Raw genomic sequence first — 142658 nt, 5'->3', positions numbered from 1 at the left:
CAAAAATGAACTTTTTCCACCAAATTCGTTTTTGAGCGAACCCCGTTGTTCGATGATAAAAACATAATAAAAAATTCTGACCACACTTGGTTTCTGTTCTTAAATAGAAAACAACAAAAAAAACCCCTGGGTGTTGGGCTGGGGTTTTTTTTGGCAAATGTGACATTTCATTCAGCCATGTCGGAAGGCTGATAGTAGCAGTGATAATATTTGTGTGCTTGTATTGCATCAGTAACAAATCGGGACTGGGGCCCATTGTGCTCGGTGAAGCGCACACAGTGAAAGAACCAGAAGAACGGCCATACTGGGTCAGACCAATGGTCCATCTGGCCCAGTATCTGGATTCCGACTGTGGGCAATGCCAGGTGCTTCAAAGGGAATGAACAGAACAGGCAGTCATCGAGTGATCCATCCCCGATCATCCACTCCCAGCTTCCGGCAGTCAGAGGCTAGGGACATCCAGCGCATGGGGTTGCATCTTTGACCATCTTGGCTAGTAGCCGTTGATGGACCGATCCTCCAAAGAGAGAGTCCTCAGCTCTCTGGAGTAACGGGACCATCGGCCAGGATGGCAGCTGACTGGGAATGGAACCGCGGGTCTGCAGAACTAAAAGCATGGCTTGAACCAAAGAGCCAAAGCTCTATCGCCGGGGCTGTGACAATTCATATCCTGTGTGGATTGATGCAGGGGACCGGTCACATGCCTAAGACCCCCGTCCAATCCCCCAGAATGAGCTGATGGTTTTCCCTGCAGAGGCAGTGAGTGCTCACTGTTGGCACAAGTAGTGCCTCCTGGGTCCTATAACTGAAAGCGTGGTTTAAATTGGGCTGTGTCACGCCGGCTCAGCAGCTCTGTGCTTTCGGAGGCTGCCATCTTCTTTTCTTGGAAGCCCAGCGAAGTATCCGCAATCGGTAGCTTAAACATCTGCCCAATCTCCTGCGAGTGGCATCTTCATTTTGAGGCCTCCGGTGGGTGGGGCTTGATGTGTGGGTGGAGTTTTGGTGCCTTTGTTTCTCCAAATTAAGTCCAGAGTGAGGGACAATGGGGGGAGGGAGGATTTTGTTTACCTTTGTGTGCAGTCAGTGTGGTAAATTGGGGGATGCTACACTGTGTTTTTCCTTGAATGGGAGATTTAATCCTCACTGTCTACACACCAAAATTGCACAGCTGTAATTTACTTTGGTTTCTAAGCTGATCTGGTTAAATGTGCAATCCTCTTGTGTGCAAGCTCTTCTGTTACTTAGATGATGAGGTCTTGGTGGTTGGGGCCATCTTTCTGTTATGTCTTCGTACAATGGGGTCCTAGTCCATGACTGGGCGCCTCGACACAGTACAAATCAATCAGTATTAGCCATTCTTTATTACTGTGTTAATTTGCTCCGAAACTGACCTAATAAGATCCCACCCAAGGGGGATGCACTGCTTTAACTGACTGACTTTAGAAGACAATGTAGTTAAACGGTGCCATTTCAGTGTGTAGACAAATCTGGAAATCTCAACACGCCCTTAATGATGGAGTTGTTAAAGATGCCTCCATAATTATTAGCAGTGGTAGAGAACTGAGCCATTCCCTGGTTTAAGAGTGACACACCCACATTTGGTGTCAGAAGTCAAAAGGCAGCTTCTGTTTTATACCAGTTGAGGTTCTGGGCCACGATTGTTTTACTTGGGAAAGTGTCCAAGCTCCATGATGTCGTCTCTCGTAGTAGGTGTGTTGATTCTTCAGGGGGTGGAGGAGAGGAGATAATGTATGAAATCCCCATAGCACTCTATTCACTTAGGTGCAATGCTAAACCTTGGTACGTGTGAGAGAGACGCTACAAAGCAGCACGTCCTGCTTTACCCTGGAAAGGTGGGGAGGGAAACAGCCGATGAGTTTTTGTAGCTTCAAGGCCTGCAGGGTTTTCGTTAGTATGTTTTCGGGAGTTTTGGCTCGGCTGGGAGACTCTGATTAGCGCACTAGTGCAGTGATGGCATTGCCAGAGCTGGGAGAACGGAAGCTGAGCTCTTCAAGAAGGGATATTTAGTTAGACTTCTTAAAAACAACCAAACAAACCCTGCTTTGGGTTTGTTGCTATTCACATAAGTAGCTAATTAACATTTTGGAAAAAGAATGTCTTTGATGAAGATTCATCTCTGTCTCTTCAATGTAGATCTGAGAGCCCCCAAAAAACGTACTCGGAGAGTCCCTTCCCCCCACGGGTTCTCTAGCAAAACCTTTAGCATAGGTCTTTAGAAGAAGACAGAAATTGTCTCCACATGCAATTTAACTATGCTAGTGTAGTGAAAGCGGTACAACCCCACCTAGTGTAAACACAGCTCTATTGGTATAAAGGTGTTTTATTGCCAGTGTAGCTATTCCTGTACAGGAAGGGAAATCAGCCTGCCAGTATAAAGTACCTTTATACTGATATAACTGCAACGCTAGGGTTTGTACAGGTATAACTATCTCATTAAAAATCAACTCCCTAACCAACACAGCTGTACCAATACAAACCTTGTGTCTAGATAAGGTGCGAAGTAAGAAGATGCGGGAATACCTTTCAGGTCTTTTTTGTAGATTGTAAAGAAGCAAGACAGGGCATGAACCCAATTTTTAAATACCTTTGCAGGTTAGTTTTTTTAAAAGTGACCTGCCATGTTTAAAAATAAAAGCTGGCTCTGGCCCTTCCACCCCCTCTAAATAAATCTTGGGAAAGCTTGAATTCAAATCTGACTTGAGGTCCATTTTTATATAGAAATCCAGAGTTTGGATCTGACTCTGCTCCTGGTTTGCTATTGCTGTTTGAAATACACTCTATAACAGCCTGGATCGGTGAGTGAGAAACACAAGGGTAGACTTTTAAAATGACCAAAAATATGTGAAAACACTGTTAATCCCAGTGTGATCAGAGATGCCCCCATCACAAGAAGTTTGTCCTTTGCTTTACCTGCCTAGCGGTATGATCCCAACTCAGTGCCCCTGAAACGTTTGAGATGACAACAGCTTTACACACACACCAGTGCCCATTTCCACTGCTTTAGAGGACTGTGCTTCCCCCACCTCCAGCTGGGGAACCCAGGACCTTGACCTCAGATGCTGAAGGTAAGTGATGTCAGGTGGTTTTCCAAATTTCTTGGTTAAGAAAGGATTTATAATTTTTGTGCATATCCTTAATAGGGTCACACACATCTATACCAGCTGAGGACGTGGCCCATACTCTGTAAGTAACTTGATTTAAAGCCATGTAAGAATGCTTTGCTCCCCACCTGGGAAAAGGGGTTACCAACGCTGGTTTGTCTAGGGCCTGGTCTACACTGGTGATGGAGGTTGACGTAACGTCACTTACGTCGATCTCCGAAAGCCTGCGTCTACACTGGTACGGCAGTTCCATGGACTTAAACCGCAGCAAAAGTCGACGTAATAAAACCAGCTCCGCAAGTGGCGGAGCGCCTAAATCGATTTTATTGGGTCGATTTTGCGTCAGTGTAGACAGAGCGTAACGTAATTCGACGTTAATGGCCTCTGGGAGGTATCCCACAATGCCCCGTTGTGCCCACGCTGGACATTCGAGCTCTGCTGTTACGTGCTCACGCTACCCGGAAATGGCCCCTCCTTCATGCCCTGGGAAAATTTGAATGTGAATTTCCTGTGCAGTCCAGCGACAAAGCTGGACTCCTCATGGCTACTGCATGGCCCAAACGCGCTCCAGCATGGCGTCGACCAGAGGTCTTAGATCTCATCGGGCTGTGGGGCGAGGAGTCCGTTCTGGCTCAGCTCAGAGCCAGCAAAAGGAATTTGGACATTTAGGGGAAGATATCCCAGGGCATGCTGGAGAAGGGACACAACAGGGACGTGCAGCAGTGCCGCGTGAAGATCAAGGAGCTGCGGCAGTCATATCAGGAAGCCGGGGAAGGTAACAGCCATTCTGGCTCCTTGCCCAAAACATGCCGCTTCTATGAGGAGCTGCATGCAATTCTCGGCGGCGACCCCACCACGGTGCCGCCCGGCAGCATCGATACCTCCACTAGATCACAGTCCATGGACAATGACGAGGACTCCGTGGACGAGGAGGAGGAGGCTGAGGAGAGCAGGGCGCAGGAGAGCGCGGTGTCCGTTCTCCCAGACAGTCAGGACCTATTCCTGACCCCAGAGCAGTCCAGCAGCACACAGGACAGCAATAATGACCCCGGGGAAGGCACATCTGGTGAGGTTTTTTTTTTTTCTTCTTAGCAGTTCTGTCCTTTTAAATGGGGTGGGGGACGAGGGGGCGGCAGGAAGGGGATTTCAGGCATTTAGCAAACTTTACTGGGAGGGTTACTCCCGGAACAGATCATTTATGTGCAGAGATAAGCTCTGAGAATCATCAGTTGATATCTCACGGAAACTTTCATGCAGGTAATCTGTTATCCTTTGCACAAGGTTTCGGGGGAGGGCAGCCTTGTTCCTCCCTCCCCGGTAGGATACTTTTTCGCGCCACGCTGCAGTCAAGGGAGCCGGCATCGTGGCAGAACACAGCATAGCGGCATAAGGGCCAGGCTGGTACCCCGCTGCATGCAGCAAATCTTCCTTTTCCTCGTGCGTTATCCTCAGGAGACTGATATCACTCATGGTCACCTAGGGAAGACGGTGCGTGTTTAAAATTCTGGAGCTGTACAGCAGATGCCCTGTACCTCTGTATTCCGCATTGCAGTGTCCTACCATGTCACTTTGATTATTTTTATTTGGTTTCAGAAGAGACTATTAACGCCCCCCCCCCCGGCGCTGTCCTCAGATCCCCTGTGGCCGCCTCGTGACAAAACGGTCATCCAAATTAAACCATGTTGCCCAGGCACTCCTCTGACACAGGGCATTTGAAATGAGCTTTTTAAAGATCATTAATCCTCTCTATAGCACAGTAAAGTGCCCTTGGCTTCCCATCTCTGTAAGTGCACAGCGAGCTGACCCTGCTGGGACGTTAGGAATGGAGTGAGGGGCTGGGTTTGCCTTGTGCATTGCATGGGGAGTATTGTCTACATTGTTGCAGTAGTATCATTTTCTTAGGTCTGCTAACAATGGCAACCTTGTGCATTTCTTTTCCTTCTGTAGACACCTCGGCCTTGGCCCAGCCCTCTAGAAATGCTGCGGAAAGACGATCGCAGATTAGAAAGAGGGGAAAAAACAAACCAAGAGACGACATGTTTGGCGAGCTCATGAACGCCTCCGCGGCCGCAGAGACAGAGCTCAGAGCGTGGCGGCTGACCTTGTCCCAGAATATCGACATGGACAGGGAGAGTCGCAGAGAAATGCAGGAGCATGATCGCAGCACCACGCAGGAGATGCTGAGAATCATGCACGACCAGGCAGACATGCTCCGGCGGCTTGTGGAGCTTCAGCAGGAGTGGAGGCCAGACAGAGTCCCGCTGCGGCCTTTCCATAACAATCCTCTGCCTATGGCTTTGCTGCCCTGCCCCTCCCACGCCCCCAAGAGGTCTCGGAGGAGAATGGCCAGGCTGCAGTACATGATGCACTCCACCCCGGTGGAGGGGAGCAGAAAGCAGCGGTGGCCCCGCTGACAGCTGGCCAGCAAGAAACCACGCTACACCTTGAGACTGTGAATGAACACTTCCCCTCTGCCCCCCACGACTTGAATGTTCATAAATAAAAGTTTGCATCATTTCAACATGTTTCTTTATTAAATCATATCTTGTTTGGGAGGGATTTGGAGGGTACAGATATCGATTGTGGGGAGGGGGGAGATGTTGAGCAAAGGCAAACAACAGCCAGGAACAGAAATCAGTCCTGCATCTCATTGCAGAACCTGGTTTTCAAAGCTTCCCTAATGCAAAGCGCTCCGCGGTTAGCTCTCAGCGTATTGCTGGCATCTGGCTGCTCATAATTGGCGGCCAGTCTTTCTGCCTCCACAGCCCAAGCCTGGGGGATCCTCTCCCCCGTCGCTTCACACACATTATGAAGACCACAGCACGCAGATATCACTGACGGGAGGTTCTTTTCACTCATGTCCAGCCTGGTGAGGAGACTCCTCCATCTGCCCTTTAAACACCTAAAGGCACATTCAACAACTATTCTGCAAGTGCTTAACCTGTTATTAAAACACTCCTTGTCGCTGTCAAGGTGCCCGGTGTACGGCTTCATTAGCCAAGGGAGCAAGGGGTAAGCAGGATCCCCCAGGATCACCATTGGCATTTCCACACCCCTGATGTGAATTTTTTGGTCAGGAAAGGAAGTGCTCGCCTGCATGTTAGAGAACAGCCCCGAATTCCGAAATACGCACGCGTCATGCACCTTCCCAGACCACCCCACACAGATGTTGGTGAAACGACCCCTGTGATCCACAAGACCCTGCAGGACCATGGAAAAGTACCCCTTGTGGTTTCTGTACTAGGTTGCTAGGTGGGCAGGTGTTAAGATAGGGATGTGCGTCCCATCAATGGCCCCACGCAGTTTGGGAACCCCATTGCGGCAAACACGTCCATTATGTCCTGCACGTTTTCCTAGGTCACTAGCCTTCGTAGCAGAAGTCTATTGATGGCCCTAACACTCCAATCAGAGCAGCACCCACTGTAGATTTACCGACTCCGAATTGATTCCCAGCCGAGCGGTAACAGTCGGAGGTTCCCAGCTTCCACAGAGCGATGGCGACTCTCTTCTCCACTGTCGGAGCTTGTCTCAAGCGAGTATTCAAACTCCGAGCACAGTTCTAGGAAAGTTGCCTTTCGCATACGAAAATTTTGCAGCCACTGGTCATCATCCCACACCTGCGTAATGAAGCAGTCCCACCCGTCTGTGCTTGTTTCCTGGGACCAGAACTGGTGCTCCACGAACTGCAGATGATGTGTTACAACCTGCAGCAATCGGGAATTGTTCTGCTCGATGGCTTGTAGCAGGGCAGCCTCGGTGGCATCACAGTTGCCTGTGCTTCGGCTTCTTGCTCTACTTTGAAAATACTCAAGGATAAGCCGCGATGTATTTGTGACGCTCACAATAATAGTGCTGAGTTGAGCTGGCTCCATGTCTCCGCAGCAATGGCGAGCGCGCGGCATAAACAAATGGCAGGAAAATCCGTTTCCTGTTTGTTTGGGGGAAGAAGGGAGGGGGAAGGAGTGTTGCACCATGGGACGATGAAACTCATCCCAACAGCCACTGCGGCTAGTTGCATTGTGGGATAGCAACCCACAGTGCACTGCTTTGAAAGTCGACAGACGTGTGGCAAGTGTGGACACAGGAGCCTGGCGCAAAGGGCGTGGTGTGTACACGCTCCAGCGACGTCTAAAAACGACGGGTGAAAGTCTACTTTAAAATAAGTCAATTTCACTCTGCAGTGTAGACAGACCCTAGGACTCTATCCTGTTCATTTGTGTTCCACAATTGTCTCTGCAATTCCCTTCTTGAACACTCTCGTGAATTCCCATTGGCTGGAACCCATCTGACCACCCGCCTCGCACGGGCCAGAGAACTTCTCCCAGCCATCCCTGCTTTGAGTGCGGCACTTGGTGTCTTGAACTACTGCATGGCTTTTTAAAAGGCTCCGAGGAATGGCAGATTTCTCACGTCCCTTTGTACGCTGTCCCAGTGGTTAATGACCCTCCTGCCCTGATAAATGTGGCTGTTTTACTTCCACTCTGACTTTTGTTGACTCTGCTCCCAGCCACTTTCTGTAACTTTGGAATGGTGCTGCCACCTACTGCTAAACATCGGGACTGCGGCACCTATAACAATGAAATGGAGCACACATATGCAATGAAGATAAATACGTACTCAGCCCTCAGAGGACTTGGACAATCATTAACCCCCACTCAGGCTGCTGTTGCAGGATCAGCTGGTAGCTCTTGATGGATATTCAGAGGACTACGTGAATTCAGTGAGTGGCAGCCCAGTTCTTAGTGGGCAGATGTCACAACCCCCCCTCCCCCCCCACAGTCAGTGCTAATTGTCATCCCTGTTGGGGATGTTGGTAGAGGGGCTGAATGGACTAGGGAGGTTGAGCTGCCCTCTCAACCCTTCTGCTCAGGATTGAGGGAGGGGGGCAGTGTGGTATGGAAGAGGTTTGCATTGCCACTGCCCAGTCTGTTGTTTTAGGACTTCAGCTGCATGCCTGTTGGTCTGGGACTTTCCATCAGCACTACAGTCAATTTAAAAAACCCTGGGCACCGGGCTGTGCTCTGTGTCAAAAGTACCAGTAAGGTCAGTTCTATGTTCTGGTCAGTGCTATTTGCCCAAACTAGCCAGGAGAGCCACAAAAACAATTCAAGAGCTGGAAAAACATATGCCCAACAGCGAAAGATTTCACAAGCTTGGTTGGTTTAGCTTAGCAAAAAGACCAAGAAGTGACTCGATTATGCTGTATAAGTGCCACGTGGTGAGCCAATAGAAGGGATCAAAGGGCACTTTTAATTTAGCAGAGGACAGCCTAAGAGTAACCAATGACTGAACAAATTTAAGTTGGAAATAAGGCACACGTTTTTACTAGTGAGGGTTGATTAAGCCCTGGAACAAACTACCAAGGGACGTGGTGGGTTCTCCATCTCTTGATGGCTTCAGATCAAGACTGGGTGCCTTTCTGCAAGATGTGATTTAGTCAAACATGGGTTGTTGGACTCAAACAGGGAGTAACTGGACAAAATTCTGTACCCTGTGATATACAGGAGGTCGGAGTAGACAATCCAATGGTCCCTTCTGGCCGTAAAGGCTCTGAATCGTTGACACGCAGGCATTAGTGCTATTAGTGAGCACAATCACATACCCATGAGGTGAGCATAGTGTTCAGCATTGTCAGTATATTTCACATGCCCTGATCTAGTTTAAAAAGACTCCCTGCAACTAGCAGGTAGGGCCGGGGTGTGATTAGAAGGCCAGAATGTAGCCAGATCAGTAAATAGAACACATAGGAGACCAGGCCCCAACTTCTAGGCCTGCCAGCCCTGTTGGATTATCAGAGCCAGCTGGGAAGGGCTCAGGTGTTTTAGCCAAGGGGCCGAGAGATGTCAGATGGAGTGGGCTGCAGGAAGGAGGTTAGCTCCTGTGGCTAGCCCTAGAGCAGAGGGAAGAGATGCCAGGAGAGAGGTCTCTGAGCCCCTGAAGCCACCTTTATTTGTGAGGCGGAGGGGTGGGGGGAAGCGTTGTTGCTGTTGAAGATTAAAACTGTTCCCTGAAGGATGGGTTTGGCTGACGGTGGGCATGGTGTGACTCCTTCCCGGGCTGAGGAGACAGGCTGGCAGCCCTACATGCGGTGGGGAACACAAGCACCTAATCGACCTCCGGAACTCAGGGGAAACTGAGGCAGCAGAAGAGAAAACAAAAGCAGGTACAGAAAAGACAACTGCAGAAGTGACAGGCGGTGGGGTTTGTCTGGTGGGGCCCCCCTTGTGTGTGTGGTGTTGTTTTTTAAATATGAAAGGGAAAAATGGCGGCCATTCTATGCCTGATGGAGGCGGGGTGGCAACATGAACAGGAACAGCAGAAGCAGCCCCAGGTAATTCACCTAGAACTCCTGGAGGGCCAGCAACAGAAGCGGTTTCTGAAGCACCTGGAAAGTGGGCTCCAGGGAGTCTTGTTGGTCCTAGAGAGGGCAGCTCAGGTAGGCCTGGCCCTGAGCTGGTGAAGTTGGGTATAGAAGGAGACTCTTCCTCACCATCTTTGACCAAATGGCCATTGCTTCTGGCTGGAAAGAGTTGACTTGGGTGGCCAGGTTGGCACCTTTTCTCATGGGATAGACCCAGGCAGCATAATGAGCCTGGAGCAAGGAGCAATCTGGCTCGTGTCCTGAAGAAAAACGAGCCATTTTAGACAAGCTGTGACTAACTGGAGATGCATGGTCACCTGCTCCGGGTTGAGCCATTTCCATGGGGAGCACACCCGTATGTAGGCCCAGCAAGTGCGGGACCTCACTACCTGTCCGTTGTGTCCAGATGAGCTTTGTAGAGAGAACCCTGGACCAGGTGGGTCTGGAACAATTTGTGCAGCTCCCGTCTGTGAGAGCCCAATGCTGGGTAAAGCATTTTCAGCCGTCGGCGGTAGATGAGGTGGTGGAGAGCAGCGGCCTACTTGGAAGCCAAGGGAGCCGAGCAGCGTGCTAGCTGGGAAGTGTCAGAAGAAGAGGTGCCCCAGTCTGGAGAGGCAGGGGGAAATGCTTGAGGGGAGAGGATCCTGGGTAGGCCTAGAGGTAGGGTTCAGAAGGGTTACCTCTCCCCTCCCCCAGTCAGTCTCACAACCTAAGGGAAATTCCCCCGGGGGTGACTGAGAAGGCCTGGTAATGTGTTACCAATGTGACAAACCTGGGCGTGGCGGGAGAGTGCCCATTAACAGAGCAAAATTATGCGGGGTGCTATTTCAGGCAAGGCGGGAAGCAGGGAACCCCTGCTCAGAGTTTGTCCCCTACGCAGTACATCAGACGTCAGACCACCTCAGAGGTCAGGAAGGGCCATTCCTTGTGGGAGGGTGGGACACGTATTCAGGCTCGGCCCTTCTGATGCCTGGGAAGTGGATGATGGCCCTGAGAAATGTGGGGCCCTATGAAACAGAGGAACAATCCCTGGGACAGAGAGGCAAAGAGGAAAGAAGGGTATAGAGCATTAGTGGAACTGGGTAAGGCTTGGGCACCTGGAGAGAGGCAGGAGGGGAGAGGCGCTCTGTCCCGGCCTAGGGGTCTGGGGGAGGGATTGGACCCAAGCACCACATACAGTGGGTCTAGCGAGCATCCCAGTGGCCACGAGGTGGCAGACACAACCTGACTGACAGAGAAGCGGCAGCTTTCCAAGTGACTGGAAAACTCCCGTGAAGCTACGTCAAGAGAAATAATTTACGGTGTGACCCACTGCAGCACTTCCCCCTTGTCGTTAGCAGGCTGCTTGCCATGGACAATTTGGAGACCGAACTCAAACCCCCTCCTGCTCTAAAAGCACCGAGCCCTGCCACTTGAGCTAAAGGAGAATCTCCCCCCATTGTTAGCAGCATAGGGTCTATGGCAGCAGCATACCCCTGAGCAACATAGTTACACCGAAGTAGTGTAGACGGGACCTCAATCTTTCAGGTGTGCTGGGCCTAAGCCAGTGAGTGCCTTGGAGATAAGGGCTGACACACTGAACTGGGCGCAATATTCTAAGGGAAGCCAGCGTAGAGAGTGGAAGAGCAGCTTGATGTGTTCATGGTAGCCCGTGTGGCCGAGGAGCTGTACTGCAGTGCTCTGCATTAGTTGGAGTTTCCTAGCCAAGAGGTGATGAAGGCATGAATAACTTAGGTCAGGTCTTCATCCATCAGGGTGGGACCATCTCCTAGCCCACTGGACATGCTGGAAAGCATTACTCAGGGACGCTGCTGGGTGAAAGGTTAGTGGCAGCAAGGAATCCAGGTGTACTCCTAGTTTACGGACAGGATCGACCAGTTGCAGGTGTGCACTTGGAAGCATGGCGTTCCCTCCTCGACGCCTGTGTGGGCTGGCCCAGGCCCCGCCCCACCTGCTCCCCGAATGTTCCTCCGTGCCGCACAGTTTGCACTGAAATACAGAACAGGCCAAATGCTTGCCTAGTGTACATTGGCAATTTTTACCAGCTGAGTATCTGGACCAAAATGTCCATGTGTGTGAGGGAAAAAATGTATGACACAAATTAAATTAGCCGAGAGTCTGTTAATTGCACTTCAGGCTGTTCATAAACTGTATCTTGATGCTGTTTGGTTGGCCAGCCTGAGGCAGAACTATTAATGCCATGTTATATTTACACGCTGTAGACTTGGCTTATTGTTAGACTAGGATGCAAATAAAAAAAAATAGATGGGCATTTTTTCAAAGCAATATAGAGGTCCAGTGGAACTCATAATTTCTAGTGAGGTTTACTTTAGAAAAACAGCCTTCCACATGTCTTTATTATATCACTTTGATGACGGGACAGTATTTTAAACAGTGATCTGTAACTTGCACCAGAGTGAAACAGATTAAAAAGCCAAATTCTGATCTTAGTTACACTCCGGGGCGTAGCTATGGGAGGGCCACGGCCCACCCATTTCAAAAGCAGGCCCACCCAATCTGTTGCTTCTGCTGCTGACGCTCTGCTGCTTTTCGGCTGGTGGCTACCCGAACTTCCTGCTTCTGGCCACATGAGCAGAAGCAGGAAGTTTGGGAAGCAACCGGTGGAGAATCACTAAGCTGCCCAGAGCTCCAGTTGCCAGGGTAACTGGAGCATCCATTAGCTTAGTTTCTCTGCCCAGTTGCTTCCTGAACAGGAAGTGGCCCAGGCCCACCCGAGTCAATCACAGGCCCTGCCAGAAAATCACTTCTGGCTATGCCCCTGGTTACACCACTGTACATCCAAAGTAATTCCATTGAATGCAGCTTTGATTAACTCTGATATGAGATCAGAATTTGTCCCATTGTCACAGATAAGCTTGTTCTCTGCAGACAGACCTATGTGAAAAAGGCTCTAATTTATAGTTTTGCCTTCACTGATTCTCCGTAGATTCTGGGTTGGTGAATGGTTGGTGGAAATGCAACGTTAAAAGTCTCTTTGCTGGAAACTGACATTTTTCAAAGAATGTTTTTCTGGAATTCCAGGGCAATGCCTGTAGGAAAACCATCTAAATGCAAATATGCCAAGTGCCTTTCAGAGTCAGTATGTGTAGGTCTGATTCTGATCCCTCAGTGATATAAATCAAGAGCAACTGAAAAAAGGACAAAATAAAGAAAATAGTTCTTTTTATCCTTCTCTTCCTAAGTCCTGGGAGTGGAGTTAGTGATTTCTTTCGAATAATCTTGTTTATTGTGGAAAACCCAGTGTTTTGTTCACATGGAAAAAACAGTCACTGAGGAAATCTCTCCTGAAACTCTGTTTACTCCACAAGCAGAGATGGATTTAAGCCCAGGATCCCGGCGCTGGTCCCTAGTCTCTTGTGATGGGTGGTCAGCTCAGTGACTTCCAGCACTAACTATGACCTGTAGATGGAGCCAGTTCCTTGATGCAGTGGTGAGATGAGTCTTAATGATGTTGCCAGTCTGGTTATAAATTTTAGCAAATTAGAAGCTTTTAGCGCTTGTTGTTCTTAACATAACCGTGCTGAGCCCTGAGATACCATAGTGACAGGTGGCTTAAAAATGCCTTGGATAATCTTTCCTGTCTGCTTTTTCGGACGTTCCTGTGTAGCCTGTAATTCCTGTCTCCAGATCCCCAGTGCTTCAAACAGCAAAGGCTGAAACCAACCCGTGCCAGGTCGATATTGACAAATGTGCCTTACCCCGGCATGCAGCCTCCTCAGTGTTTCAGGAAAGATTATTTTTGTCACCTGTATTGTCCTGAATTATTGAGTCAGGATGCATGATGCTCGCTCTGAGATGTTATCGCCTCATGTTCCATGGTGGCCTAGAGAGAGGCTTGTGACAAACCCACAGCACACTCATTTGTACAACTGACCGTCTCTCGCTGGTTATTTGTATTTCAGGCATTATACTTCGTTATCAGGGACCAGCTGCTCATGTTTTCAAACCTGGAAACTTTAGGGGCTTCTCCAACGTGTTGGGAAGATCGTTTCAGGCTCTCAAAGTTTTAATGTCTGAATGTGATTGGGCCTCTCCGTTTAACAAGGTTGGGAAGCAGGAGGGATGCAGCGCAGAGCTCCAGGCAGGGTGCTAGGACCATGTGGGTGGGAAGTGAAGGGGATGAAACCTCTTCCCAAAGGGATGCGCCCAAGAGGGATGAAAGGGGGGCTAAAGCACAGCTTGTCCTGTCAGTGGCATACTGTGGGTCTCTGGCGCCCGGGGTCCAATGCTTGCATTTGTGCCCCACCCTTGGTGGTGGTGGCGGCAGCGCCCAACGGGGGAGGAGGCCTGCGGGTCCGTTTCCCGCTCTCCCCCACTTCCTCGCTGTGGGGGCGGCGGGGGCGGCTGGGAGTGGGAGTGACGGGGCAGATGCCCAGCAGCAGGGGAGGGGGGACCCGTGACGGGTTCTGCCCCGGCGCCGTGCCGGTGGGTCAGCTGCCTAGCCCATGCATGGCCGGGGTCCCCACGGCTCCCTGGTGTCATTAAACTTCCAAAGCGGGGCTGCCTGTGAGGATACTCATCCTCTGAATGTGCCTGGGGCAGCAGCCCCCTCCCCGGCCTGAGCAGCCCTGTCTCTACTGGGGTCGCAGGGAGCCTGGGCCTGCCTCGTTAAGGTGGCAGCGTGTGAAGGGGAGGGGCAGCTCATGGTGACACCTGCAGCATCCTCACACTCGGCACCGAGGCTGCGGGGAGCTCGCCTTGCTCCGCCCACCTGAGCCTCTTTGTGGCCAGACCGAAAAAGGGCTGCAGAGGCTCCTGGCCCTGCTATTGGCTCTGCCACACCTCTGCGCTCCTAGTGGCTGAGCCAAGGCCAGGCCGGGGAGGTGTGGGGGGAAGAGGAGCCGAGCAACGTCTCTGCTCCCAGTCCTGGCCAGGGAGGGGAGGGGGGAAGAGGAGCCAAAGTCACTCCCAGTTGCTGTTAGGAAAATCAGGATGAGGCAAAAGCCCCCCCCCCACTCCTGCCCTATGGCGCCCCTGTGCCCAGCGTGGGGGGCGGGAGGGCCGGAAGGACGTTTGCTCCCCCCCTGCAGCAGGAGCCCTGGGCAGCCGGGGGGGGGGGGGGTATCAAAGTCCATCCCTGGCCCCGTGTGGTGGGGGGGTGGCTTCTCCAAGGAGGGCCCGTCTAGCGCCCCCCACCAGGCCGGTGCCTGGGGGAATCCCCCCCCTTGATACACCACCGTGCCCAGTAGCCATGACACCACTGCTCCCACCTCCTGGGGGCGCTCGCTTGCCTGTGACACGCTAGCGATGGAGGCCTCGACCCTGCCGGCTGTGAGCCTGTTTGTTCCGCTGAGTCGTTCCACCAGCTCCGCTGGGCAGGGGTTGGGATGCTGCCAAACCCCTCTCCTTTCTCAGGAAAACAAACAAAAGCCTGCCTGGTGCTAACAAGGAACCTGCCAGGCTTCCTGGCTCTTTCATGCCGGATGTGGCACATCCCGGCATTCGGATGTGGTCTACCCGGTCTGTGAGCTTCTTGGCGGGGCAGGGGTGGTGTCAAACCATGAAGTGCCCACAGCAAAACAGATGCTGTGCCCCTCCCGTCACCGGGAAAGTGGATCCTGTGTCTCTCTCCAGCGCCGCTGCTGCCCAAAGGGATCGCTGGCTCAGCTGCAGCCGCTTCCTTTCCCACAGCTGGACTCTGGGGTTGTGTGTTGCAAGGAGAGCAATCTTGTCATGAGTTTTCCCATGCCTGGGCGTGGGTATTGTCAATGGAGGGGAACTAGTCTGTTCCCTGGCAGTATCTTCCCAGCCCCTCCCATGGATGGAGGGAATCCTGGCAGCGCTTTAAACTCTGGATCTGAATTCTGCGGGGTTGGCTCATGTGTTTTAAACATCTGTGAGTTCAGGACATGAGAGTCTTGGGGGCTGGTTTGGCTCATTGCAGATCGAGCTGGAAAATCTTTATTTGGACAGAGAAGCTACCCCTATTGAAAACATCCCCCCCACCCCAGTCCAGAAGCGCTTGGATCTGAGGATTCGATTTGGGCCCATTGCTATGTTAAGGGTTTTTATTTTGGACTCAGACTGATTTCTGTGAGTGGTGTTTACTGCCAGTATTTCTGGATTAAACAGCAGTGACTGGCACTGGTATCCCAAGATGCTAAAACTCATGACAAATGGATCAGTGAGATATGTAGGAACTACCCTTCACCCCTGAAGTGCAGCTGCTTCTGGGATGGGAAGCGGCTCCAGGCCCTTAGCAAAACAGATTGAATCTCTTTCTCTCCGGCCAAATTGATTCTGGGCTTATTTAGCAGGGCCCAGCAGCACCTCAGGATAGGAACTATAGACTCCTGGATCCAATTGAAATGGCTGAGACAAGTAGGGGAAATATAATTACACAATAAGAATCTAGCCAGGGCATGGACCTGCTACACTGTAAATGAAGTTGATTGTGGAATGGGTAGGCAAACCTGCACAGGCTTTCGTCTAGTCTACAGTGCTAGTGTAGGCTTGGTGGCACAGGCTTTAGCGATGGGTAGCTGCCCAAACGCAAGCCTGACAGGGACCCTGGGTACGTACTCTGGTTGACACCCCCTAGCAAAGCCCAGGCTCTGCCATCTACATGACTATTGTTCCCTGTGCTAGCTAGATTGCAGCAGTGCGGCCAATCAAACCTTCACTTGCAGTGTGGATAGGGTGACCCGATAGCAAGTGTGAAAAATCAGGATGGGGGTGGGGGGGTAATAGGCGCCTATATAAGAAAAAGCCCCAGATATCGGGACTGTCCCCATAAAATCGGGACATCTGGTCACCCTAAGTGTAGACACCCTAAGTGTAGACTCTTATGAACACTCCCATGAGCTCTTTAGGGGCTACAAGGGGGTTGGAAAGTATCATTTTACATTTCAGTTGACTCTGCACAGCGCCCCCTAGCCCCAGACTGAGGCATTGGTTCAGAACTAACTTGGAGGAGAGCGTGCAATTCCACAGCCTGCAGTACCTGGGTAATTTCCCTGGAGGTTTCCCATCCCACTACGGGCCAGATATGTCCCTGCTTGACTTAGTAGTTCTGACAGGTTCCCAGCAGGAGGCTGAGTAGCTGCAGGAAAGGAAAGCACTTAGTATCATACGAACTATTCTAGTGGAAGTTTGGTCTGGGATGCAGGAGACCTGGAACCAATTTCTGGCTCTTGTGTGTCCTGGGACAGGTCACTTCGTCTCTGTGCCTGAGTTCCCCCTCTGTAAAATGAGGATAATCCTTCCTTTGCCCCACCCTTTGTTCCCCTTGTCTATTTAGATTGTAAACCCTCTGGGGCAGGGACTGTCTCTTAATGCGTTTGCACAGCGCCTAGCACGGTCGAGTCGTGGTCTCAGCCAGAACTTCTAGAGGCTGCTGTAAAATATAATCGTCATTTACTGTCTTAATTACCCTTCAAGCAAACTTCTTCCTGTGTCATTAAAACTTTGTACCTCCCTTAATAATAGCTGGTCCGTTACAGGGCACTTCGACTTGTTACTGTGCAGGACTGAGTGCTAACGCAGGCAGTTAAGTGCAGAAATGAGTGGCGTTTGGATTTCCTGGCAGTTACCCATTAACACTCACTGGAGGTGAATCAGCAGCTCTGGTACGAGTCTGTGTGCGCGTGCATGCAAACGCACGCGCAACGTATATCACCTCCTATTGCCGGTGCAGAATCCATTGCAGGCCCCCGTACAGTCAGTGAACAGCATGGAAGATATTTTTGGCTGGTCTGTCACTGTTGTCATGTCCCCATCTCACTTTGTGTGAAAACGGCTAGTTTTTGTTACTTTCTGCGGGACAGAAATCGACGCCCTCCCTTCAGGAATTTACTAGTGAGCTGCTGTGACGGGAATCCAAACCTCTGCTGCTCTGGAGTCCAGGGTGTTTCAAGCTTCTGGGTACTTAGACACATCCTGTCCCAGAACTCCACCCGAAAGGTGAGACTCTTCTGGTTACAGCTGAGCTCTCTCAGGAGCGCGCAGCAGTTGTGAAGCAGTCCACCCGTCTTCGCACCTTAGCTCGGAGCCTAACATGGTTACATGTTACATGGTGAGTGGTCTCTCCCTCATAGAACCCTACGTCACTTACCTTGCTCTCTCTTGTCCCACCCTTCCTCTTCCTGTCCCGCTCCCCCTCTTCCTGTGTGGTTCGCTATTGAAACCCTCCTTTGTTCTGTTTCTTGGGAACTTTCCACTGCTCCTTTCTTCCTCCTCTCTTCAGAGGAGTCAGCTAAACTGGTTTTCTAAAGCTGCAGCTCACCCCTCGTGCCAGGTGTTTGCACCTGAATAGGGTAATGGACTCCGGAGCCCGCTCATGTTATCTGTCTTGTGTGTACTTGTCACAGAATCTGTCCACAGTAATGGATCCACAGACATGTAGGCACTCATGACACAGCAGTTTTCATAAGTCAGCTTGACAATATCAACCAGAATGTGTAAGTTGTACAGACATAGCCCGAATCCACCACATCGGTAAAAAGTGACTATAAAATAGCATTGCTGGGCTCCATGAACAATAGCAAGCCTTTTCAATTACTCTAAATCATATTTGCCCAGTGTACAAGTTAAATATGGTTTTCCTATGTATGATCCCTGGAAACTCGATATAGGGAGAGGTAGGGTGGTGGCTAGAGGAAAGTTTCTTACGCCTCGCTCCCTCCTGAATGTCTGTAAAAGAGAGGAATTATAATGATATGTTTACTGGCAGTATATTTTTCAGCCTCTAGATGTCTGAGTGTTATATCAAGTCATAGAGCGGGTGTGGTCTCTGGTAAACAAATGAGACAAAGTTGGGATTCAAACTATGTGGAAGCCTGTTTACGTCTTGGGCTTTGTCTACACTTAAAACACTACAGTGGCACAGCTGTAGTGCTTCAGTGTAGACACTTACTACAATGAAAGAAGGGATTCTCCTGAAGCTGTAGATAATTCTTCTCCATGAGCGGTGGTAGAATTCTTCCATCAACCTAGCGCTGTCTGCACCAGGGGTTAGGTTGGCTTAACTATATCTCTTAGAGTTGTGGATTAGACTGGCTGTTAGTTTGCAGTTTTTTCTTTAATAAGCTCCTTCTGTTTAAGATGGGCTGTGATTCCTAACTCTTAATGCAGGGAGAAGATTTCTGATACTAACCAGCTCTTAAGTCTACCAAAAAAAAAAAAAAAAAAGATCCAAGAGCTGGAAACTGAAGTGATCACAATGGGAAATAGGATACACATTTTTAATAATCAGGGTAATTAACCACTGGCCCAGCTTCCCAAGATATGTGGTAAATAATTCATCACTTGGAGTCTTTCTATCAAGATTGGATTTCTTTCTGTAAGTCATGCTGCCAGTCAGCCACAAGTTCCTGGGTCTGAGAGCACTAGACGGAGTTCCATGACCTGCGTTCTGCAAGAGGCCAGACTGATGATTGTAACGGTCTTGTCTGGCCTTAAAAATCTATGAAACTTTCTCTGCGATAGGTAAGGGCAGAAATTTCATTGCTCATCCAAGAGCTGCTTCCAATATGATGCTTTCCTTGCTGCAGTTTTCTGGCCTTTCTCTGCCTTGGCTTTAACTGTCTTGCGCTTTTGGTCCTGGTGGCTTTGGTGGAGAAAGCAGTTCTTCAGTTATCTCTGCCATGAGTGATGCAACATCACTTGGCATGACCTTGCCTAGCACTTAGTTTTCTTAAACATCTATTTTTGACAGCAAATAATTCAGAATCAGACTGGTGACAGGCGGTAGAGGGGAGAGTAGTTTAAATTATCAGGAATAAATACATACATTCCTCTGCCTAGGTAGCTCTATCACTCCCATCACTATAGCATCTAAGTACCTGCTTAAATAAATCCAGCGACTCGAGAGCTGTGCTGCTACCTTTATAAATAAAATAAATTCTGTATTGGCCCTATCTTGTGGCCCTCATCACCATAGTATCAGAGTACTTCACAATCTTTAACGGATTTATTGCCACAACACCCTAGGAGGTAGGGCAGTGCTATTAACCCCATTGTAAAGATGGGGAACTGAGACACTAAGTGACTTGCCCGAGGTCACACACAAACTCTGTGAAAGAACAGGGAATTGAACCTCGATTTCCCAAGTCCTAGGGAAATCCTAGGACACTAACCACTGAACCATCCCACCTCTTCCTGATGTTCCATTCGGTTCTATTGAGGCAGATGGCTCACTGAAATTTGGAAGTATTTTCAACAATGAGGATGGTTAACCAGTAGCACAAACTACGAAGGGAAGTGGTGGATTCTCCATCTCTTGAAGTCGTCAGATCAAAACTGGATCTCTTTCTGGAAGATGTGCTTTATTTTATGGCCTGTGTGATGCAGACAGTCACACTAGAAAATCTGACAGTCCCCTCTGGCCTTAAAATCTATGAACAAAGAGCAAATACTTGTGGTTGAAATTCACCCCCTGTGCAAAGGGCATTCCTCTGAGCACTTAAACAGTGCACAGGTCTTGTGCTGGCATTCTGCACGGGTGAATTTAATGGCAGATGAAAGCTAGAATAGTGACACAATTTGCTAAGTATTAGTATTATTTACTGTGGGTGTGGCTTCTGAGATGTGGACAGATGTCCATGGGGACTGGCTGGAAAAATCAAATATGTTTAATCTTTACTTTACCGGGATGCCAAAAAGGGCTGGAGATTTATATGGATGCCCAAAGCATCCAGAGTTACAATAGCGAGGATTTAAACAAATGCAAAACCAAAATTGATGGGCCAGGATTTTCACAAGTGGCTGGTGATTTTTGGGTGCCCAACATTGACTCCTCACAAGCGCTGGATTTACTCAAAGAGCTGGATTCTTGCCCTTAGAAAATCAGGCCCCTTTAAGGTGTGTAAAGTTGGGCACCCCAGCATCAAGCTACCCGAGATCACCAGCTGTCCTTCGTCTTGGCCCAAGAGTTTTGGAAGGGATATAACCCCAGAGGGCACCTCGCACTAATGTGTCTTGAGAAGAATTTTCCCTTGTGCATAAGAATGACAGGATGAACTGTCACTGGGTCTTTAAAAACCCACAAACCAGAGTCTCAAAGATATTTATGCACCAAACTTTCATTGATTTTAGAAGTTAGGAGTCCCAGTACCTTTGAGGTTCTGGCTCCAAGTACTCTGAGAAGCAGCAGTAGGTACCCAAGAAAATCCAGAGTAGGGTATGGTCCAGTGGGCTATAATTAACCACCAATGATCGCAAAAGTTTCTGGGAGTGGGAAGGGTCTGGAACCTCTATGAGGCCAGGTCTACACTACACACTTATATCGATATCACTATGTCACTCGAGGTGTGAAAAATCCACACCCCTGAGCAACGTGGTTCTATTGACCTAACCCCAAGTGTAGACAATGCTATGTTGATGGGAGAACTTCTCTCATCAACATAGCTACCGCCTCGTGAGGAGGTGGATTCACTACGCCAATGGGAGACGCGCTCTCATCAGCATTGTAGCATCTTCACTGAAGCACTACAGTGGCACCTCTGCAGCCTTTTAAGTGTAGATCTGCCCTAAGTAAGTCTCAACTTGCTCTAGTGACCATCTGCTCAACTTGCCGGGCCAGTGAGGATCCACTAGATTATTCCATTGCTAACACTGCACGGTTCTGGCATCTTCCTCTGTAGCCTCTGGTGCTGCCCCTGACAGAGATGGGATACGGGATGAGGTAGTCCCTTGGCCTGATCTAGAATGGCAATTCCTATCGCTGTGCACGACCTAATTTTCCTCTCTGTCATGCCAGTGTCATTCAGAAATAACTCTACTAAGCCGATGGAGTGGCACTGCTTTACAACTGCTGTGAGAAGACTATGACCCCAGGAGCAATGGGGACAACAAATATTTATTCAGGGAAGGAAGAAGAAACTTGGCTCCTTGATTCTTTTCACTCCCTAAAGTAACAGTGAAACGCCCTTGTATTTGCTGAATGAATCACCAGCTGAATACCACCCCTCTACCTTATCTCATGTGTGGACTTAACTCTGGTCTTTCCCTGTTACTATGAGTAACTCTTTTTATGATTTAGTGTTTGGAATCATGTCTCCTCCCCATGAACAACATTCCACTGTTTGCACGTGGCCTTTTCGGAGGCACATTTGCATATTGTTCCAGAAACGACAGGCCACCAGTACAATATTCATTGATATATTATCTGTATAGTCATAGTCCCAAAAGCCTCTGTCGTGGACCATGAACCCAGTGAGCCAGGTGCTGTACAAAAACAGAACAAAAAGAAGATCTCTACCCCAAACAGCTTACTGTCTAAGTATGAGATGAGACGACAAACGGATACAGACAGAGTGGGGAACACAAAGAAGCTGGAGACAGTATTGCTCAGTATATAGGCAGTGCTCTCAGCACCCCAGAAAACACATAATGTTCTGTTTCCCTCTGACGTTCAAATCAGATAATGAATGACTTAGTCACTGATATTTCAGCCTTAAAAGATGATAGCACTCATCTGCTGGGGGGAAATACACTGGGCTTTGCAGCAAGAAGGCATCAGGGGAAATGATCTCTCTGTGTCTTCAATAGCAAAGGTCTTCCTAATGCTTTACAGACCATTCACAAAATAAACACAGAGTTCCTGCTGGCGAACTTACCTGTATGCAGAGTTCTGTGTGTTCTTCTGATCCTTCTTTCATAGCCAACTCTGGCCTGATTACCCTTCTCTTACCAGGTATGTCTTCATTGCCGGGATTGGAACCTGGATCAGCCTAGCCTGGGCATGAGCAGTCTCCCTGCAAATGTGATCCCAACTGGGACTCAGGGTGGTTGTTCTGGGAGGTCTTGAGCTTGTTGGTCACCATAGGCTTTGGCCGTTGCATGTGTGTAACTTTTTTTTTTTTTTTTTTGGACAATGCAGCATTCGGGCTTTATTCCTTTCTCCACACACACAGTCTTCTCCCTGTGAGGCTGTCTGGATTATTGGTGTCAATATTGCAAAAGTACAACAAATCTTGCAAGATATGCCATGTAAGGTATCATTGGAAAAGTTATGATTTACTGAATATGATAAGCTCATCTGTATGTGTGCATCATTTTTGCACTGTAATCTATGAATGTGTGTGATATTTCTGTGTCTAAAACTTGTGCTGTGTTACTGGGTGACACCCCTAGCAGATTACCCTCAGCACAGTTCAGCCTGATTGAGGGCCAGTCAAGGGCCAGCAGCTATACATCAGGCAGGGAGAGAAGCCAATGGCTACGCCTATGCATCATCAGGACATGTAGGGACATGCCTGTGGACAGGAACTCAAAGAGCTTTTCCCTGGCCCCTGCCCGTGTACTAGGAGCTTGTATTTAAAATACAGGATGTTCAAGCCAGATGGCAGAAACTATAAAATGCAGCTTCACCATCTCCATTTTGTTTTCATTCCTTCTTCCTACCACTGGATCAACTGCTCTACATCTGAATCATAGAAGATTAGGGGAGACAAAAAAGCTAACACAATGTTGGGAATCATTAGGAAAGGAATAGATAATAAGACAGAAAATATCATGTTGCCTCTTCATTAATCCATGGTACGCCCGCATGTTGATCACTGCATGCTGATGTGGCTGCCCCATCTCAAAAATAAAAAATTGGAATTGGAAAAAGTATAGAAAAGGGCAACTAAAATGATAGGAGTCTGGAAAAGCTTCCATGTGAGAAGAGATTAAAAAGACTGGGACTCTTCAGCTTGGAAAAGAGACGACTGGGGGAGATATGATAGGGGTCTATAAAATCATGACTGGTGTGGAGAAAGTAATAAGGAAGTGTTGTTTACTCCTTCTCATAACAAAAACTAGGGGTCACCAAATGAAATTAATAGACAGCATGTTTAAAACGAACAAAAGGTAGTATTTCATCACACAACACACAGTCAACCTGTGGAACTCCTTGCCAGAGGATTTTCTGAAGGCCAAGACTATAACAGGGTTCAAATAAGAACTAGATAAGTTCATGGAGGATAGGTCCATCAATGGCTATTAGCCAGGATAGGCAGGGATTGCTGTTTGCCAGAGGCTGGGAATGGCCGATGGGACGGATCACTTGATGATTACCTGTTCTATTCATTCCCTCTGAAGCACCTGGCATTGGCCACTGTCAGAAGACAGGATACTGAGCTAGATGGACCATTGGTCTGACACAGTATGGTCGTTCTTATGTTCTTATCTCCATTACTAAAGGCTTGCAACCATTCTGTATGATCCTCAGCTGATCTTTTTGTGGATGAATAGTCCATTTGATCCACCCATGATTGCACATCGTCCATCCAAGATCTTCTTTCTCTGCCTCATGTTCTTCTGCCATCAGTTATCAACTTTCCCTTCCAGTGCCCATAAATATTTTTTGCCCATTGACCCCCCTCACCCTGTTACCCCTTACAAACATACTATAGCATTCTTTTCGTTGTTATGGCCCCAAACAGTGTAGTAATAATGCTATTGGTAACTGTGTTTGGGGCCGTCTCTAGAATATTTGGGGCCACTGCTGTCAAATACCTTTGTGTATTTTGAGACTTTCCTGACTTGTCTCTCCTTAACCTTCCTTTTGAACTGCTTTGTTCCTTTTTTTTTAACTCTGAGGGCTTCAGTAGCGTCTTCTTCCTTCCGTATCTCCTGCTGAAGATGCCATCAGATGTAGTTTAGCCACAAAATGACCGACAGCTCTGCCCTCACTGAGCCCCTCTTCCGGGATGGCTGGAAATCACCCATTCAGATGGGCTTGCTGCAGACGGAGGCGCTGAATCAGCAAGATGTTTAAGCATGTGCCTATCTTCAAGCAAGTGAAATTTCAGAACAAAACCTCAGATGTGTGTGTATGTCTATAATTTTTCTTTTCTTTTTTTTTTTTGCCAGTGGGAACAAAGGGAAAAAGATGACTAGCAGAATTGTAGACTCTACTTTCAAACCATTTCTACAGTGGGATAGTCTTCTACGAAAAGAGATGGAAGCTCCATCGTTTGCCATCTTTAAAACTAGAGTGGACAAGACAAGATAAAGACTGAATCTGACTTCCATTTGAATCACTGACAAATCTTCCACCAACGCCTGGGTTGTTGAGGTGCTGCACAGCATGGTTACTTGGAACAGAAACATCGGAGTTCTCGCACCTCTCTGTCATTGCAAAGATTTCACTTTGGATACTTGTTGAAATAATAATCTCCATTAGCTGTTGGCCGCGCACGAGACAGAGGAAACCATCCGATTCCATCCAGCAGAGGGCAGTGGTAGCCAGTTCATCATAGAATACCTTCCGGAACAATCCTGCTGTGGCCGAGATCCAATCTCATTCACTTATTATTTTCTTACAGATGCTTTATTATAATAATTCATCATTTATAACAATAAATGGCGCTTATACGGTGCTACTCATCAGCAAATCTCAAAGCACTAAGGGAGAGCAGTATCATTATCCCCATTTTACAGGTAGGGAAACTGAGGCACAGAGCGGCAAAGTAACTTGCCCATGGTCAGTGGCAGAGCTGAGATAAAAACCCCGCCTACACGAGTCACAGCCCAGTGCTCTATCTTCTAAGCTGCACTGCCTCCCACTTAATGCCATTCATCGGGTTATGTTTTATAGATGCCATAAAAGGATTTGTCAGGTTCTTATTTCTCTGATCCTTCTGGCTGTAGCTGGAATCCATTTAGTACAGCTACGTAGACTGGAAACTCCAGTCTAAGGCTCTGTCTGACAGCTAATGAAGTGGGAATCAGTGTCTGGCGAGAGGGTACTGTTGGTAGAGTTGCTATCTGTTCCAGATTTTCCGGTATTGTCCCACAAGCACTAGTTGTGCTTTCAGTACCTGGAATCATTAGCCCATTGCAACGGTTGCAGCCTTACAAGATACTATTAGCTTCCCTCTGTTCTGTGGTGATTTATTTTCTGATAGGGGTGTAACTCATCACTAGTTGTATTCAAGATGCCCAGTCATTGGGGTATATTTGTGTTCTCGGGCTGTCCATTTTCACATCAGCTGCGCAAAGCTGATCTGGCCGTGCAAACATCCCGACATGATGGGTGAGTTTGTTAGTCCCGGTTCATTTGCAAACACTTTGAGGAAGGTTGGTCTGGTGGCTAATGCACTGGGCTGGGCTCAGTTCCCTGCCTCTGCTGCCACCCGCCCACTGTGGGACTTTGGACAAGTCATTTAGTCTCAGTGTGTCTCAGTTCCCCAACTGTAAACTTGGGGTGATCGTTTTTCCTTCCTCCCACCTTTTGTTGGGCTTGTTTATTTAGATTGTAAACTCTTGGGGCAGAGAGTGGGTCTTATTCTCTATCTATACAGCACTGTAGCCACTTGGGCCTCCAGGTGCTTGCATGATGCCAATGCAATAATAACTTCCCACTGCCAGTGAATCCTTGATGGGAGTTTGCAGCCTTTGTCCCTATGCTGGATCCCCAGTTACTCCCCTTCTTGTATGAGCCTGGTTTTAGATGAGATTTTGGGCTTCCCTCTTCTGTGCATCCTGCAGAGATTATCCTGTATTCCAAGGCTTGCTTTTCCTAGAAATGTAGGGCTGCAAGACATCTCGAGAAGTCATCAAGTCCAGATGGGACCAAGCAAACCTAGACCATCCCTGACAGGTGTTTGTCCAACCGGTTCTTAAAAGCCTCCAGTGATGGAGCTTCCACAACCTCCATTGGAAGCCTATTCCAGAGTTAAACTACCCTGGGTGTTAGACAGTGTTTCCTAATATCTAACCCAACTCTCTCCCTTGCTGCAGATTAAGCCCATTACTTCTCCTTTTACCTTCAGTGGACATGGAGAACAACTGATCACTGTCTTCTTTATAATAGGAGGTCCCCTCACTCTTCCTGTCTCAAGACTAAATGTGCCCAGTTTTTTTTAACCTTTCCTCATAGGACAGGGTTTTTTTAAAACCTTTTATCGTTGTTGCTTTCCTCAGGACCCTCTCCAATTTGTCCACCTCTTTCCTAGACCATGGTGCCCAGGATTGACCACGATTCTCCAGCTGAGGCCTCACCAGTGCCATGCAGAGCGAGACAACTCGCTCCTGTCTCTTACATACAACACTCCAGTTAATACACCCCGGAGTATTAGCTTTTTTTTTGCAACTCAGTTCATCTTGTGACCCACTATCACCCCCACCCTGCAGTCCTTTTCATCCGGACTCCCACCTACCAGTTATTCCCCATTTTGTAACCCTGCATCTGATTTTTTCCCCCCCTTCCTAAGTGCAGCAATTTTCACTTGTCTTTAGTGAATTTCATCTCGTTGTCGTGGGTGCAACTCTCCAGTGTGTCAAGGGCATTTTGAATTTCAGGGCTCTCCGCCAAGAGGCTGGCGACCCTCCCAGCCGGGCGTCCTCTGCAGATGTGAAACGTGCACGCTCCCTTTAACTCTCCAGGCCGTGAATGAACACCCGGAGGAGCGCTGCACCCGGGACAGACCTCGGCGGGCTCCCACTGCGGTGGGGCAGCAAACCAGGGCTCCCTCCTCTTTGAGCCCGGCCCTTCAGCCTGGGCTGAGTCCAGCTGGGCCCCCTTTGCTCTCAGTCCTTCTCCCCCTTAAAATCCCGGCCCGGGACAGGTGCAAAGGGGGAACCCCCAGCCCCAGCTAGGGGGGGTAGCAGCTCAGCCTCCTGGAGAGACAGGCAGGCTCCCAGCAGCGCAAGCGCAGGTCGCCTTCCCCCCCCTCCCCGCTGCTTGGCAGCCCCTCCCCGTGGAGGCCGGGCGGGGGCAGGCCGCTTGGAACCGGCGCCGGCGGAGGCGACATCTGGCCGCAGCTGGGTCCTGTGCCGCGGCGCGAGCGGGGACGAGCCCAGCGGGCAGGTGAGAGGCGCCGTGGGAGGGGCCGGGCGGGCGGGCTGAGCTCGGGGCATCGGACCCAGGCACGGGGGCGCCCGGCGGGGAGAATGCACCGCAGCGGGGGTCTCCCTGCCTCCCTCCCTTCCCCAGCCGGAGAGCCCGCGATGGGGGGGAGGCGGATGAAGAGGGAAGGGCTGGGTCTGGTGCTTGCACGGCTCCGGGGGGGGGGGAAGGAGCATCCCCCTCCTCTGCCTCCTTGCAGAGCAATGCCGCCCTGCTCCCTCCCCGCCGCGGCCGGCTGTGAGCTCCGGTGGGGTTTGCAGGCGACGACAAGTTTGCAGAGCGCCTGTCCTGCCCCAGGGGCGCCCTGCCTCCTCTCTGGGCTCCAGCGGGAGGCGGAGGGACGCACACGCCGGGCAGGAGTGCTGGAAGGAAGCGTCACCCCTGCTGGGTGCACCCCGGGGTTTCGCGGGCACTCGGCCCTGCGGCCTGTCCCCAGCTGGAAGCACGATCTCCGCTCCTCACAGGAGGCATCAGGCCGGCCACACCCCGGCCTGGCACCTGTGCAGGCCCCAGCTGGAAGGCGGCAGGCAGGGGTGAGGTGACCAGGGTTACTCCTGGGTTCTAGGCTGTCCCCTGGGTTCTGGGCGCGAAGGGGAGCGGTCCCGGAGCTGAGAATCCCCTCCCCTGCCCCGCTCAGGGGAGCACCTGTCTAACGTCAAACGGGAGCGTTCCCGCTCAGGGCAGGCGTGCTTAGGTACGTTGCTGAATCGGGGCCTCAGCCTTCCAGGTCCGTCCACACAGCAGAAACAGCCCTGCGGCAGGGCGCACCGGGGGGGCTAAGAAGAGCAGTGCGGAGGGTTGGATGGGGGCTGGAGCCCTGGCTCCCCCCTTGCTGGCTTTCCGGGCTGAGGCTGGGGCTGGAGCCTGGGCTTCAACGCCTACCCTCTTGTTGTGAGCCCAACACAGTTGACCTGGGCTCCGAGACTTGCTGCCGGCCCGTCTTTTTCTGCTGCGTAGGTGCCCCCCTGTTGCTGGTGGTGGAGCTGCACTGTGGCTAGCGACGGTAGGGTATTTTTGGCAAAACAGCCCCAGGTAGACACTCATCCAGAGACCACCATCTCCCCATGCATGGCCCTGTGTTGGCAGCAATGATGGGCACCACCGCCGTTGCTGCCTGCTCTGCCCAGGGCTAGGGGTCTGATTCATGCAGGTGCTGAGCCCTGGCTGAAGTCTGGGAGCTGCCGGTGGTCTCTGCACGCTGCCAATTTACCTGTCTTACATGTCCCAAAAGGGGGTAGGGTGGCCAACCCGCCAGGGTTGTCCCGGAGTCTCCAGAAATGAAAGATAATGTCGTGTGATGAAACCTCCAGGAATACGTCCCACCAAAACTGGGGTGTGCGTGTAGCTTCCATCGTTGGCCCTCAGATTTATCCCCAGGAGCACGACTGCTTGAAGTGGTGCCATGGGGCTCCCTCCTCAGTCTTCCGCGCCTTGGCATGAAGCAAAGAAAGAGATTTGGGGGCCGGGTGGGGGTGAATAATCAGACATGAAACAGATAAAAGCAGGTGAGTGAGCAGCACAATTCCTGTTAAATTCTCTCGCTGCTTTTCTTGCTGCATCCGTCTGGCTGGAGGACAGGGGAGGACCCCTCTGAAAGGATGGATGTGTCTGTGTGTGTCCACGTGGCCGAGCTGGCATTTATCTGGTAGATGGTACGTGTGCTAGCAGCCCAATTTCATTGCGCCATTGGTGTGTAATCAGTAGTGATTTCAGAGAGCCCTGCTGCATGTGTTGGTGCTGATTAGCATAGCAGTCTTCCATGGGGCTGGCTTTGTGCTTGAGTCAGCAGCACAATCTCTCTGTAGGTAACCGATTACTCAGGCTGGAATCCCATGCACAGGTGACAGCACCTGTGGCAAATTTTTCTACAGCCAGAGTGTTGCAGGATTGGGCCCCTGGTGGCAATCATGATGGAAGGGCAAAGACATACAAGCTGGCCCAGAACTAAGAACCAGGGACGTGATCTGGGAAGATGTCGCTCCTTTGGCTCCTATCAACTTCTGTGGGTGGGCGGAGAGTGTAGCATGCTGGCTAGATGTGTGTGTGCAGATGCACAGAGAGAGGCCACCAGCTGCTGTTCACAGCACTGAAGTTAGTCCTGCTTAAGTTGTAGAATCTGCTTTGAAGCTAAAGGTCCAAGGTTTGATCCCTGTTGGTGGCTCCTCCAGGGTGGTTATTATACTCTGCACCTTACAGGACTGTTTCCTGGAAGAGGTGTGCTTTGTAGCAATCAGCTGAGCTAAAGGAGAATCTCCACTAGCTGTTAGCAGTACAGGGTCAGTGACACACAGCTGTACAGTTATAAATGTATCCTGTAGAGGGCAGCAGTGTGTACATATGTGCGCGCACATACAGTTATTCCTACATGCATTGGTTCTTTTTTGTTCTTTGAAACATGCAAGCTTTGTCCAGGCTACTTATCTCTGGCAGAAGAGTGTGGAGGCGTAAAGAATTGCCTAGATGAAGAGCACACCACAGGTGAAACTGAATTCTAGAGGTAGCTCTTGCTTGTCTGGATGGTGACATAACGGGCCATTTTGGGAACTTGTGTGAGGAAGTGAAACTTCCGACGGACCAATCAGCTGGTCTGTGAGGCTGCTCTTGTTGTCATTTATATCTGCATCGCCCTAGTCCTGGACTAGGACCCCATTGTGCTAGCAATGGCCTTCCCACCCCATTGACTTTCCCCTGAATTTCTTCTGAGGTCCCTTTGCTGGGTGAACTCCTACCCTGCTGCTGCCCTTTTCCCCAAATTATTTAGTCCGTGCCTGGCTTTTACAGTGGCAAGCACAAGCAGAGGAGTTCTTGTACCAGAGTTGAATATGGAGTCCGTGAACTGCCCATCTATCTAAAGTACTTATATGGCTCCTGTTACTGTGGTATCTGAGCACCTCACAATCTTTTAATACATTCATCCTCCTAACACCCCTGTGAGATTATGGGAGTGCTGTTATCCCCATTTTACAGATGGGGAGCTGCAGCAAAGACAGGCTAAGTGACATGCCCAAGGTCACACAGGGAGTTTGTGGCAGGGCAGGCAATCATCCCTGATCTCCCAAGTTCCCACTGCTGGTCCTGTCTTCCTGCCTGAGCATGCATGAAATGATTTAGGAGGAGACCCCTTATGTCTGTGAAGGCAGCAAAATTCACACTTTCTGAGCATAAAACCATGCTGCTTCCCATGAAGGGAAGGGCACCAAGGAAAACTTTCTGCTCAAGGCACGTTACTTTTTCTGCCATTGCATCGTGCAAATGTAATTTCACTTCAGGCGATGTCCAGCCACGTCGCCTGGCTATGGTACGGCTTTGATTTGACCTTTTTGTAAAACAACAAAAAAACGCCTAGAAAATCAAAAACCAAACCCTGCCCACATTAGGAGCCTGATAGATTCCCAGTGACTTCAGTGGGCTTTAGAGCGGGCCCTAGGAGAAAGTTCAGAGAGTCGTTCCCTGACTTTTCATGTGAATACTGTTCGTGTTAATACTATGCGTGCAACCTTAACTCCGGCCACTTCTGCCTCTTCGTTACCCAATGGTCTCGAGTGACGTCTTCACAGATGGTTATTTCCGTGAGACCCCTGCCTTGTTCCCTGAGCGCTCTACCCTGCACTTTGAATGAGGATCCTCCGGTATGGAAATAATTGTATGTGACTGTCACTGTATCCACAGGGTGAGCTCCTCCAGCTCTAGCAGGGGATAGCTGGCTGCCCCTTCCCCGCTCCCCCAACTCTTGGGTGCTGTCAACCCCTCCACACCTTACAGCTATCGCAAGAAGAAACCTCTTCCAGTGCATCCTGTAGGATATGGCTCTGGGGGCAGGTCCTGAGCATCCTTAGCTCATGCTCTGGTGTCACATGGGGCAGGTTTGGCAGGCTCTCTTTCCCCAGCATCCCAAAGCCGTGTGGAAAGACCGGCAGCGGAAGCCCTGCTCTTCGGGTACTACACGGGGATGGAAGACCTGCAGCAGAGCTGCAGTTGGCCTGGCTGAGCTGCCTCGATCTTGTGAGGCTTGGGCTGCGGGGCTAAAAGTCAGCGTGTGGACATTTGGGCTCTGGACCTCACAGGGTCCCAGAGCTCAGGCTCCAGTCCGAGCATCTGCATAGCTGACCCAGGCCAGCCGTGGGTTTTTTTTTAATCCCTGTGTAGACATAGCCCGAGAAAGGCCTGCAGAGGAGCATGGATGCAGCTGTGAGAGCTGCTCCCTCTACCCTGACTCCAGCACTTCCGGGTGATTAGAGATAATGGGCCAGGCATGCACAAGCGGAGGACGGGTGCAGCTGTGTTGAGTTCTTTGGAGCTACTACCCTGATTTGCACTAGCTGAAATTCTGTGTGTCCCATCCCCCTTGCAGCAAAGTTAGCCCTTTCCTGCCCTGCTTCACCACATTGCGTGCACATAGCCGGGCCGCTTTCATACTGACCTTGTGCTAAACCTAAAGCAAACCTCTGCTGCAAAAGGGCCATTGTATTAAACAACAGGCCTGTTTCTCCAGCCTCAGGATATGGGTAACTCCTATTGACTACAATGGAAACAGGAATTATTACCTGCATGCTTCTAACCTAACCCTTCCCTGCCCCTTTTCTTCCAGGGTGGATTTTTTTATCCACCTGCTCTAAAAAGTAAGATTTTCTTTATTGGAAAGAGACCAGGGTATCATTTTTCTGTTTCTTTACCTTTCATGTAGCCTGTTAATTTCCCAGCCTTCCCAATCGCAATGAAGATTGACACTTGCCTACTTGTTTTTATATAACTGCTGTGACAAATTGCCCTTTGTGGACTGCTGTGGGATTGGCAAGTCTACATTCTTAGTGCTAGAGACTTAGCAGAGAAGATACATTTACAAGGCCAAGTCATATTTGACCGGGGGGGCCTGCATGATGAATGGGACCTGGGACCTGTTTATTGGACCTGATCCAACTTCAGTTATTGGGGCGGGGGGGTGGACGGGGCCAACTTGAACAAATGTGCTGTGTATATTTATGGTGCATTAAAGGTGGTGCATTAAAGGTGGTTTATTATAACACGTTGGCTTTTTCCCCTAGAAAGCATGATGCGATGGGTCTTTTCCTCTCGTCTGATACGCCCAGAGGTGGCGAATTTTTATTAATTCTGCAATTTATTATCCCACCACATAATGATATCCTGCTCTTTTTAATAATTCCAGGCAGTATAACTCTAAACCTGTTCCTGCCCAAAGCTTCCCAATGCTCTGGCACAGTGTCTGATTACCCAGGCCAGTGGACATCATCCAGAGAATTGGGGAAAGCTCTTCTCTTTCCTTAGCAGTGTCAAGGGAGGAGATCCACGTATTCGTGACCACCAGCTGAGAAAAATAGAGGGTTTTTTCCTGTTGTGACTTGTCAGGACCTCAGAGACAGGCATCCTATAGACCATATAGATTGTAACGCTCTAGATTCCCAGAAGAACGGGAGGTAAGCTTGAGAGTTTGTATCAGTAACTTAAGGGTGAACAAACATTACAGGGATATTGTAATTCTCCCCAAAGCAAGCTTTTTAAACCCAGGAAATTTAGAGTTAAAGTTACACTTATATGCAATCCAACTGTGTTTAGGTAGGGAGTTCACAGTAAGGACCCACATAACTTTAACTCTGCCCTGTTAGAGGCAATATGGCATACTGGTTGGAGAACTGAATTGGTACTCGGGAGAGCTGGGTTCTGTTCCCAGCTCTGAGAAGGATATGCTGGGTGATCTTAGGTGAGTCACTTCACTGCCCCGTGCCTCAGTTTCCCCTTCTGTACAATAGGGGTAATGATGCTGACCTCCTTTGTTGCCCTGAGATCCCTGGATGGAAAGAGCTACGTAAGAGCTAGGTGTTATAATAGTGGTGCAATGCAATAACCATCCGATTGTGAGTAAGGCATCCTAGTGCCTGGCTTTGTCTCTGCTGCTGACAAGTGCATGCTCCTTGGGAAGGGGATGACGAAGGCTCCTGAGTTAACCTGAAGTAAAAGCACAATGGAGACCAGGCGCTTTTGTTTCCCTGTGGGCTAACGAGGCGAGCTCAGCCCCAGGTCGGGGTAGAGTTACTCTGCGTTAAGCTAAAGTGCCTTGTCTCCATCTGAGAAGTGAAGACGAGGTCTCAGATTGAACTGTTTCTTCAGGGTCTGAGCTGAGGTCTGGATGCAGGATACAGATGGCTCTGTTTGACCATCCTTTCCTCAGCGCTTGAACTTCTCTGACCTGCTCTGTCCCCTCCCTCATTCCCACTGTTGGGCAGAGAGAATCCTTCTCCCCCCATCCTTTTATTTATTTTTTTTTAAATTCACCCCCTCCAGGCCTTCAACAGTAGCTTCTTGCCCTATGAAACCCTCTGGCAGCCCTACCCTTCTTAGCAAGGTCTTGTCAGGGAAAGCCCAGCGTTTTCAGGCTGTGCAGAGCTGGTCTGACCAGTTTTCTACAGCTGTGGGGATAGCACTTGAGGGGCACCAGCTAGTTTACGAAGCAGCCAGCCAGGGCTTGATGCTGCAGTTCTTATGCAAGTATAGCTCTCTTCAAAGTGAGAGGGAGGCTTGCACAGGTGAAGGCTGTAAGAATGCAAGGTGCCCAGCTGCCTGGCACCTGCTGCTTGGCTCTAGCATCAGCCCGTGTCACCCAGCTGATCATTTCCTAGCTCTTGGTGATTTCTCACAGCAGGGTGCAGTTACTCCAGTTACATTTATATTGGTGGCATTGGGAGTTAGTGACCATCAGAGAGGCTGTTGTAATCAAAAGCAAATTTCTCCAGGGCCTGGGGGAGTGAAATTCTCCCACTTGTCATGGGTAAGTCTCAGGGGATCCTTGTGACTTCTTTAAGGATGCACATGGTGTGCGTGCGTGCTTGCTTGCTTGCTTGCTTGCTTGCTTGCTTGCTGAGAGACAGTGTCTTTCATGTGCTTAGAGAGATGCATATTGCTCAGAGCTCCGGAGTGAAACTGGAGAAAAGCCTGTTGAGGGTCTCTGAGTTAAGTTTAGAGGAAAGAGCAACAAGGGTGATGTTGTGGTGGGCATCTGCTATAGACCACCAGCCCAGGAGGATGAGGTAGATGACGCTTTCTTCAGACAACTAATGAAAGTTTCCAGATCACAGGACCTGGTTCTCATGGGGGACTTCAATCACCCTGACATCTGCTGGGAGAGCAATACAGCAGAGCACAGACAATCCAGGACGCTTTTGGAGGGTGTTGCAGACAATTTCCTGGTGCAAGTGCTGGAGGAACCAACTAGGGGCTGTGCTCCTCTTGACCTGCTGCTCACAAACAGGGGAAGTAGAAGTGGGTGGTAACCTGGGCAGCAGTGACCATGAGATGGTCGAGTTCAGGATCCTGACAAAAGGAAGAAAGGAGAACAGCAGAATACAGACCCTGGACTTCAGAAAAACAGACTTTGATTCCCTCAGGAAACTGATGGGTAAGATCTCCTGGGAGGCTAATATGAGGGGGAAAGAAGTCCAAGAGATCTGGCTGTATTTTAAAGAAACCTTATCGAGGGCGCAGGAACAAACCATCCCAATGTGGAGAAAGAATAGCAAATATGGCAGGCGACTGGCTTGGCTTAACAAAGAAATCTTCGGTGAGCTTAAACACAAAAAGGGGTGCCTGACCAGCCTGATTGTCGTCTATGAGGAGATGACTGGCTCCGTGGATGTGGAGAAAGCAGTGGACACTTTTGATATGGCCTCCCACAGTATTCTTGCCAGTAAGTTAAAGAAGTAAGGGTTGGATGAATGGACTATAAAGTAGATAGAAAGCTGCCTGGATTGTCGGGCTCAATGGGTAGTGATCAACAGCTCGATGTCTAGCTGGCAGCCGGTCACAAGCGGAGTGCCCCAGGGGTCGGTGCTGGGGCCGGTTTTGTTCAACATCTTCATTAATGATCTGGAGAATGGGGTGGATTGCACCCTCAGCAAGTTTGCAGATGACACTAAGCTGGGGGGAGTGGTAGATACACTGGAGGGTAGGAATAGGATACAGAGGGACCTAGACAAACTGGAGGATTGGGCCAAAAATATCTGATGAGGTTCAACAACGACAAGTGCAGAGTCCTGCACATAGGATGGAAGAATCCCATGCACAGCTACAGACTGGGGACCAACTGGCTAGGCAGCAATTCAGATCTGGGGGTAACAGTGGACAAGAAGCTGGATATGAGTCAAGAGTGTGTCCTTGTTGCCAGGAAGGCTAACGGCATATGGGGCTGCATTATAGGAGCATTGCCAGCAGACCGAGGGCAGTGATTATTCCCCTCTATTCAGCACTGGTGAGGCACGTTTGCTGCTATGTGGCTGGAGTCTCTGTACAGGTAGTCGAGGGTTTCTAAAGCGGCAGGTGACACTTGAACCGGTAGATGTCTGCTCTGCTCTGCTCTGCTCCGCTCCATTGAGGTTGCTCCAGAGTTGCAGCCAAGTGAACATCTGTCACCTGAACGGCCAGCGGAAGGGATGGTGAAAGAGAAGGGGGCCAATCCCCTGGCCAGACGTACAGCTCAGAGTGGGTGTGCTGAGCAGCCAGCAAAGCTCAGCTGTGCCCCTGTGGGCCAGCTGCTCAGGAGAAACCTCAGCAAACCCTTGCAGACAAACACTCACCACGCTGCAGCCTGGCCGGGGGCCCCCCGTCCTGCCCCGCATGTCAATCCCAGGAGGGCAGGCGGCACGCGCACATGGGCTGGGCATGGATGAGGGGAGCAGCTCCTGTGGAACTACGTGAAACGTGCCACGTGGGGACATCGAGCTGCGTGGCCAGTACCCAAAACGATGTGTGTCCCCACGCTGGGTGCAGCCCTTTGCTGGCGGTGCCCCAGCCCCACAAGCAGGGGAATGCACATAGAGCCCCAAGGGGTGGTGCCTGTCTGAGCAGGCAATGGGGGGAGGATGGACTGGCCTCTTCTCCCTCCCCCGCTTTTTGATCACCAGCACAGTGATCCGCGATGGCAGCTGTTGCAGCTGTATAAGTAGCTGGGAGGCCGGTCCCGTTGTGTCTCCTAAGCGGCTGGCTGTCAGGCTGAGTGTGATGCGCATCCCGTGGCAATGTCACTGCAGTGATCACTCCCAAGCAGCCTTCCTTCCCCCGTCACAATGGCATTCACACACGCCCCCACGTGGCCAGGCGCTGAAGGTGCACGTGGTCTTAACGTGGTAGGTCCTGTTCCTCAGACACTCTCCTCCGCCCGCTACGTTCTCCCTCCTCCTGGCTGGGATGGCTAGAGGATAAACGCCCGGATCATTAGGGGGAGCGGAGCCCCTGCCATCCAGCCCGGTGTGAGCTCTGGTGCGCACAAGGATGCAGGAGGTACGCTTCAGCCCTGAAACTGCCACAGCACGGGATGGGGCAATGCACATAGCAGACTCTTACCGAGGGGCTGGCTCCGGGAAGGGTTGTGTGAGCCAGACCATCCCCAGCCACTGGGGGACGCTCTCATCTGCAGCTGCACTTTGTGACTGGTCTACGAGGGATGAGCTAAAACCTCCGGCTGCAGAGATGCTGGAACTTGGGGAGTGTCCGGAACCGCAGACACCTCCCTGGGTCTATATTGATGCATAATGCAAACAATGGGGAAAAATCTGCCACACCTGCAGGGGAGGAAAACAGCTGAGGGCAATCCTGCAGGCATTCAGAGCCGGGTAGTCTGAGCACATATCGCCATGGGGATAAAGCCCATAAAGATATCTCTCAACTCTTAATTCGGGGAGGGCCCCCACTGTGGAGACGCCAGGCCTGTATTGGCATTGGGCAATGAGTCACGACCCATGAGTCATGATCGAACTGGGCAGGTGCTTCCCCGTGCGTCTGACAACCTGGTCTTCCTCCTTGCCGTTTTCATCTGAAAAGAGAACGAAGTCTCTCCCGAGCTGCAAGGAAAGCCTTCAAGATGTGACCCGCGGCAGGGACGTCTGCCTGCATCTGCAGCCAGCCTGGAACTTTCTTGTATCAGGAAGTGCAGCGATGCTGCAGGTGTCACGTGCTGTCCACGGTAGTGGCCATTAATGTGCTCCATCAACTCTTCAGTGTTGTGATGCCTTTAGCTCATAAAGCCGAGATCCGTGATCTCCTGGGCTTCGAGCTAGCATCGTGCATTTTTACGGCTCTGTTATTGTTAGAATAATGGGACCAAAGGCAATTAATTGGTGGTGCCGCGTGGGTGTAGCCATGCGCTCTAGTTTATTTACGTTAGGAATTCTCTGGAACAGTGAAACCTCAATTATCTGGACCCCAAACCTCTCAGTCCTGGTTCCCAAAGTCCATCACTTCCACTAAAATCTCTCCTGCTAAACCCGAACCATTCCCTGTGCCCTCAGGCCATTCAGATAATTGAGGCATGTGTCTAATGGCTGGCTAGACTGGTGTTTCTGGCTGGCTGGAGAGAACACAGTGGTAATTGCCTGTGGTTACTGGTAGGGGCCCAGTCCTGCTCCCGTTGCAGACAATGGGGTCTCTCCATTAGCTTTAATGGGAGATTCTAAATCAGACGCTTTTGCAGTGGATTATACAAGTGTATGATCAGTCCACGCCTACAAGGACAACATCCTGTTATTGCCAAGGGTAACCCACATGGGTACTAACAGGGAGTTCCTGGGAAACAGACATAGCAACGTGGGACATTTCTAACGGCTTGTAAGTAACACTACAAGTCTGTGTTCAAAGCAAAGCGTGAGTCAGGGGATGGCTATCAATCCCAGCTGGCTAATAAGTAATCAGATCTGCCAGATACCAAGCGATTTAGATTGTGAGCTCATTAGGGCATGGACCAAGGGCAGAACTGAGACTCCAGTATCAGTCAGACCCATTACCCCAGTGCAGAAGGGATACTCAAAGGCCTTTTCCTCTTGGGTGTCTTTAGGTGGAGAAAGCAGGGTCCAAGCATAATTTTTTCAGGCCCAGTACAAACTTGTAACATGGGCCCCCTCCCACACACCTAATGGGGATTGCAGCCTGGGCCGGGCCCCCCAGGGCCTCCAGGCCCCGGTAAAGTGTGCCCTTTCCCCCCTATATGGGGGCCCTGGGAGAAGGCATGTGTGTGACCTCTTCCCATCAACATTCAGATTGCATGATGTTTATAGTTAGGGGGTCTGAATGTCCTCCAGATAATCGTCCCCAGCCCCTTCCCCTACCAGAATACAATTATCATCCAAATGTTCGTTTGTGACACTCACGTGTGTCTTGTCTCAGATCGGATTGAAAGCTCTCTCTGGGGTAGGGGCTGTCTGTGTCTATATAGTAGGGCCCAGAAGAAGGTTCCTGTAATTTACTAGAGTAGTGATTTGTTAAGAAGCCCTGGGGAGTTATGGGCATGCTCAGACTCTGTGCTTCGTAGGCTTCCTCTCTTTCACAGCTCCCGCTGCTGCTTGTAATTATTAACTGGCTTGGCATGAAGCAAATGGGTCAGGGACCGAGGGAGGAAATGAGGAATTGATAAGCCAAGGAGGGTATTTTTTAAGCAAGGGTTAGCCATCTGCATAGCTCGGTATTAGCGCTTTCTTTGCTAGTTGTATGCTGCATTCTGACCTCTAGACCAAAAAACACAGGGGCTGGAGGGGGAATCATTGCAGCTTCTCCCAGCTTCTAATATGTGCTTGGTGCTTTGGAGCAGCCCTCTAGACCCTGTGTGCTGTGTGCAGACTCTAGACCCTGTGTGCTGTGTGCAGAGCCGATGGCTGCTATGACCTCTCCCTGGGGGTGAGTGGAGCGGAGCCAAATCTGGTGGCACCCTCCAGGAAGGGGAGAGAGCCTTCCCATCACACCAGGCTTCCTCAGTTCCCTGCAATATTCACTCCCTGGGCATTGAGGGGGAAGAGCCATGCTCCGGAACAAACGCTCCTGCCGATCCCCCTGATATCGGAGCAGGAGTTAATGGGTTAATGCCCACTGGGAGCCGCTGCCCAGCTGCTACTGCCCAGACACAGCGGGTAGCTAATGCCAGTAGCACTGGGTGGGGTCCCGGGGGACCTGGGCTGCACTCCCCGCCCTGCCACTCACCTCCTGGATGACCCTGGGCAAGTTGCTTCACCTCTCGGGGCCCGTCTTGTCTAGTTACACACACACACCGTGCGTGTGTACGTACAGCGCCCAGCACACTGGGGTCTTGATCTCCGGGGGAGGCTGCTGGTAGGTGCTGCCGTAAGACAGATACATTTGCTCTGAGCTCTTGACTCTCCCCTCCTCGCCCCCCTCCGTTTTCTGCACCGTGCAGCTCTTCTGCAGGCAGGCGGGTTTTGTGTTCTGAATTGGGCGGTGGCGCAGAAAGGAAACTGGCTTGAGTGTAGTGGATGGGAGGCAGGGTGTGAGGCAAACCGCTTCACTTCAGGGTGCAGCACAAGCCGGCGACTGCCCGGTCAATATGTCTTAGCAGTTTTCTAGGGCTTTATATTGTCCAAGCACCGCGCAAGCTGCTCATCTGTGAAAGCCTGGTGAGGGAGGCAGGTTTTATCAGTGGGGTACGGTGTGCCCCGCTCCCCCCAGACCAAGGGGTGAGGCTGCCCCATCCCAGCCTGCGGGCCTGGAGCAGGTAAATGCGGGGGGGGGGGGGGGCAGGGTGCCGGGGACGGGCGGGGGACGCAGGAGGCTCTGAGGAGTGGCTGCTCCCGCCAGAGCCGGATTAACTCTCCTGTGGGCCTGGGGCTGTTTTTGTGGGGACTGGGGCCAGGTTGGGTCCACGCCTGGCGCTGGGGCCTCTGGGGCATGGGATGGCTGGGGCAGGGCTGGGGCCTGGGCTCTGGGGGCGCTTGGGGCACTCCAGCACTGGGGCCACATGGCCAGCCAGGCTGGGGCTCCTGGGCCACCCAGCGTGGGGCTCTGACGAGAGAGGGCTGGAAGGGCGTGGCTTCGGGCGGAAGGGGTGGGGCCGGTGGGCTAGCATCCCTGAACATGCGGTTTGCCAGCCGGCCCGATTTAGTTTTGCAGGGCCCCTCTTAGCTTGAGGCCCTGGGCTGCAGCCCCTAAAGCCCCTGCATTAATCCGGTCTTGGCTCCCCCCCTCCCCCCATCCCCACCCCCGGCTGTGGGCTGAGGCCGCCCCATCCGAGCCGGCGCTGGGCTGGAGCGGGAGAAGTGGGTGCTGTGCGGAGGGTAAGCACAGGGATGGGGGGGCAGCAGAGCCAAGCCTGCATTTGTGCCCCCCCAGGCCTCATGCTCCCTCCCCCCACAGGTATAGCTGGCTACAGGTCACTCCCATCTGGCCCCAGGCAGGCCGATGGCGAGGTGGGTTTTCTGCTTTCCTGCTAAACGCTTCAGTCCGTGCCTTTATTCTCCTAACCCGCTCCCATTTCAGGTGTTTGTTTCATCCGCCTGTTGTGTCCTCTCTGGTGTGCTGATTGTGGGCTCTCTGGGGCAGGGACTGTCTTCGTGGTGGCTTGTCTGTACAGCACCTAGGACTCTGCAGAGCTGATCTTTGCTCAGAGGATCCTTTCTCTACCATGGTGGAAAGTTGTTTTCCCTGTCACTCAAGCCCATAACCTTGGCTTCATCTTCAACTCTGCCCTCATCTTTCACCCCCGCATCCAGGCTGTGTCTACAACTCGCCACTTCTTCCCGCCCAACCGCTCGGCGATCTAACCTCTGCTCCGTGCCCGTGCTGCCAAAGCGCTTGTCCCAGCCTTTGGCATCTCAGGTCTTGGCCTCATCTCCTCCTCTCTGGCCCTGATGGCTCCAGCTGTCCCTCCAGCCCGTTCGGACTGCTGCTAAGCTCATCTTCATGGCTCGTCACTTGGATTGTCACCCCGTCTTTAAATCCCTGCAGCGCCTCCCCCTCTGTCACCTCGTCAAACACACATTTCTTGTCCTCACTGACAAGTCCTCCGCAGCTTAGCACTACCTTCTCTCTCCCTCCTGTTATCTCGACTCCCAGTTATTCAAGCCTCTATTGCCTGATCCTGCCTTTCTATGACAAGAGCTTTTGTGCTGTCTCTCCCTTATGCGTAGGGAAAAGCTTCTGGTCACAATCCATAAAGCCACCACGACGCTGTGCTCCAAGTCCCAGAATACGTGCAGGAGACTGCAACCTACTAAATAAATACGCTGCTTTTACGCAGCACTTTTCATCAGTAGGTCTCAAAGCATTTTACAAAGGAGGTCAGTATCCCCATCTCCATGTCACAGATGGGGAAACTGAGGCACAGGGCGGGACGTGACTTGTCTGAAGTCACCCAGCAGGCCAGTGGCTGAGCTGGAAACAGAGATTGGAAGGAGGCCATCTTTTTGTTCTGCGTTTGTACAGCGGCTAGCACAATGGGGTCTGGTCCGGGCTAGAGCTCCGAGGCATTACTGTAATACGAACAATAAATAATCACCACCCTCGAGTCTCCTGAGTTCCAGTCCAATGATCTGTCCGTTAACATACCTGCGGGGAGCACCGCTCCTGAGTGGCTGAGCATTGTGCACATCCTGTCAGATTTGTTGTTCTGTCTCTCGTCCCGTTGGTTTGTGTTCCCTTCTTTTGTCTTGTCGTTTAGACTGCCAGCTCTGTGGGGCAGGGGCCATCATTTACCATACGTTTGTACAGCACCTTGCACGACGGGGCCTCCCTGGTCGAGGCCATCAGGTGCTGTTGTAATAGAAATGTGTGAATAACCCTAAAAGCCTCCTGCAGTCTATGGGAGACTTTCTGCTGCTGTTAGCGGGTTTTGGATCAGGCCCCAGGACTGGATCATTGCAATCGCTTCTCCTTCAGCATCTCTTGAAGAAATAGCAGCTTCCGGGAGATAGCCGAGCGTTGCTGGGGCTCTGGAACGGCACGCCTGGCGTGCCCATGGGTTTTGCCTGCGCACTGCTTGGCAGCCCCTGAGTGAATGCCAGGAACGCGTCCTTCCACAAATTGCCAGGAGGAAGTGCCTCGCGGGCAGAGGATATCCTGCCATTGTAAGAGCCGTGCATGGAGCACCGGGTCTTCCTCTTTCCACATATCTCAAGTGCTGGTAAGAGGAGGGGAACGACACTCGTGGCAAGGCAGACTGCCCCCGGGGGGAAATGCTTACTCCAGCTCTGCGTACCGGGGGGCAGGTGTAGCGGAGGGTCAGAGAGGAAGTGTACACTGTCTGTACGACGTGTCTGCAAGTGTATGTGGGGATAACGACACCGTTATTGTTAGTAACGGGCTGATCGAAAGGAAGCCGTAGAGAGTTTTGCCGTGGATCCCGGTAGCTTTTTTTTAAAGATTCCATTGTAACCAGGTTTGAAGTCAAACCTCTCCCTGTGGTGTTAGGAACCACAACGCTGAAGCATTGTGAGAGCGCAGGAGAAACCAGCTACTGACACTGAGTGGAGATGCTTGTGAGATAGACAAGCCTGTTTTCATTTGTCTCCTCTAGCCACTGGGCTGGGAGTCAGGTGACTTGGCTTCTGGTTCTGACACTTTGTGCGTGACTTGGGCAGCTAACCTCTTTGATCCTCAGCATCTCCTCTCTGTGAAATGGACACAATAGCATTTACCCGCTGGATGGGGATATTATGTGTCCTAATTAAGTAATGCTTGTAAAGTGCTATGATATATTCTGAAGGCGAGTCCGTGTCAGAGCCTGATGGTGTCAGGATTAGAACCCAGAGATTCTTGGTTCCCAGCCCTGTGTTGCAGTTCACTATCTTATTCCACCTCTAGGGATAACTCATCACCCCATAAACCAAGATTGGCTATTTCTCTAAAGATATGCTATGGCTCAAACAGGAGTTCAGGCTGGGTGCAGGACTTACTAGGTGGAAGCTCTGTAGGCTGTGTTCTGCAGGTTTCATTAGATGCCTGCAATGGTCCCTTCTAGCCGGAGCAGCTCTGAATAGTTGAAATCATTTATCTAAAAGGTGCTGCAATTGTGAAACAAGTGAATTTTGCGCGCACACAAAAAGTCTCATGAAGAATAGTTTCCCCAGCATTGTGTTGCATAAGCAGTGACTGGCCATGCTCCTCTTCTGAGCTTTTGTGGTTTTAAAAAAAAAAATTTGACCACATCTACACCCAGCAACATTCCTGCATTTAAAAACAAAAAGATTCTAGTGGAAACCAGGTTTGAAAAGAAACTTGCCCCTGGGGTGTTAGGAAACAAAGTGCTTCAGTATTGTGATGACACAGGAGAAACTGGAAAGTGAAACTGATTCGAGACAGCTGTGTGCCACCCGCTGTGATGAAGGTTTCCGATCCAAAGCAAAATATATTCTGGTCGAAGAGAAGGGATTTGGGGTAGTGTTGAAAAGACCCAGTTTCACAATGGGAACTTGCTGTGGGATGAAATCTGGGCACAGCGGAAGTCAGCTCTGCTGCTCCAGAAGATGTAAGAGCTGCCAGAGAATTGTGTTTTCCAGGCACAGCACACATGTCGTTATAGGCTGTTTGTTGTGGGTACAATGTACCATTCTCTTCCCACTGCCGCAGCCTTGTATCCAGCAACAACGGTCTTGTCATAGGTCGGTTTCAGTGTGGGGAATGAGGAACTGTCTTGTGCAAAGGCTGTTCTAGTAAGTGAATATTGAAGCTGTGGGAGTCCAGTTGCATTTGCATCAGTGAGGCTAAACCAGTGACTCTTTGGGACTTCCCTTAGGTTTAACCCTAACACTCCAAAATCCTTTTCAAGTGGAAGCTGGTTCAAATGAGGTTTAAATGCAGTTTTTCCACAATGTCTATTTAAAAAAAAAAAGCTGCATCTAGGTAGATCATTGGGCTGGACTCAGGAGACCCAATTCCCTGCTCTGCACCAGGCCTTTTGTGTGGGTGTCTTATGGTGTCTACACTGCACTCTAAGCCTGGGCTCTGATTCAGGTTTGAGCCCAAGCTCCCCTTCCATCCACACACAAATCAATCTGACTCAGATTAGCAAACACTCAGGACCTGGGTCCGAGTCACTTTGTAGTGTGGACGCAGCTCAAGCCACAAACCTGAGTCAGAAGGTCTGCGCAATGCAGCATGGCTGTGTTAGCGCAGCTGGGAGACCTGGCTCCAGCAATTGTAGTGCGGACGCTCAAGTGCCGGCTTGGAAACACCAAGACCACAAGCGAGGGTCTTACAGACCCGGGTTTATGACGCAGTACAGACACACTGGTTGGGCTTGTCTACACTTGAAAAGCTGCAGCCATGCTGCTTCAGCGTAGAGACTACGTACACTGACGGGAGAGGCTCTCCCATCTGTGTAAGTGCTCCACCTCCCCGAGAGGCAGCAGCTAGAATTCTTCCAATAACCTAGCAGTGTCTACACCAGCGGTTAGGTCGGTTTAACGACACCTCTCAGGGATGTGGGTTTTTCACACCCCTGAGCGACATAGCTAGGTCGACCTAACTTTGTAGTGTAGACCAAGCTTTAGTCTCTCAGTGCCTCAGTTCCCCATCTATAAAATGGGGATAACAGCGCTGCCCTACCTCCCGGGAGACTCGGAGGATAAATACAGCAAATATTGTGAGGCAGTGAGAGACGCTGGTAACAGGGGCCTACACGGATAATTCTTGTGACCTGCCCAGCACCACAGCGGTGCAGAATCACAGTTGGCTAAGGACTCCTTGAAGTGACAGTGTGTTTCCCGCTATCTGCCGTCACTGGGCAGCGGTGTTTATTTTGCCTGGTACATACCTCTTCCCTCTTCCTTTCCTGGAGCTCGTATCTGGGCATCTTTAGATGTGTGGCCGCTTCCATGGTTATATCACCACCCTCGGAAGAACGTGCCCACGTTTGCTGAGAGATGGCTTAATTTACTGCTTTGCAAAAACAAAGCTGCTCTCTCTCTCTTTCTGGTACTAGTACATTTGCTGTCCCCAAATATAAAATGGGGTGTACTGAATCTGCAGCCGGCTGACAGGCAGTGTCGGCCACTGATGGGGCACTGGGCTCGACAATCCCGAAGGAGGCCTCAATTCTCTTCCTGGATTAGCCGTTGACCTGCAGGGTGACCTTGAGCAAGTCACTGCACCTCTCCATGCCTCAGTTTCCCATCCTGCCCTGTGTCTTGCTAGACCATAAGCTCTTTGGGGCAGACACCAGCTTTTACTATGTATCTGTACAGCCCCTAGCACAATGGGGCCATGATCTTGGTTGAGGCCTCTAGGCAAATAGTAAGAATAATATCATGGCCAGTTGGGACTTCTCAGTGACACGGGAGCTAGACTCTAACCCAGATCTTTAGTTGTTAGCAATACAAAGTAGAGGGCTGAGGTCTACGCAGGCCCATGTGCTCCCCGTGACCCGTCTCCGGCCCTGCTCCTGCTGGCCGCCGGTGCCTCGCTGTTGCATGCGACTCGTCAGCAGCCTCACTCCGCAGTACGTGCACAGCGTGGCGAGGTGGTGGTGACCTCAGGCATCCCGTTCTGGGTGCTGCACTGCAAGAAGGATGTGGACAAACTGGAGAGAGTCCAGAGGTGAGCAACAAAAAACAATAAAAGGTCTAGAAAGCCTGACCTGTGAGGAAAGGTGAAAAAACTTGGCATGTTTAGTCTTGAGAAAAGACAACTGTGAGGGGGACCTGAAAACAATCTTGAATTATATTAAGGGCTGTTGTAAAAAGGACAGTGATCAATGGTTCTCCATGCCCACTGAAGGTAGGGCAAGTAGTGATGGGCTTAATGTGTGCAAGGGAAGTTTTACATGCGATATTAGGAAACGTTTTCTAACTAGAAGGGCAGTTAAGCTGTGGAGTAGATTGTCAAGCTGTCTGGCAGTGGCTCAAAGGCATGAGTACCAGCCTCAGGGCAGACTGGGAAGAAGCAGGGCACACACCCCAAATTGGTTCATCCACCAATTATGAAGTGTAACCTCCTCAGGCACTATGCCAGCCTCAGCGTGGAGTCATGGACAATCCCCTGGGGTGCACTGATCTGTCTGGCTGCCCAGGTAGGCCTACCTTTGTGATAGATGGTCCCTTACACGACTAATCACAGCAATATTCAGGTTATTCCCAGTTCCAACAGATCAGTCGCTTACCCCAGGTTAATTGCACTGTAGATCTCAGATGAAAGACAGCGCTTTTAGCCAATCTATAATAAATTATCGAAAGATTTATCTTATAGGAAAAGGAAACGAGAGAGGTATTTACAAAGTTAAAGCAGGTAAACATATATACCCACGAATGAGTTACAATCAGGTAATAGAAGCTTCCATGATAAGCAAGCTCTGTATGTTCTTTATATGCCCCTCAGAGTCCAAGCAACATAGAGATCTACTTCTTTCTTGTAAGGTTTTTCATTCCCCTGCTCTGAGTTGCAAACTCAACTAGTGGGAGGAATTCATTTGTATGACTCATCTTCCTAGGGGATGGTAGCAAACAATAAAGTCTTTTGTCCTCTTTAACGTCCCACAATAGGTGTTGATGGGCCTTCCCTGTTGGCCAGGAGGTGACACCTTTTATTGGAGACCAGCACTCCACACATTAATGGGTCTCTCCTGTCTGGTGATTTACACAGTCAAAGAGGCTTACAATACAAGTGCTCAAATATTACCTTACAGTATGGGGTACAGATGTTCTAAGTGATATTTATGCAGGGAGCAACTCACAAGCATTCAAGAAAGACTAAGCACTTCCTTATAATTTTAATACCCATTTTAACAATGCTGACAGACAGGTGAGCCAGACGGATTCCAGCTATGTACTTGTTAGTATTCAGCTGGGGCATTGGGAACTTGACATGAGCTGGCACCTGCTCTGCCAGCATCACGTAGGTTTCCACGGGAGGTTGTGGAATCCCCATCAGTGGAGGTTTTTAAGAACACCTGTCAGGGATGGTTTAGGAGATACAGGTAATCCTACTTCAGTGGAGGGCCGGGGAGCTGAACTTGTCCTCTTGAGGTCCCTTCCAGCCCTACATTTCTGTGAGTCTATGTTCTGTGTAGAAACTGGGTGAAGTTGTTTGTTTTATGGTTCATTGGGTCTGGTAACACCCAAGCTGTTCTGAGTCTCCTGTGAACAGGTAGAAAAACAAGCTGGGTGACTCACTGCCTGGTTGATGGTGTCTTTAGTGGGTTAAAACAAGACAGAAAGAGGGTGCATACAAAGCAGTACCGTCTTGCTGTGCCTGCAGTATTTTTCCAGCTTTGTTTGATTGTATTTGTTTATAAGGAGGGAATGAATCTGACTGGGTGGTTTTGATTGAGTGCAGCGTATCCGCTTCACTGCAGTCCGCAAACGGCATCCCACCTGCTTGAGCAATGATTGAGCTGCTTGAAAGAACGCTGGTGTTGCTAGCAACACAACGTGAAGCTAGAAAATAAGATATTGTGGGTGAAATCATGGCTCCATTGAAGTCAATGGCAAAACTCCCTGTGACTTAAGTGTGGCCAGGATTTCCCCCTAGGATCGGAAGGCTAAAGAACTGCTAGAAACTTCCTATTGTACCTTGCTGGGATCAAACCACTGCACACTCGGGTGGAATGTGTCGTCATGCCATTCAGCCCAGATGTTGTGCGTAGGATGGAATTTCTGCAGTGGGAAGAGAATAGCCGTCTAGTCTGCAATTGGACCCTGCCTGCATAAGCCCTGTTTAAACAGTTATTTATCCTGGTTTCAGACAGCACTTCAGATAGAATCATAGGGCTGGCAGGGACCTCGAGAGGTCATCTAGTCCAGTCCCCTGCACTCATGGCAGGACTAACTAATATCTAGACTATCCCTGACAGGTGTTTGTCTAACCTGCTCTTAAAAATCTCCAATGATGGAGGTTCCACAGCCTCCTTAGGCAATTTATTCCAGTGATCACTACCAGCTGGCAGTGCTGGCTGGCTCCAATGCCCCAAAATCTCTGGAGGTGATAAAGGGAATTCCATAATATACCTGAGTCATATAATTGGCCTCATCCAAGGAAATGTCTCTCCTATTTAACCCTTTCAGCCTCTAACTGCTATGCCTGAGACGTGGATTCAAGCTGTCTCAGTCCAGTGTTTTTAATGCAATGTCTGTGCAGCCTATTTCCATTGTTGTTACAATGTTATGGCCTTGATCTTTCTTGCCCACGTTGTATTTATTTCGCATCAGCCGTGGAAGTGTCTGTTTCTATTGCTCTTTTGCGGTTTCTGAACTTGATTCCCCTGGCTTCGTGCAAGAGTCAAAAAGCAATTAGCCTGCTCAGAGCATTTTAATGTGCCAGATCGAATGTGCAGCCTAGGAAATGAAAAACCGTGTAAATTGGAAGCGGGGATGGATTTAACAGCAGGCAGTGTCAGAATTCTGCCGTTTCTGCTTAATTGTTTTATACATTTTAAAAAAATGTTCTTGAACTGCAGCATTCTTTCTTGTTTCACTTGAGATTCTCCTTTGTAAACCAAATCAGTTTCTGTCAGTGAGTCATTTATTTATAATAACTAGTTATATTTGCATAGTGCCTACCATCCCGGGAGGTCCCACAGTACTTTACAAACAGGAATTTCTTCACACGCAAGGCTGACAGGCAGTCACCTCTTGGGTGGAAAGCACCTATCAGCACCCAGCAGCACCCTGCCAACATTTAGGACAGGAATTGAAGCACACTGTATCAACTGAAAATGTAGGGGGGGAACGTTATGTTTATAGGCAATATTGGAATTTCACAGGCTAATAACCTTACTTTTGCAAGACTCCGTCATTGGATCCATAGGGTATGTTTACACAGCAACTAAACACCTGCGGCTGCGGGGCTGTTTCATTGCTGTGTAGACTTCCGGGCCTGGGCTGGAGGCAGAGCTCTGGGACCCTCTCATCTCCCAGGGTCATAGAGCCTGGGACCTCTGTTTTACATCTTATATGGATGATAGTACCTCCAGTAATGATGTCCCCTAATACCATGTGTGTTCAATACTGACTGAGAGGGGAGGGTGCTGCCTACTGAATCATAGTATAGGAGCTTAGCACGGCTCTCTGAGCACCATAGTGGAGATTTTAGGTGGGAAGAAACCTATCAGAGTTCTAGTTTGCAAAGGAAACACAAACCTCTGCATTAAAAAGCACGGCCTAAAGCTATTCGTTTACACCCAGAACTCCTGCACTAGGAGATGTAATTACCACTTATTCATAGATTTTTAAAGCCAAGAGGGATCGATCCCTCTGGCCTGACCTCCTACAGACACAGAGAAAGTCACCAAGTGGGTTTCCGCATCAACTTAACTTGTAGTTGAGCTACAGCGTGTCTCTAAGAAAGATACCAGACCTCAAATCCAAACTAGGTCTAACTCTTGCTGATTCTTTTTGCATAACGTCTCTAAGATATGGCCTTTTCCAGCCATCTGTGCAGCTAAAACGCTCGTCCAGGCTCTCATCATCTCAAATATCGATTACTGCTATAGCCTTCTCTCTGCCCTTGACAAATGCAATCTTGCCCTGCCGATATCCATTCGGACAGCTGCTGCAAAGATCATGCTCTTAGCCTGTTGCTTTGACCACGTCACCCCTCTTTGCTTCCTTCCGCTGGCTCCCCCTTCTCTATCAGATCAAACATAGGCTGTGAAAGTCAAGATAAGTGGCATATCCCCCCTTCCTATCATCCCTCATTCATTATCAGGATGTCAGCTTCTGCCTGCGTTCGGCCTCTTGTTAAATTTTCAAAGAAGTACCTTTGTGCTTTCTCCCATGTTGCCCCTCGTGCTTGGGAGGGGCTCTCCATAGACACCCGCAAAGCCATCTCATGAGCCTCTTTCAAAACGCTCCTTCAAAACTCCTTTGCTGTCTTGCCTGGAAAAACTTGGCAACAGTTTAATCTGCAGATGTGCTGAGACTACTGACTGTCACGCAGACAGCACTATCTGTGTTTCCTTGTACTTCCTCGTCTGTCTGTACCCATCCGTTGTCTCTTGTCTTATACTTACATTGTGAGCTCTTTGGGGCAGGGACCATCTTTTTGTTCTGTGTTTGTACAGCACCTAGCACAGTGGGGTCTTGGTTCATGACTAGGGCTCCCAGCTGCTACAATAATGCAAACAATAATAACAACAACCAGTCCTGGCCATCCAAATCATCTATGCCTTTATGAGGTCGTTAGGGCCCTGTAGTAGATGGATTGCTCGTACTCAGATCCTCTTTTGAGTCTGTCACAAGACTTTTTAGGAATTTCATCTTGGCGTTTCTTTATCCCTCCCCCCCTTTGCTTCCTGCGTGGGAGTGGACACCTCAGCTCCGCTCTGCATGTGTTCAACTGTCAGAGGACGCTGAACAAATAACAGAGCATAAACAGCTCTGTGCACAAAATACAGGAAGTTGCTGTTCCAAGGGGCTTATAGCATAAGTGACCAATCCTGCCCCCACTGAGGTCAAGAGCAAATGCCGCATTAGCGTTAAGGCCTGAAGTCGAGGGTGTTCATTAGATGTAAGTCTGGTCACAGACCAGTGCAGACGTGAAACAAACCAAGCCTGGCACTTTCCACCGAAGAATCTGAAAGCACTTTCCCAGCCCCCCTGCCTTCGCTTTATAAGTGAAGTGACTCCCTCAAAGTCCAAATGTATCGCTCTGTTGTATTATCCAGGCCGGGGTTTCACAGCCAACTGGGATGAGTCGCCTGAGGAGTTCCAAGCTGTACTGTGCAGCCTCCCAGAGTCCCCGTCTGTAAAGGCAGGCAGTCCCTTCCTGCACGGCAGGTGGAATTTTAAGGCTCCCATATGGTCTGCACAGAAAGCTGAACGGGCCAGGAGCAGGAACTAAACGTCCCACCCAGCCACTGGCAGCAATTACTTTGAATTCATTATTAATCATCTGCGGCACATTTGTCATCATCCTGTTTGATGTCAAGCCGTTTTAAAAGCTACTCCTGCTGGCAGATGATAGTTTTGGGCATGGCTTTGGTGCCTGTGGGTGTTGACACCTATTGCAGGATTTTAGGGCCAGTCAGAGAGGCTTCGGGTCTCCTTAAGGACAGCGGAACTGGTGCTGGATTGCCAGCTGCAGAGAGAGACTGTCCTTTCTCTGTGCACCATGGAGCACTGACTGTACCTGAGTCACTCCCCAGGATGGGAGAGGCACCGGCACATGGCCAGTGCATCAGATCCAGTGGCTAAAGCAGTGCAGGGCGGAGCTCAGGGGCAGCTGATACAGAAGCTACGTTAGTGGCTGTGAAGTGACTCCACGGATGCCCTGTGCTCTTTGCCTACCTCCTGCATGGGGCATGATTTTCACAGGGCTTAGTTTCTCCCTGACATTCCAGGATCCACAGCGTCTTTCCAGCCCCCGCAGCAGTGCAGCTGGTTTCCACGCTCTGCTTTGGGGGTACTTTATGTCTGCCTAGAGGGTTTATTTTCCCCTATGCGCAGCACACCAGCTCAGTGTGATGTCCAAATCAGCCCTCTGTTTGTCTGTTTTAGGTAATTCCTTGGCCCCAATCACCACAGTATCTGAGCACCTCACAATCTCTAGTGTATTTATCCTCACAAAACCCCTGTGCGGCAGGGCAGCGCTGCTATTCCCATTGCACAGGTGGGGAAGTGAAGCTCAGAGAGGCTAAGAGACTTGCCCAAGGTCACAGAGGAAGCATCTGGCAGAATAGAGAATTGAACGCAAGTCTCCAGCTAATGCCCAGACCGCTAGACCATCTTCCTCCACCTGCTGGCTTGATAGTGGGTTAATCTCGTGATCAGAACCTTTAAGGAATAGGGAAACATTTGCTTTCCAGCTGTACGTCTGTGCTCACTTCAGCCCTGACTCAGTGTGAAGCACTGTATAAAAAGCCAAACAGATTCTCCATGGCCTTGTGAAGGCTCCTGTGGTGTGGGAGTCTCAGCCTGGTTTCCCTTTAGCGGTAGGATTTGGATGGCTGGTGGTTCCTAAAATGGGTGTTTCTTTCAGACTTTCAGAGGAACCTGGTTTAACAGGAGGTTCTCGATTGTTTCTCCTGACATAGCAGCTGCCAGACTGGATCAGGCCCGGAGACCAGTCAGGTCAGTAACCTGTCTTTGAAAGGGGCCAGTACCAGGTGCTTGAGGAAGATATTAGAACCCTGCTTTAGGGCAATGTGGGATTATCTGGCCCCCCCCCCAATGGTGTCTCATCCTGGTCTCTGAGGATACGGCTACACAGCAAAAAAAAAAAAAACCCACAGCTGTGAGTCTCTGAGCCTGGGTCAACTGACGCGGGCCGAGGGGCTCGCACTGCAGGGCTAAACTTAGTGTAGATGTCCAAGCTTAGCACTGAGACCTTTCCCTCTCGCCCGGTTTCAGAGCCGGGGCTCCAGCCTGGACGTCTACACGGAGTCAGCTGACCCGAGCTCTAAGACTCGCTGCCGCGGGGTCGTGTTGGTTTGCTTTGCTGTGTAGACGCACCCCGCAGGATAGCCGCCAACCTCTCAGAGTGTGTGTCTACCCAGCAAGCAGGCCCTGCAGCAGCGGGCCTCGGAGCCTGGCGTACCTCGGCACTCAAAAGGGCTGGGTAGACGTTTGGGCTCGGGCTCTGAAGCCTGGGGAGAGGGGTGGATTCAAAGCCCAAGCTGTACACTAGTGGTATGCGTACCACCACTGGTACACAGGCCCCTCCCAATGGTACATGTCCACCTGCTGCTGGGGGGCTGGCCGCGGAGCCTCCAGTGGCGCTAGGCCATGCAGGGACGGAGCGCAGCAGCCCCCTGCGCCCAGGGCGGACGGACCGTTCTGTTACCTTCCCTCCGACATGCACAGCAGCTGGCCAGGAGCCGCTCTGCCCCCCTCCCCGCCACAAATTGGTGGTGGTACGACAGGTGGTGGCATTTTATGTTGGCGATACGCACCCTGGTAGACTTTGGGAACTGCTGCTCTACACAGCTCTTTTTAGCGTCGTCACACAAGCCCAAGTCTGCAGACCCCAGCTCTGAGACTCCCTGCCGTGCCTCCCGCTTTCTGGCTTAAGACCTGAAGCCTGCGGTTTAATAGCCCTTCCAGAGCTTTTGTGGCCGTTAATTGTAACTGGATCGCCTTGCTATCCACAGAAATATTTCATCCTTTTTTGGAATCTCGTTTAGTTCTTTGCGGCAGTGAGTCCCTCAGTTTAATTGTGTGTTATGAGACAAAGTATTTCCTTTTGGTGCTTTTGTATGAGTGGTTTAAATTTTCCCCTCTCCTTTGCATTTATCAGCATTCAATTTCATCTGCCTGGGTGTTGCCCATTCCCACAGCTTGGGAAGGTCGCCCTGAAGTTCCTCATAGACTGCTCTGATCCTGACTAACCTAAATAACTTGGTGTCATCTGCAAATTTTGCTACTTCACTGCTCACCCCCCTTTCCAGGTCATTAAAGATTATGTTTAAACAACCCAGGGCCTGGTATGGAACCTTGAGGCCTGCTGTTTTGTAATGCTGGGAATTGACCATTTAATCCTACTCCTGACTTTCTGTCCGCTAGCCAGTTTTTATCTCTGATGGTGCTTGGTCTCTTATCTATGACTACTTAGCTTCTTTAGTAGCCTCTTGTGCAGGGCCTTGTCAAAGGCTTTTGGAAGTGAAAATCAATTGTCCTCAGGTTCTCCTTTATCCACTACATTACTGATACGTTTAAAGAATTCAGAGAGATTACCGAGTCGCTACTCTCCATTGCTGAAACCATGCTGGTCAGATTCTACCATGTCCTGATCTTCCAGGTGTTTCATTATTCTGTTTTTTAATGATCATTTCATCCAGTTTGCCAGGTACAGATACAAGGCTGACTGGTATGCAATTCATCGGATCACCCAGAGAACCTTTTTCAAATCTAGGTACATTTGCCACCCTCCACTCTTCTGGATCATGATGGGCTGTTCTATATTCAGAATTGTGCTTCTCACCAAGGGAATGGAAATCAGTTTGGATACAATAATAGTAAAAAGCTGAATTTCCTTGAGATTCAGAAATGCTGTCCGTTAAAATAGAAAAATGGGTCACATTTTATATTAAGATTTTATGTGTAAAGGGTTAATAAATAATCAGATGTTATACGCATGCTACAAACGTAATTAGCAGGTGTTGTCGATTATTAAAAGCCACTTATTGACCTGTTGGACTGTGTACCAATTGATTAACCATTTATTAAAGCATCTAATAATAATGTATTAACCCTTTATAAATTATTTATCAATTGATCTTTAATGTAAAGTGTGACCACAGACTGCAAAAAAGTGCTATGGAATTTAATAAAGAAGAATAATCTTTCTGTGCAATTTTCAAACAAACCCATAAAATGATACCTAGCAGGGATCTTATTCTCTTAGATTCTCTGTTAGATGGCTTAAAAATTCTACAGAATGGATCACATTTTATTATTTCTAGGAACACAATGTTAAATGGGGCCCCATTGTGCAAGGCACTGTACAAAACATAGGGCTTGTCTTCACGTACAGAGCTGTAGTGGAGCAGCTGCAACACTTTAGTGAAGACACTCCTGTGCTGATGGAAGAGCTTCTCTTGTAGGTGTAGTTAACCTACCTCCCCAAGAGGCAGTAGTTATGTTGGTGGGAGAAGCTCTCCTGTCGACATAGCACTGCCTACACGGGAGGTGAGGTCAGTTTAACTGTGTTGCTCAAGGGTGTGGATTTTTCACACCTTTGAGCAACACAATTATACCGATTTAGGTCTGCAGTGTAGACCTGGCCATAATACCTGCCTTGGAGAGCTTAGAATCCAGGGTAGGATTCACCAAGGTATTTAGGTACCTAACGCCCATTCACCCTAAATACCATGGCAAATTCCACCCCAGATAGACAAGGCAGAGAAAGGAAGGAAGGGAAATGGAGATAAAGTGACTTGCTCAAGGTCCTGCGGCAGGTCAGTGGCAGAGCTGGGAATAAAATCCAGGTCTCCGGTGCTTCAGTGCAGTGCCGTCTGCTAGCCCACACTGTGTCCCACTCCACAGAATTTGATTTTCTACTGCATTCTACTGCGAGTGGAAGATCTGCTTGAGGTTCGTGCCCGTAGCAGAGGTAACCTTCTCCAGTGGCGACAAGGCTTCTCGCTCCACAACAATCGTCGAAGCTGGTTCTGAGCAGAGGAGAGGGAGGTCATGTTGCACCTGAGGACATTGATACCCACTCAGGCACTGGCAGGACCCTTCCACGTGCACCTCTCAAGGCCTGATCAAAGCCCTATATTCTCATGTTGCAGTAAAGAACATAATTGCCCATCCACAAAGCCCTTTGCTGTTCCTGGGGCCCAGGAGAGTCGGCTTCATTTGACATGATTCAGCACCCTCGAGAGTGCCTGGGAGGAAGCAGAAGAAAATGAGTATTTCAGTAAATGAGCCATAACTGCGGCGGAGCCCGTGTCGTATCATCCAGTGCCGCCATCAGCGCGGATGTTACTTTGGGTTCATTTACCAGTGTTTCTCAACCTGGGGGTTTAGAGGGGTCACAAGTGCAGAGCTGGTATTGGGGGTGGCAAGAAAGGCAATTGCCTGGAGCCACAGGGGCACCATGAAACTAAGTTACATGCCTCAGCCCCGTGGGGGTGGGACTCAGGCTTCAGGAGTACAGTATTTTGGAAAGGTTAAGAACCACTGATTTAGGCTCTGAGTAATAAGTATTTTTGCTGCTAATCAGATTGATAACTAAGGCACATTCATATCTTTGCTTTGCTCTCAGCAGAGATCTCCTAAATTATGTTTTCATCTCACCCGTCTGAGAGGAGGCGGATTTGCTTAGCAGTCGTCGTGAATAATTAACCCAGTTTGGATGCGACTGGGTTAGCAAGCCAGGTTTTTTCCTCCATACTAATCCTAAATCATTTAACCAAATTAATTGCTTCCAAGTAGCTGTCTGAATATGTCCACTACCTCATCCTATGGACAATGAGATACTAGTCACCAATCCTTATGCAGTTTCTTGTTCTAACTTTATAGCCATTGATTAATCAATGATTCCCAGCGTCTTTGGGCTGTGATGCCTATTTACCAGAATAAGATCATGGCTCACTTGCTGCCCCTGACTAAGACCCCTGCATATTGTACCCTGTGGTTCAGAAGGCCTTGTGTAAGGAGACACCCTATGGGAGGGAGGCATGGGTGAGGGGAGCCTAGGATGCCAATCAAAGAAGCCAGGTCCCAGTGCCTGGGAGCCACCGTGCTGGTGGAGAACTAGCGGGGACAGGTTCAGGTGCTGCTGTATCTCTTGGGTGATGCAGGGCATAATTTCCTCGTCTCCTCTGGGTTGCTAACATCATGTCTGTGCCCAGGAATCCAGCTGCTTGTTGTGAGAGCATAATTAATCTAGAAAGGCATGGCTCCATGCCAGGAGGCCTTTTTAATTAAAAAAAGGCTGGGGCATCTGAGAATCTCTGTTAAAACCTGGCATCTCCGTGGAGGGCGTGTGTCTAAATTTGGACTGGGGGCGGGGGCGCAGAGCTTCATCTCAGGACAGAATGTGATTTTGCTCGCAGATGTCCCTACGCGCGGGAGGGAGGGAAGGTCCGTTCTGTCTCACCGTCCTCTGGGGCCAGGCGCACGTCTCTCCTGCAATCTGTGTGAACCTTTCCTGTGATCCTGCTGACTTTGAAGGGATGCAGAGGCAGAACTGGCTGCTCAGACAGATTGCTATAGTAAAGTTCATGCTAACGATGCAGTGGGAGCCTGTGCCTTTAAAAATGCTGCTGGACCGCTCCTGCACTGCCTGGCCCTAAGCTTGAAGCATCAATCCTGCACGACAGGGGGGAAGAAGGAGGAGCTGAACGAAGGTCGGGGAGCCTCGAGCCAGCTTTTTGGGCTGGGTCCCTCAGGGACGTGCCTTCTCGCCAGGCTTAGAGGCGTATATTTGCTCACAGGGTGTGGGAGGACAGGTAGGTGTGTCTGTCTGCTTCTCTTCCCTGGGGGCATAGATGGAGCGTGTGGGACTGCTATCTCTGCTCAGTGCAAACGTCCCTGCTCATCAAAGCCCTGGTAAAATCTGCAACACGCCTACTCCTTTATTGGAACCTTTTGTGACAACATCTTCCCTGTACGGGCTGCACACTTCCCACATGGACACGGTCATTTCAATAGGGTGCTGCAGGTTTTTATGCTGTGCCCATCTCCAGGGTAGCTGAGAACCTGAGGTGTAACCCAGGAGGGCAGATGGGATCCTCCTGTCACGCTGTTTGGTGGCCAGTTAGATGAGCTTTAACCCCGTTGAAGCTGCTGTTTCCCCTTTCCAGGTGGCCCCTTTTCCTCCATGCATCTGAATGTTTTTGCTGGGAGCTACTGAGTGGGAAGGGTGAGCCTGTTCCAAGCCGGGCTCTGTGTCTCACCCAACCCCACCTCATCTGTGTTGCTTTCTCCCTTAGCAGCCGCGGTGAAGGATGTTCTCCTCGGCGAAGCCCTATGAGAATCAGCACTTCTCGGCCCTGAAGAAGGACTGCCAGCGGCAGAAAGTGCTCTTCGAAGACCCGCTCTTCCCCGCCACCGACGACTCCCTCTTCTACAAGTCACGGATTCAAGGCGTCCAGTGGAAACGTCCGAATGTAAGCGGGGCTCAGCGGGTCCGACCTCAGCACATCCTTGTGCTGCTCCCCTGGGGTCACACCTTATAAAGCAAGGAACTCTGATCCCCAGCGCTCTGTTTACCTACCGTAGGGACTTAGACAGCCCCTATTACCATAGCATCTGACCACCTCACCCTCTCTCATGTGTCGATCCTCTCAACGCTTCTGGGAAGTAGGGCCAGTGCGATCATCCCCGTTGTAGAGAAGAGGAGCTGAGGCACAGAGAGACTTGCCCAAGGTCACACAGAAGGTCTGTAGCAGAGCAGGGAACTGAACCTGGGTCTAGAGCCCTGCAAATCCGTGGATATCCACTTTATATCCGCGGACCATTTCTTGCGGATGGTGGTTGGGTGGTCAGGCCGCTGGCAGGGCTCGTCAGCTGTTAGGCAGGTGGGGTTCAGCAGCTGTTTGGGGTGGCAGGGGCTGAACAGCTGCTGGATGGCCGATGACTCCAAAACAGCTGATGTGCGGATGCGGGTAAATCTAAAAGAGGGAGGGTGGATTGTGGTCGGGTCAAAGTTTATTCCTGCGGATCGGATGCGGCTGCACATATGTGTATCCGCGCAGGGCTCTACCGGGGTCTTGCGGCTCTCAGGCTGGCCCTCTAACCACTGGGCTACCCTTCCTTTACCTTCGTCCTCTGTGAGAGCCCCTGCTCTTGTGCGTTGCTTGTGTGCGCTCAACGCAAGGGAGCTCTCTGAAGGGCAGTGTGCGTTGTCGGACATGTGGCAAGACACTGTGTTTAGTGGTTGGAACGGGGGACTGGGACTCAGGACTCCTGAGTTCTCTGGGCCGCGTCCCGGACACCAGCAGCTCCCATTGGGACTGGTCCTGTTCCCGTTGAAGTCGGCCAGAGTGTTGGCATTGTCTTAACAATGGGAGTCCCGGCTGGCTCATTGCAGCCAACTGGAGTCGCCGGTGCTCAAGATCCTTGTTCCTTCCTCTGCCACTAACTCAGCACGTGACCTTGGGCTTGTCCCTTAGCAGGGATTTGTAACCGTAACTCAGCTGTATTTGTAAAATGCAATATAATAACAGATCTTAGCTACAGGAATCCCAGGTGGTGGTGTTAATCCTCTCAGGGAGTTTCTGAGGGCTACCGGATGTTTGCAAAGTGCTGCTAAGATCCTAGCGGTCGGGTTTTATTGATTTGTTTTTGGATGATTATCACGCAGTCCTAATCCGTTATTTAATGGCTTGTCAGCTGCAGCAGCCTCTGCCCCAGTGGTCTCCCAGAGGTTTCTGTTACCGGCTGGTCCCTTTCAGGAGGTGCCTACACACCTCGGAGATGGATGGATGGAAATACAGAGAGACTGGATTTGTGTGTGTGTGTGTGTGTGTGTGTGTGTGTGTGTGTGTGTGTGTGTGTGTGTGTGTGTGTGTGTGTGTGTGTGTGTGTGTGTCTTGGCTCATCCGTGATCACGTGCGGAAAGGACGGTGCTGTCCCCTGTGTCTCTGTCTGTCCGTGGCTCTCCTGCCAAAGGGAGTGCACCTGGCAGTGTTCTCTTTGTCTGGGAGGGAGGTCACGCAGGCCACAGCGACCTGCTGCCAGCAGTTTGATGCACCTGGCATTTCCTCCCTGGGTTGCTCTCTGTGTTCCAGAGCTGCGTGCAGTGCCCGACTGAGGTATTCACTGCAGCATCTGTTTAACCTCTGGGAATCTGGGCACTGCCTGATTGAGCGGGCTGTGCACTGGGGATCTCGGGGGCGGGCCTGGGAGAAAGCCCTGCAGTCGCCCCCATATTGCTTATGGGGCAACGGGTCGTGGAGCCGTGTCCTGACTGATCCGGGGCCTAGCCCCACCCTGCCCCTCAGAGAGTACCAGGCATGGGGGGGGGAGCCACTGAGGACCTCCAGCCCCCCTCACCTGGAGCCATCGGGCAGGGAGCACCGAGGGGACTCCCCGAGTCTCTTCTCCCCCCTTCCGCAAGGCCGTGTGGATGGGAGCGGTGCCTGAGGCGCTGCCTGAGTGGAGCTGAGCTCTAGATCCAGGATGTGTGAGCCGGCGGAGCGGGGGAGCTGGGGTTCTTGGGTGGGGGGGCTGCCATGTGGGGGCAGCGTACTGGCTCAGCAGCCCCTGGGGCTGGGCGAAGGAGAGCAGGCAGTAGTGGGGTGCCCCTGCTTGCTCTCTCACTCCCCTGGCGGGGGCTCTACTCTGTGTCTCATTACCAGCCCGCTGAGCTATCGCTGGGCTCCCCACGTCCCCCCTTCCTAACACAGCACGTAACGCACCTTTGGCCCTCCCAGAGCCAGCCCTTCATTAGCTGCCCGGAGGCTACATGGCAAGATTTCTCTGCCCCAGCCGGGGACCTTCAGAAAGCCAGCCTGTCTTTCCTGAGCGACCCTGGAGCCTCCCTCATCCAGGCGGGCGCGGGGGAAGGAATAAAGAGGCTCTGTGTAAAGGCAGGGTAAGTGCTGAATTGATTCTTTGTGTGCCGTGCGCGGCAGGGGGAGCGGCACTGCGCCGGGCCACCCCCGAAGCAGCTGTACCACGCGTGCTCCCCTGCTGAACACGGGCTGGCTGCACCAGCACGGTAGCACCACAGACGCTCCCATGTAACGTTAAGGACGTGCCGGGGGTATCTTTTCAGACAGTTTTCCTGTGGGAACTAGCGGGAGCCCCGCTGCTTCCAGGGCTGGGGGCCTGGTCTGTACAGAACACTAGAAAAATGTACGGGAGGGGACAAACCTGGGCTGGCCCCGGGAGTTGAACTGGTTGGTCCAATAGGTCTTCTCTGTGTCCAGCGGCTTAACGCGTGTGTGGATGTGGCCCTGCCGTGGTGAGGGGCAATATATAAAAACATGGGTAGATGGCTAGGATAGAGCACCTGACACCAAGCGGCTGGCTGAGTTCCTGGGGAGCTGATGATCTTAATGCTGCTGAGACTTAATTGAATGGTATTTATTGTATAAATTAATGAGCAGGTTCCTGTCGCCTTGGACAGGCATCTTTAGTGCTCTCAGTCTAAATAAACACATAATGCGTTCAAGGGAACGGCTGGGCAGGGCATGACCAGCTGGCTCAGTGGGTCTCTGCCATCACCAGTGGTATGGTTCCGTGGCCATGTGGTATCCAGTTTACTCTGTGCTGGGTAATGTTATGAGCCCTGTGATACTTTGGGTTCTACCCAGGCCAGTAAGGGGTCCAGGGTGCCTAAGAATGCTATTCTGCTGTGGGTCTGACACGAACAACCAGCCCACAAGCATGGAGGTCTCACCCAGGCTTCCACCTCCCCGTTACACCGTGCAGAGGGACCCCAACAACCCGGCGTTCAGTCTCTTCCACTGTAGCACTCCCAACACGGTGACAAGTTCACTGCTCCCTTACAGAGCCGATTCACAGCAGCCTGCACAGTTACTGCATTGAGCTAGTTTATAGTGCAAGTAACGCACATTTATTAACAAAAGAACACAGGTGTGAGGGATGCCACGTGGAAGTAATAGGGATAGAAAGGGCTACCAACAAACGTGAAAATTCACTACTAAGAGTGAAACTCAACTTAACCAACCAGAGTCTTTTGTTCAAAGTTTTCTCACCATAGTCATTCTTCCGTCATGGCTGGCTAGCCCTTAGCCAGGATCCAATCCCAGAGCCTAAAGCACTTAGTTTTTTGTGTCTCCTCAAGTGAGGGATAATTTAGGGGTTCTCTCCCGTCTTTCTAGTCGAGTGAACTTTGAAATATATTCTTCTGAAGTGTATCCCCAGATAAAGCTCCCTTCCTGTGCTGGGCGTAGACACCAAGCTGGCTTCTCCCCCACTTGTGATTTGGACAATGCAGATGATCTTCCTGCAACCTCTGCTACAAGCGAGGCACCCGCTGCCCATGGCCACACCTGGCTTGAGGGGTCAGCCCCTTTCCTGGGTCTGGAAAAACCCATTTTCCAACTTTCCCTGTCAGGCCTAGTTTAAGTTGCATATTTCCAGCATGTCTTTATAATTCTGCGGTAGGTTAGCCGTATGTACACCACATGCGGACCAGCGAGTTGTTAGTTTTCCAGTGACATGTTACATGTAAATACCACGACAGCAGTGTGTGAGGTTCACTGAACTGGGACTCTGCTGCATACCAGGGAACTCCAGGCCCTCTGGCACTGGGGTGCTCAAAGGATGGGCTAGCTCTGGTGAGCCTGTGGATGACAGGAACAACCCTGGCAGGTTCATCACAAACAATGTCTCCCTGGCCACAGCTGCTCCAGGAGAAGGATTGACGATGTCTTTGAGCTGTGCCGGGGATGTTCCCTCAGAGCTCTTACACTACAGCTGGGCCCGCGGTCTGGCAGGGACGGACTTACCTCCTGAGGCACGGGGCCAGGCCGAAGTGGGTGACTCATTGTGGTTCCATTAGGAGGCTGCTCCCTGTACTTCGAAAAGCAGTGCCAAAAACTGACTTCGGTAGTTGGTGGTGCAGGGCTCTTCTCTGCCTGCTTCCTGCTCTGGCAGAGGAACTCCAGGGGCTCAGTTCTCCCCAGACTGGCACAAGAATGGGGATCTTCTCACAACACTGGCAGCTTGGGGTTGCCTTGTTTGTTTGTTTGTTTGTTTGTTTGTTTGTTTGTTCTTCTTCCCCAGCTAGACATGGTTCCATTCATCAAACTGGACCATAAATCTGTGTTTAGCTAATGAAATACAGTTCCTGGGAAATCCCAAGGACCCAGAGCCGGTCAGTTCTGTGCACAGGATGAGGCAGGGGGTCCTGTGGAAAAACTAGCATGCGATCATGCAATTAAAGATCATGCCATAATGTGTAGGCACGAGGGGGCTGAATTATGGTTGCATGGGTAACCTGAATCCTGGCACTTCCGAACTCTTGGGTGTTTCGCTTTGCAACCTTAGCATTCTTGTAACTATAATTTTTTGTGTGTTCTGTCCGTCCGTCCATCCTTTCATCCATCCAGGGCTGAAATGCAGCTGCCCGTAGAGCGAAACCAGGTGACATCACAAGTGCTACTGGAATCGCTAAGATTTTTGCAGGCTTGAGACCCACAGGAAGGAAGGAAAAGGGGGGATGTGGCATCCAGCTGGGGGAAGTTTGACAGGGGCAGAGGGTGTTTGGCCAAACTGCAGGAGGCTGGGATTAGCACTGTGGGATCTTTAACGTCTCAGGGTCCTATTCTGTGCACTGACCCGCTGTCACTGGGAGCTTGGGGTGTGCAGCACTCTGCAGGAGCAAATGTCACCTGCATGAGCAATAGTGCTGCATCCACATGATGCATTGCAGCTGCTGCCCACATCCAGTTACAACTGCCCTGGGAAAGGAAGGGGGTCAAAGGACTTGTCATCTCCTTAGTTTGTCTCCAGCTGGGAAGGGCAAATCCCAGCTTCCAGCACCTGGTGTGATTTGCTGAGGTGAATGCCAGGAAGTTGTGTGGTCTCCGGGGGACAATCTTTCCCCCTGTGGCTGTGGACCCACTGTGCGCTGCTGCTCAGGGGACATGCAAGGAAGGGAGCACCCGTGCCACACAGGCGGTGTCTCCCACATCCAGGCCTCTCCCTCTGCACGGCAGAGCCATACCAGTTCCATGGCAAAGGGACCATTAAGGTGTCAGGGCCAGGATTTGTCTGTCAAGAGGTTTGCTTTCCCTGTTCTTTACTGCGGGGGAGCTGGGCCCGTTCGGTGGGCGTTTGTCCATTTTTGGTGCCGACAGAGAAGGCAGCTGTTTGTTTATTTGCTTTCCTAGAACAGCGTGGGCTGTCAAATGGTATGTGGAAAACCCTGTTAAACCTGTACTGAAAGGACAGGACCTGGGCTGGGCAACAGAAACTGACCTTTCCAGAGCTCACCAACTCTTTTCAACCAGCCCTCATTTCTGCAGGCACAATTTTGCACTCACTAACACATGCAGACGCCATTCATTACAGTAATTAGTTATTATTGGTGTTTAGTTCATTAGTCTGTACTTCTCTACTTCAGTTATGATATTTGTATATATTATACATAATGCACACATCTGTATATATATGGTATTTCTATTATGGCAGTATTTATATATTTAATTTGGATTTAGTTAATATTTCTATTATGATATTCTATTCTATGCACAAGTATTATTTCGGTTATAGTGTATATATATATTTAATTAGTTATTAGTATTTAGTTATTAGTGTTTATTTCTATTATGGTAGCATCAAGGGGCCTCCGTGGGGGTCAGGCCTGCACCAAAGATCAGACAGTCTAAACGTGTCACAAGAGCCAAGAGGTGGATAAGGCAAATAAATGGTGAGCGGACAATGTCAATCAGTCCTGCTCATCCTGTTATGAGGCTGTCCCAAGCTGGTCTCCCCCTCCTTTTCATCATGGCTAGACAGGAAAAGGAGTCAAATTTTGTTTCTCAAATCATGAGAATGGAAAAGGTTGAGAGTCATTGGCCAAATAATAATATCTCTTCTATAACACTTTTCAGCAGTAGAATAACCTACATTTCATCAGAATGCCTAACCGTTTTTGTATGAACAATTGTCTCGCTATTAATAAATTTGCCAGTGTGTAATTGTCTCCATAAAAACAGAGGTCATTGAAAATTTGGCCCTTGCCGTTCATAGGGTACTCACTGGTTATGAAGAAAGGAAAGGTCATTATCTAAAGGAGTTGGAGGGGAGGATTTTTTTCTAGATCTTCTCAAAATATATTCTTCCAGGTCCAATGTGCAATTTACCCGAAAGACACTGGTGACTGTCCGGGTATATTGCACACTGCACTCCTAATCTGAGGCTGCAGCTCTGCGTTAAAGGACAAGGATGGCTGCAATCTGCTTCATTTCATGTTTATGATGTTCAGCTTTCTGACTTTTGGCAAACTTATGCTGCTTGCAGCTGGGCAAAGTTTCGCCATGCCTGCTATTGAGCATCTGTGCCCCGTACCTGTGGAAATCGGAGCAGTAGCGGCAATGCACTTCTGTCCTGTTCCCGTGTTTGCAAATGTCCCTTCCCACAGAGACGACTCGTAATCCAACCTGTAACTGTTGTCGCTCTCAGTCTTTGTCCTTTGCTGACCCAAAGGGCCCCACGCTCCATGAAGGATATTGTGTGAATGGTTTCTGTAGGGAGGAGAGTTTGAAATGGGAAATCCCTGGGTGCCAGACAATGGTCTCCTTCATGTGGCTGTCTTGTGAGATCATCTGACCCACTGCGTTAGAGCCAGAAGTGACTGGGGTGAGCTCCAGCAGCTCTGACAGAAAGCAATGTCCGTGTCACTGTCGACAGTTCACTCTGAGCATGGACAACTTTGTCCCAGTTAGTAAAACTCTCGGGCAGTATATAAGCTTTAGGGCCTGATCCTAGAACCCTTACTCACCCGAGTGGGAAATGAATGGTACTAGTTGCATGAGTTGGGCTTACTCATGTGAGGGAAGCTTGCAAAAATCAGGCCTTGCATTCAGTCATCCTGCCTAAAAACTACATGAAAACCGAGCTGGAAAGTGGCTGGATCTGGCTGGCTGAGAGTGTGACCCCCTCAGGGTCCAGGTGCATCAGGGGTGGGGTGGAGTGGCCAGAACATACTGTGCTGTGGCTGTGCTCAGCTGGCCGATGATCCTTGCGGGACCAATGCCAGCTGGTGTAAATCAGAGCAGCTCCAAGGCCCACCCTGCTGTGCAGAGCAGAAATTCGGCAAAGAAGGGAATCTGGCCCCAAATCCTTCCTTTGCTATCACTTTAATCCATGAGGCTCTTTTGCGTGTGGAACTAAAGCTCAGCCTCTTTCGCCGCTTCCATTAACTTGTTTGTTAACAGAAAGCAAACCTTGTCCTTTCTACATTTCCGGGAGCCTCTACATGTGATTTCACAGGGTTCTGTGATAAAGCCCCAGTGGGTTTCCTTTCCGTCAATCTCCCCAGCAAAGCCCTGGGGATTCAGTGGGGAAGAATAACCTTTATCAGCTGGCTGATGCAGAACATGAAATTCTCAATTACAGGCCCGGATTCTGTGGCCGGCCAGCGGCTGAGCTTGGACTGAAACCCGGATCTCCTGAGTCCCGGCCCTGTGCTCTGTCCATTAGGCAACACTGCCATCACTGCAAGTTGTTGGTGGGAGTTGTGCCATTAAATTCCTTGGGAGCAGGAGCAGGCCCTTGATAGCTAGGGACACATGAGCTTGAGGCCTACATTTTCTATTGCTCTAGTGCAGGCATTTACACCACTGTGCTTTGGAATCATTTGACACCCACTGTGCATCGGTACTGCTGAGTACACAGGGCCCAGAGCAGGGCAGGATTGGCTGGCCTTTCTTCTATACCTGAAAAGTGCTCACACAACAAATAACCGGGCCAGATCCTTACCAGGCATAGCCTCGTGGACGTCAAAAACTTAATGGGCTCTATCCACAGCTGGAGGATTTGAGGTGGTGGTTTATAGATAGCATATTCAGTGAGCTTGGAGCTGAAGGGACGAGAGAAAATGGGTGGTGTCTGGAAAGGGATAGAATCAAGGTGTTTTCGTGATTTATTTTATTAGATATGTTGATGGATAGTTTAGAAAAGTCAGCTGACCCAAAGTGGCGTTTGGAATGACCCCGGAACTTCATACCCCCCACTTATCCCTCATGGGTGGGGTGAGATGAAACTGCACTACAGAAACGCTAAGGATGATGTTATCACAGTCCGCAGCCCCCTGTGTCTATTTCACCCTGTGTGTTGGCGGGAGGGAGAATAGCAAATACACAGAATATCAGAAATGTCTATAGGGAGAACAAGTGAGTGAGGTAATATCTTTGATTGGGCCAACTTTTGTTGGTGAGAGAGACAAACTTTCGAGCTACACAGAGCTCTTCTTCAGATCTGGGAAAGGTACTCACAGCATCATAGGTACATGCAAGATCAAACTGGTAGTTTAGCGTGGGCTGTAAGAACATCAGAGTGGCCATATCGGGTCAGACCAATGGTCCATCTAGCCCAGTATCCTGTCTTCCAACAGTGGCCAATGCCAGGTGCTTCAGAGGGAATGAACAGATCAGGTCATCATCAAGTGATCCATCCTGTCACCCATTTCCAGCTTCTGGCAAACAGAGGATGGCTTTGCATTCCTGCCCGTCCTGGCTAATAACCATTGATGGACTTATCCTCCATGAATTTATCTAGTTCTTTTTTGAACCCCCTTATGGTCTTGGCCTTCACAACATCCTCTAGCAAAGAGTTCCTGAATCAGGACTGTGCATTGTGTTAAGAAATACTTCCTCTTGCTTGTTTTAAACCTGCTGCCTATTAATTGGCGCATATTCTAAGCAACCATTCAAGGTGATGTGGCCCATTAAAACCCCTGCAGTCCTAAGACAAAAAGGGGGGCTAGCCGGTTACAGATTGTTGTAATAAGCCATAAATCTTGCTTCTTTATTAAGACCATGATTTTTAGTGTTGAGCAAAGTTATGAATTTAAGCTGGTCTGTCTCACCTACAGAAGCTGACCCAATAGAAGGTGTTTGTTACCTCACCCACCTTGTGTCGCTAATATCCTGGGACCGACATGGCTACAACAACACTGCATACAGAAATATCTGTACACATGTAAACATGGAGGGAGGTCTAGGTTGGATATTAGGAAAAACTTTTTCATTAGGAGGATGGTGAAGCACTGGAATGGGTTACTTAGGGAGGTGGTGGAATCTCCATCCTTAGAAGTTTTTAAGGCCCGGCTTGACAAAGCCCTGGCTGGGATGATTTAGTTGGGGTTGGTCCAGCTTTGAGCAGTGGGTTGGCCTAGATACCGCCTGAGGTCCCTTCCAACCCTAATCTTCTATGATTATACCCTGACTGTTTGCTTGTCTCCCTTGCCTTCGGCCTTGATGTATTGCTCATCGGCTTAGATTATAAACTCTTTGGGCATGCTCCGTAGGTGAAATCATGGCCCCACTGAAAGTCAATGGGAATTTTGCTATTAGCTTCAGGAGGGCTAGGATTTCACCCCATGTGTTTTCACGGTTCCCAGCACAAGGGGTCCCTGGTCTGGACTGGGGTCTGTGCATTTCCGTAATATGGCTATTCCGCATTCTTCTTACAAGTGCTTCCTGGAGCTGCTGGAATGCACGAATTGGAGGTAGTCTCCTCTCCCCATCCCATTGAGGGCTCCAGCTTCAGATCTTCCAGGGAAATGTTTTACAGAGATGTCTTCACTGTAGAGTGCGCCTCCTCTTTGCTCAGGCCCCTGTGTTCTCTGATCCGTGCTGATGGAATCCGCAAAGAGACTTGAGTTTCTCCTTGGCTTTTTCCCCAGATTTTTTTTTTCTATTAAGCTTTCGTGAGAATGATCCAAGCCCTGCCCTCTCCACCCCCTGCTCTTGAACATGATCTCCGCACTGAGACTACTCTGCTGTCATTCAGGGAAATGCCGATGCTGCTTTCTCTATTGACTGAGATACTGCAGGCCGCTGAGGGGAAGAACCGAAAGATGTCGCTAGAAAAGCCCCTGCCTCGTGGGGGAGCTGCAGAGCGAGGCCCCTTTCACCTTGTGCTTTCAGTAACCGACTTGCATGCCTCTTTTAATTCAGAGCATTGGATGAAAGAGCAGCACGGATTTAAGGGCTTGCTCGCTCAGCCCAGGCCCTTTCTCTTGTCAGACACACACTCAAGTGAAAGCTTCCATTGACCAAGCTGGAATCGCACAAGGGGCTGATTCATTTGCTCCTTGATAGCCACAGAATGTTGCCATAATGTATCATTTTCCCTTCTATTTAAATACTCTTAACAGCACAGTGGGGTCCCGTCCCTGCCTGGGGCTACTCAGTGCTATCGCAATCCTGCTTAAATCCTTGGCCATCTAGGAACTTCCTGCTGCTGCCATAGCTGAATCAAGGCAATCTAGGGCCTTAGGCCATTCCACCTGGTCCCTGCCATATGCTAGGGCCCCACCCCTCCTTGCTCTGGCTGCAGCTTCCAGAGGTGAGATGAATGGTGTAGATTGTACCTTCATTAAGCCATTTTTCAGGCTGTCTGCAGACCCAGGCAGCCATCAGTTACACTTGGGTCATGTTTTCAAGCTCCTCTTTGCAACCATGAAGACTAGAAACATTTGTTTTTAATGAAAGCTGAGATGCTGATCTCATCACATGACTCCAGGAGTTGGAGCTTTAGGTATAGGATTATAATGCCTAAGTGGTAGCAGGCATGGCCACTTGGAAATTCATGGTGATAGCAGGAGCAGAAATTTAGTCCTTTTTCTCCAAAAAGCACAGGCATCTGTTATTCAGGCTAAAGGAGAATCTCTGTTAAGTATTAGCAGTATAAGACAATGACACAGCTTCCAGCAGTTCAGTTTCCAACCAGAAGAGTCTAGTTACACATAGACAATAGCCAATTTTTGAAGCATTGTTATGGCAGGCATACCAAGTGGTGCTCTTACACGTAGTCTCCCAAGTTCTTTTTCTTAGCCTGTGAGCAAGTGTTCAGTCTTTGGGAGACATGCCTATTGCCGTTAATTTTTGGTTATACTATGTTGTGGGTAGAAGGAGTTCTGCCTGGTCTCCAGTTAGAGTCAGTTCTGGAGGCAGAATCAGGTACTTGTGTGGCTGAGATTTTTGGAGGAAGGAATGTGTATACTTAAAGTAAAGCAGTACACTGCATGTCACTGCTTTCTCTACTGGGAAGTCAAACTGCAGGGCCCCAAACATCTGCTACCACTCAGCAGAGGGTGTCAGGAGGATCGCTGCTGTCAGAAGACAGCATTAATAGCCTCAGTTCCAGTCAGTCTCTATGTCTGCACTGACGGCAGGGCTGGATTAACTCTCCTGTGGGTCTGGGGCTATTAGATTTTGTGGGGCCCTTACGGGCTGGTACAGCAGTGCTCTGGGGGCTGGGAGGGAGCGCTTGGGCTGGGCCTGAGGCAGACCGGTCAGCTTGGGGGCGAGGCGAGCCAGCGCTGTGGCGTGGCGCGGCTGATGGCGCTCCGGTACCTGGGGCAGACCAGCCAGGCCGGGGGGCAGACCGGCGCTGTGGCGCGGCGTGGGCTGGTGGCACTCCCGGGGGCTGGAGCAGACTGGCCAGCCTGGGGCCGGGCTGGGTCCTTGCCTGGTGCTGGGGCTTTCTGGCAGTGGGGGATGGGGAGCTGCTGGGGCGCGGAATGGCCAGGGTGAGTTGGGGCGAGGCAGGGCTGGGCCCGGGCTCTGGGGGTGCTCCGGCACTGGGGCCACCCGGCCAGCCTGGCTGGAGCTTGGGCTGCCCACCGCGGGGATCTGATGGGAGAGAGCTGGAAGGGGAGTGGCTTCAGGCAGAAGGGGTGGGGCCAGTGGGCTAGCCTCCCCAAACGGGTGGTTCACCAGCTTCCCAGCTTTATTTTTGTGGGCCCCTAAAGCCCCTTCATTAATCCAGCATTGACTGACGGCGCGAAGCCATCAGATCACTTTTTCCAGTTTGATTGAGCGGCAGTGAAGACACGCTCAATCAATCCAGAAGTCGATCTAATAAAACCACCTCCAAAAAAGCGTAGCGCTGTCTCGGTGGGTATGCATTTCCCATCGGTGCAGTGTAGTGGAGACGGTGCGCAAAGCGGACGTTACAAAGTCAACAGGAGTTACACAAGATGCTCTCCATGGCTTGCATAACTCCTGTCCACTGCCACCAAATTTGCCGGTCAGTGTAGACCGGGCCTTAGTTACCTTTTATCTGGAGTCTAGAAACATTCTAGCAAAGGCAGCAGTGCATCTGGGCTGTAACAGAGCTGTCCTCCCAAATTAATCGTCACTGGAAACATTTACCGCTAGTGCTCACGCTTTAATCCATACCTCCTTTCTCGGAAGCAGAACACAAGGCAGGTCACGCAGCTGTGTGGACCAGAAAGTACCTAGGCTGTATGCCAAGACACCGCAGTCCCCTGGAAACATGCTGCGGAAAGGCTCTGAAATGCATTTGGTTTCATTTATAAAATAGTCTTTAAAAAATACAGCGCTAGCCCAAGGTAGCGTTGTCCAGGGCCCCAGCCCTGCAAAGACGCACACTTGGGAGTTTGAAAGTGCCTGTGTTACGGTGCAAAGTGCCGACCTGCTGAGAGCCCCCAATCGTTAGCAATTGGTGGTCCTCCGTCCCATATCAGACCGGGCCCTTGTGTAATGAAGGAGTCCTTTGAGATTCATGGGGGTCAGATCCTTCTCTTGTTGATGCTGGTGTAAATCAGCAGTAGCCCCACTGACATCAATAGGGTTACACTGATGTAGAGCTGGTGTGCAAGGAGAATCGGGCCCACCTCTTGGAGTCCTTTGCCTGGCTCGTGTGGCTGGTTTAAATCTAGACCTTCAGTAAAGACACAACTGATCAAACTGCAGGGACAAAGATCACGACCTACAGGCTGCCCCCAGCCCTCTTTAATAATCCCACTCCGGTTGTGCTGCTGTTTTGTTGGCTTTTCTCCCACATCTGTGTCGTAGCATTTCCTGGAACTGATTAGCATTATTCCTTCTCATGTGGCTCTCGCCCCCTCCTTGCTCTTCCTTCTGACCTGGAGTTTCATTGTGGATGCCAGAATTTTGCAGAGGCAACAGCTGTTAAATTCTGTAATTGGTCTTGGCTTTGTTCACCATTGGCCTTTGCGTTAATCTGTGAGATGGAAGCAGAGCTGGCAGAAAGATAGTTCTTAGGAGATTTATTCAGGGAGAACACAAATCAAATCCTTGCAGGGACTGGTGAAGAGCTTTGCTTTTAGCCGTATGCACTTAGAAATATGATTAGCTACACAAAAGACTGGGACTCATTTCTCTCTTCACTGAGCCAAAGTAGATTAGAGCTGACTGGAGTGGAGTTTGTGGCTCTTTCTAAAAGTTCTTGGTCTTGGCTCTTAGCTACTGCGGCGAAAGGCAGCATGGTCCAGTGGCCAGGGCACCAGCCTGGGCCCTGGGAGATTGGGATTCTTATTCCCCTGCTGGGTGACCTTGGGCAAGTCGCTTCACCTCTTTCCTCTTGGCCTGTTCTGGTGATTTAGAGTGTATGCTCTTTGGGAGCAAGGAGTGGCTGTTGTTATGAGTTTTGTACAGCACCTAGCACAATGGGAAATTCAAATGGGGCCTTTACACTAACACTGTTAGTACTACAAATAAAGGAAATCCTGCATGGAGTGGGCCTCCTGACTGAGATAATATGCTGCTGAATTAGGGGCAGAGAAATGGCAAGCGCCATTAATCTCAACTGGACGACTCACTGGCAGTTTTAGTCCCTTATTAATATGAACTGCTCTGGGCTTTTGGACATATGAGTCTCGTGGTCTAAATGGATAGCAGCTTGGCTTTCCTCGTGGGTATTGTACATTCTGCCCATGCATTGAAAGCAAAACCAGGGCCTTTATTGAGTACAATTTGGAATGTGCAAAGATTTGGGGCACCCATGTGAGAGGTGAAAAATCTGCTTTTCTTACTATTATGGGTCAAATTCTGCCTTCAGGTGCATATAGGCACCTCCCAGTGGGAGCTGGGCTTGAGCGCATTAAGCCAGGATCCTAAAATCCTTATGAGTTTGGTGTGTGGCCTGATGAAGAATAACATGTCGACTGGATGTATTTTACCAGTATGATCCGATTGAACCCTGTGTGTGTTTTAGCTACCCTAATGCACTATGCGTTTAGTGATCCAGCGTGCTGCTGTATGGACACAGATATGACTACATGGGTTTGCACAAGCAGCGCAGTGTGAACTCACTCCAGCGAAATAGTTTCTTTCAGCAGTCAAAATCTTATACTGGTGCAACTTCTGTTATAGCTGAGAGACAGCTCTGCTGTAGCTAAGATTCAGTGTTGTTTTCTGTTTACATGTGGACTTTTCTAAGTGCTCTAAAATCCACATGCTGAAGTGGATTGTCTTGAAATTTATTGTGCCTCATGGGACTGCGGGGTAGCATTAATATTCCAGATGTTGGGTCACTTGAGTAAGGGGTTCCCGAGATACAGCCCTCCTAAAATACCACCATCGTACAAAATCCTCCTTCATCTAACTTTTTGTGCATGCCTGGGCACAGACAGGGTCTGATCCTTCCCAAACTGATCTCAGTTACTCGGAATTTATCTCAGCTAGTATCTGGCACCCACTGCCCCTTCAGGGAACCAATACTGAAAAAGTTATTAAGGGCAAAGTTTGGAGCTGCAGGTCAACACATGGCAAATTGATGTGCCTCAAAGGGTAAAATGACTATGTACAGCAAAGACTAGGGCTGTATTGAAGTCTGTGGGTTGACAGGCAATCTGTCCCATTAATTGGGTCACTCCAGATGACTTGCCATGGTCATTGAACCTGAGCTGCACCTACGCACTGTGAGTTCGGAGCCCTGACCTTAGCAGATGTCAGCAGATTTTTGTTTGCACGTTCCTTGCGTTCTGCTGGGGAGCAGGGGCTGCTTTTGGAAGCTTTGCCATGAGACCAATGTTTCTGGCTTAAGAGTGATATTAAAGTGCCTAAGCCCACCTGCAGACTCTGGTTTGGGGCTGTGGAAAGGGAAGAAGGGAATTGGGGAGGGAGATAAATAGGGACGGGTGGTAGGGGAGAGAGGTTGGTGGGGCTCAGGCCAGGGGGAGGCAGTGGGGGCACTTGGAGGAGATATGGGGGCAAGTGACAGGGGGGAGTGATGGGGGTGATTGGCGGAGAGACCTCTCGGCCCCACATGCTCTCCTTTTGAAACCACCACCTCTGCTCGCTCCACTTCCCTTGTTCTGGCTGAACCAGGCAGAGGGGGCACCCGCGGAGATGTTTGCAGCTGTTAGTTGTTCAGTGCTATCCTTGTCCTTTGTAACGACCAGGGTGGATTGATTTAAATTGAGGCAGTTTTTCATTGTGTTTTGCAGTTGTACTTCAGTTGTTTTCCTAATGAAACGTTGATTCTTACTGGTTGGCAACCACTAAAACATGTTGATTTGCAGCTAAATAGAGCATCTTCACTAAATTTGGTGCTTTTTTAAAATTTTTGCTAACCAGGAGAATACACTATATTGATACATTTTTATTTAAGCAATGATATAGAGTAGCTTCACTTATTCTGAATTTTTACATTTGATGATGTTAGAAAATGGTGAATGATGCATTTCTAATTTACTAGATGATGGTTAATTTTTTTTACTTGCGATTTGTGTCATAGAATCATAGAATATTAGAGTTGGAAGGGACCTCAGGAGGTCATCTAGTCCAACCCCCTGCTCAAAGCAGGACTAACCTCAGCTATATCATCCCAACCAGGGCTTTGTTTGAATGGAAATGGGAATTCAATTAAAAAAGTAAACCGGTATTTAATTTAAATGAAAAAATCTGATTTTTATTTTTTAAAAATATCATCCATTTTATCCACCCTTGTAACAATTGGGGAATAATTGTCTTCTGTTTTTGCTTCTCATAAACCTGGGTAGAATTCCTAGGCATTCTCTCACAGCCCCCTTCTTCCCCCTCTTTTTCCCCCCTCCTCGCCCTCCCTGCTCATCCACAAACACACACACACTCCCTATCTAGGACCAGTGCTTCCATTTCTGGCATTTAACTGGAGTGACAAAGCCCTAAGAAGGCAGATCTGTACCTACAAACACTAAAGGCCAACACCTGACCTGAATCACTGCTACCTGTTTTACTGAGGTTTTGCAGGATCAGGTCCTAACTAACCATCCCATTTGCTTGTTTGGCAGTTGATGTCCTAGAGAACATTATGCCACCATCATTAGTACAGCTTGGCTGTAACGTTTGGCTTTGCTCACAGTCAAAAGCACCATCTCCTCTTTGCTGAATCAGACTTACCGCTAACGATTTACGGCACCGTAAGGCATGGTATACATATCCTGTAGATTTCTCATCACATGAGCTGGTGCCAGAGATCCCAGATGCTTGTTGGGATCACAGACCTGCCCAGAAATTCCAGTGCCTTCAACAGAATCGATGGGAGCAGAAACCCCTTTCAGTAGTTGGCTTCCATATCTTGCAGTGGTGTCAGTGTCTGATAACAGCTGCAGTGCATGGTCCGATCAAGCAACCGCTTTCTCCCTCTGCTGCCCACCCCGCTTCCTCCGGTCCCCTCCCTTCTGTTACTCCATATGAATTTGCCATGGTCAGTGTGAGAGCTTTCGTCTTTGCAGCTCCTGGGGGCTGCACACCGTCCACTTCTGTAGTTCCCTCCTGTGGCTCAGCAAAATAACCCTAACTGGGAAGCTGTAATTAAGGATTAGGATTCCCTGCAGCCATTTGCATTTCTGAGCGATGCTGTTTATGAACCATTTGGCTGTTAACATAGGGCACGGCTACGCTAGACAGCTTGCAGCGGCACTGCAGGATAGCTGCTCTAAGACGACAGGAAGGAGCCGTGCCATTGGTGAAGTACTCCAGCTCCCACATGAGGAGCTCTTCTGTCGACATCCTGCTGTCCACACCCGCGCTTAGGTCGGTGTAACTTATGTCACTCAGGGGAGTGATTTCTTCTTCCCCCTGAATGACGTAAATTATGCCGACATAAGCCATCATGTAGACACAGCCTTACTCGTGGCATGCAATAAAACAGGTGGCTGTTTGCACATCCGAAAGCTTTGTTTCTTGCTAGCAAAGGGGTCTGGTTGCCATTTAAGTTGCTTCTTTAATCTACCTTGTTTTGGGGCCTCTGAAAAGTATTGACATTATTGTCACCTTTCCCCTAAGCAGCTCTATTTGTATTCCAGCAGAGCCCTGGACCTCAGTCTGACTCCGGGCCCCATTGCGCTAGATGCTGTACAAAGATAACATCCACAGTTGCCCCAGAGGAGACCTGGTGTGATGAGATTCAGAGCACCAGACGCTCAGAGCAGCACAAGAAAGCATCTGATAAGAAATTAGCAAAAGAGCTGGTTATCTTACAGGCTCCAGATGGACGGGGCCAATCCTGCAGACTGTACTCGTGCAAAACTCCCACTGAAGTCGGCAGACTCAGACTCCTTCCCCATGTTAATGTAACTGCATTGTTAGAAGGGGGAAAAGCCCCCTCCAGCAATTATTACAGCGGTGTTAAGATACAACAGTAATAGTGATATTAATAGATAGGGCTGAATGCTGAGGGCATTCCATTCCATTTCATTGCAATGGGACCTGACTGTACTCAGCACCTTGCAGGATTGGCCCTGTGATTTGTGAGAGGCAGTGTTAGTCAGGGTAGCAGGTAGATATCTATTTAGGCCCTGATTCAGCAACGTACTTAGATACATGCGTAACTCAAAGCACATGTGTGAGCTGTGGAAGCCAATGGAGAAAGAATGGGACAGTGGTGAGAGCTCAAGCCTAGGTTCTGGGTTCAATTCCTTGCTCTGCCACAGGCTTCCTGGGTGACCTTGGGCAAGACCCATAGCTTTCCTGTGCCTCAGTTCCCCATCTGTAGCACAGCACTTTCCTATCCCAGTGGGGTGTGGTGAGGATAAATGCATTAGAGATTGTGAGGTGCTCAGATACTGTTGTAATGGAGGCTGCAGAAGTACCTACGATAACATGGGAATACTCACTCACATGCCTTCCTGAACTGGGGCCTTGACTGCAGTGACATGCACTGGCCTCTGCTCTGGAATTTGCTGGGTGACTTGAAAACTCCACTGCTGAACTGATGCACGATACCGCTCCGGTCGGACCTTCTCCAGCAGTGCCTACGAGCAGCATTTGCAGGCAGATGCTTCTTGGAGTTCTATGAGAGAAGTGCACATGCTTCCATTCATCGGGACGCTGCTTTATTTCGCCTCTGAGACAGGCAGACTCCTGGGTGAGAGTTTGAATGTGGGAGCTAATTTGCTTCTGGTCTGTTATCCCTTCATTTTCAGCCAGGCATGAAAACTCGCAGATTAACACTCTGCATTGTGCTCTGCGGCGCCTTGTGGGCTGCTGATAAAGTAGCTTCAGAGCTCCAATTTGAAGCCTGAGTTAATCTTGACCTTACTTCTGCAGCAAGCCAGACAGTAAAAGCGGGTTTAAAACCAAGTGATCAGTGGTATAGTTGCCATGGTTTGGATCTGATAATGACCTTAATGCCGGGGAGCTGGCCCTTTTGCCCTCGATGATCACAATTTGCATGGGTTCTTGGGAACGCGAAATCTGTACATATGTTTGCTTTCGTCCAGTTGAGATTAGCTCCGGGCAAGATCCTCTGGTGTGCTTGCACGTAGCCTACATGGCCCATTGAAGTCAGTGGGATTTGAGGGCACTCAGCACCAGGACGGTCAGGTTCGAAGTCTGCTCATGCAAGAAGTTCTGTTGACATCAATGGCATTGTCTCTGGACCTGTTCTAAAGCCCATGGAAGTACTGAAAAATCTCTCTTGGAATTTGCAGGGCTTTGGATCAGGCCCTGTGAATCAGGGTTTGCGGAGTCTGGCTCTGCAGGTCATCTATGCTCTTGTTTCTTACAGCAAATTCTAGTTCAGTAGCAAATCAAATGCCTTCCAGAAGCCTAAGCATATTACATCAACATTATCAACTTTATCAAACTTGTAATCTCACCCCAAAATGGTATCCAGTTAGTCTGACAGGATCTATTTTCCATAAAAATCGGCATCAATTACATTACCTTCCTTTAATTCTTTATTAATAGAGCCCTGTGTCAACCTTTCCATTATTTTGCCTGGGATTATAGGATGACAAGTTTATAATTACCCGGGTCATTCCATTTAACCTTTTCAATTACGGGCACAGTATTCACTTTCTTCCAGTCCTCTGCACTTCCCAAATATCCTATGACTTATTTGAAAATCAATATTAGCACTTGAATACATCTAACTTATCTAAATATTCATTCATTTGTTCTTTCCTCAATTTAATTTGTGTTCTTTTCCTCTTCTGGTTAATTTTAATGGTGTTAATTATATGGTCACAGTTAAACTTTTTTAGTGAAGACTCCAGCAAAGTAGGAGTTAAAACATCTCAGCCTTCTTGGTGTCATCAGTCATTAGCTCTCATTACCCACTAAGCAGAGCACCTACATTTTTCTTCATCTTTTTCTTGCTCCACATGTATTTAAAGAACCTTTTCTTAATCTCTTTTATCTTCCATGTTAGGTGTAACTCATTTTGTGCCTTAGCCTTTCTGATTGTGTCCTTAGGTGTTTGTGCTCTTCTTTTGTACGATTCCTTAGCAATTCATCCATGTTTCCACCTTTTACAGGATTCCTTTTGTATTTTCAGGTCATTAGAGAACTCCTGGTGGAGCCCTATCAGCCCCTTACCACTCTTCCTGTCTTTCCTTCACATTGGGGTAGTTTGCTGTTGAACCTTTAACATTGTCTCTCTGAGCTGCCAGTTCTCCTGAACTCCTTTTTCCCTTAGGAAGAACGTTTATAGGACCTTTGCCAGTTTTTTTAGTTTGTTAAAGTCTGCTTTTGAAATCCATTGTCCTTATTCTACTGATCTCATTCCTTCCTTTCCTTAGAATCATGAAATCTATCATTTCCTGATCACTTCACCCACATTGCCTTCAACCTTCCGATTTGCTGCCAATTCCTCCCTGGGGGGGTCAGAATCAAGTTTATAATGGCTGTTCCCCTGGTTATTTTCTCCACTTTCTGATACAAAAAGTTGTCCTCAGTACATTCCAAGAATTTGTTGGATACTTTGTGTTTTGCCGTTTACTGTTCCAGTAGATGCCTGAGTGTTAAAATCTCCCATTGCTATCAGGCTTTGTGGTTGGGATATTTTGACTGTTTGGTCTAGAAATGTCTCATCCCTGTCCTTCTCTTGATTTGGTGATCTTTGGTAGGCCTCTACTATGACATCGCCTTTGTTTTTTCCCTCTTTCATCTTTACTTAGAGAATTTCAACTGGTCTGGTCTGCCCCTCACCATCATCTGGACCTCAGAACAAGTGTATATATTCTTGATGTATAAAGCAACATCACCCCCCTTTTTTCTCCACCTGTCCTTCCTGAACAAGGTATCCCCCTCTGCTGTACCAGTGTTCCAGGCATGAGACTTATCCCACCACGCCTCTGAGCCAATTGTCATACTTTAGCTTCTTGTACTAATACTTCTAGTTCTTCCTGTTTATTCCCCATACTCCTTGCCTTTGTGTGTAGACATTTACGATGTTGTGCAGATTCCCCCACTGATTTCTCCCTTGTTGCTCCTATCACCCTATTTTAGTTATCCATGTCCCCCCGTCCCAGCGTTTAACCCTCTGTTAAGGTTGCCTTTTTTTAAGCTTATCTATGAGCTTTTGTCACCTGCCCCCTTGAACCTAGTTTAACACCCTCTTCACTAGGCAGGTGAGTCGGTGCACAACGATTCCCCTTCTTGATCAGCCGGACCCCATCTCTTCCCAGCAGCCCTCCTTCCCAGAACAGCATCCCGGGTCGAGGAAGCAGCGGCCTTCCAGGCGACAGCATCTCCAGCTGCTGTGTGCATTCATCTCCAGGTGCGCGTCTCCCTGCCTGGCCTCTTCCCCCTCAACCAGCAGGATGGACGAGAACACAACCTGTGCCCCCGACCCTTTCACCCTCACTCCCAGAGCCCTGTTAGTCCCCGCTGATCTGCTCGGGGTCAGATCTGGCCGTATCGGTAGTGCCCGGTGGATGAGCAGCGTGGGGTAGTTATCAGAGTAATGGCTGGGCCTTGGCTTAACGTCTTGGACATGGCGCCTTCTGGGACATCATCTCAGGTCAGCAGATGGATGCCTCCAACCCCTTCGAAAGGGAGTCCCTGACCACCACAGCTCTATGTCTCATCCTCCTGGGGGCCGTGGCAGGAGGTTCTGCCTTCTCAGCCATTGTGGTCTGCTCCTTTTCTCCTATGGCCAGTACAGCCCACCAGCTCTTGACCAGGATAAAGCTGGGACGGGGGTGGAGGCTGCTGCCCGGAGTGGCCAGGAGCCAGTCTCTGCCCCACAAAGCAGCTTCCTCCTCTGGTGCTGGTGTGGTCATCTGCAGCCAGCTAGCATCCTCCATCCCAGACGTTCCCATGCGCATCCCCTTGGTGAAGTCCTCCTCCTGCAGCTCTCTTATCTGCTTCTTGAGGGACTCTGCCACTGCCACCGCTCACACCAGGTAGTTCCCCCGCCTGGCTTTCATCAGCAGGGACACGCAGGCCACATTCCCAGCAAGTCAGGGGCTGGCAATTTAAAAGTGTCTGGGCCTTGTCCACCCGCAGCCCCACCCACACTCCATCCCTGCTCCACCCCAGACCCAGGCGCTCGCTGCTAGCTGTGTCGCTCCTCCCCCCTGCTCAGCCTCTCCACCGTAGTTCGCGGCTTGCCTCCCCGCTGCTGCTCATCACGTCCCTCCCCCATCTCCCTGCTCAGTCCCCCCTGGTTGTTGCTCGCTGCCAGGGGAAAAGGGGAGTATGGAAGAGAGGAAGGGGGGAGGGATGCGGCAGCAAGTGGGGAAGGGGAAGGCCTGGGGTGGAGTGGGGACTGGGGTGGAGCAGGGGTCGATTGTGAGCAGGGCCACGGGTGGAAGAGGCGGGATGGGACTGTTCCGCCCTGGGGCCAGGAATTGTTGTCGGTGGGCCTGTCTCTAGCCAATTTTTTAAACTAACGTCCATCCAACTGTGGAGTGTTATCAGACATTGTACCTTCAGGGATTCCATGCCTGGAAAATACGGTTTCATGCATGTTTTGATGGGGTTTTTTTGTAATGAAATAACCCCTGGAGAATAATAATCCAAAACCAAAGCGTAGTCTTTACCCGCAAATGTAAATAAATCCACCCCCAACTTTAGACCCTGCTCGTAACAGTTCATTGTTTATCGGCATAGGCTCTTTTTTCTGTTCAGGTTGGTGTTCTTGACATTTCACCCGTGTTAATAGCTTTCTCTAGCTCACTGTTCATTTGTGGCCAGCCACAGTATCTGTGTTTACATGTCTCCGTACCCAAGTGACCACGTATTCCTGTGAGCATGTCAGCTTGCAACGGCACTGCTGTTCTGTTTCCTCTAAAAACAATATGCCGTCAATAACCGAGAGTTCTGCTTTGCACTGGAAATATGGATTTGGTATGTCATGTCCTGGCCACCCTGTGGTATTTAGCCTTAATTACCATCTGTAAAGTCTCATCATTAACAGTAGCTGCAGCCAATTCATTCCACTTCCTTTCTGAGACAGGACAATTCTTTTTATCCAGTTGATTTGCACTGTGTCTGACCCCTCCTCTGTTTCTACTACCGTTTTATCAAATGCTCCAGACAATGTGTCCCTTATCCCCTCCACCATGTGCACTCTTTGGATTAGCCCAAGGGCTTGGTATATTTTTAAACCCAATATAGGTGGTTTATTCCTTTGAACTATCACAAAGTTTATCCTTCTATTTGATCTTTTACCTTCACTTCTAATACACATGTACTTGTAATAGGAATGTGTGTTTTCCGTTATAACCTTTCACTATGTTCTGTTTGCTCACCGTGTTCCCTGGTTTTTAATTCAGCCTTTTAACACTAATATCTGAAACAACATTTACCTGAGCGCCAGTGTCCAATCTGTGGGTTAAAAGTGTCCCACTAGTCTACAGAAATTGTCCATTCATCTGTTCCCTCCTCTTCAGCTACAGCTCCTAGGTAGGACTCCTCTCCTGTGTTGCCGTCTGTGCTGTCTTCCTGGATTACTGCATCAGCGAGCCTGCCTGGCTTGCTCTACGGCAGTGGTTGATCCTGGTTGCAGACATCGGCAAAATGATTGTATTTCTTGCAAATATTGCAGTGCTTACCAAAAGCTGGGCATTGTTGAGGTCTGTGTTGGCGTCCACATACTGTGCAATCCTTGAAGTTGTCTCTTGAAAACTCTTGGGCATTGCTTTTTTCAGGCTCCTCTCTGGTTTTTGTTCTGTACTGATTGCCAGTTTTTTTTCTCTCATCTTTCTATTGAAAGTAACTGTGTCCTATTTTCCTTCCATTATCTTTATTCTGCTCAGAGTGATTTCTGCTGCCTGACAAGGTCTTGCTGCTTTATCCAAAGTGAAATCCATATCTTCCATTAGTCTTGTTTGCAGCTTTGGATCTCTGATTCCTATTACAATTTGATCCCTTATAACTGCATCTGTTAACTGTCCATAGTTGCAGATTTGGCTCATTAGCTTCAGCTCCATTAGGAATTCTTCAAAGGCCTCTCCTTCCTTTTGTCTTCTGCGGTGAAACTTTGACCTTTCAAATGTTTCACTCTTTTTAGGGATACAGTACTCTTCACATTTCTGCAAAATGGTGTCATAACTTGCTCTTTCTGCCTGACTTAATTGCGTAAAGACATCAACTGCCTCAGATCCTGCAATGTTTAAGAAGATTGCTGTTTTCTGCTGGTCTTCTTTCTCGCCAAAGCCAGCTTGACTTTCTTTCAGGAGTCTGCTGCATTACTGAGAGTTTCAACTCCTTGGAGGCTTTTAGAATCATAGAATATTAGAGTTGGAAGGGACCTCAGAGGTCATCTAGTCCAACCCGCTGCTCAAAGCAGGACTAACCTCAGCTCTATCATCCCAGCCAGGGCTTTGTCAAGCCTCAGCTTAAAAACCTCTAAGGATGGAGATTCCACCACCTCCCTAGGTAACCCATTCCAGTGCTTCACCCCCCTCCTAGTGAAAAACTTTTTCTTAATGTCCAGCCAAGACCTCCCCAACTGCAACTTGAGACCGTTGCTCCTTGTTCTGTCATCTGCCACCACCGAGAACAGCCTAGCTCCATCCTCCCTGGAACCCCCTTTCAGGTAGTTAAAGGCTGCTATCAAATCCCCCCTCATTCTTCTCTTTTGCAAACTAAACAAGCCCAGTTTCCTTAGCCTCTACTCATAAGTCCTGTGCTCCAGCCCCCTAATCATTTTTGTTGCCCTCCGCTGGACTCTCTCCAACTTGTCCACATCCTTTTTGTAGTGGGGGGCCCAAAACTGGACACAATATTCTAAATGCGGCCTTACCAATGTCGAATAGAGGGGAATAATCACTTCCCGTGACCTGCTGGCAATGCTCCTCCTAATGCAGCCCAATATGCTATTAGCCTTCTTGGCAACCAGGGCACACTGCTGACTCATATCCAGCTTTTTATCCACCGTTACCCCCAGGTCCTTTTCTGCAGAACTGCTGCCTAGCTCATTGGTCCCCAGTCTATAGCTGTGCATGGGATTCTTCCTTCCTAAGTGCAGGACTCTGCACTTGTCCTTGTTGAACCTCATTAGATTTCTTTTGGCCAATCCTCCAGTTGGTTTAGGTCCTTCTGTATCCTATCCCTACCTTCCAGGGTATCTACCACTCCCCCCAGCTTAGTGTCATCTGCAAACTTGCTGAGGGTGCAATCTACCCCATCTTCCAGATCATTAATGAAGATGTTGAACAAAACTGGCCCCAGGACCGACCTCTGGGGCACTCCGCTTGTGACCGGCTGCCAGCTAGACATGGAGCCATTGATCACTACTCATTGAGCCCTATGCTCTAGCCAGTTCTCTATCCATTTTATAGTCCATTCATCCAACCCATACTTCTTTAACTTGCTGATAAGAATACTGTGAGAGACAATATCAAAAGCTTTGCTAAAGTCAAGGTATATCACGTCCACCGCCTCCCCTACATCCACAGAGCCAGTCACCTCATCATAGAAAGCAATCAGGTTGGTCAGGCATGACTTTCCCTTGTTGAATCCGTGTTGACTGTTCCTTAGTTGCTCCATCTCCAAGATGTCTCCTTTAGTCCTGCACCAGAGTCCTCTTTTCTCTGTGCTCACCTCTACTCTACTCTAGCGCACTGTGCCTTGTTGATTCATAAGGCGGCACATTTTGGACTCTTGGAAGTAAGTGCTGGGTCAGAATATGGGGCTCTCCACCCTTCAGACCCCCCAGTGCATACTCCAGGAGGTGAGGGAAGCCTTGCCCCCCACAGCTTGGGCCTATCTCGAATGGGTCCTGAGGTAGGGTGCTGTCCGCCCACCCTTCACGCCAGGCCCTGCGGACCTCTTCATCGGGCCCCTGCCCTGTGAATCCCCCAGCCACCTCCTCTGCACACCCAGAGCTGACTGCAGGATCTGCAGCTGGTGTGCTTCCGAACCGCACCACAGGCACCTCTCTACACGCTTGTGCTCCACACTCCATTTCCTCGCCCTCGTGTCCCTCCCTGATACCGAGGAGGCTGCTATATCCAGTGATCAGAGAACTAGCCTGGGACTCAAGACACCTGGAGTCTCTTCCTGGCTGTGCCACTGATTGCCCTGTTGGGCAAATCAATTCACCTCTCCCAGTCATCTTCCCCATTTGACAAGTACAAACTTGTAACACGGGCCCCCTCCCACACACATACCACAGTCCCTCACCCCATGCATACAATCTCAGGAGCCATGAAAAATTTTTTTCCTTATGGTAATAGGGGTTGCAGCCTGTACCCTTTCCCCCCACCCCCAGGTGCGGGCCCTGCTCAGAGGCAGCTGGAATTCTTTGTGTACGTGTGTATCCTCAGAGCTTGGTCCCAGCCCACTGAAGTCAATTAGAGTCTTTCCATTAATGGGCTTGGGAACAGTCTCGCAACCACATCGCATTGGCCTCTGCCTGGTGGAGACTTGAAAAGCACCGGCCATAAATAATGAATGTCCTTTCCAAGTGCAGGTCTGCAGAGAGCGCGAGGGGGAGGAAGTGGACAGCAGTGTCAGGAGAGGCTCGGCTGCTAAAGGAGCCTTTCTTTTTATTTTATATTTTCCTTCCCTTGCTCTCTGCTTGTCCAGCAGCTGGTCTCAGTGGAGCGCGGTGTGCTCACAGCACTTCTGTTGTTGTAGCTCCCTCTCTGTTTAATTGCTTTAGACAGAGATTTCTGCATTGCTTTTTTGTAAATTGGATACCAACCACAGAAGCCTTTAAAGGGACACTGCTGAGGTTTGCTAAGCCCGAAAAAATGACCTTTTAGATGAGTTTGCTGTCTCTAGCGTCCTCTCTCCAGGGCTTTCCTCCGAGGTATACGGGCAAAGTACTACGCAGTTCATTGCGAGTGTGGTTTTTGAAAGAGACCTTGAACACAGGTTCTGTTTGCACTGGGTAGACTGCACAGAATCTGTAGGTCTTTCTGGGCAGGGTAAGCATCAGTAGCAATACAAACATATCAAGGCCAAGATTTTCAAAAGTGACTAGCAATTTCAGATGCCTCCGTTTCTGGACACCCCACTTCAGACACCACCCAGGGCCCTGATTTTCAGACAGGGAGATCCTCGGCGCATTCTGAAAACCACACCTCATGCTGGGGCCCTCAGAAATACTAATCACTTTGAAAACGTTGGCCTGCATGTTTCCAATTCCTCCATCTGACTCTTTCCCATGTCCTTTTGGAGCCAGGTTTGTAACTGACCTGCAAAATTGTATGTGCTTGCCTAGTGGCGTAACCTTTTTTCTGTAGGTCATTTGGTCATTGTTGGTGTAAGGATAGGCAAGGTCATCTTGAGTCTGCGCTATTACATTTTCTTGATGATTTTGAAAGCCTGAGTTAAACCAATATGTCCCTGACACAGCCAGCCATGAGCTTGCCAACCCTTAAGCAAACACTACACTTTATGTGCATGATTAGGCCCACTGAACTCAATTGGATTATTCACGTGCTTAAAGTTTAGCTTGTATTTATGTGTTAGCAGGATTAGGGTCTAAATCATGTCACTAGCCAGCTATTAGTCTAGAAATAAAGATGAAAACAACCCTCCTCCCAGGGATCCTGGAGTTATCCCAAAGGAATTTGCAAGTCCACAAATAACCATGAATAAGAGTGAATAGTTTCAAAATATACCAGAGAACTCCAGCCACTGAGCTGGTTGCAAAGTAAACAGGCATAGATTTTCAGCCAGGGAATCTCGTAGAGCTAGAGAGGGCATGGAAAGGAACTAGCCGTCAGAGCAAAAATGAGCCAACCAGGGTTTGGGATGGGTTCGTCAATTAAAGCCAGCCACAGAAGTCTCTCAGATCTGGCCTCCACTCCCTTAGGAAACTGCTCCCCCTCCAATGGGCAAAGGCACTGTGTAAAAACAGTAGAAGTGTCTGCCCCGGCTGGAGCAGAGTTGTATGGACTCTCCCTCACAGTAACCTTAGGGGCAGCAATGGCTCAATGAGAGCAGCCACAACGGAAGGGGGTGGAGCTGGGCTTTATGGACTCCCATTCAGAGATACCAGGCTGGGGCTGCAGTAGGAAGATGGCAGCAGCTGAAACTGGGAGCTTGTGAGGCTTATGGGCTCTTCCTCTAGTGATCTCAGGAAGGGGCAGCAGTGAAGAGATAGTAGGTGCAGGGAGGTTATCGACAAGCAAATGGTCCTGACAGAGTCTGGAATTCAGGCTATTGGTTCAGCGGGATGCTAAATGATAAGAGTTATCAAGGGTGGATTGATTTAAATAATGATTTAAATCACCAAGAAAATCATTGATTTAAATCAAGTTTCCCACTGATACTTCTTCACATATTTCTTAAACAATGGTGCAAATCTGATCACTAAAACATGTTAATTTACAACTTAATTTTTTAGATAACTTGATTTTTATTAATTTAGGAAATAGTACATAATACTCATTACCTGTGTCAAGCTACAGATGCAGCAGCAGTACATTAGGAATGGTAAGAACTAAATCACACACAAACAAACACAATAGCACTTATATTTTATTGAACTAGATCTTAAATGTTACATAAATGTTTCACATTTGCAATTGTAGCAGTCTCCTGAGTTGCTGGCTGACGGCTGTCCTTAAACTCTTTTTTTTTTTTTTTAATTTTCAGAGTTTATTAACTCTAACAGACAAGTCATCAAACACTAAACATACGCTGTCCTCAAAACTTCCACAACTAGCTCTCATCTTCCCCACTCCCACTGTCATTTTTATTCATAGACTGAAACAGAAATACGAGTTTTCCTGCTTTTTCAACTCCCAGTCGATTTCTTAGCTTTGAGTGAATAATACCAAACAATGAAAATATTCTCTCTGTGTCTGCAGAGAAGCAACTGCTGTGAAAATTTGGCTTAGCAATTGAAGGAACTCTGTTTCCAGGTGCCTGGCTAATGATTTCCATCATCATCAGTAAACGTACTGTTTAAATGGTTCCGCTCCAGCCCTGAAATGTATTATGACTGGCATAACTGAGGAGTGATTTTGAGATGCCCAAGCCATGGCAGCAGCAGCATCTTCAGAAGTTAGGCATCTACCTTTATATCTAGGGTCGAGAATGTTCGCAAGAAAATGAGGTGGAGTTAGTGTTTGATCCATTTGCTTCTTTATTGCCTGCAGTTTAATTTTCTGGTGAGGTATTTCTTTCTTCAATGTCTCTTGAAGTGCCTTCCAAATTTCGACAGCATCAGCAATGCAGCAACAATTTCTCTGAAGTTTGTTTAAGGCTATGGATATAGGCTTCAGTATACGGAGCATATCCTCTACATTCCTCTTTAATCCAATGTTAGATACTTTGGATGAGATACTTCCATCTATTTTATCACGGTTTCTTCACAAAGTTTTATGAGAATAGGCCAGTTCTTAATAAATTGTTCGATGGAATTCTGTGGTTGATTGTTTTGAACATCTTGAGGGTGAATTAGTTTGGATCCTTCTACTCTCTTCAGTGAAGCTGAAGCAAAATGGTTGTTATGGAAGTATTTTGCGACTTCCACAACATTTTCTTTTATTCCTGGAGAAGATGTACTTAAGTCTTTGGCTAAAAGATGCGTTACATGGGCACTGTAGCCATATGTTATTAAGGAGCATCCTTCCGTTTCTTCTTCTAAGTATCTTCTCATCTTTGTCACATTTGCATCATTGAGTGAATAATGCCAAATGATGAAGATATTCTCTCTGCCTTTAGGACAGTGTCTTAACTAACTCCTCTGCCTTGCTTGGCCCAGCTCCACACCACATAAGCACAGAACAACAACAATCCTATCCAGCCTGTGTTTTTCTTTGCACATGTGACTTTAGTCTGCTGAGAAGCAGAAACTGAAAACCCAGAACTTTCAAGAAGCAAGAGCGGGTAGTTAGGCTGGACAGACTAGAGCCATTAATTCATTTTTCTGAGACTGTAAGTGTAGGTTTAGCATGTTTGTGATGAGATTTAATTGTAACTGTTATTTTTTTAAACGAGAGAAAAATTTAATATTTTATTGATGATAAATAAAAAAAATCTGATTTTTTTTTTAATCATTGATTTTTATCCACCCTGGAGTTATCAGGTAGGGGCTGTGGTAAAGAGAGACACAACACAGTGTGGTAGAGAGAGCACCGGATTAGGAATCAAAATCTGGGTGCTAATCCTGGTGCTGCCACTAACCTGCTGGGTGACCTTGGGTAAGTTAGTTCCCTGCTCTATGCCTCAATTTCCCCTTCCACATTTGTCTATTTCAGTGGGTCTCAAACTTATTTGATCATGCTTTCCTTCTTTATGGCTGTAGTAGTTTACACCCCCACTCCTGCCACACAAATACATATACTGATGAAAACAATCAACATGCAATTCTCACTAAATATTAAAAGCAGTAAGGCGTTGATTCAAACAGAACCAATGATCCATTGTTATAAGAGCAGAAGCAAAACTGCGATGGTGGTTGATGCTTTATTAAATGTGCACGCCACGTCATAGTAAATAGATTAACGTACAGATGGCAACGACTTTGTGTAATGCTATGCAAGCTTAACAGAAATCTGTCAAAATGCACAGCACCATCTGAAGACCTGATATGTAAGGAGGAATCAGCTTTACTACTTATTCATTGTTGTGGGTAAAATGTGTGCAGGAAATTTTTTTATTTTCCTCTAATGCTTCTTACGCTCCCTCAGAATACAGTCCACGCCCCCCCATGGGGGGCCCATCCCCCAGTTTGAGAACCTCTGGTCTATGTGTGTGTATATATGTATAATATACCCATCTGAGTGTATATACCACTATTCTTTGGGGCAGGTACTGTCTCTTGCTGTGGTGTGTACTGTGGCTATTAACCAGAGTTTTCAGAACCTAAAGCAGTGGTAACTTAACTGTTTCATCCCAGGTGGTGTCAGGAATAAATCAGTGGGAACAAACTGCTTCCGTCTGATGAAGATTCATACAAGCAAGTGTGCTCTTATCTAAAACTATAATTTATTAGATTTAAGAACACACAGACATAAGCAATAGGTTTAGAACATCCCAAATAATTACCTAACATCTGAGACGATATTGAGGAATTTGCAGCAGGTCAGCAATGGCCGGTTGCTTCCCAACCAAGGAGGATGGTGTCAGGAAGATGTCTCTCAGGATGGCTTCAGAGAACTGTTCCACAGTACATTCTATTATCTAGTCCCTTTATAACTAACTTTCACAAAACACAAAAGTCATAGTTAGGATCCAGAGGGGTAGCCGTGTTAGTCTGTTTTCAGCAAAACAACGAGAGCTCTGTGGCACCTTAAAGACTAATACATTTATTTGGACATAAGCTTTCGTGGGCAGAAACCCACTTCATCAGATGCATCATCACTTCTCCTAACTGGGTCATTACTTCTCCTAACTTCAATGAACTACTTATTAACAAAATGTTCCTAACAATCTCAGTCATAATAAGCTTCTATATCAAAGGCGCCCTCATTCAAGGTCTCCAATCCACTTGTTTTCTTTCTGTCTCAAATTGTTGACTCTTTTCTCCCCTCTTCCCATTCTGGTTAGCGCAGACTGCAAGCTTGCATTGACCTTGCCTTCAGAAGTCCAGCTTATTCAAATTAAACCTTAACTATGTGGTGGTCTATTTTTTTTTAATTCACGGTGGCTGAATTCACACAATATGGTTGCTATTAGCTTGATTAAATTCTGGAGTGACATGACCCTCAAATCCAGGGCAACGTGCCTAGTACAGTGAAGTCCTGATATGGACTGGGGCCTCGAAGCACTACAGCAATAATGAATGCTTCTAAGAGGTGATAGCTAGGAGCTAAGATATCGACTTCTTTTTTTGGGCTTAAGATATGGGCTTATTTTTGCTGGCATCAAGCCGGGACTAATGTAAAAGAGGAGCAGCAGCCTTTCTCATGGGTTTAATGGGTCCTCATGTATCATCAGTCACAAGTTGTATGTTCACTGCAGAGTTATCTTGGGTGATAGTTAGGCGGGAGCAGCACAGTGTGAAGCCCTAGCCAGGTGCCTCCCTGGTGCTGCACTCCCCCACGTGTGTCACTAGGATGTCTGAGGATATATCCCAGGGTTCTTTGTGCTGTAGGATGCTGAGCCACTCTGATTCTTTCCAAGTGAACTGTGGGAGAACTTGTCTGTCCTTTGAGGGGATATTGTGGGAATGCAATGGAGGACTATCAGCGCTCAGGTGATTTAGCCCATGTCCTCACTGCAAAATGGGTGGGTTGCCAGCACCCGAGCTCTTGTCTGTATCCCCAGCCAGGCCCGCTCACCTGGGTTAAAGCACCACCAATCTTGGACAAGAGGATTTTTTGTGTGGACGGGAAAGGCGGAGGTCTGGGGTGGCACTTGAGTAAGATCCAGAGTAAAGTGCAGTGGAGAGACACCTTACAGTTCTGCCTTAGCAGCATAGGAGGCTTGTTCCCACCTCCCCTTTCCTTAGCTGCAGGACATGGTGCTCTGGTGCCAGGGATGGATAAGGCCATCTGACACCCATGCATGCAGTTGGCTGAGATATTGCAGCTGCTTTATCCAGGACTCCTTGATTTGTAGCCCTCTGGGATGATCCAGCCTAGCAGTGAAACTAAAATAGTCTGTTTCTTGTAAAACCTTGTTAATGGAAAATGATCTTGGCATGCAGTCTGTGCTGAACCCTGCGTGGTTGTTTCCCCACTAAGCCCCACACGTCTCATCCTCCAGACAGATGGCTTTCAATGAAGCAGATCTTGCTTAAATCCAGGGCAATACTCTGCTTCAGGATATATTTACAAGAGGACTGTAACCAATTAAGAAGCCAATTACATAGGGCGATTTGCTCAGTGCCTCCCAGTATGGAATCAGACTGGCAGAAAAGTGCAAGGAGGATTGTTTCTGGCTTAATTATAGTTGAAATAATGGTGGAAAAAAAGCCAGCCAGCCCTGGGGAAAAAAGAGGAAGAGTGCAGATGCTTGGAGACAAAGTCATGCAATAAAGTACAAAATAGCACATCCATTTGCTCTGGTAAGTTTGTTTTTCAGAATGGACTTTAAAAACCAAGGGCTAGACACTCACCTGGTGTACAGCAGCATAGCTCCATTGAAGTCAGTCACTTTTAAGGTGTGGCTCTGTCATTATAAATAGGTTCTCCTTTTACTGGTACAGAGCACCTTTCCTTCAGAAGGACCCAAAATGCTTTACAGGCTCTGGGATTGATTTTCAGTGCTGCCCAAGTTCCACTTAGCACAGGAATTGAGGGGAGGGGAGCAAATATGACTTTAAGCCAACTTTTTGCCTCTCTGTGTTCTGAGGTCACTCCCCTGGCATAAATTAGAGCAGTCTCAAGGCTGCTCTAATTTACACTTAGCTGCCAATGGCCCAGGGTCTGTTGAAGTAGCCAATATTAGCCAGGGCGCTGTAGTAGTTTGGCTGTGCTCCCTTGTTTCTGGCCACACCCGTAACACGCCCCCTACAGTGAGGGCTACAAGGGGAAAGGGTAAGAACTGTCCAGGGAATCTCCCTACCCCAGGGGACTTCTCCTGCAGATTTACTGGCTTTAGATCCCCTTTATGCCACTAGTGGCATATTCCCCATGGGAGGTGGTGTGAGATGTACCATCCAGAAGATCGCCCCCAAAGAGAGCGGGGTTGTGTCTGTTGCGGGCTTCCAAGCCAAGTACTAAAAGCTGTTCCACGCCATGAGCTTTGTGCAGTTGCAGCCGGGAGAAGCAACGCGGCTGGTATCGCTACAGCTTAGGTGCGGGCAATGTGCATGCACACTCCCCAGGCATCCTGGAGACACTTTGAGCCAGCTGCTGTCCAGGGGTAAGCAGGTACAGCTCCGTTGACCTCAGTGGACTCAAGACCCAGATTGCTCAGTGCCTGCATGCTGCAGCGACGGGGACTATAGTAACATCTCTGATGGAGAGATTTCCTCTGTCTCCACCAATGGACTTGCCATCTACTCAGACACTCTAGGCTCTTCTTTCCCTCCCAGATTCTGTATTGATTATTTATAATGCAGTCACACCCAGGAACCATAGTCTGCTGGGCACTGTGCCAACATAGAACAAAAGGACAGTCTCTGCCCACAGAAACTTGTTTCTGAGACATGATCCTACGCACGCTTGTGGCTGAGAGGGGAATGCTATAAGAAAAATAGAAAGGAGCATAAACTCGGGCAAGTGACATGTAAAAATATAATTAGGAAGGTCAAAAAAGAATTTGAAGAACAACTAGCTAAAGACTCAAAAAATAACAGCACATTTTTAAGTACATCAGAAGCAGAAAGCCAGTTGAATAACCAGTGGGGCCATTGGACGATTGAGATGGTAAAGGAGCACTCCAGGAAGATAAGGCTATTTTGAAGAAATTAAATGAATTCTTTGCATCGGTCTTCACAGCTGAGGATGTGAGGGAGATTCCCAAACCTGTGCCACTCTTTTTAGGAGACAAATCCGAGGAACTGCCCCAGATTGAGGTGTCATTAGAGGAGGATTTGGAACAAATTGATAAATTAAACAGTAATAGGGCACCAGGACCAGATGGTATCCATGCAAGAGTTCTGAAGGAACTCAGATGTGAAATTGCAGAACTAACTGTGGCACGTAACCCATCCTTTAAATCAGTTTCTGTACCAGATGACTGGAGGATAGCTAATGTGATGCCAATTTTTTAAAAAGGCTCCAGAGGCGATCCCAGCAAGTACAGTCCAGTAAGCCTAACTTCAGTACTAGGCAAATTGGTTGAAACTATAGTAAAGAACAGAATAATCAGACACACAGATTAATATGAGTTGTTGAGGAGTCCTTGCTTGATTGAAAACCCGCCTTCTTGCCCAGGTAAGGGCAGAGCACAAACACCTTTAGGATGTTTGAGCTGGTTGCATTGGAGTTTGTGCTCCCACCTTTTTTGCCCATGTAGGCACGACCCATGAGACTTAACACAGCCCTGGGTGCATGTGTTCTTGTGTGACTCTTGTGATCACAGCCTGACGGGCGAGTGACTGACTCACTGTTTACCTTTCAGGTGGAATCCCGGACTCCGTTAATGTTAGAGTTCACCTGGCTTCCCTCTCTTTCTGTACAATGTGCTGTATAAAAGTTTGTTTCTCACTGCACGGGGCTTTTCCCCAAGCCTTTATCTATTACCAAGGCAGAGGTGGTGGTGGGAGGAAAGAGAATCTCACTTCTCTGGCCTTCCTTCCACCAGGACCAGATGGTATTCACCCAAATGTGAAATTGTAGAACTACTAACTGTGGCATGTAACCTTTCATTTAAATCAGCTTCTGTACTAGATGACTGGAGGATAGCTAATGTGACTCCAATTTTTAAAAAAGGCTCCAGAGGCAATCCCAGCAATTACAGCCTAACTTCCGTACCAGGCAAATTGGTTGAAACTATAGTAAAGAACAGAATTATCAGACCCTGCTAATTAATTAATCCCTTGGTACTTCAACTATTGCCTCATCAATTTAACCGATGTGAGGATGCTTCCAAAGTCCACAGTCAGCGTTTGGCTGCTCACACTTTGTGATATTGCCCCATAAATAAGGAGTGGTGGGAAGTTAGGATTTCATGTATATCACGGCTGTTTTCTGTTTATCACACCCCAAGCTGTGTTGTTTGTGAAATCCACTACGGCCACGAAAATAACACAGGCTTATTGACCGTTCCAACTGAGAGTTAAAGATCTCTGTCTAAAGGTATGCGGAAGAGATTTCAGATGATAGAAGGCTCTTTAATCTAGCAGGCAAAGGCATATGAGAGCCAGAAGTTGGTAGCTGCAGCTAGACAAATTCAGGCTAGAAATAAGGCGCAATTATTTTAGCAATAAGGGGAATTAACCATAGGAGCAACTTACCTAGCAACATGGTGGATTCGCCACCAGTTGAACCAAGGGCTGGCAAGCTTTTGGAAGGGGGGCTGCCACCTCTTCCCCCCTCCCCCCCCCCCGGTCCCCTCCCATGTGCCGTGGGCCCAGCACCCTGGCCAGCCCTGGCTGTGGGCCAGTTTCCTGCTCCTTCCCTCCCACCCTGCGCTGCGGCAATGGCGTACCTGGGAGCGGGGGCACCGGCCCTCCTCTGAGGAGCCAGCCCCCGTTGACATCCCCAGCGGCTGCCCCTCTCCCATGTGGGCCCTGGATGGGGGTGGCAGGAACGGCCGCCAAGTGGCTCCTGGCGTGCCATAGGTTGCCGCCCCCTGAGTTGAACTCTTTAGGTGAAGACTGGAGTTCTCTCTGAAAGATCTGCTCTGGCTGGACCACAAGTTATGGGCTTGATGTCGAAGTCACGGGGTGAGGTCCTCTGGCTTGTGTTATATAGAAGGTCATACTAGACGGCATTTAACTCTTCAACCTCAGGCTGCCCCCGTAGGGTGTTGGCGAGACCACGACTGGCATATTGCGTTCCATTCAAGGCATCTCTGTGCCAGGAAGATGTCAAAAAATAGAAAGAGGGGGGGAGTTGTGCCCAGCCCAATGGGGTCCTTGTCCATGACCGGCCCTCAGGTGCCACTGCAGTACAAATAACAACTAGTAATAATAATGACAGCCAAAGCCATGATGGAGCTGGAGGGGTTGACTTGTTAAGCAGGGTTAAAAGAGGAAAATATCTGTAATTTGGCTAAGTGAAAACTGAGGTTAGAAGCAGAGGGATATGATCCATCTGGAGAGTGCAGAGAGCGAGGCAGGAGAGAGGGGTACAGTTAGGAGCAGTGGAATTAAATTTAAAAAAGGAAAAATGCATCTGAATAGCAGGGAAAGCCCCTTCCGAGCGGTGAAGTCTGTTAGACCTTGTCTGCACTGTGAATTTGTTGCATTTCTCCCACGGAGGGTCTAGAGCTGGTTCAGCTGCGCCCATTGCGAACAGGTACAGAATTATTTCTCGGTGTTATTTGTATCACAGTGGCACCTAGAGGGCCCCGTTGAGATAAGGGCCTCGCTGAGCACGATGTCATATACTCGTAGACAAGGCTCTGGACAGCCTGCCTTGGGTCCCGGCGGATCTAACCCATTCGCTGCAAAAGGTGTGCTGTGAATGGTTTGACCCTTTCTGTTCGAGCAGACCCCAGAGGCTGGTGCTTGGCCCCAAGAAGCAATTTCTGCTCTCAGTTACACATGGGTATGGCCCTCATCCTGCATGGCACTCAGGCACGTGAGTTGTCGAGTTAAAGTACTGTGTGCTCGTGGGCTTGGAGTTACACCCTGGCACAGGTACCTTGCTAAATTAGGGCTTTAGTCTGGAGTACCTCCACTGAAGTCAGTAGAGTGGCTCTGGATTGACGCCAGCGTAACTGAGAGAAGAGTTTGGCCCTTGGTTTCATCCACAGGTCAGTTTCCTAGTCTAGACAGGATGATAGCTGGAGTTGGACGGGAAGGAGTGTGTGCGCTGGAGGAGGGGTGCGCAGTGACATTAGTGAAGACAAAGGTAACCCCATTTCTCAAGCCTAGCCCTGCTTCCCAGTCACCTTTTGTGTTTATTTTTCTCTCTTCCTCCAGGAAATCTGTGACGATCCCTATCTCTTTGTGGATGGAATCAGTTCCCATGACTTGCACCAGGGCCAGGTTGGGAACTGCTGGTTCGTGGCCGCCTGCTCCTCTCTGGCCTCCCGGGAATCTCTGTGGCAGAAGGTAGGGAAGTCACTGTGCTTGGCGAAGGCGCCTTTGCAAAGCTGTAGCATCATGTCTTCAGGAAGTCAATACGTTGTCTCCTGAATAACGCCTCCGCTCCTGTTAGAAAACCGCTTACAATTATACACCTGATAAATATTTCAGGCCTGATTCTCCTCTCACTTAAACTGGTGTAACTCAGGAGCAACTCCATTGACATGACTGTCATCACACCAAATCAGATTCTTTGGGTCAGACCCTCAGCCGGTGTAAATCAGTGTTTACACCACCTGAGGCGCTTGGCCCTTTCTTTGTTTTAACGAATTAACACGAGAACCAAGCTCAAGCTGTACTTTTTATGATCAGGATTTTACGCACCCCAAATTTCAAGATGTTTGGATCCAGGGGTTTGATTTGGCCCCACCTTTGTTTTTGTCTAATCTCTCGTTATTTACACTGCACCCACCTCTGCAGTGGCTGAATTAACACTGCTCAGACACAATGGATGGTCCTGGGCGGAAAGTGGGGGGTTCCCACAACGGTTATAATTACATATGGGGATTCTATCCCTTGCCAGACACCTCGTGGCCTGGAGCTGGGAGGGGGAAGGGGGGACATCTAACCCATAGTATGGATAATGTTACACAATCGCCTGTTGCTGTATTTGAGCATCCACAAAGGATATACGGGAGGAAGCTAAGCCAGGGCCTAAATTCGAGTAATTTGCAGAAAGGAAAACGACCCGCACGACAGCATGGTTTTGTCACGGGAGTGAGTGGCTGGGAACTGCAGCTTGCAGAAGGCTTTCCCAGATGCTGGCTGCAGTAGGCAGCCGGTGGTGCCCTCTAGAGGTGTCAGACGGCAATGCCTGCCTCCGCCTTGTCTGCCTGCGCTGTAGCGCAAGGCGGTACATCTGTTCTGGTCCTGCAGAATATTCCCACCTGGCTGCACTGCGCGGGAAAGCAGCCTTTCTCTGTGGGCGGGATGGGGTGCTGCTGCTGTGTGACAGAGGGACTGCGGTGGCAAGCACAGGGTGGAATTTCATCTGAGGCAGTTAAATTAGTTTGAGAAAAATGGAATACCAGGAATATTATGGTGGAGGGAGTGAGGCATCTAACGGCTTTTAAAACCTACAGAACTTGTAGCAACAAACAGCTCCCCTCCATCGCCAGTTCTGCAGCCCCAAAACACACGCTCACATCATTTCTGGGCACCTTCCTCTCCCTGCATCCCCTGTCCCATACAACTGCCTGGCAGGGGAACTTGGGGCAGGCAATACACAGAGAGCCAGGTTCATCTGCACCAACAGAGCTATGCTGATTTACATCAGTTGACGATCTGGCCTTGAATCTTGCACTTCAGTCAAGCTAAACAGGGGTCCCCAGACTGTCTGTGGGCCGGTTGGTGCAAGGAATGCAAGCAGTAACATGGGCCCTTTGTGGTTTTGTGTGTGTGGGGGGGGGGAGGGTGAGATTTACACCCTCAAGGATGAGCTTGGATTGTTCTTAGCTTAGCTAGTTCCTGTATTACAGGAGTGCCGGTTGTGCTAAGAAGCTCATTAGTTGTGTTCCTTTCAGGAAGCCCTCTGGTGCTGCAGTCTGCAATCCTTGGCAATGGATACCGGTGTAACAAGCCAGCCACTAGCCCTGTGTAATTTGGGTTTGGAAATGGGCAAGCAGAGTTTTTCTCGGAATCTTAAAACCGTCGGCGGGACACGTTTTGCTTGGTTCTTCCACAAATTCTGTTGATCGCAATCTAACGTGAACAGCAGAAGCTGCTCTGTGCTGGTCTAGCTATCCGGGAGCTAGTTGGTTATTTATTAAGGTTTATTATTTATTAATATTCCAGTAGCACCTAGAGGCTCCAGCTGAGAAGAGCATGTGGCGCAATGGTGCTTCCTGCAATCGTACAGTAAGAGACGAACTTACATGGCCCTCACCAATGCAGTATCTAAGTGTCTGCTGTGCTGTCCACGGGCCTCATCCAAAGCCCATGGAAGTCAAATATTCCCGTGGTCAACCTCTTCAGTGAGCTTTGGATCGGGCCCTATGTTGTTTCAGGCACCAACTGTAAAGTTCCTGTCTTCCTTTTTGTGTTGCTAGTAACCAAGAAGCAGCACACCGCTGATACGTGGCTTTTAAAGCGTGGCTAGCCTGATAAAACCTGCCTCTGCCGGTGGGCAGTGACCCTAACCATCCAGTGGATTGAAGCTCAGTCAGATGTTTATTTGTTAAAGCACCCCTGATTCCCCTCAGTGGGAACTCTGGCTGTCTAACAGAGACCCAGCCACTCTCTGGATAATCCATATGGCTTTATTAAGCCTTTTTCCCATTGCGGTTCCAGTTCACTGCCTCTCCGGATCTTTGTCTGTGTGATGCATGATTGGGCTTGTTTGTTTATTTTTTTAACTTTGAGGCTATTAAGTGCAATATACAACTTGCCTTCCCCATTCACTTCCAGCTCTGTTCTAAGAGCCTCCGATCTAGCAGAAATGGTGACCATTAGAGAGCTAATTACTTCAGTTTGCCTGTCTCATTGCTGTTCCTCCCCTGGCAATTCGGTTGTGTTTGTTCATAATTTTCCAAGCCCATAATTCTCAGGGGCTCCTGCCTGCCTGCCTCTTGTATCCTGTTTTTTTTAGGGGGGTTGTGTTCAGATCTGGGGCAAAGGCTAGAATCTTCTCCCTCCTCTTCTTTTTCTAGTAATCTGGAAAACGCTGCAGCATTCTACAGCACCGGCCAAAACCACACTTCAGTATTGCTACTGACTCATAGATTATAACGCCAGAAGAGAGCATTAGATCACCCTAGCCTGATCTCCTGTATAGCACAGGTCGAAACATGTCATCCAGCTTCTCATGTATTGAGTCCAGTAACTTGTGTCTGACTAAGCATATCTTCCAGAAAGGCACCCAGTCTTGATCTGACGACCTCAAGAGATGGGGAATCCACGATCCCATGGGTAGTTTGCTGCAATGGTTAACCGATTCAGACTCCGGGGTCAGAGGAAATATGTTAACCTAGCTGATATAGCTCACTGAAAGAATTGGGTTGGATTCTGCTTTTACATTGGTGTGGCTCCATTGCTTGGCACCAGTGTGAGACCAGAACTGGGCCAAGCAGTAGCGTAGTTGAGGGTAAACACAGGTAAACCACTTCTCATATTGCCTTGCTCCGTAACGACACCTTACCTAGCGTAAGTCTATAGACTGATAGCAAAACAGCTGGCTACAACGGGAACATCAGCCTGTGGCTGCATCAAGTCTCCTATTGATTCTCTCCATGCCTTCCAAGGGGATGTGTTCTGGGGCAGATGCCACTGGGGAAAAGCTGGGTAGGGTGGCTCCAATAGAGTTGTCCTGGGGGGGCCAGGAATTCCAGAGCTGGTGCAGGGCTCCCCCGGGGAATGGGATCAGAACCAATGGCCGTTCCACGAGGAGGAATTAGGAGCAAATCCTGTGTGCCAGTGGAACGATCCAAGTTAAAACTCCACGATGAGACGCTACGGAGTCCCTGCCTCCCCAAGACCTCTCCCCGGCTGCCATATCACCTGGAGTGGTAATCCAGGCTCATGAGGGTTGCATCCAGGAGAGCAGAACTTGACTCAGGAGAAGTTCTGACTGCGTAATGACCACAGGATTCGGCCCCACAGAGCCAGAGGCCAGCATCGCAAAGCACTCTCTTGTGGGGAGGGGCCTGTGGGGGAAGAGCAGTGGGTTCGGGCCATCACGGGGCTGCAGGAATGGGCTGCCCTCTCTGAACGTGCCTGCTACACGGCTTAAACATTGCTTGGCTTTTTAAACTTTGCCAACATTTCAAAGTCGTGCAGGGGAACCCCTCCCCGCCCCAATGTACCGGCCTGGCTGTGCCGATCCTTGTGCCACTTGCCCTGCGGGTTGGACTGACAGGTTAGTAGGTAGAAGATCCACGGCAATGCAGAACGTGCCCCGCTAGGACCCACGTGAAGCTCAGCTACTGAATGTTCTCCAGGGTAACTGAACACATTTTTAACTTTAAAACCTCTGGAAAGTTGTTCCTAAAGGTGTTTATCAGCCAGTAAAAAGCCTAGGGCAGCAGAAGGGCGGTGAGGCTATTAATAGACCTCACTTGCTCCTTGCTGTGGGGTTGTCACAACGTCACTCGGTGCCGCCGTTAGCGACCGCCGTGCTGATCTCCCCAATCTTTAGTAATTGTGGCAGGCAGGTCAGTCCCTGACCCGACCTGAGTTCCTGTTCTCGGCCACCTTTTTTGCACTGAGCTGAGCTCTCGATAGCTTTCCAGGAGGCCGTTGCTTCAGGTCCTGACCCGAGCACATGTGTTTCCTGTAGGGCCACACCGTTGTGACCCCATGAAGCCATGCCCTCGAGGGGTGACCTTGTGTGGCCAGGTGTCACTGCCGGGCTGTTGTGAGTCTGCGGTGAGAAGGCGGCATGGTGCTGTGTCGCCCTACGTGTCGGCGCTCTAGGATAATAACAATACCTCATGTTTATAAGGCGGCTTTTATTTCATGCTCCCAAAGCCGTTTCCAAATGGTAAGTCCCACAATGCCCCTACAAGCAGAGGCCACAGTGAGTCAGCAGTAGAGCTGAGAATAGAAGAACCCAGGAGTCCTGACCCCCGGTCCGCTGCTGTGACCATTAGATGCACTCAGGTCATCTCAGCGTGGGATGTTTTGATTGTCCTCCATGGTGGCAGGACAGACCCATGGCTAGAACCACTTCCTTTGACTCCGTAGGTGGGGCTAGCTGGAAGCAGCCTCTGTGCTCAGGATGGGGTTGTGCCTGGTCATTGCAGAGTGGTTTCCTGTGGCCACCTGCCTCCTCAGTGGCTGAGGACAGCCTGGCCCCTAAGGTGATCGCCACATCCTGAGCCCTTGCTGAGAAAGCAGGTGGCCCCGGGAGCCACTTCCCCGGGCGCCCTGCTGCCCAGCGCTGTGACATGGTGGCCCCGCTGCAAGAGGCCTCATTTAAATACAAACAACTCTGCTCTGGTTTGCATGGGAGCGGTTGTCAGGGAGGTTGTCAGGGAGGCTGACATCAGAGATCCCTTCCCTATAGATTATTGTACAGTGGCAGGATCCGTTCCTCATCTGCAAATGAGACAAGAGGGCACCCAGAGGAAACCCTGAGGGCACTTTGCGTCATTGACCCAGGTTGCCTAGCACCGCCGGGACCGGGGAGGGAGGGCGGACTGGCTTCGGGTTTGCATTTTCCCAGGGTGGCCTGTTTGAGAGCCAAACAGTGCTGAGAACTGAGGCGGGCAGGAGAGAGGCAGAGGGGATGGCTGCCGACGCGTCGGAGCTGGAGCTCCCCTTCGCCCTGGACGCCCAGCTCACCAAGTGCATGCGGCTGCGGGTGCAGAGCCTCCAGCAGAGGAACGAGAGGCCTCAGGACGGCGAGAAGCTGCTGCGGCCCAACGAGTACATCTACCGGCTGGACTTCGTCCGGCAGCACAACCTGCACTTCCTGAGCTGGAAGGTCCAGATGGAGAAAGTGGGGAAGGTGACGGTGGCGGGCACCTCCCAGCACTGGACTCCTGACCTCACCAACCTCATGACCAGGCAGCTGCTGGAGCCGGTGAGCATCTTCTGGAAGAAGCCAGGGAGCGCAGAAGTGGAGTGTAACGAAGCGGATGCCCAGGAGTTCGGGGAGAGGTTGATGGAGCTGGCCAGGATCCGCAAGGTGATGTACTTCCTGCTGTCCTTCACGGATGGCCTCGAACCAGCCCATCTCAAATGCTCCGTAGTGTTCAAAGCCTGATCCATCCCACTCTGGGCAGATCCCTCACTTCTTGCCCCGACTGCCTCGCTCCATGTTTCTTTCTCTGTGCTGTGATTCGGTGATTTGGTCATTTCTTTGAAAGGGACAGCCCAACAGAAACGGTGCCCTGTTGCTTTGCAGCCAGTTTGAGAAGAGCCAAGTGACTGTAACGCTGCTCCTGCTGCCTCCCCCACCCCCCAGATTTCCCCAGCGGGTCGTGTCTTGTGGCTGAATGGATGGAGAGGGCTGGTGCTTTACTAGCCTAGACCGCAGGATTGCACGCCTGTTAATTCAGCAGGGCAAGGCAATGCAAGACGAGCTGCTTGGCTGGTTGGGGACGTGCTGGCTTGGAAGCTGTGGAGGCTGGCCTGATCAAACCTGACCGACCGCCTTACATGGGAGTTCGAGGTCCAGTGGAAACACTAAAGATCTCTACAGCACGTCGCCGTGTGAGGTAAGGAAGGCCGACGCAGCCCCGTGCTCGGAGCCCCAGTCTCAAGGCCACCGGTTTCAAAAGTGTCTGGTGACTCTGGGTTCCCAGCTCTCGAGCGACGTCGCGCTTGAGTTTTCAGAGGGGTCGAGCACCTGCGGCTCACGTTGACTTCAGCTGGAGCTGTGGCGCTCAGCACCTCTGAAGATCGCACCCCAGGGAGTCTCAAGTTGCCCCACTCGCCCTCACCTAACGCGTCGGAAATCAGTGGCCACGTTTGCGAATTTCAGGCCCGCCGGTCAAACCCGAGTGAGGAACTTCAGGCTTTGGACCCATGTTCACGTCCGTGGTTCGCAGCTCGCCTGTTCCCTGCTGCACAGTGAGTAACTCTCACACGGCCTTTGCATAGCTGTGGTACATACTGAACCCTGGAGCAATGTGCTGCCTGGGGATTTTATGTATGGGAAACAGTTGGAAGATCCATCCGCTGCAGAGTGCAGAACTAGGAAGGTGACGGGGGCAGAGCAAGGCTTGCGAGCAGAGTTAACGCTTTGTTGCTCTGGGCCGGATGGGAGTCTTCTGCAGGGCTCTTCCTTTGTAGACTGCCTGCACGCGCAGTACAGGTGTGTGACGTCTCCAAGCTCCCATAGAAATATATGGATAATTAATCATTTACATAGTGCTGTAAGCTTGCCCCGGGCTTTACAAGCCAGAGAGTAAGAAACTTCCCTTGCACCAAAGAGCTTACAACCTAAGGGACTGATCCTGCTAACGCTGCCTGCCAGGCATTGAGCTTTGTAAGGAGGCGTCGTCAAATGCACCGCGGTCTAGCGTATAGACTCGGTGACTGGAAGCTGGAGACCTGGGTTCTCATCCCAGCACTACCATTGTGTGGCTTGGTGCGGGTGAACTTGGGAAAGTCACTGAACCACTCAGTGCCTCAGTTTCCCCTCTGTGAAAGAGGCGGTGGTGATATGAGCCCTCTTTTGTAAAGCAGTTTAAGACCCACCGATGAAAAGTGCTATGGAAATGCTAAGCACCCCTTTATTGGTAGCCCCATGGACTGAACACTGAGAGGGTGTATAGAACAAAGCACTAAGAGTTGTTCCATCGATATATAGTATGTCGTTAAATATGAAGAACAACACGTTGGGAGAGTAGTGCTGGTGACAGGACCCACCTCAGCTCAGTTCTCATGGTTGGAGCTCACTCACGGTTTATCCTTATTGTTATAGTTGATGTATAGAAGCTTGCCCATGCAGGAGAGGCGGAAAGCTCATTTCTTTGCCAAAGAAAGTCTGAACTGCAAGGTGATCCTGGAAGCAGTTGAGTGGCAGCCACTGCATACGCAGCAATGGTTTGGGGCAGGAAGGCAGGCAAATGTGCCGGAGCGCCACGCAAGCTGGTGAGACGACATCAGACACATGCGGAAGAGAACAGCGGTACCAGACTAACATGGGTCTCTCCAGGAGAAAATAACAGCATTCTTCTGTGCTGTCACTTTCATTTGTTTACTTTCTCTGCCTTTGTTTAGAGCCGTTTCCTGAAGAAATGATCCCATTCCCTTTAGTTGCAAAATGTACCAAAACCTCGGGCCAGATTTTGCTTTGGGATCCCAACAGCACCTTCCGACAAAACAACTCCCACACATCCCAGAGCAGCGTATGGCGCCTGGCCTGAAATGCTCCCTTGGCCAATCAGACTGTTTTCGCTCTGGCCGTTATCGAGTCATCGGGAGACTTCCTTGGTAATTCATTATTTGTGTTTCAAAGCCTGTGTGGAGATCATGCTGCCCTTCCCCTGCTGGGTACCTATCTGTGTGCAATATAAAATAAAAGCTGTGGAGAAATGAGGTTGGATGTGTCTCCCACTGACCTATTGTCTTTATGTCAAATGCCCTTGTCTCACACACAATAAAGGAGAACCCACCAATCTTCAACCCACCATTTTTATTATTTGTAGGTGTCTTTTTCCCCACCCACATTGCAAAGCTCAAAAGTCTGTAAAAATGTAACAACTTCTGTATTGGAGTGAAGTGCTTAGCTGGATGTTTAACTGCTTGTGTAGACACAGATCGAGATCATGTTATGATTCCTCAGTGTCTCTCATGTTGCATCACCTTTAAGTCGGTTTGGGCGACGAGATGGGCCCCTTAGCCAACCTCCATGCTGCGGGAGCAGGGCCAGTGTACGCCAGCAGAAGGGCTGGCCTCAGAAATGGATTCTCTCTGAAATGGATTCTCTGCACAAGGCTGAGTAGAAGGGGCCGCGCACTCCTTTATCTTCAGAAAATGGCTTATCCTGGCTTTCTGCACAGAGATGAGCTTCATCCGGCTTGTACGTCTGTCTCATAACCGGCACAGCTTGGGGCTCTCCCCTTTGGAGTCTGCGAGCTGCCTGGGGGGGAGCCTCGCTCTTCGCCTTCTCTTAGGAAATGACGTCTCTGAGTTCTCCCTTCCACACAAAGCCAGTCTGCCGGGTCACAGATGTCTTGTTTCTTAATTGGCCTTTATTGTTTAAAAAAAAAAAAAAAAAAAACCACAAGTCCCCAAGCTGTCCTGGAGAACGCTTTGAAAATCAGACCCAGAGCCACGGAGTTATCGTGCCTCTGCTTTCCTTTGCTGGAGCCCTTTGTCAGTCATTTTCCCCCCAAAATGAGTGTTGTATTCTTGGAGTCTGGGAGCTCCTTAAACCAGGGCTCTGAGATGAGCTCACACAGCACCCATTAATTCCCACGGTCCTGACCCGACCTGCCCTGGCTCAGTGGAAAATGTCGGGCGGATTCTCTGGGATAGTCTCTTCTCTAGTTGTTCCAAAGTGGGGGTTCGGAAGAGAATGTGTCGTGCCTTCCCACGGGACCCTGGCCTCCAGCGTGTGGGCCATAGGATCAATCAAATAACTTCACACTTGTATAGATGCCTCAAGGCCCTGCCTGCACTACATATACGGCCATGCTTTTGTGACCATCATGTTACTCTCTGAGTTGACCCTCTTACAGCAAATACGGCTGAGGCTGGGCCTTCTCCGCTGTCACTGAGCTGTGTGCACATATCCGCCACCCTGTGTTTGTGGTGGTGCGTCATGGGGAATTCCGGGGGGGCTATCCCATGGGTGACCTACCCCCAGAACAGTACAAAGGGCAATGCATTCTGGGCTGGCATATGACACAGCGAGCCAGGAGAGCTGGCTAAACCTGTCTACAGCACACAAAATAAACGGGGAGTGGGATGGCAACCCGAAGGCAGCCAGACGCCTCTGCTAGCTGCCTCCTGGTTACTAAGGAAGAAAAAACCCAGCGGTCTGCAGATCGTGGAGGTGTTTGTAGTTCAGGTTCTTCGGGGATTTGCTCAGGAATCCCTCTGTGCTGCGCTTTAATGACTGAAGTTGGGCTCCAGATTTGGCACCACAATGCGTGCCGGGTTCTTAGAGCAATTGTTTGCAAGAGGCGTTGTGCACGCTTATTCTGGTAACATCTCACACAGAGACTCGGGAGGGGAACTGGGCAACTGGAGATGGGCTGTGGGGAGAGATGGGACTCTGGGGACAGGGGGAGAGTGTGGGGGATGAGCAGGGCCAGTGGAAGGGCAATGATGGGGTTAGAGGAGATGGGGGGAACAGGCTTATGTGTGGGTGAGGCAGGAGATTGCGGTGGGGGTCTGTGGCTGGGCGGGGAGCCTGGGACAGAGGGAAGGTCAGTGTCCCTGCACCAGGGCATTGGAGCAGCACCAGGGGAAGCAATCAGGGGACGTGTTTCGGCACTGACACATCAAGAGCCCCCTACGCCAGGACTTCCTTGATGCGTTGGGCAGGTAAGAAAGCAGCACAGTGGGGGATCCTTTCAAGTGCAAAGGCCTTAGCACAGAGGTGCCTGCATAACACTGATTTCCCCCTCCCCCACTGACGCTGATCATCACACCGTTCCCCCTTTACTCCCTGTACACACCCGGCCACCCCCCAGCTCTCCCAACAGCTCCACCCCATCCCCTCTCCATTCCCCCAGCCCATCGTGTAGCTGCACGGGGCAGACCCTAAATGTTTTGTCGCCTCGGGCAGAAATGTTTTCAGCAGGGCCTCCTCCCCTGCAAGAAGCATCTTCCCCTCCCCCAGATCTTGATTTGGTGCCTTCAGGAGCTGGCATCCAGCTAAGCATGGTCCTGGAGCACCGAGCGGGGACTGTGGGTTGCGGGGAGCACATCGCGAATGAGGCTGTGGCTGGAGCGGGCAGGGGAGCGAAATGTCTGATGAGGCAGCATTTGCCCCCAGCTTTGTGAAGCAGTGCCGAATCGGCACCAGACTGGCCTGGGGGGGAGGGGGGGCATGAGGAGATGGGGAGACCTGGAGAGAGAACGTCCTGTGGAAGCAGATGGAGAGATCCCAGGGCGAGGTTTTTCTCCTTCTAGGAATGCCTTCTATCCAAAGGCACAGAAGGGGCCTCTCTCCCAGCCTCCGTCCAGCTATGGCTACACTGCACGTGAAGCCCAGGCCCTGATGCTGGTTTGAGCCCAGGCTCTCCGCCCCCCTCAAAGCACAAATCAGTCCGACTAGGGTCCGCAGGCACTCGGGACCCAGGTCCTAGCACCCTGGTGAGGGGAGAGGCAGAGCCTGCATCCCGCTGTGATGTGAGTCCAAGCCTTGGCACTTTGCAGTGTGGATGCAGCTCAAGCCGCAGACCGGAGTCGGAAGGACTGCGTAGCGCAGTGGGAACGCGCTAGCACAGCTCCGAGAGCCAAGTCCAGCATTATAAATCCACGTTTACAATGGAGCAGGGACGCTTCAGCATGGGCTTGGAAACAGCGAGTCTGCAAGCCTCTGTGCCATGGACCCGGTCTTAGTGGGCAGTGTAGACATCCCCTCTGTGTCTCTCCCAGCCGTACTTTCCCCTGTAAACTTCAGCACAGCATCACATTTGTGTTTTTAATCCTTGGAATCCCCCCGGATAGGCTGTTACCTGAGGCTCAGCCATTCCCTGGGCTGGATCTGATCTTACGCTGCTCACTGTCCCTGTAGAATAGTTGTGGAGTCACCCCAGTTTCACAGGGGAGGTCAGTGGGGTTCAGCCACCTAGCTTTTCTCAGCTTTGTTCATGTTATCATCTATTTGTATTACCATAGCGCCTAGGGCCCTGGTCCATGACTGGGGTTCCTACTGTGCTAGGTGCTGTACAATCACAGAACATAAAGACAGCCCCTGCCCCAAAAAGTTTACAGTCTAAAGCCTGGTCTACACTAGAGAGTTTCTGAAAAGTCAGCTTTTGTCGACAAAACAGCGCTGGTCTACACACTACAGTCACCTCCCCGCCGACAAAACGGCCCTGTTTTTTCGACAAAATAAAACCACTTCAATGAGAGGCGTAGGGCTTTTGTCAGCAGAGTTCGGGTGAAGACACTGCGTTCCCTTAGAGCAGTGGAGGGGCTGTCATACTTGTCGGCTGCGAGCCAGGGTGCAGGCGGCTTCTGCCCCACTGCAAGCCTGGAACTTGGACAAGCTGTGGTCGCCTGCCACCCATCTGTGAGCCCAGAAGGCGGGCGGCTGCCTGTGGGCTCCAAGCTGGGGTGCAGGAGTCTGTCTCCTGGCTGCGGCCCTGGATCGCAGGCGGTTGCTGCCCGGCTCTCAGCTGGGACCGTGTGGGAGCACTGAGACCTGGCGGGTCCAGGGGGGGGGGCAGCCCACAGGGACTCTTCCCACACTGCCCCTTAGGTCGGTGGAAGTGCACTTGTGAGGACGCACTCCATCGACCTAAGGAAAACAATGGGTACATCAGCCATCGCTGTAATTATAGCTGTGGCTGAAAGCCAACATATTTGATGCAGACATTTTCCTAGTGTAGACAAGGCCTAAGAATAAGGCAAGAGTCAACAGAGGGCGATAGACAGATGGGGGTATAAAGAAACAATGAGACAATATTGGTCAACAAGATACTATTTAATTACTGCTCTGTATGTAAGTAATGAACTAAACTGGCCTTTCGAAAGGAGTTTAAAGACGTTAGGCTCCCAGTCCTAGTCAGATCTTTTTCTGTTCAGATTCAAGAGCCTTTCTACAGTCAGAAACCTGAGCCCCTTGTAGGTACTTGAAGACTGTGACAAAGCCCCCTCCAGACTCTGTCACCTTTAGTTTCATTGCCCTACAGGGGGGATGTTCACATTTTCTCATCTATTTTCACCGATATTAATCTGCTACAAACCATGAAAACATTTTGTTTGGCTTTTTATTCCCCTCCAAACTACTTCTATAGCTGCTATAGTAATACCTAGGACCCCCCTCAAAGATCAGGGGTCCACTGTACGAGGCGCTGTCCAGGCAGGTAGTAAAGAAGACAGTCTCTGCCCTGACGCTTTAAACTCTCCATGTCAGACAGGAAGCCACGGCAAAAGCCAAGCAAGGATTGGGTGAAGAGGAAGAAGAAGCAACACTACAACAGGAATGAGCACAAAGCAGAAGTCTCAGCTCACTGCTTTCCTACCCAGGACCAGATGGGGGAATGCTTTGTGGCATTAGGACAGAGAGAAGTTTTAAGTCCCCAGTGTAGGAACACACGTTTGAGTGCTGCCCTGAATAGGCCTGAATCAAGGCCTGAAGGAAGAGAAGGCAGTGGCTCCATTTACACTTCTTCAATAACCATCTTCCCTGTAGCTGTTTTCCCATCTTAATCTGTTTATGCTTAAATTATGGCTGCTTTGCCCTCATTAGTACATGTCCCCCCTGCACCCATGGCAGAGAAGGGCATAAATATTGCTGTGTTTCTGACCCTACTTAGCTGGGCTTCATTAGCTGCATGTTGATTTCCCCTCCTGCCTTCAGTTCCTGTTTGATTGGTTACTAATGGGCTTTCAAGGTGATATTGCACGACTTTGCCCTTTTCCTTGACCACAGCTAGTCATTTCTGGCGTTGTTTCTGCCTTCGTTTGGAGTTTGCTGGAGGAACTCCTGGGGATTCTCTACAGCAAAGGGAAATTGAAGTCAGCACCTTGAAGCCTTGTTGTTACAGGCTAGAGCTTCTCAGAGGGAATCTACGGTTGCCTGGTGTATACTGCCATGAGTGATCCTTAATGTTGGCTGGAACCTCTGCTCCTCTTGAGGAATTGGGGCTTTGGGAGCATTCACTCATCATCTGTGGAAGATAGGGAGGCAGTGTGGCCTAATGGGCAGCACCCTGGACTGGGACTTGGGCGAGCTGGGTGCTAGTCCATCTCTGCCACTGGCCTGCTGTGTGGTGTTGGATAAGACAGGTCACCACCCCCAGCCTCAGTTTCCCCATCTGCAGTGTGGGGACAATGGTGCTGACCTCCTTTGTAAAGTGCTTTGAGATCTGTGGATGAGAAGCCCTATATATGAGCTGGGTATTTTCATTATTATAATGGCACATCACAGCTGCTGTGGCAGGTGTAACCCACAAACTACTTCTAGGTCCATTGCCCGTGCTGTTCTAAGAGGAGGGATGGTCTGGTGCTCTAAGGCATTGGATGGAGATATGGGAGATCTAAGTTTTACTCCCTGCTCTGCCACAGGCATCCTGTGTGACCTTGGGCAAGTCACTTCATGGCTCTGTGCCTCAGTTTCCCCTTCCACCCTTTTTCTTGGCTTTTTAGACTGTTTGCTCTTTAGGGCAGGGACCGTCTCCCTCTTCATGTATGTACAGCACCTAGCACAATGGGGATCTTGATTAGAGCCTCTAGGGGGTTACTATAATAGGAAATATCATCATCAGTGAGTAACTGAAAAGCTGTAGCCCGTGAGTGCCTGCCCAGCTGTGCACTTGTTTTTTATGGTTCAGAGCCTTTATCTCAGGTCAAGCCCAGTCCAAGCCAGTTGTGGGCAACAGCCCACCTCATTTAACAGCAGTTCCGGGCCCTGGGTGAAAGGATTTGGCGGTGTCAGCCTCACAAACCACTCGGGAATCCCAGCAGCACGGCCAAGGACCCGCACTGCTGTGGAAACTTCCCTCTCCTCTCTTCTCCGCTGGTCCCTTTGGGGCAGCGCTGAGGTACACTGGTGAGGCTGCACTGAGAGTCTGCAATGCTCCCGCTATTCTCTGCGGCTTCGCTGCTGCTTCTTCCATTGACGTCAGCGGCGCTGGACGTTTTCACCAGAATAAAGGGGGGTAAGAGGAGGCGTCGAGCTCCTGAGATTTCTACGCAGCGCTTGGGCTACGGGCTGGCCTCAGCGCCAGCTGGGTCTCCTGCTGTGACTGACGGTGCTAAAGCCTAGCTGGAAAGCCGCTGGTTAAAAAAAACCCTTTAATGACTCACAGGCCTGCGTGAAGGGTCAGCTGATTCACACAACGGCCCGATATGACGATTAATTAGTGTGATCTGCAGTCAGTCAGGGCCAATCGATGGGGATTTGGGTTTGAGTGCTGTATAGTCCTTTGCTGGCAGCTTCCCAGAGGGAACGCAGATGTCTTCATTGACACTAACTGCTCATGGAAATCGTTAAACCCTCCAGAGAGTGACTCATTCTCCATGCTCTGTCCGTTCAATCTCGGCTGATCAGGACCACTTCAGAGAGCAAGGCAAGCTCGCGGATTATTGTGCCGCAGTGAGCTAAGCGCAGGGGGTATTGTACTGAAGGCAGCATTGATATCTTCATGTATCTTTGACTGCCAGGTATGGTAAACGCCAAGATTTGGATGGCACCCGCTGTAGCATAGAAAATAAAATGAATTCTGCAGAGACGGTGGTTACTAAGGGCCGCAGCTTCACGCTGGCACCCAGAGGAAATAGCTGGGCTGGGTAGATGCACAGGGGCGAGCGAGGAACCTTCCCACACAGGCGCCCAGGGTGTGCTGTGGCCGGGGAGCTGCTGTGTGAAGGTTTCAGGGCTACTTAGGTTCCTCCTTTCCCTGCCACATAGGGAGGCCCCAGGGCACAACCAGAGGAACGTGGTTATGTAGGGTTTGTCTCCATGGGACGTTGTGTCGGGGCTGAGGTGGGGGGCGAATGTGAAGCGCCGTGTGTAACTCCCCATGTGGACATTCTTATTCGGACAGGAGGGCCTTTTTCCCGTTTAGCTGAGGTGACTTTGGAGAAGGGTTCAGTAAATCAATCCATCAAATAAGGCTCTTGCTGGGTTTAGCTTAGCGGGGGTATTTCCCAGCCCCCCCCCCCCGCTGTGCTGTTTTGGCTTCAAATGAATCGCCCTGAAACGGCACATGGTGGTTCAGTTCACAAGAGATCGCCACCTCTTTCCTCCAGGCTGGCTTGGAGGCCAGCTGGGTGCCAGGCCAACCGCTCTTCTTAGCTGTTCTTGTGCTACGCACGTTAGCATTGCTAATACTCTGGTTTCAGGCCTGGTGAAGATCACATTACATTGTACTTCAAACTGGGTGATTCCAGTGCCAGTTCTTATTAAGAGGTTGCCTGTAGCGACATTGTTTCCTTGCGGAGTATTTTCATGCAGTTCAGGATTCCCCCAGAGGTTCTCCTCTTCCTCCCCATCTCCCAGGAGCCTTCCTCCCATGGAGCTACTCCTGCCCATGTCACTGGGAAGGAAATTTGCCTTTCACAGATCAAGTGAAGCAGCAGTCCGGGCCTGATTCTAATCTGCCCCCTCCCTGTCCATCGGGAGCAATGGCAGCGAAACCAGTGGAATTACACTGGATGCTGGGGGCTTGGGTGACCTCAGATCACATCTGCTTGGTGTAAAGGTCAAAGCTGGGGTCTGAACTCCAGACGGGCCTTTTCTGACTCAAACGCTTTCACCAGCTGGGAGGAGTTTGCATTTGCAATTGAGTTGACCATTTTGTTGGTGATAAACAGGCACCATCTGTATCTGCCATAGTTATGCTGGTCCTTCAGGGCTAATGGAAGGCAGAGCTGGTGGAGTTCACCCGGGCGAGTCAGCCTGTTGTCCAAACTTACCCCTTTACTTGGGCTTGGCTTAACGGATGGGTCAAATCCCATGCCGCAGCCTCAGCTTTCTCCACTACCTGGGCTGTTGCTAGGATTCCCATGCAAAGTCTTTTCTGCCCCAGTCCCTACATTCAAAGATCACTTCTACCTCCCTGATCCCTGGTGACTCTGGGCCCTTAGCACCTACTGACAGGCGAATTGTGAGATGAATTGACTGCTGCTCCATTTCAGTCAGTAATGTACGCACACAGGACTCAAACACACAGGGCCTGGTTCCCCTCTCACCTTCCCCGCTGTAAATCAGCCGTGACTCCACTTACGTCAACAAGGTCACACCAGAATCATGCCCATCCAGACTTAAGATGGTGCCATTTTTATTTACAGCCATCCGTGGCAATGTAACTGCACTTTAATCTGTTTTGTGTTAAACTGCTACACCAGTTTACACACCGTACACCAGTCAGACATGTTTGCAGGGTGCTTTGCCCTTCCTCTGAAGCTACCATCCTTGGCCAGTAGCAGAGAGCTACATAATACTTTAATATACCCTGCAGTTGTGCTGGAGTGAGGAGTTTCTTTTCCAGAACAAGTGAATAATCTGATTGTCTCTCCCCCCAACTAACACAGGTCATCCCAGACTGGAAGGAACAGGAATGGAATCCCGAAAAACCAGAGAACTACGCCGGGATTTTCCACTTCCAGTTCTGGCGTTTCGGCGACTGGGTGGATGTCGTGATAGACGACCGCCTGCCGACGCTTCACAACCAGCTCATCTACTGCCATTCCAACGCCAAGAACGAGTTCTGGTGCGCGCTGGTGGAAAAGGCCTATGCCAAGTAGGTATACTCATAGACTCATATACTCTAAGGTCAGAAGGGACCAATATGATCATCTAGTCTCACCTCCAGCACAACGCAGGTCACAGAACCTCACCCACCCACTCCTGTAATAGACCCCTAACCTATGACTGAGTTATTAAAGTCCTCAAATCATGGTTTAAAGACTTGAAGGTACAGAGAATCCACCAGCAAGTGAGCTGTGCCCCATGCTACAGAGGAAGTCGAAAAGCCCTCAGAGGCTTTGCCAATCTGCCTTGAGGGAAATTCCTTCCCAACCCCAAATATGGTGATCAGTTAAACCCTGAGCATGTGGGCAAGACTCACCAGCCAGACACCCAGAAAGAATTCTCTGTAATAACTCAGAACCCACCCCATCTAACATCCCTTCACAGGCCATTGGCATATCTACCACCAGTAGTTAAAGATCAGTCAGTTGCCAAACTAGGCTGTCCCATCATACCATCCCCTTCATAAATTTATCAAGCTCAGTTTTGAACCCAGCTAGGTTTTTTACCCCCACTGCTCCACTTGGAAGGCTGTTCCAGAACTTCATTCCTCTGATGGTTAGAAACCTGCGACTAATTTCAAGTCTAAACTTCCTGATGGCCAGTTTATATCCATTAGTTCTTGTGTCCAATGGAACAAAGGAACCACTGAGGTTGAACTGCAGCCGTGTCTGGTGCTCTGTGTGGTTAGCTCTATGGGAGGCAGTGTGGTCTAATGGACAGAGCACTGGACAACTGGAGCAATGGTTTGAAGTAAATAGGATGAAATTCAGTAAGGACAAATGCAAAGTACCCCACTTTGGAAGGAACAATCAGTTGCACACCTACAAAATGAGAAATGACTGTCTAGGAAGGAGCACTGCAGAAAGGGATCTCACGGTCATAGTGCATCACAAGCGAAATATGAGTCAACAGTGTAACGCTGTTGCAAAAAAACCAAACCTCGTTCTGGGATGTATCAGCAGGAGTGTTGTAAGCAAGACACGAGAAGTGATTCTTCCGTTCTACTCTTTGCAGATGAGGCCTCAACTGGAGTATTGCTCAGCTGAGTCCACGTTGGCCTATGTGACTTGCTTGGTGGTTCAAGAAAGTTTGAGGCAGAGCTGGTCTCTGGACCCCACTTCTGTGCCTTAAATCCCACAGCCAGCTGCTGCTGTTAATGACAGGGGAATGATAGCCTTCAGTAGACCCTTGCCCATGGCTTCAGTTCAGATAAAGACCAAACCTACCTATTTCTCCAAACTTCTGCGGGGCTAGCCCTGTGGAGAGATTTCTGATACTCATCACTTCTGCTTGAGCCAGAAACAGAGTGGGAAAATTGTTCAGCATTTCCTGTCCCAGCGCATGGAAAATCCAAGGGGAGGGAAGTCAGTCAAACCTCTTTGAACCTCTTTTGGCCTCTGATTTGCATGAAGATTTGGTGGTGGTGGTTAATGATTCTTATGAATGATGATTTTAGTAGGATAGCACCCAGAGGTCCCCTTGGGCTCGGGGCTCCATTGTGCCAGGCGCTGTACATACACAGGAAGAGACAGTCCTCACCCTGAAGGGCTCACAGTCTAAAGACATAAACAGGCAAAGGGGAGTGGATTGGGAAACAACACACAAGCAAACGAATCTGATAAAGGATTGGCCCAACTTTGGTAGGTATGTGTGTGTGGTTTTGGGTTTAGTTTGTCTTTTTGACTGGGGTACGGGTAGAGAAGAGGGAGGAGGGACAGTCGCAGTGAAAAGCCACTTGTCCACCCCTGCTTAATACACAAACCAGTCGAGGCTTGCCCTCTCAGGGAAATGCTGACAGCCCAGCCTAGGGGACGTTGTTGGAGACACCAACTGTATGATGTTCCAGACTCTCTCCTCGACCACCGTGATGGCTGCTAACCTCCCAGCCTGCTGTCTTTCTTCCTTCCCTCTTGCAGGTTGTCAGGATGCTACGAGGCCCTAGACGGAGGCAACACAGCCGATGCGCTAGTCGATTTTACGGGCGGCGTTTCCGAGCCCATTGACCTGCTCGAAGGGGACTATGTGAACGACGAAGCCAAACGAAATCTCCTCTTTGAACGAGTATTGAAGGTCCACAACAGGGGAGGTCTCATCAGCTGCTCCATCAAAGTAAGAAGCGTACAGCCGTGGTTTGTATGCCAGCCACATTGAGAGGCCTTAGTGAGGATCATCTGGGCTCTGCACACACGCCCCAAAGAGTTTACAATCCAGATACAAAGTGCGAGCCTCCCACCGGTGCAATTCCACTGGACGTCACCGGAGTGACGCCTGATCTGCTGTGGGGAAATCAGAATCGGAAGACACTTAAGGGAGAATTTTGTTTTCGGCTTCCCTGGGAGGCATTGCCATGCGTCTTGGCTGGTTTGCCAGGGGCTAGGGCTGATTTGCAGCTGTGCATCCGGACTGGTTTCCTTTCAGCCCGTTATAAACATGGTCGCAGCAGCGCTAATGCTTCCCGTGTTCTCCTGTAATAACGGAACACGTCTCCCAGTGTCCCGCACACGCACATTGGCACGGGTCATAGAGTCTGGAGAAGGAAAAGGCTCTCTCTGGGATCTAGCTCAGCCCCTGCTTTTTTCAAACTAGCACTTGTTCCCTGCAGTGTATTCTCCAACCTGGCGCCGTTTCAATGTCTCGGGTGCTGAGGCTCCCTCACTTCCCTTAGGAGACTGTGTCACAGTGAGACTGTGTCACCATTCCCTGATCATCAGCACACGTTTCCCTTCACTCGCTTCCCCCCGGCAGGACATTCTGCTTTCTCACTCCCCTGCTTCCTCTGGAGCTGCTGGCCCTTGGTGATCATACAGCACAGCTCTTTCCTCTGGGAGCCCTGTGTGGTGGGAGCCCTCTGCTCAGTGCAGAAGGGGATCCCCAGCTGCCTCTGTGGCCCCTCCCTCCCCACCTTCCTGGCGCTCCACAGAGGGGCTCGCCCTGGGTTTGGGATCTGCACAGGGAGAGAGGTGGGGCAGGGGCAGGACTGAGGAAGTAAAATCACCCCCCAGCCCCACAGGGCCTGTTAGGAAAAGTTCTCACTGTCCCAAGCTCTGTTACTTTTTGCAAGCACCTCCACACTGGGGGGAATCCCCCTTTTTTTTTGGCGGGTGGGGGAAGGTTGGGAGGCAGCCACGGCTAGGGAGACCCTGTTAATGCAGGTCTCAGAGTGAGTTCAGAGGCCTCTTGCCTTCTGGAGACCCCCAGAGCTGTGGGGTGGGAGGAGCCCAGTGCACCAGACACAAAAGCCTGAAGTATCAGCAGTACCACGTGCGCCAGGGACTGGGCGCCGCTCGTCAGAGCATCGGCCAGCAGCGGCACCAGCCGTGCCTGCAGCCCCGTGGAGAAGGCTCTGTAACGTGCCCAGGAAGGAATGAGAACCTGCTTTGTAGTTAGCTCATGAATGGTGACTTGGAGTTCATCAGCGCTGCTGTGCAATGGTGGCCCTGGACGTGCCCTGGCGTTTTGTAATGAGCAGCGTCCATTTCTAGGCCCAGAAGCTGTCGTGTGACTGCCTCCCCTCTTGTCATCACGACATGGTGCTGCCCTGATGGCACTTGGGCGCTCAGGACTGCTGCAGCGTGCCCTCGTAGTGCTGACAGGGACACAGTCACCGCCGTGACAGATCCCCTCACACCATCCCCAGACCTTCTCAGTATCGGGAACCCACGCCTGACCTCGCTTGCGCTGTGTAACCTCACTGGGGCCTGATTCTGTCGGACGGCTCCCGGCGGAGAGCAGGAGTAGCCAGTGTAAAAGCCGCGGAAGCAGGATCAGGATCTATAGGCTAACACGAGGAGGCGTTGTCGTTTAAAGAGTCCCCAGCTTTTACCCCGATGCCCTGCCTTCCCACAGGGGCCCAGGCTGTGAGATGCACGCTGTCTGCCTTCCAGCCTCTTCTCTGGAGACCCCATTGCTTTTTCCAAGTGGATTTAGTGCCTGATTTGCCCTGGGCCTGACGCTCTCCATTTAGCCACAGAACCAATGGTGGCAGTTCAGGCTTCCCCCACCCCCTCCCTGCCCTAAGGGTGTGGGGTGAGTCTCTCAGCCCTTGGCCTTTCCGCCAACAGGGGCCAGTTAGTGCCCATCAGGAGAGTGACCGAGGCCACTGACTCATTCCAATCCCTCCATCTCAGCTGGTGACAACTTCCTGTCCCTCTCAGCCAGTTCTGATCAGATCAGGTTTTTTCATGTCCTATCACCTGTCACCACACAGGGGCATTGTGACAATACCCAGGGTACAATCTGGACTGATGGACAGCTGTTCCCCTAATTTACCAGTCTGGGGTGCCTCTTACACTGCTTTGCTGTGAGAGCAACCACTCCTGGTCTGCCTACACCCAGCCTCCAGCACGGAAATCACTCCCAGCTATATTGCATGAATGCTATAGCCAGCCACTCATGAATTACATTGCAGCAGACTCTCAATGCCAGCAGACCCTCAGACCATTTCTTTCCCCCAGAAATGGATGTCTTGTACCCCGCAGCACCACCTTGGACAATACAAGCTCATATAAAGTCTGTCATTTCATTAGTAGAAAATGATATGCACAAACCTTGTCATCTCAACTGGAGTTCCCCAAACACGTCAGTCCAAACACACTGGTTTAGAGAAAACAATACAACACTTTTATTAACTACAGAAAGATAGATTTTAAGTGACTACAATTAATGAGGCATAAAAGTCAGACGTGGTTAAGGTAAAGCACATCTACTACCTAACTAAACAAGCTACGTGAATTCAAAGCAAAGGTTTCTCTCACCAGATGCGTTACTGGCTGGAATCCTTTCAGCCAGGACCCCCCACCTAGTTCAGTGTTAATTAATTTCCTTGTCCTTCAGGTATTGTTGATTCTGTGAGTGGAGGCGAAGGGAGAGATCCTATGGGGATCCCCATTTTTATATCTTTTCCTCCTCTTTGAGAATCATCTCCAGCTAAGGTTCAGGAGACAGAAAGTCTGGGGAGATGGGGACTTCTGGCTGCTTCTTCGCTAAGACGCAAATTTCTTGCTCACCCCATTTTCCCTGCCAAAGAATGGCTGCTTTACCAGGTGACAGTCCATCTGCTTTTGTTGACACCTGGCTGAAGCGCTTTTGTCTTTGCAGAACTGGTTTGTGCCTGCTTTTCTAAAATGGGACTGTGTCTCAGTGATATTATATGGTCGAATCTTGTAACTTTACATACACTGTTGCCACACGTATTTTACCAGGACACTAATGATCAGCACATTGAGTGTTCAAAGGATACCACACAGGGCATACTTTGTACAGAATCCATTACAGTTCTGTGGAAAGGGTGAAGAGAGGGATACGGACTGTCACAGGAATATAACCTTCCTGGAGCTAAAAGCCCTGGCCCTGGGGGCTCTGCTTTGTGTCTCCCTGGCCAGGCCACCACAGCAGCTGACATGGAAGCCCGCCTGGACTGCGGCCTCGTCAAAGGACACGCCTACGCCGTGACAGACGTACGGAAAGTCCGCCTGGGCCACGGCCTGCTGGCCTTCTTCAAGTCGGAGAAGCTGGATATGATCCGGATGCGGAACCCCTGGGGGGAGAGGGAGTGGACCGGCCCGTGGAGCGACACGTGAGTAAGGGCAGGGGCGATGCTGCCCTGACGGGGTCGCCAGTTTTCCATCGAGAGGCCGATTTTACCCACCTGCCAACATCCCTCAGCTGAGATCCTTTGTGTTTGTGGGGTCTGTGGTGAGACAAGGGGTGTTGTGGGCAGATGGGAGGGACTGTCTCCAAGGGGGGCCGGAGCTGGTGGAACTCGGGCCATTCACTATTTGAAAACGTTTCTGGTGCCACGTAATGTCTCAGCCAAGCAATGGGCAGTTTGGCTTCTCCAATACCCATGTACCCAGGCCTTTTCCTGAGGGGGCCAGGCGCTGGCTTCAGGAGCTTTGAGATGGGGCTGTGAGGAGCTAAATGCTCTCCCTGGGGTCCAGGAGACGTTATATGGTTCATCAAGGGTCCAGTGGATGTTATGGGCCAGATCCTCAGCCTCTTTACATCCAGCGCTGCTGAAGAGGGAGCAGAGGGTGCTTTGAAGAGACCTTTCGGCTCTCCCAATTCAGGTCCCTCCAAGGCGGCCTCCAGCAGAACTCAGCCTCCAGCACCCATTGGGACCACAGGGCTGGCTAGGGCCCTGGGGAAGAACTGTATGCTCTGCCCTGGCACGCCCCATCCCCTTCCGGGAAGGCAGGGGGAGCAAGTTATGTCCAGCCAGCATCGGTCTGCATCCCCCGGGTCATGGGGAAACCTCAACCGCCCCTTTGCGGGCAGCTTTCCAGCTGCTTTGTGCTGCGGAGGCTGGGGCTGGGTCCCGCAATCTGGCCCTGCTGGGTCAGCGGAGTAGCTCTCCTCTTGGTGGAATCTGCAAACTCTGCAGGCCGTATCCCAAATCTGGCCGAGCTGCGCTCTGCTCAGGACACAGGGCGGGGAGATCCAAGCTACTGTCCCACTCCCCTGACCCTTGAGGGTTGAACTAGCCTTCAGTGTCATCTGGAGCAGCCCAGGGGCTACGCCGGGTTTACGCTGTCCGAAAACTCCCTCCGGCGCCCTGTCAGGGCAGCTGTCCATCCCCTTTGCTCCACTGGCGGGCTCAGAGGTGCCAGAAGTCAGACCCCCTATTCAGAGGCAGCTCCCCCCAGGCTGAATAAACACCTGTGCCCCAGGATCTCTCCCCTTTCCCCCTCCGTAACAATTCCCTTCCGTTCCTCTCCGCAGCTCTGAGGAGTGGCAGAAGGTGAGCAAGAGCGAGAGAGAGAAGCTAGGGATGACGGTGGAAGACGACGGGGAATTCTGGTGGGTCCCTGCTTGGTTTTGTGTGATGTCGAGGAGAAGCCATGTGAATTGCTTTACTCCCCCTCTCTCCCCCTCACTGAATTGATTTACTGCCCCCCTCTCCCCGGCCATTTCTCACTGAACTAGCATGGAACCTCCTTTGTCTCCCCTTAGCGTCTGGTCCGCATTCAGGCTGGTCCACATTCAGGGGGTTTCATAGTCCTTCACTGAAGCTGTAAAAGCCCATGCTTCTGAGTAGAGATTTTCCAAGAAGTCTTTCAGTGGGATATGGCCTAACTCCCTTTAGCTGCTCTGGGAATCCCAGCCGTAGCTCTGTAGGTGCTGGGTTCAAATCCTTCTGGTGTGTCGCCTGTAGCAGGCACAAGTAGTAGTTAAATCACCTACGCCTGCATGGGAAGAAAGGACTAGAACCCTCTTCCTTCAGCTCCAAAAACACAAGTCTGTGCCCCTTGGGCTAAGGGATTATTCTCATTGGGGTCTCTGAGAGCATGTCCCGTATCCGCTCTGCGGCACGCTAGCCACTAGGGGGCAGCATCATTCAGCCAATGCATACCAGCTGATCGCCGGCGGCGTGTAGTGGTATTGGCGGCACGGAGTGCGCTTGACACGCCAGGCTCAGCCCTGCCTTGTCAACGAACCCTTTCCCTTCATAGGATGACATTTGAAGACTTCTGCAAATATTTCACTGACATCGTCAAATGCCGGCTCATAAACACATCCTATCTGAGCATCCACAAGACGTGGGAGGAGGCGGTGATGCGCGGGGCGTGGACGAGACACGACGACCCTCTGAAAAACCGCGCTGGCGGCTGCATCAATCACAAGGCCACCTTCCTGCAGAACCCCCAGGTGAGACGGCAGAGAGCCATGGAGAAGAACACCTGCCAGAAATTACCTAAGGCCTGGCAGGGTAACAGGAGTCTGGTTGGCCATAGGAGGCTGCCAGATGCCTTCCAAACAGAGCGGCCAGCTAGGGTGCTGTTCTGGGGTTGACCACCTGCAGAGAGCTCTTCTGTACTTTTGTCTCTGGTGCTGAGAGCTCTGCTTTGAGCTAGCCACCGGATTCTGGGCTACGTGCATCAAAACCAAAGGGAACGCGTCTGTGCGCAGCAAAGCCACTGCCTTTTGGAAAAGAGAGGCAGCGTGGTCCAGCGGTTAGAGCACTAGCCTAGGACTAGACCTGGGTTCAAGTCCTTGCTCCGCTACAGACATTCCTTTGTGACCTTGGGCAAGTCACTTCGCCTCTGTGTACCTCAATTCCCCATCTGTGCAATGGCGATAACAGCACAGCCCTGCCTCCCAGATTGTGAGACGCTCAGATACTAGAGGGATAGATCCTGTACGACCCCGGCTTGGGCCTTTCCAGACAGAGCCAGGTCAAACTGGATGCTGATCTGACCCAAGCGCAAGTCACTTAAGCATCAGGCTAAGTCTGCCGCAGACATGTTGACTGGCTGGATTTGAACCCAGGTTATTATCTCTGGAGGGGAGAAAGCTAATGCTCATCCCATGGCACCGTTAACCCCTTCACTCCCTGCTCCCTCATCGCCATCCGCACGCCTTACAGAATTGAAGGCCTCTCACCTTTCCTTTCTGGGTCATGTCATTACTTCTAGTACGTGTTCGACGTGAAGAAGGCAGAAGACGAAGTGCTAATCAGCATCCAGCAGAAACCAAAGAGGACCAGCCGCAAGGAGGGCAAAGGAGAGAACCTGGCCATCGGGTTTGATATCCATAAGGTAAGCCGGCGTGTGTATATCATTGGCCCCAATGCTGGCTTCCCCTGCTTAGGTGCATCAGGGAGCCTCCCCCGCTACCCCAGCAAACCTGAGCAGGACCGCGGCAGAACACTGCCGCTGCTGGTAGGTCTGGCTGCAATGTCAAACTGCCCCGTGGCCCTATGGGGCCATCTGAGTCGAGGGTGTTACTAGGTCCCCTCCCCGCTCTGCAGCTGTTAGCACAGAGGGAGGGAAGGATTGCACCTCGCAGATGGTGTCACCACCCCCCAATACAGGGCTGTGCCCCCAGCAGCAGGTGCAGCTCATTGATATCAGGAACTTGCACACACACAGGATGGTGCATCGCACAGACAGGTTCTGTGGCCATCTCAGGCCTGTCCTTTTAACTGAGGTCGGCGGGACCCAGTGCCCAGAGACCTGTACTAGAAAAAACGTTGTGGGGAGATGTGGTTGAAATTGAAATCACTTTCTCCCCGAAACTGAAGACGCCTACACTCTAAGACAGACTGGGGTCATGCGGCAGGGGCTGGGAAATGACTTGTGCTCCTGGGTGTTGCAATGTTATTGCCACCGGCTTAGTCATACCTAGCAGAGTGAAAGCAGTAGGAGGAGGGGTGGAGGGTGTTAGGATGAGAAATATTAGTTAGGACACCGGGCTAGGGGAGCTTTCAGAGAGGTAGGGTACTAAATACACACACACCCAGCAAAGCAGAAGGGATGGCCCCCGATCTGTACCCGGAGCACTCAAACTCCCTGTAGATGCATGTGTGCGTAACCTAGACTGATCCCGGTCTCCCTCTAGTGGCTAGATAGCAGTTTATGAATCTGTTCTTGCCTCCAATGGAGCTGATGCTTTAGCTCAAGCAGGTGAGGCTCCTGTTTTTAGACCCGAACCCCATGGGTTCAGTCCCTGCAGATGGCCCCATGCTCGAGGTCATCCTTCCCTGGGTACTAGAAATGGCACTGACTGTCCTGTTGTGATCTGGGTCCAGGTGGAGCTGAACCGGGTTTACAGGATGCATACCCTGCAGCAGAAAGAAGCCAGCTCCACCTACATTAATTCCCGGAGCATCTTCCTGAGGACAGACCTGAAGGAAGGCCGCTACGTCATCATTCCAACTACCTTCGACCCGGGTCACCAGGGAGAGTTCCTTCTCCGCGTCTTCACAGACGTGCCTGCAGATTGCAAGTAAGGAGCCCATCTTCTTACCCTCCGCGTCACGCTCCGACCTGGAACCGGGTAAACTCCCTGGGCTGGAAGGTGGAGCCCGACCCGTGCCCTGGGCCGAAGGAAGCTCTCAGTAACGGCCCGTTGTAAGCGTGTCCTGGCACAATGTGACTTAGCAAGTGAATTTGCGGGGCACAAGCTGCTTAAGAAGCTGATGTTTGGTGATAATCGCGGTCTGGGTGACCTAGCGGGTTAATGAACCGCTGTGCAAGCTAAGGTGTTTCTTAGTGAAACAGATGAGGAAGGAAAGGATGGTCCCGGAGTTAGGGCACTAACGGGGGACTCGGGAGATTCCTAGGATTCCAGTTTCAGTTCCCTGCTCGGCCACAGATTTCCTGCGTGACCTTGAGCCAGCCACTTAGTCTCTCTGCCTCAGTGTCCCCTCTGTAAAGTGGGGATAATAGCGCTGCCCTACCTCACTGGGGAGGTGCTCACATGCCCGGGTGATGGCAGCATGTAAGTGCAATAGCCAGCTAGATAGAAGGAGCTTGTTCCTTAAATGAGGAATGATCCCATGCTCCACAATTCACACGTATCCTGCCCTAGAATTTGCTCTTTCTTTCTTCACTTCATTTTTTCTCCGCAAGAAAGAAAGCAAATGGCCAGGACGGTAGGCAGGTAGGTAGCTACCAGCCTCATTGCAGGTTGTGCAGTGATTGGGGGATTACTGGGGGATTTTTTGTTTCCTCTCGCCTTCCAGCCTCTAAGTTACAAACCCATGTTTAATGTGGTCTGGAAACCAAGTGACCTTGCTCGGGCTTCCCCATCATCTGCCCTTCCAGTTACCCAACCCTCCTGGAGTTTGCACTGGGCTTCCTTTCAGTGGGGACCCATTGGCCGGCCCTCCGTGTGCACCTCATTCCCTGGAGCAATATCCAGATCTGTGACGCGACAGGGCTCTGCTGTTAGAAAGAGGCGTTGAGCTCTGGGAAGCCAAGCTGGTCTGAAATGACAGCTCCCTTGCTGTTGGTCCCCCTCGTAGAGAGCTGACCTTGGACGAGCCTCCTCACACCTGCTGGAGTGGAGTGTGTGGTTACCCACAGATGGTGTCCCAGGTCCACGTCCTGTCAGCTGCTGGGCTCAAGAATCAGGATTCCAATGGAGGTACTGGCCTTTTATTGTTTATTCTGCACTCACTGAGCGACTGGGAGCCAGTCTTTAGCTTTTGTTTTGTTAGAAGGAGAGTAGGGCCAAGTCCTTTGTTTTCCGATCATGTCCCGGGGCCTGCAGGACACACTGATGATCCAACAGGTTCTTAGGTAGAGGGGATGGGCTCTTTCCAAATACAATCAAAGGATCAGATTTAGTCCAGTGGGTTATTTCACAGAGATTCATCAGGAAGGTAGGATTGAGAGGGACCTTCTGGGTCAACAAATCCAGTCCCCTTCCATTGCATGCATCATTCATTGCATTCCTACACACAGCCCTGCAGCATACTGTGTTATGACTGCCTGAGGTGCTGTGTTCCGTGACCTCTCCTGGAGACGTCAGTCGGGGAGACACACGTTTCCAATAGGACAGTGAAATCGCTGCTGGATTGGAACTGAACCTGTCACAATATCCTTTATCTGCGCTAGGACAATAATGACCTCTCTTGACCCGACTGGTAATGAGTTCTCAGGTAATTGGGATCAAGGGCATCACTAGTAGGGCTGTCGATTGCCAGCCTCCTGGCTGTGGGAAGTGACAAAGAAACGAATCGAGGGAGCCTCTTGTAAACCCTCCAAGATCTTGGATCTGAAGTCCAGGGCCCTGTCTACAGTGTGATTAGATGGCTGCATTACTGACTTTTACACCGAGATGCCATGTGCAGCCACAGGAAAGGTACTTCCCTGCCAAACTCCAGCTGTTCTGATTCTGTTGCTTCAACCCATAAAACATGCTGCCCTCTCAGTAGATGTAAGATCATTGAGATCAGGGTAGGGCAATACCAGCAGCAGGATGTCCTCCATAGCCAGCAATTCATGTGCGTTGGTGGTTGCCCGTGCAATTGTATCTCTCCCATCTCCCAACCCTTCCCAGACATTTTAGGGGAGTGATTTATGGGTGGAATTTGGCACTGACTGGTGGAATATGAGGCTTTCCTGGGTCATTCCAAAGGAGCGTTTGGAAAGCCTGGCTGTGAAATCCTGCAGCTGTTTCTAATCCTGGAAGCAAGGAGCCCCGGGAAGTGGAAAGTTAAGGAGCAGGTGACCAGTAAATCACTGCAAAGTTTCCTCTGGGAACAAGAGAGGAGGAAGTTCAGTCTCTGGCCTTGGGAAGTGGATAGGCTTGTTCCTCAACATTTCCAATGCACACTTGGATGGAACATTGACACCTGGCCGTGTTCCTTGGATGGAACATTGACACCTGGCCGTGTTCCTTGGATGGAACATTAACACCTGGCTGTGTTTCCTTGGTATATACCAAAACTTTTTATTAACCCTGTAGCCTGTCTGCGCTGGCCCTAAAACAATGATTCCTTCTCCACTGAAAACACCTGGGCACGGGCCTGCTTTCTAATGGGGAAATGTTGATTAATGTAGGACCCTCCTTGTCTGGCCCTGCAGCTCACACACTCACCCAGGCCCTGATTGTTTCCTGACTTGATTACTGCAACCTGTGGCTGGCCTGCCCGATGCCCCCGTGACACCCCGTTCCCAGTCCAGCCCATGAACAGCTGCCACAATGATCTTCCTTGCCCATCGGGCTGACTTTGCAACACACCCATCCTTGAGCCTCCCCCTGTCAGCCATCACGTCTCGCTCAAACTCTTCTCCTCACCCTCAAGACCTTACGCAATCCTGCCCCACCTGCCTCCTGCCAAGCTGGCTCATCCCACCTCCAGCTCCGATCTGGAGCCTCTTCTCTGCGTCGCCCCTGCGTGTACAGAACGCCTGCCACAACTGACACCACCACCCTGACTACGCTCAAGCCCCTCCCTAAAATTAATTCCTTCCATGTTGCCCACAAGAAAAAATCCAACCGTAACCCACATTTCTAGAGCCCCTCCCATGTGTTACTCTGCCAGGAGCCCTACCGGGTCCTGTCTGCTCTGCTGGATTGTGAACTCTTCCAGGCAGAGCCTGTCTCCTTTCTGTGTCTTGTCCAATGTTGAGCGCACGCCTGGTTACTTAACAAACAGTGCCTTACCCTCTATCAGTGCCTTGAGCGCCAAGCATTTCCCACCCGACGTGGAATTCACCCGTGGCCTCCATGCCACCAATGTCCCATAGGGTTGAGGTGGGATTCAGGACTTGTGCAAAGGAGGGAGCTGGTGCCTGTCGTCAGTTACTGTCTCAAATAAAATTGAGATCGTGCTACCCAGAAAACCAGAAGCTGCCCACAGCAGTGAGACAAATGAGTCACTTCTGGCCCGCGTTAGCAACCTGCTGTTTAAGGGCCTCACAAGTTGCTCTTTGAGAAGGATGTTTCCGTGACGGGATAGGACCCGAGGACCCAATTCTCCTCTCACATGGCTTCTAACACCGGTGCAACTCAGTTGGCTTCACTGAAGTTACTCCTGATTTGCACCCAGGAGAGGGAAGTACAATCAAAGAGCCGGTGACTGGGGAGCACTGCAGGGGTCCGGCACAGCTTGGTCCATCCCCAAATGCCCTCGGCGTGGGGAAGCCTCGTACCTAGAAGAGACCGAGAACAAGGAACAAGCCGGGAAAGTTTGTCACTTGATTGTCCCACACAGCAATACCAGCGTATTTCGCAGCGCACCAGCACAAGGCTGGCGTTCCACGTTACACTGACGGCCAACGCGGCATAGGTGGCTTTTGGCCCTCTGCAGGTAGGGCTAGATTGTGCAAGTTGGTGGACTGTGGGGTAGAAACCTGGGCACCTCTTTCCGTTACGAAGACCATGAAGGTGGCAGCATAGAAGACAGTGGGTTCTAGTCCCAGGTCTGACCTGCTGTCTGACCTTAGGTAAGTCAGTTGCCTAATACATAAAATGGGGCAATGACCCTTACCTCCCTTTATAAAGTGTTTTGAGATCTATGGGTGGAAAATGCTGTGTGGGTTCAAGCCGGCAAGGTGTTGGGTGCCCGCAGCTGCACTGCTGGCATTGAGTGAGCTCGGCCCCTCCCAGAAAGTGCCTGCCACTTTACAAGGTCTCGCCTTCTCTGAGCGAAGTAGCTCGGGCAGTATCACGCGGAGTGTAACTAGACAGCAGGCACTCGGTTCTGCACGCTTATCTTTTCCACTGAGTAGTAAAGAGAGGTCATGACACTACAGTGTGCCCTTGGCACGTTTTCTTTCTATTCATGTTAATGTGGCTATTTTTGGCTACGGCCCGCAGCCCAGATGCTCCCAAGCAACTAGTGATTTGAGGGCCCTGAGTTTCCCAAGGTGCTGAGCACCAGCTGTCTGAAAACCAGGCTTCTTCAGAGTGGGCACCCAAAGTCACTAGGCTGTTTGGAACATTTTGGCGTGTGTGTTACCGTGATACTGTTACTTCACTGTTTGGGGACCATCTCCAACTGGTTTGCTCAGCTGCTAGCCCATCTGCAGTGGTGACATCACACATCATACAAAATGAGCCTTTGCCCCTGACCTCTGTAGATCTCAAAGGACATTGCAGAGATGGACAAGCATCATTGTCCCTATTTCACAGAGTTCGCTTCATTTCCTGCCTCCATTTGTGGGCTATAGAATATAATACCCACCGTCAGGAGTGACCCAAGCAACGACTAGGAAGAATAACGCTGGTTGCGGCAAGATGTACATTCTTTTTGCTCTCCCCAGGAGCAGACCCGTACGTGATCATAAAGTGTGAAGGGGACAAAGTTCGTTCTCCAGTTCAGAAAAGCACCCTGACTCCGGAGTTTGATGTGAAGGGTCTCTTCTATCGCAAGAAGGCAGGACAGCCCATCATTGTGCAGGTACTAGAAGGCCGATCTGTGATTGGCCGGCAGGACTCAGGTTCTATTTCCTAATCTGCTGCTGATCCGTGGGCAGCATTGGCTATTGCATCAAATTCCTTCGTGACTCAGTTTCCCTGTCTGTCAAAGAGTGATACTCAGACTTGCCTCTCAGGGGATTGTGAGGCTCGGTTATTTAATTCTGATAAAACACTTTCAGATACACTGACTTTAAGTGCAGAGTATTCATGTGTCAGGTTCTTAACCAGAACTGTGGGCTTAAGGAGGTATGGGGCTTTATACAGTGCATAGGTACTCGGGGCCAAATTCTCAAGCCTTTTTACTAAACTCTTCATAGGGCTAATTCCCACTCAAGGTAGTGGGCGTTTGTCCAAGTTAGGACTCAGTAAGAATTCAGTAAGGGCTTCAGGAGCTGTCTCATTATGAGGCACTGCAGATACTTTTCACGTCAAGTGTAGCCTCTTAAGAAAGCCCTAAAAACAAAAGGATTGTTGGATCTGATTCCCCACTGACTTTCAGCTCATGTAGTCACTTACTCGGCTTCCAGTTCCCACAGGGATCAGAGGAGGTGTGTATATGATGCTGGGAGAGGCAAGGACACAAGTCATTATGGCACTATTAAAATACCCTCTGTATGGCCAGTGACAAGGGCTAAAAAGTCCTGTCATCCACCCAGGAAAATGATTTGCCCAGTGACCATTTCAAAAATGGAGGAAGATCAAGGACTCCACCAGCTGCAGAGGTAGATGAAAGGCGAGTGAGGATGCTCTAGAGTTTAAGTCCCAGGAGATGGGGGTGCAGTTCCTAGCTCTGCTACAGGTTTCCTATGTGCCATTGGGCAAATCACTTAGTCTTTTTGTGTCCCAGGCTCCCGTTTGTAAAATGGAACTAACAATACTTCCTTTCCCCCACCCTTCGTCTGTTTGGTCTAGTTAGACTGTAAGCTGTTCAGCTCAGGGACTGTTTCTCACTACATATATGTACAGCACCCAGCACAATATGGCCCTATAGAATTATAAAGGCATCCCACATACCCTGTACGAATATTTGTACATGCAGAATATGCTGCAGTAAAAAGATTGCATGTGACCCATTTTTTGGAGGAATAGCTCCCATGTTTTGTTTTGTTTCTCTAGGTCTGGAACCATAACATTATAAGTGATGAGTTCCTGGGCCAGGTGGCCCTAACTGGTGACCCCAATGACCGTCCGTCAGTGCACACCCTTCAGCTCCAAGATAAGGGAAACAAAAAATCCAGTGTCCTTTCAGGAACCATTGCTGTGAAACTTCTCACCAGTAGCACCCTCACCAATGTCTAGCTACTCAAGAACTCTTCTTCAGGAGCCATATATGTGAATATATATATATCTATAGTATATATACTGTCTACAAGAGTATATGAACTATGCATGTATCACATTTAAAGGGGCCAGTCTTATGTTTTCAATGTTAAACAAGGTGCCTTTTTGGGAACTAAAATGATTCTTTTACTCACATGAGGCATCGTTTGTAGCCAATACTACCGAGGTCTGTGCCGGTGTGAAAGCACTGGGCATATGGTACGTTCTGGGAGAGGCAGAGTGGGGTGCCATGATGCTGTTTGTTTACATGGGGACGTTGCATGCACACACAGGGATGGGCAGATTGGTCCCACCGAGCAATATGCATCTTAAATCTACCTGCTTGGTTTTCGACCCACTGTATGGAAATTCATAATCACTGAAGTCTCCTTTAATCACTCTTCTGTGGAGGCATCTCAGAAAAATGGATAACAAGTGCTTTAAATTTGCATGGAAGTTTGTATGTATACAGGGCACAGGTCTGGCTGTAGAGCACCCGGTAGAAGAAAACATCAGAGAATTTCCACAGTCTTTCCAAAACAGTGAATGCCATCCTCCATGGGCAGCGGCCCCACTTTACAAGACAAAGATCATGGCTACACCATCCAGTGCCTGCTGTCTCATGGTCAGCTGTGTGTGCTCTACCTTGCCAAGTATCAGCTCCAGTCTTTCATTGATAATTGTGAGAGGGGGAAATGGAAAAGCCAATGTGGCCCTTTTTACTAGCTCCTAGGGAAAGTCAGAGAATACACAAACTATCTTGTCTATTCATTACAGACAAGCCAAGCCATAATGACAAGAAAGGTGGGTTTTTACAGCCTTTTTCATTTCATCATATTGTATCAGGACCAAAATGTCTTAATATTTGTAATCCTTTAAGGTCATTTTTTCTTTTTCTTAAGAAACAAATTGATAGAAGTAGGTTTTATTCCCCCTCCAAGGAAATAACAAAAGAATCTTTTATTACATGATTTATTTGGGAGTCTTTTATTTTTAAAGCAGATTTGGGAGAGGAGTTACTCAGATTCCATGTAATTATTGCTGTCTTTTCTACTTCCGTAAAATGAACTGAAGTTTTAAGTTGTTAGTTGTTTTGTTTCATTTTTGGGGGGCAGATCAGCACTTTACAGTCAGCCTAGTTGGTCTAGGGGATGCCTTTGATTTAATGTCTGCTATTTCCATCAATCATTTCATTCCTCATAAAGAATCCAGTATTGCACTTTATTAAATAAAATTTTGTGGTGTGTATGTCTTAAAATGGGCTGGGAAAAATGTCTTTGTATACAAAAAGCATCAAAGTGTCATGATGTACGAGATCAAAGAGCAGTCCAAATATGCAGTTAAAAAAAAAAGAAGCCAAAATTGTACAGATTGTACCTACTATAAATACATTGCATATATTTTATTTGAACGCCGTCACTTCCGAATATTGTGGTCTTTCATAACCCTTTCACAAACCCAAGGGCTACTGTATGGATTGGGTTATTCAGTTTCAAATTCTTTTCAATAAACTTCCATTTTGAACTGATTTCTCCGCCAGCTTTTAATTCAAGCCAAGTCCTGGGCATGTCTTAGGGTGACGTCAGTAAACAACGATCTGCATGCACATCTGCTTACACTAATAAACATTCACTCAACAGGAAAAGGGAATGTGTGGAGAAGACTATATTTGTAGAGCATCCTCCTCATCTGAGAGCAAACCCTTACACTGTGTACCTGGAAACTTGCCACACGGTGGCAGGGTGTCACTTTCCAGTCCCTACGCCTCCTCTCCTCCTGAAAGATCGTTGACCAGGGCACAGACGGACCTGCTGGAGAACACACGCCGTTACATGGATTGGGTGTGGGTGAGAGGCAGTCGTGAGCTGCCATGGCTAAAGATTACTCCAGACAAGCAGTGTGCTCACTGCAATGTTCCCACACTGTGTGAGATGCTGTGCTGTGCACCCCTTCTATGCTCTAATTCTGGGCTGCTCCGGGGGTGGGAGAGGCTACCCGTTTAGCTATAGCAGCCTGTCCCCTGGGGGCCTCTGAATCTCTGCAGGGCGACATTCTGTCGCCCTGTCCCTAACACACCACCCAATGACTCTCCATTCTTTGGCAATGTCTGTAGATAGGACAGTGCCGGGTTTGATTGGTGCAGGAGCCCCAAAGGATCCGAGGTGCCTCTGATTTCTGGCTAGGACCCCTACACTTGGCAGTAAGGAGCATTTCATTAGCCTCTGACCAACACTCCAGCTAGGCTTTTGGGCAGCCATTTCCCCCAAAGGACCTGCGACCGCACTGACCGGTCTCCACGCCACACAGCGGCCCTGTTACTACCAGTGAGCTGCATGGTGGCCCAGACAGGAATAGCCGCAGCTCTTGGCTCCAGGTGATTTCATCCTTCCACCCCCCACAAATTTTTCTTTACGTGCTGGACAGGCAGTCACGGATGAAGAAGTGGGGATAGGATGCTCGGGGCGGGGGGGCTTCTGAAAGCAATGAGACTTTGGGCACATTCCTTCAGGTGTTGGTGGCATCTCTTTACAGCTACTGGAAGAATTGCCTGGACTACCTGATGAGCCCACCATTGTGGTGCTAGCCAGCAGACTCTAATGATGGCGCTGTATGCTTCCGCAGCGCCGCTGGGCCCCCAGGGGAAACCCCCTCCCACTCTGCCCCATTGCCGGAGAGTCACAAGAGGAAGAGGAAACCAAGTGCCCTCATGTCGTGGCCCCTCTGCCCCATAGTGAAGGGGGGCAAATACGAGAAGCAGTCTCCCTCTCCGTGGGAGAAGAACAGGTAAACCCTTCAAGGCGAAGGCCTTGGTCATACTCATGGCGGCAGAAGAAAAGGGGCAGGAGAAAAGCCCCTGCATCCCTCCCAGACAGGACAGAGCTACGAGACAGGATGGGGCCCTCCCTACCTCCACGCCAGCAGGAGTGAGTGAGAGGAAGAGCTACACATGAAGATGCAGTGGGGGAGCTGGCCCGCTGCCTGTTCCCCTAAAGCCGCCAGAGATGGAGAAATGGGCTGCTTGCCTTCTGAGCCTTGAAGCTATTTGATGGAGATACGCCACAAAGGCAGCAAATCCCTCGGCTCCCACCTCGCAGAGGAAGTGAAATCAGCTCGGTCCTCAGGGCCTGCGGTGTGGGTGGCAGAGGCAACATTTTACTTTCAGAGGTGCTGAGCAAAACCCAACTCCCTTTATAGTCGCTGGAAGATGTAAGTGCCCCGCACCTCTGACAGCCAGGCCACTTCCAGTCCGATATGGACTCCTCGCCGCAAGCCCGGGCAGTCATCCGGGTGTATTTCGTAAAGTTGTGTGTGTACACAACCCGGACGGTGGGCAACGCGTTTCCACGCGTGGGGATGTAAGGGGCAGTGTGGCTGTTAGCGCGTGTTCCCCGAAGATAGTGCACGGGACTGTCCCCAGCACCCTCTTTGGTACCCCACGTGGCCGTTACCCCACCGTCTCTGGACCTTTGGACTCCAACACTCCAGCTGGTTCTCTCAGGGCCCACTGATCGTGTAACCCGAAGAGCTCTCAGCCGGGCTGGGGGGCTGTTCCCATCGCTTCTCTACAGCCATGCTAGGATTCAGGGTGGCAACGCTGGCGAATGGGGCAGGGGATGCGTGCTGCAGTGAGGGGCAGTGTGTGTGTCTGAGCATCTGGTCTATGCATTTGGGCCAGGTAATCCATCTCTGCAGTCTCCCACAGGCAGCCAATGAAACTGTTGCGTGCAGATTAGCTGTAGAGTAAGGGTGGCGATTGGCTGGGTTACCTCCGATGTCACAATGGTCTAGAACTCTTGGCCCGGCACAGACGCATGCAAACCGCATGGGCGTAATTCGTAGTCAAAATGGCTGAGAACTTACCAACTGGATGGTAGCAGAGCACACAACCCAGCGCTAACGCACCCTGGGGATGGTCTGAACAAAGAGCGCGCTCGGCCATGTGTGCGGCTGTTTCTATCGCTTCACGCTGACTCTGTAGACATTCCAGGCTTCAGCGTGACAATCCTAAAAACGTAAAGACACACTCCAGGACAGACCCAATAGTCCATCTAGCCCAGTAGCCTGTCTTCCGACAGTGGCTGGTCCCAGGTGCTTCAGCGGGAATGAACAGAACAGGGCAATTTATCAAGTGACACCTGGAATCTTATTACACAGATTTAGGAACCTAACTAGCAACTCAGTTGAAAATGTTGGCTTTGGATAGCCAATGTCTGTGCCCTGTGCGAGCTGCCATACTTGGGAATGCTTCTCCGCCCTGAATCTGCACTTCAGATGGGCCCCAGGATCCCTCCTCTATGGTCTGATGTATAGTTTACAGTGCCGAGGTAAGGTTCACGTCTTAGAGGTCACATTGCCCTACGGATAGTTGGGTTTGTGGGTTTCAGTTAATTGGGCTCAAACTCCCCATCCCCTCCCCCAATGATACCAGGGGATGCAGCCCGCTTCCATTTCCCACCTCTGGATGGAGAACTTTAAGAAAATGCTTTAAAGAAATAAGTAATAAAAGCTAGAGCCGGTTGAGAAACCATTTTTTTCCCACAAGCATTTTTGACAAAAATGATTTTTTTCCCCCCATCACCAAAACGTTTCAGGGTCTCCCTTTAAAACAAAAAAACACAACATCAAAAATGTTCAACAACAAGGGTACGTTTTCATGGAAAAATTCCATTTGGCCAAAAAGCCATTTTCTGTCAAAAACACCCTCCATCGTTTAAGTCATTTTTTTTCCAACCACCTCTGGTAAAAACATTAGCCTGGAGCCTTGAATGAACCCCTCAGAGACCCAGTTTGCACATTTGAGGAACAGGGCTCCATCACGTGCAAAAACAGTACCTCAGAGGAGCCACTTGAGCCCCACCCCGCTGCGGTCGCCTGTCCTTGTTTCCCATTGTTTTCACTTTCAGTATATGACTACAGTTCCCAGAAAGCCCTCAGTCTTTCAGCCTCAGTTGCCCTCTTCCCCGATTAAGCCACCGTCACAAAGCAGGCCTTACCCAGGGTGCGCCTCCTAGGAAGGACGCTGCCATCAAAGGAATCCCTGCAGACAGACAAAGGTGAGTGAAGTGAGTCCCACAGCAATAACACACAGGTGGAGTATTATTAATTAATATAGCAAGGTAAGTATGTAAGAGACAAACAGTGGCCACAAGTCCCTGCCCCATCCAGTTTACAATAGAATCAAGGGGCACTTAAAGTCATACTATAAAGAGGCTTTAAAATAATGAAGGACCAGGAGGGGTCCAATACGAGAAATGGTTCCAATCCGTCCACCCCCAACTAAGCCCGTGGTTTCCTCTGGCTCAAACGCCTCAATTTCTGTGTCTGCGCAGAGCCCCACCGTGTGCCAGGTGCTTTATAAAACCAGCAGAAAAGCCCTGACGAGCTCCGGGGACAACCTGTGGAGGGAGGAGGTTAGAACAGCCAGACAATCAGCAGTGCGAGAGCCTCCAGAATCGGCACTGGAAGGGCCTGGCGACAGCAGGAAGCTGGGGGGCTGCTGATCTGGGAGAGTGGGGCTCTGAGGCCGCTCTCAGAACGCCACCTGCTGGAAGGGGAGGGACTCGGGGAGGCAGCTGGGACCAGGCACTAAACTCCAATAGCAGACTGGCCGGCCGACCCGCTGTGGGATGAGTGGGAAAGAAGGGAGCAGCAGTCCCTAATCACACTCCTGGAAAGGGACTGGCCAAGACAATGTAAATGCCTCACCCAAGTTCAGCCGGGCTGGGCCTGTAGGAAGACCTCTCCTGCCCCTGAGAAGGAATGGGACTTGGCATCCATCCCTCCCGAGGCCCCTCACGAGTCGCAGCTGGTGAGACGCGCGTGCACGTCCATGGTGGGAGCGCTGAAAACAAACGTCCCTGGGAGAAGCCTTTGCTAACGGAGATGGGACAAAGGCTCTTGCTCTGGGCCAGGGGCCTGGCAGCCTCCTTCAGGCCATTTGTCATTTGATGGGCCAGCTCAGTGCTCATGACGGTCCCGCAGATGCTCATGCTCTCTCCATCAGGAGCCGGAGCGGCAGCCGTCAAGCCTCAATTCGGAGCCGCCAGGGGGCCCTGCTCAGGCAGAGTCTGAATTGCTGACCTGGCCCCCTCCTTGGCACCTGCTGCTTTTCTCCTTCTGCAACGCTGCTGGCACCGGCAAAGGCTTGTCTCTGAGCTGAGGTTCCTGGGGTAGATCCGTCACGTGATACCTTGTCAGGTCTGTCCCACCCCTGTGCCAGCGTGAGCCGTCTGCTGGTCCTAGCCTGCGGTGACAGGCACGGAAAGCTGCCTTTGGTGGGACAGTCAGGAATCGGCTTGGAGCCCCTGGCCCTGTTGTGGGGGCACCGGGGTGAGGGGGTGAGGAGAAACCCTGCTGCAGTGGCAGGCCCCAGGAGAGTCCTGGTTGGCCTAGGCAGAGTGGAGCTGTGGGGAGCACAGTGGGGCTCTTGAAAGGCTGCATCAGGCAGCATCACAGCTCCAGGAGGGCTTCTGCCAGGAGTCCTGCATGGATCCTGCAGCAGCATGGTTCTTCCTCTCAACCGGGGGGTGGAGGAGCCCCGACCCACTTTCACCCTCTTAGCCTGAAGCCAGTGTCAGCATTACACTAGCACAGTATGCATTCACCAGCCGGCCTGGGGCTGGGCCCTATACAGGAATGCAAGGGCTGGAGAAAGTCTCATTGGGCCCACTTTTCATCTGGGCACAGGGTAGCCCTATGTCTGGACCATGCGAGCAGGGAGTGTTGGGACAGGGCTGGACCAGCACTAATGACTGCGGTCTGGGAGCCTGGAGTTCAGCAGCTAACATTAGACTTTCCCCTGCCCATTGTCAGTTTCCGGTTGGAATATTTCCTTGTTGTTTAACCGGACGCAGTATTCTTCACTGCCTGCCCTGAACTGTTGTGCATTGTTGCTGTGTGCTGTTGAAGAGCTGCTATGTTCCCTCCCTCCCCACAGAGGTGGCTGCATTTCAGTGACAGACAAAATGAGCCCTGTGTCACTGATTACAAACAAAGTGTTACTGCTTCTGTGAAATGTGTGTTGTGCTTAGGCATTTTTGGCTGGTGTGTAGTAATACATCTTTAGGACATTTATTTCCAAAGGGTCCCAAACTATATACACATGGATGGCTTTACCAAGTGCTGAAAGGCAGCCACCTCTGGAGTGAAACATGCATCGGATCATGGAACGAGGCAGAAACAAAGACTGATCAGTTTTCTCATCTCCTTCCTGGCATGTCTGCTGCCCCTTGTTTGTCCTATCTTGCCCCTTTCCCTTCCCCACGCCTGCTGATTTTGATAATCTATTGGCGCGATTATCAGGTGACATTCACTCCAGTGCAGAGCCCGACCGAGACCTAGGCTCCACTTATCCCCTTCTCAAACCTTTAAATAGGTCGTAAGAGGGATTTAAGTGTCGCAAAGGTCTCTCTGCACAGTGGGGAATTTCACCAGTGAGGAGGGAAAGGGCAGATCCGTTAGCCAGCTGGGCAACAGCCAGCTAGGACCGTGCATGTGAGTTAAAAGAATCTTCTGAAGATCACAGCTCCTGTTTAACAAGAGGTAAACAAATGGGCGTTTCCTTGGCGTGTGTGAAGCTCCCACTGTGATCAGCGTTAGCAATTGCAGGGAGGGAAGGGTTTTAGCCCATGTCCACAAGGTGCCACTGTTGCGCTGCTTCCTGCACTGACAGCGCCAAGCCAGTTCCTGGCCTGAAATCCTGGTTCCCCTGCCTTCTCTCGGCCCTTCCACTCCCCCGGGAGTCATCAGGAACTGATGGGAGCTTGGGGGGGGAGGAACACCTCATCAGAGCTGGTTAACCCATCTCTGCGGCCTAGGCACACATACACAGGCCAGCTGAACGGGGTGCGCTGTGGATGCATTTGTATTAAGCCTGCCCTGGCTAGCACAGCTGCACCAGTGATCAGTTAACCCAGGCATGGCCTGCTCCTGCTGCATGGATGTGGCTTAGTTAACCCTCTCCTATCCTGCTGCACCGACGCAGCCCTATTATTCACCTTGTGTTCACCTCCCACCCACACAGGGTTCCCCGCTGCCGTTCTCCTGGCATGCTCGCCCATGCAGGAACTCTCCGCAGCTTCCTGGCCCTGGAGCAGGCCTTGAGCCTGTCAGCGAGCCAATCCTGCGGGCAGGGCGGAGGGGATCCCGGGCTGCCGGAAGCGGGGCGAGGTCAGCCAGGCCACCGCGGGGCAGCGACAAGAAGGGGCAGCGCTGGCCACCCCTCTGTCATGACTGGGTGGGATGCGGCACGACCGGGCCAAATCTGAACAGCGCCACAGGCCTGTGTGCGAGGTTGCAACGCCACTCACTGCAATCTGGCCTGGGCCTCCATCACCACAGAGGAGCAGCCAGGCCCAGTTGGAGTGGGTGGCGTGGTAACTTGGCACGCAGTGTCCCAGCGCCGCTCAATGGAGAACGGGCAAAAAAAGGCCAGACTAGTTTTGAGACCATTTCAAAATGTTGACATGGTTTTGGTACAAAAGGGTCAAAATAGACCCAGCTGCTTTTCCAAAGGGGCCAGACTTTTATGTCATAGAAGCCGGTTCAGTCACGAAAAACCCAGTTCTTGAGAACCCAACGTGTATCGCTAGCCATTCTGATGGTGGCTTTGATCACGTTTTTTTATTGAAAACGTCCCATGGTTTTCATGAAAAAACGAAATGTTTATTTATAGTTTTTCATTTAAAAAATCGTTTAAAAAATGCCATTTTTCAACAAAAGAAAACTATCATGTTGACACGCTCCAGTTCTAGGTAATCATCAGCCACCCGACAGGATTGGGTATTGCAGGGTCAGAATTAAGGGTGTTGGGAGAGCCTTGGTTCCAAATTTCCTGGCTGTCAAATGTTTCTGTGTATTGACTTCAGTCATATACAGTCGCAAGTTTAAGCCAAAATGCTCAAAGTTAGGTGCTTGGGGTTAGGCTCCGAACCCTCCCCTACCGAGGCATCTAAATATACATGGCCTAGTCTATAAAACGCTGAGCACCTAGCGGTGCCCTTGATTTCTGGGTGCTCAGCACTGCTTTATACATGAAGCCACCTACGTTACGCTTGCTCAGTCTGAGTTTGGGAGCCCAGTCTTAAGCGTTCTGGTTTGGAAATGTTGGGCCCGCGGTAACTCGGTCATAACCAGGTTGATTGTCTTAAAATTCTTTAGCAGGGTGGATCTTCTTAGCATGCAGATAATGGGATAAGCGACTGTACCGTCCCTGCTGGGTCTTGCGGTGCATCTGTCAGATTGGTGCCTGCTTTTTAGACTGTGAACTCCATAGGATGGGGTCAGCTGAGCACAGAAAATCCTGCACCGGTACCGAGAGCTGGGCTCAGTCCTGCATTCTTTGCACATTCCTTGTATTAGTTTCTCGTTTTAAGGCTCGTTGTGGCCTGTAATTGTATTAGATTCCTACTCATAACAGGTCCCTGACCTTGACAGCAGTACAAACAAATCATCCAAACCACCCAGTGATTTCAGAAAAGCAGGATCAGGCCCTTGGACTGTAGATGTTCTGACAGGCATGTAGCTTTCTCCTTGCCCTTTAAAATCCAGGACTCCCGCTGCACCCTGTGTCAGTGCAATCCTAAGCATCAATTCTGTAATCTCGCCTCAGCTCCTCCCCTCGGTAAGAAGGATCAGCGAGTATGAATGGGGAAGCAATTCCACTGTATCAGGTACTGTAAGCAAAGCGGCCCCAGGGGAAGCAAGGCAGGCAGATGAGGAGAAGAGTCAGTGCTTTAACTCTTTCCAAACAGGGGCTATTCGTTTACCTGGGACATCCAGATCTCCTGGAAGCTGGACTATTCACTGATCGTCCAAGGAGAAGGTGGTTCCATGTACTGCTAAGGTAGGTCAGTAACCAGTGTTGGGCTGGAGCTGCACCGTACAAGATGTCTGGATTATTTCATTCTTAAGGATTTGTTGGAAAGCCTCTTAGACCTGCTGGTTCTCTGGGTGGTAAATACATTAACACATTACTGGGTGCTTTGCTTCCTTTTTGTTTCCCAGCCCTGTCAGAGCGGGCAGTTGCTACTCTTTAATAGTTGTCTGCATGCTGGAGTTTTCTGCGTGACTTTGCTGGCATAATTATGGGCTCGGAACCAGGGGCAGAGAGCGTTCCCCAAAGCGACGCAACCCCACCTCCGAGGCCTAACTCACTTTGTTTCAAATGTCGGTTCTCTTAGGTTATTAACAATAAAGCAGTCAGTGCACTTGCCAGTGCTGTCAAATTGCGCATCCAGGCTCTCTCATTGTAACTGTTAATATCAGAGCGTTTGCTGATTTAGATAACGCCGGGATCATGGCAATGAATCCTCTGTTCTTCTTTAGACATATCAGTGTCCATAATCTCGTTAGCTGTCCCCTCATTTGACTGAGGGCAATTAAGGGTTCAGGAGGAGTATTTGTGGGACACCACACAGCTAGAGAGTTATTAAAACTTAACTCACAAATGAGTCGGTTCCAGTGCCCTAGTTTAAAGCAACTCTGCCTCAAAGTAAAAACTTCCCAGAAATGTTCAGAGCTGTATTTTTCCAGCATGCATTGTCTTGCTTTGCCTCTGTAGCAAGGATGAAAGAGCTCTGTAATTTCCATGCATCTGCTTAATTTAGCTTGGGTCACTTAATAACAAGAAGGAGGCTGAATTCATTTGCAGAGAAGAATGTTGCTTTTCGTGCTGCTCTTCCCACCTGCTGTGCGTGTGTGTGAGACGGGGAATGCCAGCACCGGCCCCGAAGGGTAAACACCAAAGATCCTGCAAACAAGGACATGACAGATAAAATTGCCCATGAGCCGAAATCATGAACAGACTTTAAATCATCAGCGCTTCTGTAGAGCATGGGAATTGCCAGACTGGATCAGACCGGTGAGTCCATCTGGCTCCGTAGCCTGTCTCTGACAGTGGCCAGTCCTGGTGTTTCATGTGGGCAATTATAGAATAACCTCCCCTTCAGGGAAGCTTCTTCCTAACCCCAGGGCAGTTACTGGTTGGCTTCTGAGCAAAGTAAAAGCCACAAGTGGCAAGGCAATTCTGATTACACTGAGTCTCTTAGGGGGTAAAATCCTTTGTCTTCTTGGCCCTGTGGTGGTTTCAGGCCTTGCGTGCAGTGGAATTAGTGCATTGTAATGCGTGGTGGGCAGGCAGTGAAGAGACCGCATAGACGTGCTCTGCAGACCCATCGCCCCCGTGGAGCAGAGCTCCTTCCAAGACCATGTAGACGGAGAGTTTAGAGTTGGATGGGCCGGTGGATCTATGACTTCTGGCTGCCCCTGGCCAAAACCCTCCACAGAGGGCGCTGGCAGCAACCTAGGCCACTCCTGCAGGCCCCAAGGTACCAGGCTCATGTGGAAGTGGCTCCATGGTCCTATGGGGAGGATTCTGATCTCGCCCCCCAAAAAAGAGCCCCGCCCGATCACTCTGGTTTTACTTAGGAGGCGAGGATTTGACCGTTTAGTGAAGCTGTTCCATGAAAAAATGGCTGCATTCTACTCGTGCCCGGCTGTGTTTGGGTTTCAGTTCCAGCTCGAGCTCTATTCCTGCAATGAGGACCTCGTGTGTTCTCCGTGACAGCTGGAGTGCTTTTGGTCACAAAACAACTACAAAGCGGCGGCATGGTCTCGTGGTTAAGGCTGGCCTGGGACTTAAGACAGCTGGCGGGGTCAGCTCATGGCTCCGCCACAGACTCTCTGTAAGACCTTGGGCAAGTCACTTAGTCTGTTTACCCTGTGCCTCAGTTCCTCATTTGCAAACTGGAGATAATACTTCCCTACCCAATTAGGATGCTGTGAGGATAATACCCATTAATGATTAAGAAGTGCTTAGGTACTATGGTAACAAGGGCCACTTCAGGAGCTGGATAGATGGGCGGTAAGGATTGGATTGTTATCAGCCGTTGCATGGCAAACTCTGAATTCCACTGATTTCCAAATAGCTTTATCTGAATTGTATTTATTAGTCATTGTGAGCCTACAGTGATATCCAGTTGATGATCTCGGCTTTTCAGTGGAGGGTATTGACTTTTTCGTTTAAAGCTTTTCATTTCACTCTTAGAACAATTGTGCCGTACCAGGAACAAGTCAGCGACGGCAGAATGAGTCCAATATATAGGACGAGAGTCCTGATCTCCGTTTCACTGGGGTAAGTTAGGAGGAACTGCATCTATCTTCAGTTATTCCAGATTTACACCAGCGGAACTGAGATCAGAATCTGGCCCAGAGGTACAGCACCCTCTTCCCGTCCCGCCTCCTGTCATATTATCTCTAATGAATTTGCCCCTTGTAACTCGGTGCAGGTTATAGCGCTTGCTTTTTGTTTTCCATGGACCAGCTCTTTGCATCCAGTGTCTCTGTCTCATGCTTGCTAACTTGTGACTTCACAATCCGTGGGTTACCATGGAAAGGATTATTCTGTGATTAATGAAGGTCTTGTCAGCTCAGAGGTTTTCAAAGTCTTTCCTGGAGCTGCAGAGAATGACTTCAAAGCCCTTCGGAGGGGAAACAAGAGAAATGACTTCTGGCTCTCTTAGGTATCAGCACCTCATTTGTCTTAATTGACATAACATTGTCAGTTTGCAGTTGCTGTGCATGAGCCTTGCTAATTCCAGTCTGCATAGAATCAATTGGACTGATTCCCTTCGACTGTGATAGGAGAGAGAGAGAGCCAAATGCAATGATTTGTTTGTGGCACAACCCACAGTGTGCGTGGTGCTTTCCAGATAGACAAGGAGGAACGGCCCCTGCCCTGAGGAGCTAACAGGCAAGTGTGATTTTTATATTACAGTAGAACTGAGGGGCTCCAGCCAAGTTCAGGACTCCATAGTAAGAGGCAGTCCCTGGCTGAAGAGTTTACTGTCTACGTAGACTAGAGGAAGGCCTGGTCTACATGAAAAATTTAGGTTGACCCAGCACTCAGGGGTATGGGCATAGTTATGCCGACCTAACCCCCGGTCTAGACAGCGTGAGGTAGATGGAAGAATTCTTCCATTGACCTAATTACCGCCTCCTGTAGAGGTGGATTACCTGATCTGACGGGAGAACCCTTCCCGTCAGCGTAGTGCTCTCTACACTGAAGCCCTAGCATTTCAAGCCTACATACGCCCAAACAAAGCAGGAGAATGGAGATCACAGTACTTCCATTTCATAGGTAGGGAACGGACGCACAAAGAGATTAGTGATTTGCCCAGCATGTCTGTAGCAGAGCCACAAACTAAACCCAGATCTTCTAAGCCTCTGTCCAGTCTTAACCACAAGACTTCCTTCCTCTCTTCGTTTGAGGATGGACGGACAGACAGACAGACAAAGGTAGACAGAGCTCAGCGAAGGGAAATAGCGGAAGGGATTTTCAATACAAATCAAGAAGATTTGCTACAGACAGCTCTGCAGAAATGGATTTTTAAACAGGATTAAAAAGTGGGCAGGGTACAGGACTCCTGGCCAAGCACAGGAGGGGAAAGCACTTGCCATGTGCCATGTGGAAGAAGGCACAGAGGCAATTGTTCAGGACGCTGACAAAGAGGTGGACAATGCCGGGAGCATTGGTGGTGCACATGGGACAGGACGTGATATGAAGCTCAACAGGGCAGATGAGTAGGAGCAGATTTATGTAGAGCCTTGAAAAAGGCAACCCACAGGTTAAATCTGATGTACACGTTAACACAGGAAGCCTTGCAGGGTTATTGTTGATGTTACAAATTACAGTGCTTCTGGTAGCATTTGCGTAGCGCTTTTCATCCATGGACCTGAGCGAGCTTTACAAGGGCTCACTGGTTATCCCTCACAGCGCTGGGTCTAGACAGAAGTACTAAGGGACAGAGGGGTTAAGCATCGTGCCTGATGATACAAGTCAGAATCAGAACTGGGATTAGAACCTAGCTCTCCCAGCTGCCACGGGCCTGTGCCGCCTCCTGAATGCTGTGCAGGGAAATGCATTTGTACAAGGAAACTGATGTCAGTTGCTGTTTATGTCATTTCACTTCCAGCGGGATGCTTCCTGCTCTTGTGTCTCTGCTCAGCTATTCCTTGCCCTGGTTTGAATTCCTTGTTTTCTGTGAAGAGTTTTTTCATCTGCCCCGGTGTGTCTCTGAGCTATGCCACAGAGCAGGCAGAGCACGGTCTCGGTCTTGTTACTTAATGGCAGGTGGCATTTAACGTGGGGACAAGACCCACAGGGCCAGACTTTTAACGGCATTGAGGCACCTAAAGATGAAGATAAGCACCTGCTGGGATTTTTCAAAAGCGTCTAGTCTGGCCCCGTGTGCTTTGTGTTTTTCAAAACACTTGCAGTTGTGAACGTGATTGATTGGTGAGCTCATCTCTGCGACAGTGGACACAATTGTCTCTCGTATAAAACCATTTCCTGGGAATTCCAGGGCGTCTCTGTGGCCTTGAATGATGGCTCAGGTTTGGACTCTGAGTGACAAAGATAATCTTGTGTGTGTACAGTGTGGGGATGTGACATTTGAATTCATGCCCACAAGAAAATCCCATTAGGTAAACTAATCAGAGAAGAAACAACAAGAGATCTGTGGCACTTTAAAGACTAACAAATTTAATATTTGCAGACATAAGCTTTCGAGAGACTTCAGCTCTCTTCTTCAGATGCAGTAATACAGAAAATAGGTAACACAGAGACATCTTACAGATATCCATAAATGGGACTTCAGTGGAGCTGCTGGAAATTAAGACCTTTTTCCTGTGGAATATTTAAACTTTTTTACAACAAATC

General features: G+C 50.1%; 2 protein-coding genes across 4 annotated transcripts; both read left to right on the top strand.

Moving 5' to 3' along the window:
* The first annotated feature begins 27003 nt into the window (after positions 1-27003).
* On the top strand, positions 27004-129458 carry CAPN5 (calpain 5). 3 transcript variants are annotated; one of them, XM_067533250.1, is made up of 13 exons: positions 27004-27244; positions 57375-57551; positions 94969-95100; positions 111745-111953; positions 113881-114073; positions 117346-117539; positions 118685-118762; positions 119416-119611; positions 120379-120501; positions 121494-121690; positions 122712-122833; positions 126463-126599; positions 127736-129458. In XM_067533250.1, exons 2-13 carry the CDS (start codon positions 57390-57392, stop codon positions 127916-127918), a joined length of 1926 nt encoding a protein of 641 aa, XP_067389351.1. In that variant the 5' UTR covers positions 27004-27244; positions 57375-57389; the 3' UTR covers positions 127919-129458. The 3 variants fall into 3 exon arrangements, with proteins under 3 accessions (XP_067389351.1, XP_067389352.1, XP_067389353.1); XM_067533251.1 differs by lacking the exon at positions 27004-27244 and adding an exon at positions 27421-27816; XM_067533252.1 differs by lacking the exon at positions 27004-27244 and adding an exon at positions 31871-31902.
* Positions 100141-100837, top strand: OMP (olfactory marker protein). The gene has a single exon (XM_067533287.1). It carries the CDS (start codon positions 100358-100360, stop codon positions 100835-100837), a length of 480 nt encoding a protein of 159 aa, XP_067389388.1. The 5' UTR covers positions 100141-100357.
* Positions 129459-142658: the final 13200 nt, after the last annotated feature.

The sequence above is a fragment of the Emydura macquarii genome, unplaced genomic scaffold (assembly GCF_026122565.2).
Source record: "Emydura macquarii macquarii isolate MOO-44397 ecotype Brisbane River unplaced genomic scaffold, CSIRO-AGI_Emac_v2 contig_3328, whole genome shotgun sequence".
Classification (NCBI taxonomy): domain Eukaryota; kingdom Metazoa; phylum Chordata; order Testudines; family Chelidae; genus Emydura; species Emydura macquarii.
Note: the sequence above shows the minus strand (reverse complement) of the source record. Positions and strands in the feature narration are given on the sequence as shown.

Coding starts and splice junctions, on each gene's coding strand:
- CAPN5 (XM_067533250.1), top strand. CDS start 57,390: ATGTTCTCCTCGGCGAAGCCCTATGAGAATCAGCACTTCTCGGCCCTG. Junction 118,763..119,415: donor GAAGACGACGGGGAATTCTG/GTGGGTCCCTGC, acceptor TTCCCTTCATAG/GATGACATTTGAAGACTTCT. Junction 126,600..127,735: donor GACAGCCCATCATTGTGCAG/GTACTAGAAGGC, acceptor TTGTTTCTCTAG/GTCTGGAACCATAACATTAT.
- OMP (XM_067533287.1), top strand. CDS start 100,358: ATGGCTGCCGACGCGTCGGAGCTGGAGCTCCCCTTCGCCCTGGACGCC.